The sequence below is a fragment of the Betta splendens genome, chromosome 19 (genome assembly GCF_900634795.4).
Source record: "Betta splendens chromosome 19, fBetSpl5.4, whole genome shotgun sequence".
NCBI classification, from domain to species: domain Eukaryota; kingdom Metazoa; phylum Chordata; class Actinopteri; order Anabantiformes; family Osphronemidae; genus Betta; species Betta splendens.
The window spans coordinates 1100685-1207351 of NC_040898.2; the positions used below are offsets into that span (position 1 = coordinate 1100685).

Genomic DNA, 106667 nt, shown 5'->3' on the forward strand with positions numbered 1-106667 from the left:
CTAACTGGCAACGTACAAATGAAATGTTTGGCTGATTTTAGGGTTAAAGCTGTTCTCGCACAGACATCATGATGGGAGTCCGTCAATTCATTAAAAACAAACGTCAGGAGAAGAACCAGGGGTTATTTAGTTCATTTCCTTTTCTGGTTTACGTATTTCTCCCAGCACACACCAGCTTATTAAAACTGATGTATCTGCTTTCTGAAGGCTATTATGAAATATGCTCTATAAATAACAAAGCAACAATCCATAGGCAGCTTTCACGCGGCCTCAGAGGCTCTGTACCATTCAAAGGAGTGACTGGTTGCTAGGAGCACAAAGCAACACAACCATTAGGGCAACGGTGGAGTTGTGCCTCCTGCCACCAGGACAAAACTCTAATTACACATTAATTGGGAACTGTGTTAAAGCCTGACTGTGTGTGTGTGTGTGTGTGTGTGTGTGTGTGTGTGTGTGTGTGTGTGTGTGTGTGTGTGTGTGTGTGTGTGTGTGTGTGTGTGTGTGTGTGTGTGCGTGCGTCGTGCGTGCGTGTGTGTGTGTGTGTGTGTGTGTGTGTGAATACAGCATACATACAGTATGTGGTGCTGCCTGCTGGTTGACTTTAATGATAATAAAGATCACTTTAAGCCAATAAAGGAAAGTGCTTCAGACTCTGTTCACTCTGACCATTCTGACTCTACTTTACTGGATTGTACTCTAAACTTGACTGTGCTGGACTCTACGTCACCAAACTAGACTCTACTTCGCGGTGCTGGACTCATGAGTCTTCACATGCAGAATATTAGGTAAAAAAAAAATCTGATTTTTCATTTTGTGGCTGTGTCAGAAAAATATGTCTTTGTTGGGAAAATGGCTTTATTTTTTGTCACTGCACCAATGGCATCTTGTTTCCCTTTGAAGGAAGAGCAGCTTCAGATGCAGGAAAATGGAAAAATTGCAATACTTTTCTGTCATTTTGTCTGGCTATTTTGAGTCAAATTAGATCAAGGGGTGTTGCATCTGCCTTGTGTAACACAATGGGAGCCATTGGTTTGTTGGGAATAGCAGAGGCACATCTGTAGAAGATCAAAAAGCCTTGCAATAAAGCGGCGTTCCTCCGTTTATCAGGACATATCAATATTTCTGATAAAATGATGCCCCTAAAACTGGAGTGACTGTAACATAGATGCTGTTTGTTTAGTTCAGCTGCTGGTTCGGTAGGATTGATGTTCACAGTGGAAACAACAACCCAAAATAAAAGCACATTTTTTTAAATCGTGAACTAAGATTAAAACTGGTTATTTCTTTTCTATTCTGAAGTTTAGCATCAAAAGGGACGCTTGATTCCAAATATCTGTGTTTAGACAGGATCCACTTCAGGCAGCAGGGTTTAACTCATGGCTCAAAACGTCACAATATAATACACTTATCATGTTTGAATGTATTGTTGTGTTTTCAAAGTTTTCTTTCATCACTCTTTACTCAGCACTTTGCACCTCGTGCCTATGACTGTACGACCTCCAGGCCAACATCTGGGGACAGCATCTGTACTGTGTCCTCAATCCCAGCCAGCATGCGGCTCATACAGACGAGCTGCCAGACTCATTAACAGATGATCAGAGCTTCCTTGTGAAGCAATGTTCTTCAGGGCAGAACAGCAGCTTCAGTCACCGCTACTGTATGAAGCATGGTTTACATCCAAAGTCAAACAAGGCTCTGAGTGAGTTTCCAATCCTATTGGACTGATGGCTCATGCAGATGCAGCCTGTGTGCCTTTGAGCCAGACGTTCTGTTCCACGGCTGCACTCAAGCAGTTCTGCGTGTTTTGCAGAGGGATCATGTTTACGTCCACTTGTCTCCGTGTTTTCACCAGCTCCTGACTCACACAGTGCTCCATCATGGGCACCAGCTAGTTGCTAACGTCACCACACAGCATCATTTTAGAGGCTAGTGCCAGTGTTCTACCCCACATACAGTACGACTATGTGCTTTACAACAATGTTCATCCAACAAATGTATAAATAACGACAAGGCTGCTCGTGTCAGATCGTCCCTGGTTTTTCAGTCAGCCCTTCAGAAAACGCCTCAGTTCCAATTTCCACTCGGGTGCAAACTGCTTTCGAAGGCGACAGAGAAACTGTGTAAGAGCAGAACAGCAGGTGAGAAGAGCAGCAGCAGCTCGGGGCACTTGACGTAAGACTGCCCTCTGCTGTAGCCTCGCCGGCCGAGGGACAGGGTCTCAGGAGGACGGACAGGCCTGATCAGCCTCATGTGGTCCAACGCAACGGAACAGATCTGCTTCTTAAAACCACATCTGTTCCATTTTTGCATTGTTTAATGTTACACTTCAATGTTGCCATGTTTTCCATTTCAAGCACCAGTTTTTGATCACAAATATATCATAATAACATTATTATGTGGCACCACACTGGAAGCTTGAGGACCAACAAGAGGATCCTGTTTTAAACTTAGATCAGTCATCAGTCATTGGAGCCTGTTACTCTTTGTTATCTTTGTAGTTTATGTGAAATTTACCTTTTATGCAAAGAATTTGATCCAGAAAGAAGAATGCTCTGATTTATTAAATCCATGACATTCATTATTCAAACTGTGGCAGAAACTAAAATATTGTAAATATTACAGAAAATACATATAAACTAAAGTACAAATCTATTGTAGTCAAATCTATTGGAGGATGAGACACATTCACTGTTGATACTCAGTCTCTGCTTTAGACTTCCTCCATTCATGCTGGTAAAGAATGACACAGACCTAGGACGATTTTTAAGGCCTAAACAAGGTCAAAGCGGTCGATAAAATTTGTAAAACACTCAAGTCTTTGTGTTTCTATTTTGAATTGTAATTCACAGACTTCTTCTGTAACACTCAGAAGTAACATTTGTGCACTGGTGCTGTGTGGGACCAGTATCACAGTTAAGTCTGGCCACCCCGCATCTCGTGCAGAGGCAACTACTCTATAAAAATGCAAATGCAGAATTAGTCAAAGGGCTGCGAACCTGACCAGGGAACTAATTGATATTCTGTCCCAAAGGAGCAAACAAAGCCCGTGAGGAGGCTGTGTCTGTGACAGGCTGGGTGAACAGCCTCGTGTCCAGGCACCCAGTTTGTCTTTTAATATATAAGAGTAGGATTTTCTACAAAGGGGATCCAAGAGAGCACCTGCGTTTGATTTCTGGCTTCGCAATTTTCCTCATTAGCTGTATATTCAATTAGGCTGCACGTCCCCCGTATTGTACAGCTGAGACGTGGGTCAAACACTCAGGTCACTTTGAAGAGCTTGAGTACTCGATGCCCAGCCTCATGTTTGATACTAGACAACTGGCTGAAGATTACCATCAAACACTTGTGACTGATCTTGAGCTAAATGAGCGACAATGACTTTCTGATTAAATGTTCCTCATCCTTCATTGAACTGACCTCAGCCACTCAGCCACATTATACAAGTCTGAGCAGCCCAGCGAAACGGCCGTCGTGTGTCTTCATCATTGTTGCTCTACATATTAGGAATGTGAGAGGGACATCAAACTGACGAGACTGGGACTTCAGATACCTTCATTACAATGGAAAGGCTCAAGAATCTTATCAGAATAAGCACAAAATCAAAAGACCCAGCAGCAAACCTTGATGAAAGCAGATGAGAAGATTACAGCGACATCAAAGAGACGACAGTGTCCTTATTTCTAATGCTCTCATGAAATGAAGATGGGGAATAGCCTTGAAGCACCTGTCATTCATTGAGGCCTATATCACATCTTGTTCTTCTCATGGCTGTTGCGTCTTGTAGGTGTTCGCAGCAGTAACATTAGCAAATGTATGTAAGAACTTCAAATCTATAAACACTGAGTGTAAGTGAACTGGCATCTTGCAACACAATAGCTGCATCTGCCTAAAGCAGTGATGCACGACTGTCATAAAAAGAAACACATATTGATTGACATTTTTGGATTTTCTTTTAATAATTGTGAAAACAAGGTCACACGATGACGTACAGTATCACTGAGCATGTTCATGTGGTTCATTTGATAGAACCATAATGTGCCACTCAACTGTGTGTGGTGAAGAATCATTTCATTTCAATCAGAGTGAGTGAGTGAGTGAGTGAGTGAGTGAGTGAGTGAGTGAGTGAGTGAGTGAGTGAGTGAGTGAGTGAGTGAGTGAGTGAGTGAGTGAGTGAGTGAGTGAGTGAGTGACATTCAAATCAATATCTACTGGATAATTTGAATATCTCAAAATGATTTTGGCTCCATGAAAAATAACCATGATATCGGCCATTATGACAAATGTGGTGGGAATTCCCCTTTAATGTCCGCGTGCATCTGAAGCCCTGCTTCTGCTCTGCTGGTGTCATCGCTCAGCTGCTCCTCTGCCCTGCACATGGTGTTCATCCCCACACACTGAAAGCTTCATTTCATTTCGATTCACCGAAACTCACAGCTTTTTGTTGTAACCTGTGATCTCTGGCCTCTGTTTATGTTGTTTAAGTGCAAATGCATGAGGATGTTAGCGATGATTCACCCATTAGCGGGTAAAGAGACGCAGGTCTCCCTGCTCCCGCTCTAGACGATGTGCTGTGTTCTGAGGCCAGATGAGGTCTCATGTTCTGGCTGAGTCGGGGTCTAACAGTACATAATAACACATAATAGGAATCTCCTGTATTCAGCTGCCTTAATGTCTCCATCCATCAACTCTTCCTTAGACTCTCCAAAAACAAGACCTAGACTTTGAAAAAGGGTTTTATACGAGGAATGGTTAAAATATTTGTTTTAGAGTTTGTTTTTTTCACTTTGATGGAAAACATCAGCGTTTGAAAAGTTTGGACCATTTGTGCTCTAGTATGTGAAATGGTTTAACACTGCCAGCAAATCAGTTTCACCGTGTGATTATTCTGACGGCAAAGCTGATCTTTAAGACCTGCATGTAACTAGAAAGGATGTGTCTCTCTGTAAATCATGTGCTCCAAGCTCCATGTGTTCACTTGAGAGAATAAAGCCATGCTCGCATGGAGACACTTATTTGCGACACTATATTGGTGAAATGAACCTTTATTAAATTGCAATATTCTCCATATACCACCTGCTAGTCTCATAATGAGGAAGGATTCAAATTAGGGAGAGGCGCTCCTTTCTTCAATAGCAGCCTGTTTCTATTCATCAGTGAGTGCTTTGATAGAATAAAATGATGGAGCTGAGAAAGAGTGAAGAAAAGAGAAAATAATGTGTGACACAAAGCTGCCATTATTTACAGTGTCAGCTCTTAACAAGGTGGAATTTTCTGAAGCAATAACCTTATTAAATACAAGAGTAAAAAGACAAATAGGGCCCACAGGTAGAGCAGAGGACGCATTCAGGCTCTGAAATGACTGCGTGGACCAGAGCACATTATCAAGCACAATGGCAGAGCAGAAAGTCTATTGTACAACTGCATCCGTGGGGCGCTTGTTTAAAACAGAAGGAACAGCTTGACGCGACGGAGGCTCCGTCTCAGCGCTGGGTCCGAGGAGGCGCAGGAGAAGGTTCTGCCAAGCAGACGCAGCAGCAGCGCCTCCATCCCCAGAACCTGCAGCTTCTTTATTCCTGCTTGTCCCACATACGTGTATGAGCACTGGAATCAAGGTGAAACACCGAGCGGTCGGTGCAGGATGCGTGAAAGGATCTGCATGAAAACAGAATCAGACGCATCAATGAGCACAGGGCGAATCCGGTTCAGAACAGTGTCTGTTCAGCTGCTGCTACTTCACAACAAATCAAATCAACACAAGGTTTGACTTGGTCCTTTTTCTTTTCCCAACCTTTTCCACGACACCGAGCCGCCTTCAGGCAGACGGACATCAGCTGCCACTCACAGCTGAGTGTTTCCTTTTTCTGCCTGTTATTGTTCCCGTCACATCTGCAGGCTCCATCCTCCCTCAGCTTCCACCGGCATCCCTCCACCGCTCTAATCCTTCCATTCCTGTCATGTCAGACCTTAGTGGTCGCCACGGGTCAGCTCCTCACTTTCTGAGGAGACTCCACCTTTCATGGAGGCAGGGAGAGTGGGGATTTACATCTCATGGCAGAGTTTTCCCCTCCATTTGTTATAATGTCAGGTCAGCGCACTGCTCGGCTGGCAGAGAGGAAAGATAATGGCTTCAGCTCACTCCCTCCCCGTGTATTACACACTCACTGGCTCTGACCTTGGGAGCCCGGGATGCATTCCGATTTTCTCAGCCTGCGCTACTTTAACTTGCCCGTTTACAGTAGCTGTGGTGGAAGCGCTGCTTGTGTCCAGATAAAAAAAGCAGGTGACGTTGTTCCCACTATAACAAAAACTAATAAGCTGGATGCATCTTTGAGTCTAATCCTCGATCAGAACGTCCTGGGCTCTGCCAGCCGCTCTCTCTCCTGCCTTCACTTCGAGGCCACGCCCCCTGTTCTGGGCCACGCCCATTTTCTCATTTTCTCCTCTGTTTCAAAGTCATCTGCAATCAAGTAAATTCCACTCCCCTGTTCCCGCCGCGCTGCCACTACTCAAATACTCACCTTCATCCACGCGGCCTTGTGGGTTTTCGTTCGAGACCTGGGGAGACAGTCTTGGGTCCGGGTCCGGGTCTGGGTTCGGTCCGGGTTCGGTCCGGGCTCGGCCCCAGGTCGAGTAGACAGTGTTTGCTTGCTTGTATCCTGCAGTTCCTCAGTGCAGCAGCCTGCGTTGGTGCTCAGGCCTCCATTCGTCACGCATTGTAACATGCTAGACGCGCGTAGCCCAGGTTTGTTAGTTGTGTTGAACGTGTTAGCCAGTGCACCTGCTGACCACTTCAGTCATGTCTGGACCTGCTACATGGAAGGTTTGAAGCAAGGCATGCTGCAGTTCTAGCTAACGTCAAGTCATGCCACATATTTGGTTGGAGCCAGGTCACAGGTAAAGCCTGAGTCTTGTTATGAATCGAGGAGCGTGTAAGGGTTTATCTCACCTAGCTCACCTGGTTTGATGTTGTCGTTCCCTTTGTAATAGTGTTTTTGCTTCCTTCCATTCTTCCTCGTGGCCGTTTTTTGAGTCAGTTTGTTGTTGTTAGCGCTGACTCGGCCCAAACAGCACCCAAGGACTCAAGCCACCATCTTGAATGGCAGAATGTGACAAAGTAATATTTTCATTATATTAATTATGTGATTATATTTAATTTAAAAACATTCCTTTATACTTTCACCGGCTGAAAAAGTGACTAAATGTATCATTGTGGCGTCAGTGTGTTTCCAGCTGTGTTTATTTTCAGGACAACTGCATGTGTCCTGATGGTGCCAGCTGGGTGTCAGGGAGGCTACTCCACTGTAACCATGGTTATGTCTATACGGCTGTAGCAGGTGGAGCAGCCTCACACTGCACAGACATTCTGCACGTTCCCACAGGTGCTCACTGTTATCACTCAGGTGTCTGAGCGTTAACATTACACCAGCCGCTGTACGACAGGTACTGTACGTTCTCACAACGTACAGTAACGGGGAGCAGGTGGGAGGTGGACCCACTGAGCCTTATGAATCTGGTAACAGAACCTCTGGATGGCCCGATAACATCTGAGCAGGAAGGGAAGCAACATGGCTGCATGGAGAACACCCCCTCAGACTCCTGACATATGAAGCCACGGTGTTGGGGTGATGTTATTAGAGATACGTCTGCTTTCTTTCTCTCACATGATTATGTGAGTGTGTGGAGGTAGACAGGCCTCCCCCTGAGAGGGTCTGTGTGAGTAATGACCTGGAAAAGCCTTATCTTCTCATCTGATTAAATAAAATAATAAAGTGACTCCACAGGGCTAAAATGACAGGGTGACTGCTTGAGGAGGTGTGTGTGTGTGTGTGTGTGTGTGTGTGTGTGTGTGTGTGTGTGTGTGTGTGTGTGTGTGTGTGTGTGTGTGTGTGTGTGTGTGTGTGTGTGTGTGCAAAAAATGCTGCACATTAGTGCAAAGTGTGTGGCTAACAGCCTGTACATGCGCGTTTAGTGGTGGAAGGTGTGTGTGGATGAATGCGCGTCTCTAAGTGCTCCAGGCGGCTGGAAAACCACCGTTTGTCACCATCCAGTGACGCCGCCTGCCACCAACACCACGCCGACGCTGATGCCACACGGCCAAACTTTTCTTTCAATTTCCTCAGAGTCTAATCGAGCACTGGAGCATTCTTGTGTGACATAATATCTTAAGATTGAGCGAGTGAATGCATGCGTGCACAAATAAGGACGCTCCAACATGTGTTCATTAGTGTCAGATGCTGCCATTGGACTGGACCACAGTTTTGTTCCGTGTGTAGGGCCTTTGTCCTGAGGCCTTTATAGGGTCGCAGGGCCTCTCTCCTACTGACTGTGGATCATCCTCTAACTCCAAGCTGTAATTAACCACTACATGGAGGATATTGGATACATGGAGGTATTAGCATTCAGCGTTTGAATGGACGGTACATATCTGGAGAAGAGGAGAAAAAGTGCAGTTAAAGTTGGTATAGAAAAAGCATGTGTAAGTAAATGTGTATAAAGCATCAAATTTATTTATCCTGGACACTTTAATACTTTATTTGTCATTTGAACACCTGTTACATGTAACATGTTTAATGTTCTTTATAATTCCAATTTCCCCGTTGTGGAATAAATGTTCATCTTAACACAAATATGTGATAAAACCTAAACTAAGACATTAATATTTTTATTTGTGGACAATGATGATTCTCAAAACTAGAATATTTGAGTCAGGGAAATTATGTTGTAAGACCTGGAACTAATGTGCAGTGAATACTGACAGTGTTAAATGTTTTGGTTAAAACCTGTGACATCTCGTATCCAAAGGGCCAAATATTACTATGGTGTTAAAGAATAAGTTATTGATGATGTGACAGGTAATAAACACATTAGTAGGAAGTCAGAAAAGTCCTGAGGCTCCTCGGTTGTTTACCACTAGACGCCACCGAGGCTGAGACACACAAGGCACTAATAACATGATAGAATATGAAAGTCTTAAACGTCTGTCAGAAAGCACGCGGCTGTTGTGCTTCTGCTGTGATCGTAGCTGTGGAATTGAATTTGAAAGCTGCAAATCACAGCTGCTAAGTTGTAGCAAATATTCTGCCTCCAGTTTCAGCGTATTGATCAGCTGCTGGGGTGGAAAACGGAGCAGAAGACAACTTTGTTCTGTGTAATTGTGGAGGAAGAGGATTCCACCTCTTCCACCGCAGGCACTGGTGGAAGAAGCGCCGCCTTCCTGGCAGCATCGATCAAACGCTGTGCATCACTGCACTTTGAAAAGAAGGTCTCTCTTCATCAACATCAAACCCATTTGAGCAGAAAAACTGCAGTGTCCAAATGATGTTTACTCTTCTGCTCTGATGTCCCTACTTAGTGATATAGCTGCTCTATCTGCCGTATTTCCCTGAGCCCGCCTGCACAGGAGAGATTAATGATCATGTGCTGCCAGAGCCCAATAACATTATGTGACATTTACAGAAGGCTAAAAAGCAAAGGCTTAAACACAGCAATTTTCAAAGGTCAGCCATTTGTGAGTTTAAACGGAACAAGCTCAGTGAGAGAAAGAAAAATCCTCCATTTCCAGAGTCTTAGCAGTGTGTTCATTTGTTTAGAAAGAAGCAGCCGGATCCTGTTGGCTCGCTGCTCTGCTCTTAAACCAATCAGCTTAGAATCATTACTTTTTGTAAAGACATGCGTATGCTAATAACAATGACAATGACTTGATCCAAGGCTCCACTAAAGTCATGTAAAGCATCCCCAAATAAGCCATAGGAGGGAATGTTCCTCTGTGAATCTGTGCTTGGCTGCAGTTCCCCCTCCGACCCGTTGGTGGCGCTGTGCCTTTATTCTGTGTTTCCTGTTCAGGTGAGTCTGGGTTCATTGATTTGTGCCTGTATTGATTCTCACCCTGTGTCCTCCTGTCTCACCTCTTTGCTTCATGCACTTCCTCTGGCTTCATTCATTGGTTTTGTTTTCCAGTATTTTCCACAATGTTAGTCTGTTCATTTTTTCAGTAGTTCAAACTTTCATAATTGTTAAATTGTTCCTTCCTGTTTGTTGTGTGTGTTGGGGGGGTTAAAGAGAGTATAACCAGTGCTTACAGCTAAAATTAGGAAGCCCGTTTACTGGTTCTGGTGTTGTGTGTCCCACTACAAGGTTAGTAAAGCTGTAACATAACATTATTCACCAAGAGGGTGAGACAGGTGTGGAAAACACAGTTGAGTGTTTCAGTTCCACTGGATGTTCACTCGGCTGCACTCGATCATGTTTACATGCGTACTAATAGTCTGACCTGTTTAATGAGGGCTTTATGGCCTGTTTGAAACATTTCTGCCAGGTTTGAGTAGGCAGAGGCAGAACTGCCACAGGGAAGTCCTTTACCTGGAGGTGCTGTGCAACCTGCAGCCTTAATGGCATCCTGACAAGCAGCTGCTCATCCGTCATCAAATATTTGCTCACTCTCCCCTCGTGTCACTGTATCATTACTCAAACATCTTATATAAACACCATAGCGTGACCCGCACGCTGCCCGGGCCGGTCCCAGGCGGAAGGCCAGGAGGTCGTAAAGCTCCGTGACCGTGGAGCCACAATGGGCCAGATCATTTAGACCCAGTGAGGCAGCAGAAGTGAAGACATGAAGATCTCTGAAGCCTGTTAGCTATGAAGCTAACAACACTTATTAACCATTATGCTCATATCGAAAGCTTTTTATAGTTTTATATTACTTTAATCATTTTTATTTTTTCTCTTCACATGTCCAACCTGAGGAAGGTTCACCAATTAAAAACAAACAAGAAATATTAATATAAGTAAACATCTCAAATTCCTGTATAAGTACAAAATTTGTCTCAGCTTACACACTAAAGTCTGAACTACAATTAATAGTTTGTCAGAATGTGTTTTTGTTGATGGCATTTAACCCATTTGCTTTCGAGCCCTATTTAAGTCATATTAATTATGTAGGAAGCGATTTGGCATACTCAAATTAAAATGGCTGTAGTTCCTAAATGGTACTGGCTACAATATTGAGCTTTGTGTCATGCCTTATAGATATAAGCAAATATGGTGAATGGTTGCAGGACAAAAAAACAAAAGTGATCTAAAAAGAATGAAGCCCTATGCATTTATATATGAAGAAATGAATCAAATAGTGTTAAAAAACAATATATGGGACTTTTTAAAATTAAATTTATGATAATTATTCTGCCCAAAGTCCGCCTGGGCCAGGTAAACCTAATAGTCACAACTCTGGCCTGGATCAACCTACAGACACTAGGGAGGGCTCAGAAGAAAGCTTACAGGCTGTAAAAATACCCTATAATGCTATAATAGCATTCACTGTCACCTAAAAGCTTATATGTAACAATCTGGGTCAATAATTCATAGGTAGAAAAGAGCAGGCTTTACTTTTTGGCCTGTCCTGGCTGCAGACGGCTGTCTGAGTGCCCCACCCCCACTCGTCGTATATATCCTCCTGAGAACCAAAAAAACAATTTTGAATTTTATAATATATTTATAATTATTTATATATTTTACAGCATGTCCATGTAATTTTACAATGATGCTTGAATGTCAAAATACAGTATCTTATGTATGTATCAATCTATTTTTATATTGATCTCTCATAAGAAGAGAGTTTTTCTGTTCATTCTTGTTTGTTTTCTCATCTGATAAGCCTTCTGCTTGATCCTCTGAGCTTTTTCTGTCTTCTCCAGCAGCAGTGTTACGCCCTCTTCTGTTTTGGTTTGTGGTTTTGGTTCCTTTAGCTGCCTGCAGACAGGAAGTGGTCATCAGAGCAGAGGGGTGGCACCTGGTTAGGTTGCTGAGGTGATAAATACCTCTGCCTCACTGATTGCAGTCTCTCCTGCACTTCCCAGTACCTGCGTGGTTTGGTTTGTCTATTTCTTTGATTGCATACAACATGCACACATCCCATTTTCAAGATATATTTGTTATGTTTGTTGGTTATATTTATTGCTTTACAATAAATTTGAGTTAATGAAAACCTGACTTGTGTCCCCTCTTTGTCACAAATGTGGAGCCAGTTTGTGACAAGTGGGGGCTCATCCGGGATCTAAGGTTTGCCCTGGATTAAGTTTGAGGTTGTTGTTGGAGGGGTACTGTCAGGTTTTTGGTTTGTTTAATCATGGTTGCTGAGTGGCTAGTTTTGTCTCTGTTCATTTGTTAGATTGGGTTTTTTTTTGTTGGGGCTAATTGGAATTGAGTTTGGACAGGAGTGCCTTTTCCTCTGTTAAGTTTGGCAGCAGGTTCCAATTGGGAATCTGTGGTGATTTCATGTAGGTGGCAGTGAACGTTTGTAGAGCTTTTGCTCAGGAGCACCTCCGTGATTGTGAGAGGGTCGCCATTTTTTGTGGTTGCCTTTGTCACATCATTGGTTTCGAGTGCATAAGAACCTCCCATATGTGACTGCACGAAGACTAGGATTGAGTTATTTAGTTAGTTTCTCCTCACTAGTCAGATTAGGGAAGGGGAGTGGTTCACGTGTTCAATCTAAAGTTTGGTTGAAGATCCGGATTCAAGGATGGTTTCTCTGGAGAGTTTTATCCAAAGCCCTTCCGAGTCTTTACTCGAGCAGTGTACCAAAGAGCAACTTCTTAAGATTGCGGAACATTATAAAGTTGATGTTCCAGATAAGAAGTTGAAGGAGACTGTTAAAACTGGCTTGAGGGAGAAGTTGTTGGAGAATGGCGTTCTTAGCAGGCAGCCAGTAGGTATTTTGGGGACAGGTTTGATACCTGCTGTGGGAACATTAACGTTTGAGCAGCAAAAAGAGCTGATGCAGTTACAGCTAAAACAACAGCTTGAACTGGAACGCCTGCGATATGAAAAAGAATTAGAAATCAAAACTATAAAACATAAAACTCAGCGTGCCACATTAAATGTGCAGCAGTATCACTTAGAGTTAATGAAAGAGGGTAAGTTACCCGGTGGTGCTGAGGGAATTGAAGGCCAGGTAGGTAAAGCAGCGAGGGATGTACATTCCGACCTCGTCAGTAATCTTCGCTTACTTCGCAAATTCAATGAATCAGACCCTGATACCTTCTTCACCTTATTTGAGCGTATCGCAGATGCTAGTGGGTGGCCGGATATTGACAGAACTGTCTTGCTTCAATGTGTTTTAACAGGTAAAGCACAGGAAGCCTATTCGTGTCTCAGCGTGGACAACTGTCAGATCTACGGAAAAGTTAAACTGGCTGTGCTGAAAGCCTATGAGTTGGTGCCTGAGGCATATCGGCAGCGTTTCCGTTCTAAGAGGAAACTGGAAAACCAGACTCACACGGATTTCGCCGGAGATTTGATAACACAGTTTAATCAATGGTGTACCGCTTCTAAGGTTAGTACCTATGAAGATCTCTGTAACCTTGTGGTTTTAGAACAGTTTAAAAATTCAGTACCCGATCATGTTGCAATGTTCATTAATGAACGTAAGGTTCAAACACCAAGCGAGGCAGCAGAGTTGGCAGATGAATTTGTGTAAAGATGTAAAGAACAAAGCTCGTCGTACATACGACTTTGGTCACAGAGCTTTTAGACAAAAAGCAGTGGCCGATCTGGTTTCTCTAAGAACCGGTGATGGTGGTCGAGGTGTTGGGGCCGGTTCAAATACATGCCGGTACTGTCGGATGAAGGGTCATTGGAAAAATGAATGTCCGGTACTTCAAGCGAAGAAGACTGGCTCAGCGAAGCCTGTTGTGATGGCTGCTTCAGCAGTGGCATTGCACAACCACGGGGGGCGAGCTTGGCAACCACCTGTTCCGGATTTTGTAGAACCTCTGCCCGACTTTTCCGCTTTTATTTCGGATGGGTTGGTGTCTTTGGAGGGTAGTAAGACTCAACGACCTATCAAAATCTTGAGACACTGGGGCTGTGGACTCATTTATTCTTGAGTCAGTGCTGCCATTTTCAACAAAAACCAGTACCGGTCAGTGCATCATTGTTTTAGGCATGGGACTGGTACCCTTATCCGTTCCAGTGCACAAAGTAAGTCTTACCTGTGGTCTGGTGCAGGGTAATGTGTTAGTGGGTGTCCGTCCACAGTTGCCAGTGGAAGGGGTACACTTGATTTTGGGGAATGACTTGGCTGGAAGAAAAGTGGGGTTCCTGCTGGAGAAGAACTGGACTTTTGCTGATGACATCACTGGAAGACCATCTGTACCTGATGGGGTTTTATTAGTGTGCAGTCACACGAGCTGCTAGTCATGCAGCGCAAGTCATAGATGAACAACCGTGTCTAGAGTTACCAAGCAATTTGTTGTTGAATCGGTTAACAGATTCTCCGGCTGATTTAGCTCAACAACAAAAAGCTGATCCTTCCTTGACGGAGTTGTTTGATAAAGTTTCACCATTAACAGACATGCGAAATTCTGCCCAGTGTTTCTTTCTGTTAGATGGGGTGCTGGTCAGGAAGTGGATACCGCATACTGAACAGTTGCTAGGAGAACCTGTCTTCCAGGTAGTCGTCCCAACTTCGCTCCGCAATAAAGTCCTTGCGACATCGCATGGTGAAATGGCAGATCATTTTGGGGTGAGGAAAACGTATGACCGGATATTGCAGCATTTCTTTTGGCCTAGGTTGAAGAAAGATGTTGCAAGTTTTATTAAAACATGTCATACTTGTCAGCTCACAGGAAAACCAAACCAAACCAAGGGGTAAATCCTGCACCCTTGAACCCAATTCCTGTGGTTGGACAGCCTTTTGAGTATCTGCTCATCGACTGTGTGGGACCTGTGCCCCGTTCTAAATCTGGGAACACTTATTTGTTGACTGTGATGTGTCAGACTATGAGGTATCCAGCCGCTTATCCGATTCGCACCATTACAGCCAAAGCTGTGGTCAGGGCTCTAACTCAGTTAATTTCCATATTCTGGATTCCTAAAGTGATCCAGTCCGATCAAGGATCTAACTTCACTTCCCGCCTCTTCTCTCAAGTGTTGAAACAACTGCAGGTCAGGCATAATCGTTCCACAGCTTTTCATCCGCAGAGCCAGGGTTGGCGGCTCAGGAAGTTGTTCAAGAAAGTACAGGGTTTAGCTCAAATGACCCACTCATAGAGTAAGAGGCCCACTGGCTGTTCTGAAGGATGATTGTTTAAAGGAGGAAGTCCCTTCAAATCTCCTTGACTATGTAAGGGGGTCCGGTTAAAACTGCATAGGGCCGGAGAGTTGGCAAAGCAAAGACTGGAAAGATCACAGAAGAAAATGAAGCGCTTGTATGATCGCAGAGTGGAAATCTTACAATTCGGTTCCGGTGATCGTGTCCTTGCTTCGCCATTTCAGGCAAAATTTAGTGGCCCTTACGCAGTGGTAAAACGGTTGTCAGAGTTAAATTATTTGGTGGAAACTCCTGAGCGCAGGAAGAAAGTCCAGCTTTGTCATGTTAACACTAGAACTACTAAGGGACGTACACCTTTACATATACCCCTAACTACGGCTGGGTGATCACTTGTCCGCCACGCTCCAGCTGGCACCCTGCCAAGAGCCGCTTTTGTTATGTAAAGAGGGCCATCACCGACGCACTCTGTGGGGTTGGACGCCTGGGCTCGCTGACCCTGCTGCTGCCTGCAAGGCAGAGCAGGGTTCCTACTCAGGTTCCTATGAGTCTATGAGTGACATCCACTGTTACAATGTTCAACCGCTATGTGCTTGGATTTACAACGTGAAAGGACGAGTGTCATTGTTGCGGTCTCACCGAAGGAAGCAATGAAAAACATCAACAATACAATAAGACAGTTTTGCTTCTTTGCTTATTTACAAAAAAACTAAATAAAGTTCACACATTATTTCACTGTAACGTTACTAAAAATTGCAGAAAAGACGACAGTACACCGCTCACCCATCTAGTTTTAACAAATGTGCAATTAAAAATATAATATAAACCAAAAAACGCTTGAAAGCGTTTCGGTTTTATATTCCATTTATTTCGTTATTTCCCCTTTCACCAGTACCACATAATAAGTCATTGCAGAGCTACAGCCATGTTTCACCAGCCGCTTTTGGCAGTGAGTCATAGACGGACGTTGTTCTGCCCGCTTTCATGTAGACACGGAACTCTTCACAGTTTTTTTAAACGTAGATTTTGTTAATTTCGTTATTCATTTACAACAACATGCAAATGCTAAAAATTACTGAAAGGATGACAGTACACCCATCTAGTTTGGGTGAACAGAAAACGCTTGAAAGCGTTTCCGTTTTATATTCCGTTTATTTGGTTATTACTCCTTTCACCTGTACCACATAAAGTCATTGCAGAGCTACAGCCATGTTCCTACAAAGTTAACCAGCTGTTTATTTCGTTATTTCCTCTTTCATGTCCGTCTGGTGAATGAAAGTGGGCGTGGCCATCCACGTCCCAGAGCGGTGACACTGGGGGATGGGGAACGCGCATCAACACGCAGGACAAAGATCTGCGTTTCTCTGCTGCTGCAGCCTCGGCTGCGTTGGGTTGTTAGTGTCCCTTTCACCTGTACCATATGAAATGTGTTCCTACGAAGTTGATCAGCTGCTTTCAGAATCGTTTTTATTCACCGGGTTTATTTTTATTTACAAAATATAAACAGAAAACGCTTGAAACGTTTCCGTTTTATATTCCGTTTATTTAATTATTTTTATTTACAAAAAAATCCCATACGCTTTGCACTGTAACGTCACTAAGAATTAGGAAAAAAGACAGTACACCCATCTAGTTTTAACAAATGTGCAATAAAAAATTTAAACAGAAAACGCTTGAAAGCGTTTCTGTTTTATATTTCCGTTTATTTCGTTATTTTCCCTTTCACCTGTACCACATAAAGTCATTGCAGAGCTACAGCCATGTTCCCAAGAGGTTCACCAGCCGCTTTCAGCGTGACACACGCATGGACGTTGTTCTGCCCGCTTTCATGTAGACACAAAACTCATCAAAGTAAAAGAGCTCAGAGCAGCATTTGCAATTACATGTATATTAATAACGAAATAAACGGAATGTAAAGTAAAATGCTTTATAGAGTTTGGTGTCTACATGAAAGCGGCTGGTCAACTTTGTCAACATGTGGCTCCAGTAAGTGGGGGAATAACGGCCCAAAGCAACAGGCTGAAAGAGGAGGCTGTGGCAGAGGAACACAGGTCTTTGTCCTGTATGTTGATGCGCCCAGCCCCCACAGTCAGCGCTTACCTTTGCTACGGGACTGATAGCCCCGCCCACTTTTATTTATCAGACAGATATGAAAGTGGGGATAACGAAATAAACGGGATGTAATGTAAAACGCTTTCAAGAATTTTGTCTACATCAAAGCGGGCAAATCACATGTGAACGTTTTAATTTTTTTGTAAATAAAAATAATGTTTGCCCTGTTCAAACCTGGCGAATAAAAACGATTCTGATAGCAGCTCAAGATCAACTTAGCAGGAACACATTTCATGTGGTAGAGGTGAAAGGGACACTAACAACCCAACGCAGCCGAGGCTGTAGCAGCAGAGAAACGCAGATCTTTGTCCTGCGTGTTGATGAGCGTTTCCCCTTCCCCCAGTGTCCCTGCTCTGTTACGTGGATGGCCACGCCCACTTTCATTCAACAGACGGACATGAAAGAGGGAATAACGAAATAAACATCTGGTTAACTTTGTAGGAACATGGTTGTAGCTCTACAATGACTTTATGTGTTACAGGTGAAAGCAGTAATAACGAAATAAACGGAATATAAAAAACGTTTTCAAGCGTTTTCTGTTTATATTTTTTATTCCACATTTGTTAAAACTTGATGAGTGTACTGTCATCTTTTCTGTAATTTTTGATGACGTTACAGTGCAAACAATATTTGAACTAGTTTTTTTTGTAAATAAACAAAGCTTCGCCACATTTGAGAAGGATCTAAAACTGTCTTATTGTATTATTGATGATGATATCTTATTGCTTCCTTCGGTGAGACCGTAACAATGACACTCGTCCTTTCACGTTGTAAATCCAAGCACATAGCGGTTGAACATTGTAACAGTGGATGTCACTCTTAGACTCATAGGAACTGTGCATCCTTGCAGACAGGAGCAGGGTCAGCAAGCCCACGCAACCCACCACCTAGAGTGCGTCAGTGATGGCCCTCTTTACCTAACAAAGGCAGCTGTTCACAGATGATTCAGGGTCTCAGCTAGCCGAGCAGATCATTTGACCATCTTCTAGTGGGAATGGGTATATTTAGAAAACCCAGTAGTTCTAGTGTTAACCTGTTGAAACCTTACTATCCTCGTGACTCAGACAGGGCAGAGCTGGAACGTCTGCCCTGTTAAATGGGCAGACCAGTATGGGTTTTACCCATACTGGTAGGGCCCGCTACCAGTATGGGTAAAACCCATACTGGTAGCGGGCCCTACCATCACTCATCCCAGTCTAGCTGACATGGATGGTGAGGAGGGGGAGTTAGTGGCTGAGGACTGCTGGTTACAAGGTCGGTTGAAAAATTCAGAAATGTTGAAAAAGCTTGATGCCTTTGTCAGCCATTTGGATGGTGCAAAGCGTGAAGAACTGGTTAAGTTAATAAAGTTATTCATCTCTCTTTTCAGACACTCCTACTCGAGCGCATTTAACAGAGCATGACATAGAAGTTGGTGATGCAGAGCCCATCCAGCAGCGTTTTTATCGGGTGTCTGCTGAGAAGAGGTCACAGCTGGAGAAAGAAGTTCAGTATATGAACCTTGACAATGGCATCGCAGAACCATGTTCATCGAACTGGGCTTCGCCATGCATTCTGGTTAAAAAAAAGCAGATTCCAGTTTGAGGCTGTGCACTGACTATCGTAAAGTGAATAATCTCACACGACCTGACTCGTATCCACTTCAGAGAATGGAAGATTGTATTGATCAGGTAGGGTCAGCTAAATTTGTGAGTAAGTTTGACCTCAAAGGGTATTGGCAGGTTCCGCTCTCCAAAAGAGCGAGGGAAATTTCAGCTTTTATTACTCCTTTTGGTTTGTTCTCCTACACGGTTATGCCATTCGGCTTACGTAATGCACCTGCAACTTTCCAGCAATCAATGAATCGTGTGGTGGCTGGCCTCAAGGGTTGCGCTGTGTACTCGGATGATGTGGTGATCTTCTCAAACACCTGGGAAGCACATGTCCAGGACATTCAAGCGCTGTTCGACCGGTTGGTGTGGGCACGACTGACCATCAATCTTGCTAAATGCGACTTTGCTAAAGCTACGGTGAGCTATCTGGGAAAGGTTGTAGGGCAGGGCAAAGTTTGTCCAGTGCAAGCTAAAGTCTGGTCCATACAGCAGTTCCCTCAACCCACGAATAAGAAAGAACTGATGCGGTTCCTGGGGATGGTGGGTTATTACTGCAGTTTTTGTAAGAACTTTTCATCTGTTGTGGCACCTTTTGACTGATATGCTTAAAAGTAAATCACCCTTCATTTGGTCCTCACAATGTTAGGAGGCATTTGAGGGGGTGAAGGCATTGTTGTGTTCTGAACCTGTGTTAACAGCCCCTCGTTTTGACCAACCTTTTAAGCTCCAGGTGGATGCCAGCCAGGTTGGTGCTGGAGCTGTGTTATTACAGGAGAACAACCGAGGAGTGGAATGTCCCGTAAGTTTTTTTTCGCGAAAATTTAATAGGCATCAACTGAATTACTCAGTAATTGAGAAGGAGGCCTTAGCACTGGTTTGGTCTCTACCCCAGCACTGACAGACATCGAAATGTTGCAAAGTTGACTGTTTATACGGATCATAACCCTTTGACTTTTCTGAAGTCTTAGCAGAATCCCAATCAAAGGCTGATGAGGTGGGCGTTGTTTTTACAACCCTATGACCTGGACATTCGTCATATTAAGGGCTCAGATAATGTCATTGCTGATGCATTATCTCGTGCCCCTGTAGGAAATTAAACCCATGTAACTGCATGTTAACTTCTCCGTTTTTTTCCTTGGCCAGCTTGTCTTTGCTTCCCTGGTATCGAGGTTGCTGATGGGATGACTAAATGGTGTTTTGGAAGTGTCATCTGCGAGAGAAGTATGTACATGGATTGGGGGATTACTTTTGTCCAGTAAGGGGGGTTGCTGAGTGTCCATGCTTGGGATGTAGGGCTATGTTATGGTTTGAGGTTCAGGGTAGAACCTCCCTTTTATGGGAGAGGGTGTTACGCCCTCTTCTGTTTTGGTTTGTGGTTTTGGTTCCTTTAGCTGCCTGCAGACAGGAAGTGGTCATCAGAGCAGAGGGGTGGCACCTGGTTAGGTTGCTGAGGTGATAAATACCTCTGCCTCACTGATTGCAGTCTCTCCTGCACTTCCCAGTACCTGCGTGGTTTGGTTTGTCTATTTCTTTGATTGCAAACAACATGCACACATCCCATTTTCCACTCATCCAAGCACATCATTCACTACTGATATTGAACCTACTGACAAGATATATTTGTTTGTTGGTTATATTTATTGCTTTACAATAAATTTGAGTTAATGAAAACCTGACTTGTGTCCCCTCTTTGTCACAAATGTGGAGCCAGTTTGTGACAGCAGAAACCTAAATTTCCTCATCTGACAATTTCAGATCTGAAACGTCCTCAACAATTTGGTACATAATTCTTTCTGCTTTTACATTGTAAAATTTAAGAGGTTTGTGGTTTTTATCCCACAATAAAATGTGTTTTTGACAAAAACTTAAATAAAAACATACCCAACAGCCCTAACAACCCATCTAAATTGTTCTCATGTCCATTTACGTTCATAAACTGGCTATTTTTCCTAGCAAAATGTTTAAGTGACCTTTGACTCCAGATTAAAATTCCTGACATGTTCATAATCAAGGAAATATATAATTATTCTAGTAAAATAACTACACAATATTTGACAAACCTTTCCCATCTGATGCATTTTGCTGCTCCTCCATTTTGTCTCCGCATAAAAACACGAGGTTAACTCTAGAGGCCTTGGAGCGGAGGGAGAGGAGGGGGAGGGTTGGAGACGGAGGGTTGGAGATCATTGGCTAGGGGTTGCCTCGGTTACCCCAAACAAGGGCATTTTCCGCCTGGTTGGGCAAGTAGCGGGAGGCTTGCTGCCTCCATCTTGAATCCTCCATATTAGTTTCTAATTTAAATTTAGCGAGTTATGGCTGACAGAAGTTGAAATAAAAAGTTTCGCTCAGGAGTTGGAGCAGAACACTTGCCGTTTTCGGATCATTGTGGATATACCGTGTGTTTTGGACCAAAACGCTTTATTTCATTACAATACAGAGGATCGTAAGGGACAAAATGAGACCACACACGGCGTGAATGTGCGACGTTTGGAGCTCAGAAGTCAAAAGTAAGTGATGGAAAATTTATGGATTTATGGTTTTTGTTTTTTGAGCGTTTGGTGACTGCGCTGGAAATGGTTTATATGGTCAGAAAGACAAGAATCTAAGCTTTCCAACGATGTGCAGCTTGTGTGGCTGAGGTTTACTTGACCATACACAGTCATAACTCACAGGGTGCACAGAGGCCTTGCGACTAATATGAATTTAAAGTTTTCATGGGTTTAGTTTAACTTGTAATTTTAAGTCAACTCAACTTAACAACTCTTTTTCACTTAAATCGTACAAGTTGTAAAAGTTGTTGAATTAAACTAATTTGACTCATTGCTGGTAACAAGGGACACTATGTGTTTACTCTTGTGATTCAAAAATATGAGTCTTAGACACACACTCAAACAATAATCATGTCTAAAACTTATAATTTTATATAATTCAATTACACATAAATTTTCCACGTCATTTTATCACATATATAAGAGTGACATAATGTAAGAGGTGACATTTAATGTAAAGCCTTTCAGTTAGGTTAGGGTTATGCTATTAATTTACATAGCATACCTGATAGAGGTATTGAGGAACTTTATATTAACTTTAACTGTTTTATCAGTTTATAGTTAAGGTTAAATATAAATATAAATTTTAAATGAATGTTTTAAAAATATTCACATTTAGTATCAGCAGTCTTCTGATGGCTCAGTGGGTGTAGCGTTAGTCTGGGAAATAGGAGTTTGGTGGTTTGAGCCCAGTTGACTCATGGGAATCAGTGTCTATAATCTTTTTTATGAAGATATTTCACATAACTATAAACTGATGAAACAGTTAACAAAAATATTAAATTGAAACAGGTATTTGAACAAACTTGAGGTTTATGTGTAAAATTATATTAACTTAATGTAATCCTGTATTCTTGAGTTATGTAATTTAACGGCATAACTCTACTGAACATCCTGATTTTTTTTACATATAGTAAAAATAGTATTAATAATTAATATAGTATTTAAAAAAACACAATCATTTGAAATCCTATTTTTCATGCATACAATATTTAGAAGTTTTAAATATGTTTTATTAGGGGCAAGAATAAATTTTTTGAGGTACCTTAGGGGCCAGAACAGTATCATTGGAGTTGTGTATATATTAGGAGGCAGCTGTTTATTTTCATATTAAGCCTTTATAGAGTGACTGATTCAGAAACCCTCACCAGTCTGAGATCAGCATCCACTGTCGTTTCATTCAGTTGTTTCTCTCCTAAACTCTAGCAAGATTCTGTCATTTCATCACATTTTAGTGGTTGTGTTACTGGACGTGGAGACAAGCTCAGGAAAAGCAACATGATATTTCAAACAATAAAATGAACACATTTCAAGCAATCTTCCCTGAACAAAGTAAACGTCAACCATTGATTTGATGTTTCACAGCCAGAAGAGGCTCGTTTGAAGCCTTACTTGACCCCGTGAGTGGGATGAAAGTGGAAAAGAGCACCGAAGGCAGTTTGGGAGGTGGGAGAAGGACTTATAGTGACCTTGCATTGTTGCATTGCATGATAATCCAAGAAGGACTCTGTTCCAGAGTCAGTCTGACATATTTCAGGATCTGCTTCAGTCAGTGTTCTGCTCTTCACCTGCATTTTTCCCTCTGCACCAAATGTGCAGAAGGAAAAGTTCACCTGATTAAAATCAGTTTAGCTTTAATCCTGTATCATTTACACTGCAAGCTCTGCATTTAGGAGAGCAGCCATCTGTTCCAGAGAAATCTGACCTGCAGGAGATGACCTCCTACCCCAGTCCCCTGAGGTCGCGGCTCAACGCTGCCCCCAAGTCCTGAAGCTAATTTCTAAAACCTATGACAACAACTGGTTCTTGGTTCTTGTTCACCATATTTGATGAACCTGACTCCTGATGAACCTGTGTGTTGTCCTGGCGATGGGGTGATGCTGCGGTAGAGACCCGTCCCGTCCAGTGAGTCGGGCCCCAGCTCCATCTTTCCACTGAGCCACAGTCAACCTTCAAACCTCCACTCTAACCTCCACATCTTCCATTTGTTTGCAACAGATGCTGCTCCACTGTCAAATGGCCTACAAAGCAAACTGCACTACTTTAATCCTATGTGTAGCCAGCATTAAAAATTGGATTGAGACGGATAAGATTAGATTATGCTGCTGGATTTAAAAAACCTAAAAGCGCCATTTAGGCTTTAACATAATCTCCTTTTCCTCCCAGTGAGCATCAAGCCTCCAGCAGATGCCAGATACACTTGTTGTCTTGTTTTATCTCTTTTCCTTTTCTGATTTGCTCTTTCTGTGATGGTTTTGTATTTTAATGGGGATTGTGTAGTCTGATATTGGCAAAAGCTTTAGGGTGAAAAACCTCTACAGGGCAACTTGATTTTCTGAAGCTGGCGGCTTTTACACTGATTTTTATTTCTTCACAGCTTGAAATCTGACTCTCATCCAGCTCGGCTGAACTGCCTGTAACCAAATAAAAGTGCTTTTAGGAAATTGCCTTCTTTTCCGTCAGAAAGCAGTTTGCACAGTTATACAGAGTCTGACTGCAGCATCATTTTCATTTCCATTCATTTCATTTCGTTGTCAACTGGTTTGTTCTGGTACAGATCAAAAACCTGACTTACATTGTCTCCTAATGTAAACAGAATAAAGTTGGGTTTCCACCGCTGCTTCTTCCTGACATGGTGACAGGACCTGATGAGCCGCCTCGTGGGAACCTCTTCCCAGCTCAGGACTTCAGTTAAAGCAACGTAGATTCATAGACCGTGATGTCATGACATCATGACATGAACAGAAGCTCTGGAGACCTGGACGTTATGCTGGGAAGGAACCACTGGACACCGACCCTTCAGCCAAGAAGTCAAATGTGGATTTGTCGGTTCAGTATCAGTTTCTGCTGGCATCACCCAGCTCCTTCAGCTGCTGTGATGGTAAGGTGATGGTTTGGTGATGGTGGGTGATGGTTTGGTATGGTGGGTGATGGTTTAGTGATGGTTTGGTTGGTGATGATTTGGTTGGTGATGGTTTGGTGATGGTTTGGTGATGTTGGGTGATGGTGGGTGATGTTTTGGTTGGTGATGGTTTGGTAATGTTGGGTGATGGTTTGATGGTTTGGTGATGGTGGGTGATGGTTTGGCATGGTGGGTGATGATTTATTGATGGTTTGGTGATGGTGGGTGATGGTTTGGTTGGTAATGGTTTGGTGATGGTGGGTGATGGTGGGTGATGGTTTGGTGATGGTTTGGTGATGGTTTGGTTGGTGATTTTGGGTGATGGTTTGGTTGGTGATGGATTGATAATGTTGGGTGATGGTTTGGTGATGGTGGGTGATGGTTTGGTTGGTGATGGTTTGGTGATGGTGGGTGATGGTTTAGTGATGGTGTGGTGATGTTGGGTGATGGTGGGTTATGTTTGGTGATGTTGGGTGATGGTGGGTGATGGTTTGGTGATGGTTTGGTGATAGTGGGTGATGGTTTGGTGATGTTGGTGATGGTTTGGTAACTGTTTGGTGACAGTGAGTGATGGTTTGATGATGGTTTGGTGATGGTTTGGTGATGTGGGTGATGGTTGGGTAATGGTTTGGTGATGGTTTGGTTGGTGATTTTGGGTGATGGTTTGGTTGGTGATGGATTGGTAATGTTGGGTGATGGTTTGGTGATGGTGGGTGATGGTTTGGTTGGTGATGGTTTGGTGATGGTGGGTGATGGTTTAGTGATGGTGTGGTGATGTTGGGTGATGGTGGGTTATGTTTGGTGATGTTGGGTGATGGTGGGTGATGGTTTGGTGATGGTTTGGTGATAGTGGGTGATGGTTTGGTGATGTTGGTGATGGTTTGGTGATGGTTTGGTAACTGTTTGGTGATGGTTTGGTAACTGTTTGGTGACAGTGAGTGATGGTTTGATGATGGTTTGGTGATGGTTTGGTGATGTGGGTGATGGTTGGGTAATGGTTTGGTGATGGTTTGGTAACTGTTTGGTGACAGTGGGTGATGGTTTGGTGATGTTGGGTGATGTTGGGTGATGGTGGGTGGTGGTTTGGTGATGGTGGGTGATGGTTTGGTGATGTGGGTGATGGTTTGGTAACTGTTTGGTGATGGTTTGGTAACTGTTTGTTGACAGTGGGTGATGGTTTGGTGATGGTGGGTGATGGTTTGGTGATGGTTTGGTGATGTGGGTGATGGTTTGGTAACTGTTTGGTGATGGTTTGGTAACTGTTTGTTGACAGTGGGTGATGGTTTGGTGATGGTTTGGTAACTGTTTGGTGACAGTGGGTGATGGTTTGGTGATGTGGGTGATGGTTTGGTAACTGTTTGGTGATGGTTTGGTAACTGTTTGGTGACAGTGGGTGATGGTTTGGTGATGGTTTGGTAACTGTTTGGTGACAGTGGGTGATGGTTTGGTGATGTGGGTGATGGTTTGGTTATGGATTGGTAACTGTTTGGTGATGGTTTGGTAACTGTTTGGTGACAGTGAGTGACGGTTTGATGATGGTTTGGTGATGGTTTGGTGATGTGGGTGATGGTTGGGTAATGGTTTGGTGATGGTTTGGTAACTGTTTGTTGACAGTGGGTGATGGTTTGGTGATGTTGGGTGATGTTCGGTGATGGTGGGTGATGGTTTGGTGATGTGGGTGATGGTTTGGTAGCTGTTTAGTGATGGTTTGGTAACTGTTTGGTGATGGTTTGCTAACTGTTTGGTGACAGTGAGTGACGGTTTGATGATGGTTTGGTGATGGTTTGGTGATGTGGGTGATGGTTGGGTAATGGTTTGGTGATGGTTTGGTAACTGTTTGTTGACAGTGGGTGATGGTTTGGTGATGTTGGGTGATGTTCGGTGATGGTGGGTGATGGTTTGGTGATGTGGGTGATGGTTTGGTAACTGTTTAGTGATGGTTTGGTAACTGTTTGGTGATGGTTTGGTAACTGTTTGGTGACAGTGAGTGACGGTTTGATGATGGTTTGGTGATGGTTTGGTGATGTGGGTGATGGTTGGGTAATGGTTTGGTGATGGTTTGGTAACTGTTTGTTGACAGTGGGTGATGGTTTGGTGATGTTGGGTGATGTTCGGTGATGGTGGGTGATGGTTTGGTGATGTGGGTGATGGTTTGGTAACTGTTTAGTGATGGTTTGGTAACTGTTTGGTGACAGTGAGTGAAGGTTTGATGATGGTTTGGTGATAGTGGGTGATGGTTTGGTGATGTGGGTGACGCCTTCGTGACTGAATGAAACCATGTTCCTGAGTGAAGTGCGTGTGTGAGCAGCACATTACAGAACTGATGCATTCCCATGGCAGGTCTTAAGCAGCTCTAAGAGCCCGTGCGCTGTGAGCAGGCCGTGTTAAAGTGGCCTGCTGGTAATGCAGACGTACAGTGGGACAAATCTCTCATCCCTTTACAAACACACCAGGCTCCATTTGTTGTTCAGGCTGTGCTGCTGCTCGTGGGTAACATCTTTATCCTTTCAGCTCAATCTGGCCTGCATCTGCCGGAGAGGAATTACACTGATCTACTGTCACACAGTCGGCTCTCTGCTGCACCCCTCCCCCCTCACCCTCACCCTCACCCAGCCATTAGAGGAGAAGAAATGCTGTTAGAACAGACACATGATGACTCTTAATACATGGACAACAAGCACGTATGAGACTAAAACAAAGACGCACACTAATACTGAGAGCAGGCCAAATAATGGACACAATTATTTGATGTAATAGTTTGTGTTGACAATAAACATTCTGCTGATTCATTTCTATAATTTACATGAAAGTGAGTTTGTGATGGTGGCAGAAGGTGTCACAGTGAACCTGCCCATCACTAAGTCATGTGAGCAGGATTCGGGTTAGTTCTGAGGAGCTTTCCTCACAGCTCATTACGAGCTGTGGATAAATACAGCCACACTTTCTCTCCTCGTCTCAAGCTGCTAATCCACCAGCGACTCAGCCATTTAGCAGCAGCACAGGACCTCTCGACCTGAAGTGCAACATGCTGCGAGGCAAATGTGGGGAGGGGAGGGGCCGGAGTCCAACAGCTGCTTTGGAACAAGACCCTCACACACGCACGTACACACAGACACACATGCACACACACACACACACACACACACACACACACACACACACACACACACACACACACACACACACACACACACACACACTGATACACAGACACACACACGCACTGATACACAGACACACACTGATACACAGACACACACACTGATACACATACACACACACACACACACTGATACACACACACACACACACACTGATACACATACACACAGACACACACTGATACACAGACACACACACACACTGATACACAGACACACACACTGATACACACACACACACACACTGATACACAGACACACACTGATACACAGACACACACACTGATACACACACACTGATACACAGACACACGCACACACACACACGCACTGATACACAGACACACACACTACCCCCATATGGAAGGGGGCCAAGTGACAAACCCTCAGCCAGGGTCACAGTGGGTAGTGCCTGATCAGCTTTTAGGGTTCCACTCATCAGAGGATTAAGTTCACACTGTTTATGTTTTTGCACGGCAGCTTTTGTCTGTTTGCCACAGGGTGGAACTTGAAAACAAAGAACACTTTAAGTCTCCTCAAAGGTCATGAAATATTTGGGATTTCCTGAATGAAAAGGCTAATAATAAATGCTTTGCTCACTGGGACCAAGTGATTTACACTGAGCAGCCTCTGTCTTTATGCCTGTGTAGCAGACAGTGTGTGTGGCTGGAGGCGTCATCAGACGGGAGACGGGACGTTTGCTGCGCTGGACGCCATGCGACGCCTCCCTGCAAACGCGTCCGTGGGACCTGCTGCTGCTCAGGACCCACTGGACCACAGCTAATGTTAGCTGTCTGCTCTTTAACCATCACGCGTGCAGTGTATTCTGCAGGTTAGTGTCATCATCATCATCCTTAATGCTCCCCATCACTTATCAGGCATCCACAAATACAGCCCAGCAGGTCCAGGGACATGAGCCGTCAGACTGGAGCGGGTGAGTCCAGTAAACACGTCGAACGCTGGCGGGACACAGCTCCACGTCCAAGCTCGATTCTGAGTCATAGCTTTAAAAAATAAATAACAATAAACGAAAAATTCAAACAATTTACACTTCTGATTATGATGTGTCCAGCAGGATTTCCTCTCTCCTCCTACTTCTTGTGTGCACATGCTCCAATAACAGAAGACTGCAGGGATCCACGGTGTGATCCCTGTTTTACCCCCGTAAGCCTTGGTGTCATCCATGGTCGTATCAAACAAGCTCCTCAGATTAATAACAACTGTCACTGGGACCAGATCTTGGGATTTATGGGACGGAGCTGGAGCAGAGATCTCGCCTGTGGGCAGCAGTGCACTGGGAGCGCTGCCATTACTTTGAAGTCGATCTTGCACATAGATTAGCCGTGGACAAAGAGCAGCGAGCGGCAGCAACACGTCCCACCGCTGCCTCAGTTGTGACAGGCAGATTTCTACTGTGATTAATCACTGCCTGTTAGCTGCCTGAGTGGCCTGACAGACAGGCTCCCTGTGCTGCTCTGGCTAGATTCTATCTGAGCCACGCGCTCCCTCAGAGACGCTGAGTCTCATGTTCCAGATTAAATATGTTTTAGAACGACGTCTAAGACACAAATAAAAATAACCCAAGTTGAAGAGCGAGACAGATGTTTAGTCACAGCAGCCTCTGCACAGGGATCCTCACGGTGGCCATGAACTGTTCCAGCTCCACTTCCATCCATTCAGAGCAAAACCCTGAAACATTTGGTGAAGTCGGGTTCCAGCTATGAGGGTTTAGCTTCCAGAGCCGCGTGTGTGAGCCAAGTCATGGCAGGAATCTGAAACGCCTCGTGTCGTCTGGCAGAGCAACGGCAACAAATGACAGAAATATACTGTGTCCCAGCTCTGACTGGATGCTCCCAGCACGTTTCACTCCAACGGGCAAATAAAAGTATTTTTGTGCAAATGTAATTTCAGGGGATTCTACGATCGCCATGAAACCTTCCAGTAAACTATAAACAGCAGATGGATGAAGGAAGATTTGACTTGCCAGCAAAGCTAAACCACTATGAGCATCGACGTCTTCGCTTTGAGAAGCTACTGCATCGAAGTCTTTTCAAAGAGTAAAATAGCAGATGTGTGATGATTGTCCTGCCATTAGTCGGGCAAAGCCACCGCTAAATTATTCCTTAGAAAATCAAGCTAAATTATTAAGTGCATACATAATATATTGGAAAACATCCAGTCTTCAGCAGTGAGTGTGGTCAGACAGGAGCATCCATCTCATCAGAATGAATAACCTGACTAAACAGCATGCAACATTTAACAAAAGCCCAGCTTCCATATCAGCGCAGCACGGAAGAGTGTCCGCTGCTCGGATCAATAATCACATCCACCCAAATGGAAAATTCACCCATGTCATATTCAGACAGGGCTTCAGACGGCCTCGAATAACTTGTCATTTCAATTTAATCTCATTCTGAAAATTCAAAGACAATTATTCTCATGGTGAACGGGGAGCATGCATTTTGCATAGCACACAGACATCAGATGTTCGAGTCAACCAAACGGCAAAGGAAGGAACACAACACAACTATGTCTATACACGTCTGTTGTGTGGGAGAAGGAAGCCTCTCGCTTCCACTAAAACAAGTCAAAAGGTGTATTTATAGTCAGGCCTCAATGAGTTTAGCGTCAATTTAAAACCAGTTTAAAAATCTAGAAATAGAAAGAAATCTGCTTTTAAAGCTGAGATACATGTTTTTTTATTTTGGCAAAAAAAAAGTTGCAACTTGACACTGTAGTGGGGAAAAAATTACTAGCAGTAATAGGAAAAACTGCACGGAACCTAAAAGCCAACCGGTCTTACAGCCTGAACAACGCTCAAGCATTAGCTCGCGAGCGCCCCTTCGCCAGCAGGTGGCCGGTGGTATTGCACCCGCTGCCACCAGCTGTCCTGGTTACATTGGTACTAAAATGACATAACACCTATTTAAGTATTTAAGCCCAAAAACAATTGGGCTGAGTTAATTTTACTTATATTTAGGTTTTCCTTCCCCTCTTCAAATGTTAATCCTAAAAGATCATCTGTACCGTATTGCTATGTTATCTGTAAATCTATGTTTAAAAACATTCATAATTGAAATACAGATACATATAAGAAGAACATAATTTAGATGTTAATGCATAGCTTTTTGTACTTGTGGTTCAGGAGGCAAATTTTTCAAGTTCATGCGTTTTCACAAAAACATGATTTTTTCATATCCAGAGTGCTGTAGGTTTAAACAGCACTGACACGATGCCATGTTGGAGATGCACAGTTTGAGGATAACTTTATTTCCAGCAGCTGTAGCAGATTTACTACAGACAAACTGTGTTTCACCACCTCTCCATCATCCTGCACGTTTCCTAGTTGTGTTTATGAGTAATGATAGTGGAAAGAACCTTGATGCATGCTGTCAAAGTGACACCCAGTAAATCATAGTTGACCTTTATGTTTACCTGTGTTTTAGCTGAAGCTTTTAGTGAAGTAATATAGCCCACGGAGTGGAGGCTTGATTGATGCCACTGAAACAGTCGGTACTGACACAAAAAGCTGCCGTGGAACACGACGCCGGAGGCTCCTGGAAGCTGTCCAAGCAACCGGCCCATTCATTTAAGGAAAAGAAAGAATTAATTGCTCTTCATCTTCCCTCAGCTTTGTTTGTTTTATGGCTTAATTCTTTACCTTTACGGCCTTGTGTGTTTTTCACACAGCCATTAGTAGTTTGCTTCGCTGCTACGGACGTGAAAGCGCACGTCTTCGTGTTCTTCTGAGAGACAGATGCATTTAAATGATTCTATCAGTAATACAAGCAGCCGTCCTGGTCAAGGTGATGGGTTTACTCAGCTGATCAATTAATAGTCCAACACTGACTTTATTTACCGTATTCACAGACCCGCGGAACAAACACATGTCCCCTGTACACGGATGTGTTTGTGTCCGTTCCCCTTCATTACCCCAAAAGCTGCTGCAGGGAGGAATCATTTCATGCGTCCCAACTCGGAGGAGGACATTCAAAGAAAGATGCCTCCAAGGGAAATGTTTGAAATCCACTAAAACACACTACGATACATTAGCCGATAGCCCTCAGCACACAGGCCGCTCCGTGCGGTGGGCTGCTACTGCCCCCTGTTGGTCCCAGCTGGGATCCACACTCTTCCTGCAAAGGTGAGCAATTTGATGAAGAGCAGCATGATCAAATTGCAGCTTCGCTAATACGTGTGACACTTGCTTTCTCTAATTATTCCTTTCTATTAATTTTCTTGCTTCAGCTCACACGAAAGCTTCATCAACAGCAGGACATCTGAAGAACGCTGCAGGCCGGCCACCGAACGCCAGCGCTATTAAGTGATTAACCAAGGGAGCGTCTCAGGTCAGTAATGAGGGCCACAGGTATGTGCACGGAGCCAGTGTGTGAATATTTAAATATCGTCCCTGTTGAGGAAAAGTTTAATCAAGGTGTGTTACAGATATTGAAACAATTTTAGAGTTGAGGCCCCAAAAGCACCAGAATGATACACTGGGGTTTAATGAAATACATAAACAGACAAAGAAGAACTCCTGCTTATGCCTGAGACAAACCAACAAACTAAAAGTCAAAGCCAACAAATAGTAAATAAAAAATCACTGTTTACACAGAAGCTAGCATCATGGAAACATGGAAGCTAGAACATAAATACCAAAGCAAACATCAGAGCTAGGGCAAGAAAAGGCCCGACAGCTCACCACGAACCAAAACAGGAATCCGACTAGTCGAAGGAAGGGAACAAACACACCAGCCAACGAGTGACTGACTCAGCAAAGCAGCCATAGGATGTCCTTTATTAAAATGTATGTGCAGCAAGTACAGGTCCATTAGGTTCATGTGCTGATTAACTGTGGAAGCTTCAGTGTTGTTGTTTTTTTTAATACTATTTTGTACCAAAATGAAAACAAAGCGGCTCCAGGCTTGTAACAGAACACGGTCAGATGCCAGTTGACAATAAGGTTTATTATAAAACACTGAAAAAGAGACGGTAAACCATGATATTCATGAGGTGTATATGAGGTTCACAGTGATGTAAAACAGTGCATGGGTGAGTGAAAGGAGAGAGAGTGAGGCCAGCTCACATCAACCTGCCCACGACGCTGTCTGAAGGCCTGAAAGCCACAGCACTCAATAAAGGCAGGCCCTTTTTTATCTACACACGCAAAGTGCAAACAAATATAAAGTTTTATTGACAAAAAAGTGTTTTAGTTCACTGAACAATCAAAAAATGCGTCAGCCTATGATGATGATGAAGATGATGAAGATGATGAGGATGATGTTAATGAGGATGATGATGATGATGATGATGATGATGATGATGATGATGATGATGATGATGATGATGATGATGATAATGAAACTACTATGGTGACTCTTTCTCCCTACTTTCAGAGGGGTTTCAGAGGGGTTGCCAGGTCCTGTCACACACTCACACCAGCGGCTCTGCGGGACTGTGTGTCATCACACGACTTGCTCTTTGAAGTCAGCCCTCTGTCGGTAACTGTTTGATTCACTGGGCCTTTCTCCAGCTCCTATTGATTCATTAATCATTTCACCAATGAACTAACAGATACTGACCTGCTCACAGTCCCTGAGCTGCTCCAGCCCTTCAACCCCCAAACCAGTTGAATTGATCATTTAATGGAACATCAAGGCCACACAGATTATATGTCAGCATTTTGTTCTGCATGCCGCCCATATGCACAAAGGTCAATATACTGACCTTCCCTGAGAAGTGTGTACACAACAACCAATGGGAATGAATGCCTCCGTCACCACGTTTAACACCTATTTAGACTGGATGCTGATGAGCGGCGCGCGGCTGCCAAGGCCCCTGCCCCTGCACTGAACTCTGTGCCTGGTTAATGAAACAAGTGTTATGCTTCAGTCTCGTGTGCACACACACACATCAATGATAAACACATGGGGCTTCAGAGGCGGAATTACACAAAAATCTAGAGGGAATTAAACAAATGAGACCGAAGAAATGGTTCAGTCTTTTTAAATGATGTGAGTCGAGTTAATTAGAGTCTGGTGTTGAAGTCAGTGGAACCTCAGACCTCCTATTTGAGAAGTGCATCATGGCCTCAAGGAGGACTGCTCAAAAAAACAAAAAGATGCAGTGGATCATAGCAATAAATGGATACGGACACCTGCACATTCTTCTCAGTGTCGTAATATATGTAATAAACGAGCAGCTACAAGATCAAAGGTGAACTGTATGTACAGACTGTGTAGGACTGGAAGGCTGTCAGGTGTCAGCTGGGATGGATTCCAGCAGGCTTGCAACCTTCACCAGCATACGAGGGGCGGTTCTATGTAAATATAGTATTTTACATGTGTCTAAAACAGCTGCATCACTATGATTAACATAAGCAGGAAGCATTAAAAGCACTGACTGGTTACAAAAGTATGTGGATTAAATGAGAAGCTGGATTCAAGAGAAATGATTTAGCTCACCTTCACTATCCTGCCAGGTTTGTGGCACTAAGTCATTTGCAGAGTGAGGATGTTTGTGACACTTGACGCCCTAACACAGATGGTGACGTGACAGATCTGTGGTCGTAGCGACTCTTTGCATCAGTGTTTTGGACTTTACTGCTAAACAAACTGCAACAAAACCACAATGCCCCAAACATGAGTGCACCAGCATATATCAGTATATACTGTATGGCTCATGCTGCGCTCTAAACGTGACACCAGCGTTCAAAGTAAATCCTTCAATTCCACAGTGTCCTAAAAAACCAAATGGAAACAGGCCAGCTGGAGCTTACTGTAGAGCACAATGGCTGCTGGGAGGCTTAGAGGTTGCAGCATTGTCCCCTGATTACTGCAGGCATGAACTCAACTGGATGCACAAGAAAAGAGAAGGGGGGCTTGGAAACAACACAACAATGCATCCCCACCCCGGCCGCGGCGCGCCGGCCAGCATCGCAGCGCGTTGCCTTTCTCAATGGATGTCAGTCACTGCGCCGCTAATGGCAGATGACATGGAACATAATGCACCAACTAGGTCCCGGGCCAGCACGAGTAATGGCTCATAAATTCAGCAGCCCTGGAGCAGGAACCTGTCAAAACTCAGCAGTGCATTGTGGGTTAATGTTCTTCATACACCTCCCCTCACCCGCAGTCACTGCAGTGGGCCAATCAGCGTGGGCGGCTGTGGCCCCTCCCCCCCCATCTCACTGCGTCGCCACTCTCCATGCAGCCAGCCATACTAAAAACCATTTTCTTTTTAATTAATCACGCCAATAGTTTGGAGCAGCTTTGGGCTCCTAGAGTTCATTCGTGATGCTTAAGCTCTAATCGATGCTGCTGGGTGAGAGCTCAGGGAATGTCAATATTTTCCAAAGTGCAAAAAAAAAAAAAAAGTCCGGGAGGCCCAGGTTGTCCCAAATAAAGTGTCCCGAGGATGCAGGCGGCCCAAAAAGCCCCCGACTCCAGCCGGTCTCTGTGGCCGGCACTCTTTTGTTCCTGCCAGCTGGGTTTGGACCAGGACGAGGTCCGTGACCTACAGAGCAGCGGTCCCAAAACACAAGGATCATGACACAATCACCACTTTTTAATCAATATTCAACTATGTATATAAGTATGAAAATAGTTTCATGCCACTATTATTTAATGGTATTACATGATTCCAGGCATCCAAAGATCCAAACCTTGACACGTTTCCACACCTAAATCCATCTTAACGTAGTGTTTGTGAAAGTAGGAATGTGTTTAGAAACTCATGTTGAGCACCAGCTGCTGATGTTGCGTTTGCAGCAGTTCAGGGTTGGTAAAACGTCGCATCCCAGATGTCTGCTAACGCTTCAGAGCCTAAGACGGCGTCCACGTGTAACAAGCTTCACCTTCCTGTGAGGCCGATGGGCCGATGTGACGCTACGGTGGCTGCGGTGGAGCCGTTAATGTTCCTGCACATCAGTGTGGCAGCAGAGCAGCCGCACATCGATTAAAGGAATCAAGTCACGGCTGCGATGACGGAGATTTGTCTTATTGACTTCACTATAGCAACAGCTGGGAAAACCCTCGCTGTATGAGGAGCTCAGTGGTGTTCGGATCTGACCAGTTCATTTTCATGTGCTTCTTCTACGAATGTTGAGTTTGATCAGGACTGAGCGCTCCTTGGGGAAATGTTTGTTTCACTTCTTGTTATATGCATGAAAATAAAATTGAATATTACTATTTTTATTTTAAATTTGTTATATTTGTTTATTATATATATATATTTAAAATTAATGTTTTAAAATGTTACTCAAGATTTTTCTGCTGCTGGTTTGACTCCTGAATAAATGCAGAGGAACTGTGCATCACAGGATTTTATGTCAGAGAAGATATGAACTATTAATAGGTGTGAATGGACATCCAGCAGAATACAAAATGAATGATTTTTATTTTGACGAAACTTCAGTGTGTTGTGATAAAGTTGTCTACACACAAAGAATCATTAGCAGCACATTCAAGCTTGCAAAACCTTTACTAAAACATGTACCTGACCTGTACCTACTGTACAGATCAGCAGCTTTTCCAGCTGCTGATCTGTACAGTAGGTGCAGGGAAAGATGGAAACCTGGACCAGTGGTTCTGGACCAGCCCCCCCGACGTAAAGCAGGAACACCTTCACCTCTCCAGGAGCCTGGCTCAGGGTTAGGGTTCTGCAGGCTCAGTGACAGTTAAAGATAAGAGAAGAACCTGTTCTGAGGAAATACAGTGAATGGTCTCTAATAATGCAGAAGTATGGCTTTTAAAAAACATTTGACAGCTTTTGAAATCCTGACTCATTTGTTCAGCATATTTGTACTTTAAAAGAATTGGATCAACACTGTAACAGCATTACTGTTGTAATAGACCATTATACCTACTCTGTGTCATATTAGGGTTGACACATCACTGATCATCAGAACAGATCCTCACATAGAACAGATGAGTAGAGACTCTGAACTGAACCATGAACTCTTCTGTAAACATTTAGGATCTTAAGTAGACGATGAAGCGCCACAGCACAGTGATAAAATATGAAGCATGACACGATGAAACTGTTTGGAAAATACAAAAATCATCTTTTTGTTTGGTTTGATCAGCTGAGTTGGGTGGAGGACACTAAACCTACAGGAGAAACACTGAAGCACTTTCAGCTTGTGAGCTCCTTTTCAAGAGTAGTTACTAGATTTAGATTTAGGTAATAATTCCATAAATCCTATAATCTGATGTTAATGTAATGTTAAAAAGACAGTTCAGACAAAGGAGAAACAAGAGTGAACCCCGAGTCCTTCAATGTCTAAAGTTGCACTTCCAAGAACCAAAGCGCCTGAGACAGAAACCAGCCAGGTGTTCTGGAGCAGGAGGGAACCGAGACCCAGCAGGGGGTCATCTGCTTCAGTGGACTAGTCTCTACAAATGAATCCACACAAAAGCCTGGTCTCACTAAGTTCACCACATGAAACAACAGTGTTCTGTGAGCTTCTCTAAGATGATCCTCACAAGTTTCTGGCAGGATTACACCACGTTTGACACATGACTTATCCGTCCCCGTCACAGGGTCAAATATCATCTGTCCTGGATGAAAGTGACTGGACATTTAACACCTCACACCAGACCCAGAATAAAGTAACTTTTCCCTATAGCAACCTGGGCACGAGCCCAGGATGACGGTACTGGACTCTCGTTCAGGTACCCACCTATTGACTTTAAATGTGAATTGTCATTGCCAGTGTGTCAATGTGTGGCTGTGTGTGAAGCTTTCTGCTGGACATCGCTGTACGAGCCTGTTGCTGGTTACACAGATGGTGTTGAAGCTTCAGCTGGAGTCTAACTGGCTGCTGCACCAGTTCCACTGACTCATACCCCTCTAATAAAACCCAAGGCGTTGACACCGTCCTCATCACCACTATACTGGTCCCATAAACACGCCGTCAGAGCAGTCTGTGAACTCAGCTTGAGATTCCTCTGGTCCTCAGAGGCAAACAGACCTGAAGTGCTGGAGTTCCAGGACCATGGAGCTGTGAACTGTAGAAATGACCTCACATTTGTACACACAAAGTTCAGATCACACTCTCATTCCGTGGAGCCGACAGCAAGAAGAAAAGCTGTCTTATGTGAAAGAAGCCTCATATAATCGAGCTGAAATGGAGAAACACAACACTCAAAGATGGAACATGGTCGTAGATGTTACTCTGAAAACCGGGTGCCACACCAGTAAAACAGGTCCTGTAACAGGACGGACACAATATCCACAGTTCAGCCCTGAAATGAAGGAGAACGGCCTTTCTGACTGCACCATTACCGGCTATGGGAACTTGTAGTGGATGAGGACTGGTTATCACATCTGGCCAGGTGAACATCACATACTACAGACCCTGGTGCAACACTGATGTCATATGCACCATCATACACACATACAGTAGGTATTAAGGACAATGCCTACAGCCACTTATGTCCCAAATGAAAATGAACAAGACAGAGCAGGGAGGTGTTTCTCTCCGACGGCATCTTCAGCCAACAAAGCCACAGACTGAACACATTTGTGAGTGTCTGGAGCTCTGTGTCGTATGGATACGCTGGGATCCCAGCCTCTAGATATGCATGGGCTGCTCCCTTATATATGCAGCCTCAACCATACTCCTTCCTGTTACAGTAGAGGAGTACAGTACAGGAGACATGCGTGGACAAACACTGCCCTCAGCTGGTCTGAACAGACATAGCAAGCAAAGACCTATGAGTGAGTCAGTGACATGATGATGATTTTATTTGTACTGAAGTCGTTTAAATATTTTCACCTGTTGTCATTTGAAAGCTTAAAATGCTGCCTTGATATTAGCACTTAACTTCAACAGACTAAAAAACTTGTTAAGTGTGTTATAAAAATGTAGCATTTTATTAGCAAATTTATTCATCATTTAAGATTGATGGTCTATGTCCAGAGAACATCCTACAACACCCAGAATGCATTACGCTTAGATGAACCTGATCCTGCGGGCGTCTTACTCAGGTTTACAGATAAACAGTGGGACATTGCCTTAGTTTTTAACAAAAGGTTAGATTTTATCAGTGCGTTTGAATAAAGACCTAGTTTTTAAAATCTTTTAGCAGCTTTTTATTATGAATCAAAGCAGACAGTTGTTAGAAAGCTACAGATTCCTCATTTAGCCAAAACCCTCTTCTTTTCTTCATCTGCGGTAGTTCCTTCAAAGAGTCTCTGTGACGATGTGCGACCGGCTGATATCACCTACAAAAGGATGAAATTATTTATAGAATTAGTATTAGAGTTGCTGCAGCCAAACTAATCTAGAAGCTAACGTTAGCAACCTAAGCTAAGGCTATCTATCATGGGGTGTCAGAAATTAGAGTATTAATAAACAGAAAACACGAACAAGACATCAAATCTCTAGCCCCGAAAATGAATGAAATAATTGTTTAATTGAAATCACTAAACCTGTGTTATTTCCGTAGTTTATGTGCACATAGAATGGGTTTCTTTTTAAATGCACTGTGATTTTTAAAGTTGTTTTTATTACATATATTTTTATTTTATTTCGTAATATGATAATTGTAAAGCGACAGTACCATATTTTTTTATTTCCCATCTGGCAACACTGGGGAGCGTGCACTGCCTCCTAAGGCGTTCAGATCGGTTTGTGTCTGTGTCAAATAGCCATCATTTGTAAGTATTATGTTTTACACGTTTTCCAGTGGACATAGTGATACCACGTCATTTAGATGTTCCGTAAACAACCGCAATAATCATCGTAATTCTCTTTACAGCAATTGTCGATCGTGAATGACTCTAGGACTCTTTTATTAGATCTACGACTCATTATTGCAGCAACATGTTTGTTCTTCAAACAAACAATCCAGACATAATACAAAACAAAAGGCAACACACTTTTGGACTTGGCATATCAAAGGCATAACACATCTGAAACGTGTTTTCACAAGAGACAAGTTCACCTCTTTTGAAATGTCCCACTATGAAATCACTAGTGCCAATTTCTTAGAATATCAAAAACTAAAGTTAAAAAACTAAAAAAAATAACTAAGAATACTCCCATCCACATGCAACCACCACCAGCAATAGAACGATTTATTGATATATCAGGGAAATATATCAGGGCTACTTGGGCTGTGGTCTTCATTGGGCCCTGGGAAGAGGGCCTCAACTACTTAATCACTTTTAGGCAAAACATAAAACCAGCATCTTGCTGGTTCTACTGGTCTTTTCAGGAAGACAGCCTCATACTGGCTCTACTGGTCTCAGACAGGTACAGACAGATCAAGTTAGTTAACTTAAATCTGTTAATATTAACAAGAAGAGGTCCATGGACTTAAAATGACACAGAAATAAGATTCTTATCAAAATATATTGGCATGAATCACTTTTTGGCAACGTGAAACTAGCATCATACTGGTTGTACTGGCCTCAGACAGGTACAGACAGTGGTCAAGAGAGCTGGATGCTCAATCTATTTCAAATGGGGCATAATTAAGCTTCTGAAACATGTAGGGGATCATATATAAGTTATGGCCGTTTAAGATCGAAATAGGCAGCTGTCGTCCTACACAAACCGGGTCAATGGGCAATTCTGCCTAGGCAAAATTGAATTACGGATAAAACAAAACTCGAATTGTGCCTAGTCAAAATGTAGTTGAGGATATCTCAAGTTATGGTTTTGACTAGGTAAAAATACATTCTGGAGATCTATCATTTGAATTCTGACTATCCAATAAATACTGATGGTGTCTTAGGGGACTTGTAGAAGAATAAATAATAATTTATCTGCATAGAAAATATGGAGGAATCAGAGTGTCCCTTCAATCTTATAATACTACCTATATACTACTTAGATACTACTTATCTCTGGTTGCAGGTTTGCTGGAGTGCGTCCCAGCTGTCAGAGGAGACGGGTTCCTCCTGAACAGCTCCCTAGTCCATCACAGCTTGGCTTCAAAATCATTGGGATTAAAAGTTAAAATGACTCCAATTGAAGTGAACACTTGGGTTTAGAATGTTTTTGCTGCTGCAAAGACATTTTGGAAATCCAAGTCATATAAAAGTACTGATAACAAGCTCAAATAAAAACATGCTTATCATTCCAGTAACTGTAAACCGTCGTGGCACATTGTCTGAATATATTCACATGTAGTTCAGATAGTTTATCCAAACACTTGACGTCCTTCAGATTATGTTGTATTTTATCAGTTAGGCTGTAAACATGTTATACTGCATGTAAACATGTTATGCTACATGTAAACATGTTATACTGCATGTAAACATGTTATACTACATGTGCTTCTATCAACAAGCAACACTACAATTCCTACACAATAAAGACAAGTACAGCAGGTAAAGTTGATTGTTGTTTCCATAGCAACCGACAGACGTCGCCACAGGCACGCGCCGAAGCTTGAAGACAAGTTAGTGAAAGTGAAACTGCACTGAAACCGAAGCGTCTTCGCCGTCTTCACAAACAACGAGGGGCAGAAGTCTGAGTATGGCGGTAAGTTGTGTGTTCACAGTTTTACAGGAGGACGGAACCCAAAGATGAGGCGGGTTTTATAGAGGGGGCAATAACGTTGTAGCTAAACAAGCGCTGACGCTCACTTGTGCTTGTTCTTCAAACAAGAACGCAGGAACGCGTCTGTCTCTCTCGCTACTTTGTCCTGAAAGAAAACCATGAGCCTAGAACATGTTTGATGGATCGCCCCTTTGGCGAGAAACAGACGAGTTCTTCAGAAAATGGTTAAATAACTGACTTCCGGTTTGTGATTGGAACGTGTTCAACCTTCAAAATAAAAGACGCCAGACGTTGACCACTGATGATTAATCAAATCATTCCACATCGAGCACCGCTCATTCTGAGGCAGCGAGCCTTCTTTGATCTTAATGTCTATCTTTGAACGAAAAAGCCAATTCTGTATTTGAGTCCCTATATTGTACCAGAATGCTTGCTGACAATAGATCCCAGTGTGTTCAGCATATGTTAGTGTTGTCAGCCAACCTTTTTTTAAACACCTTAAAATGTCAGTTCTTGTGGTTGTTTCTGGCACGTGACCGTGCTGGCCCATTGCATGCTGGGTGGCACTGACTGCCAAGTGCTGATGACTTTACTGATGTGTGCTGGTGCTGCCTGTAAAGGAGACTGCTCAACATGCAGTGTTGCTATTAACTAATTCCAACTGTTTTGCTTTTTGCAGTTCATCACAAACATCACGGCCATGATTCATGAAGCTCAGGTTCAGGATCAAAAACGTCTTCAACCTTGTAAGTCACGGAAAGAAGGTTCCTATTACATAGTGGAGGGATCTTATAAGGAACTGGAGGACATCTATTACAAACTGCAAGCTGTGGAGCCTGTGAACGTCTCTGTTACTGTCATGGCCTACATTGAGGAAAAATGTCAAAAAGAACTATCTGAAATTGAAGGAACCAGTTTCATCATTAAGCAACAGCTGGACCACACAGCATCTCGTAATAACCCCAGGAACACAGTCCAGGTGACTGTGAGACCATGTGACCCCTCAGTGAGCCCTGCTAGGGCAAAGCTGGTCAGACAGCGATTCATCACGTTCTACCAGAGAACTGCGTCCGACCTGCAGGTCGCATCCATCCCTGCGACTGCATGTCTGCACACGGACCTGGAGAAGAGATTCCCACACCTGCTCTTTAAATCCAAACACAACCACACATATGAAGTCACGGGTCCTTTTATGCATATGGCTGAACTGAATCACCTCATTTCAAACACTGCATCCACTTTAAACACGAGCAAAGCTTCAGCAGACAGTCCAGGCAAAGAACACAGCAAAGACTGTGAAGAAGAACTGTGTCCAATCTGCATGGATGCAATGATGCCCAGCAGGAAGAAGACCCTGCGCTGTAAACACTCCTTCTGCAGAGACTGTCTGGAAACAGCGTTCGCCTACAAGCCCGTGTGTCCGACATGTGGCCACTTATATGGACCTTTGACAGGGACACAACCTGATGGAGGCAGAATGAAGCACAGCACAGTCAGTTCATCGCTGCCTGGATTTGAGCGACATGGAACAATAACCATTGAATATCACATTCCAGCTGGTGTTCAAACGGTAAGACTGCAACAAAACACAGTAATAAACAAAACGGAAATCATTTTAACATACAGTAAAATAAGTACTTCTCGTGGTGCTGTATCTCAGCCTACCTTTTATACTTAGGTAAAGGTATACACTTTTCAAAATAAAATATCTATATCTATATCTATCTATATCTATCTATATATCTATATCTATCTATCTATATATATATATATATATATATATATATATATATATATAGATATATATATATATATATATATATATATATATATATATATATATATATATATATATATATATATATATATATATATATATATATATATATCATCATCCTTCTGCCAATATATTCACTATCCCTCCTTTGCACAAGTCCAAACCATCTCAGTCTGGCCTGTTGCTAACACAGGCAATGTGGGCCTTCCCTCTGATGAGCTTGATGCTGATCCTATCCAACCTCGTCACTATAAGGAGAACCTCAACATCTTCATCTCTGCTGCCTCCATCTCTTCCTCACTGCTACCGCCTTTAACCCATAGAGCAGAGCTGCTCTCACCACTGCCTTTACACCTTTCCTTTGAGTCTTACTAACACTCTTCTGTCACACAACACTCCTGGTTCTTTCCTCCACCCGCTCCAACCCGTCTGCACTCACCTCTTCACCTCTGTTCCAACCTCACCATCACACTGAACTGTTGATGCCAAGTACTTAAATAAACTGGTATTAGCTCTACTTTATGATGTTTTCGGCCTCCTCCTCTCACAGTTCTTAGTAAGACACGATAGCAAACATAAGCACTTTAAAGCAGATGTTGTGTGTGTGCAGCAGGAGCATCCTAACCCTGGAGAGCCATATGAAGGCGTGTCCCGTACGGCCTACCTTCCAGACTGCTCAGAGGGCAGGAGGGTCCTTCACCTGCTGGAGCGAGCCTTCCAACAGAAGCTTGTCTTCACTGTTGGCCGGTCCACCACCAGTGGAAGGAACAATGTTGTCACGTGGAATGACATTCACCACAAAACCTCAAAGCACGGAGGACCCACACAGTAAGAACTTTGTTCCACCGTCTCTGCTTGTACCGCTGGACATCCTGAGAATCCTTCTGCAGCCACAGAAATGTGAATAAAGAATAGGAGTCATTTCTGGGTCTGACCAATACAGGTTAACGTAGAATATTTGACTGATTCTGGGTTGGAAAGCTTGTTGTGAAGGTGATGCCAGGTGCCAGCCACAGGTCCAAACTAACACCTGAGAAAGTGGTGTAGCAACAGATGACACATCTCAAACAAATTTTATTCAAAAGGCAAAAGATCAGTAAGCTGACTGGGCATAAGAAGCCAAAGTCTGCTCAGGGGTTCAGATTAGACACGTATTGTAGTGAATACAGAATCAGATACACCCCGCTGACACCCAGACTAACTGAACCCATTGCTCTGCTCATTCAGAGAATAATAACAGAGAATGATAAACACGTACTAAACCTGTACTGTCTGGACTCGCTGGCATTTTAAATACAAAGTAGACAGATGATTGTAATGTGTCATATGTATGTAGCCTTTGTTGATTGTAGTCAAATAGAAAAAAGTGTTAGTATAAATGTTTTATCTTAACAATTTACACGTGCCCTAGTTCTTTAACTTGTTCTTTAACATTGTGACCAATAGTGCACCTGTCCTTGTGTCTTGTCTTTGCAGCTATGGGTACCCAGACCCTGATTATCTCCGTCGAGTTCGAGATGAACTGAAGGTCAAAGGAATTGAATGAGTCATTCTGAGGTTGGTCTTGGAGCGAAGCACATGTATTTAGTTAGTGAAGATTATTAAAAAGTGAAATCTGCAAATGAATGGAAAATGTACGTATTAAGTTTGTATTATTTATTCCTCCTCATTTCAAACTTACATTTTAAAATGACCTGTAAGTTCATGTTTGTATGTTTTGTAAATGTGGTGACACAATTCCTCTGCATATTGTTTGTTGGTTCTTTATTTAGGAGATTAATTAGGACTAAGCTTTACAGCTTTACATCATCATAATAATGTGCATAATTTGTAACATTTAAATTGAAATATTTAAAATGTAATATTTCATATTTTTGAGTATGAAGCTCATACAATATAGAAATATCTATCTGTAAAAAATCAGTTTCATTTATCAGCCAACACATCAGAGCTCCATGGATGCAGCATTGAAGATCAGGGACCATATTCAGCCTGAGAGGCTGTTATGAGCCACTCATGCATTTCTTACCACTTTGTCATCATTAGGTTGGTGGGTCAGCTGAAGCCTGCCCCACTAATACATACATACTGTATATACACACATACTGATTGGCTGCTTGAAATGGTGAGGACCAGTCTACCAGATACACTGCTCCGTCCTTTTTTTCAGTCCTGCATTAAAGGAACTATATGTTAAATTAACTAGACTGAGTAAATGGTTATTTAACTCATTTTGCCTGTTGTGCTACTCTCTCCTTAACTTGGCGTAACTGTAACACCTAGTAACCAGAATATCCCCATAACATATACATGTATGTATGTATTTGACCAACCAATCATAGCTTTTATTACAATGTGTTACCCCTCAGAGGGGTTCACCCCCGCTACTGTAATAAGTTTATGTTAAATCATTCTGGCAGGTCAGATCTTTTTTTAAAAGCAGTTTGTAGAACAGTGTTTGGCAGCTGTGTGCTGGTAGCTTAGCTGGAATAGAGAATCTGTGAGTTATGGTAAATAATGACGCAAATGGAGAGGCCCAGTTTCTTCTCTACAAGTCCTGCATTCAAGCATGAATGGTTTATAATCAATGAGGTTTTACTGTGGTTATGTCTGAACCAGTGTTTCACCTTCATGGATAGACTTTACCCGTGCGAAGCAAAGAGTAGCTTATGCAGAGTTTAAAGTGTTTTTTAAGTACGAGCTAAACCGTGCTTCTCACATGGGACAAGAATAGTGTGTCCAAGGTCCACAGCATCTAAACAAAACAACTGTATATGATTAGGCACTTCCAAAGCTCTAGGTTTATTTCCTAGGATGAAATCAAATACACAGATTAGAGGTCCCTTTATTTAGATAACATATAATCTCTCATTCAGTCTGCAATAGGTGATGTTCAGATGCATGAATCTCTTGCTCACCTCTTCTCCCCAGTCACTGACTAATCAGTCCCAGCCCACTGCTACATACAATATCTTAAAGAGGCTATGTAAATAAAGCAATGCTCGCCACAAAATCCATGAGGTTGAGTAGCAAAAGGTGTTAAAACAAAGAATACTTAAACAAATGTTGAGACAAGAAATCAAAGTTGAGGCAAGTATAGAATGTGTAGCATGATTGACAGTGAAAAGGCTTCATTGGATGTTTAGAGCACAACTTCCATCATGATCTTTTGGAATGTTGATGGTGCACCTGTGAGAAAACGTCCTGATACAAATACACACGTATATATACATATACTTTCAAAATGAGAGCCATGCTTTGATTCAACAAAATTCTTCAAAGTGATCAGTTTAACAGACCGTCTGCACATTAAAGCATGAGCTAATGTTTGGGAAATTCACCGTCACTGAGCCCACGCTGGCCGCAGATGACTGTGCAACTAATACAGTGAGGGGTGTGACTGGAAGCAGGTGGGACCTGCTAGCCTAGCTTACCCAGCTATTTAAATTTTATTTGGACACTTATTGATTGATTGATATTAGGATCTATTACAGAACACAAACGTCTAAAATGAAGACAGCTCCAATGTCTTGTCAAATGACTTTTGTGTTGAATTCAGACAATATATTAGATCACTATTTTTTTATAGATGTGCATTAACTGCAGCTGATTTTTAGTTATATATTTTAAAGTGTCAGGACTGACTTTACTGTATGAATGCCTCGAAGATTTCATGTCTTCTAAACCAAATCCAGGTCCTTGATGTTGCACTGGGCACAGATGGCTCCCATTAATCAGTTTGAATTCAGCTAAAAGAGGGAGAAGGCATGGCTCTGCTTTCCTGAGTCTGTTGCTGCCATGAAAGGTTCCTGTGTTTTAACACACTCAGCTGTATTATTCAAGGCAATGTTGTGTTTCATTATGAATAACAAATTATTGGCCAGGGAAAATTAGAGCTTCAGTCATTTTTAGTATATTCATATTTCATGTCTTCCTGCCAATTCATGTTTTTGAAATTTGTGCCAAAATAACAAATTCCTATTTTACATAGAAAATTAACAGACTGTCTAATGACTGTGTTTTGGCTTTTGATTTGTGGTTTCACGAACTACTGTTTGGCTGAGATCCAAATAACCAACATACAAACCCACACAGGTTAGTTCTTTAGCTTATAAGCTACAAGATGTGTTTGAGCTCATAACAAAAAAGGACGTTTCACACGTCTCTAGGCCAAAATGATGAAGGAAGAGAAATGTCAGGAGTGGGACACCATGGGACAGTATGGAATGAGAAAATTCCCCCAGTGTCCCTGCACAGCAGGAGCAAGTAATGGAAGAAAGGGATGGATGGGGAGGCAACTGAGTAAAAATGATGACAGTACTAGGTAGTATGCTCTGAGTTTTGAATGTTCTCACAGTACTTGATATATAATCAAAGATCCTGTGACACCAAATGCACCATATCCATACACTTTGATCCTATCTGGATCGAAGAGGACATCTAGTTATAGATTGGTCAGGATCATGAGCTAACCTTCCTATACAGCATGACTACCTCCATGCTTACACATACATCACATTGTGTAATGTATTGTTAAGGTGAGTCAGGATGGTACCTGCAGTAATGTGTGCCGTACCTCTAAAAAACTAAATTTAAAAAAGATGAATCAACACCTTTTAGGCCTCATTCATAAGGTCACGTTCATTTACGTGTTTTCTTGTCTGCTCTTTTTGTTTAAGCAAACATAGAAATATGATATACGGAAAAACAGGGCAATGAGAAATCAACAAGGATAGTAATCTGGAAGGAAAAAGAGCAGCCAATTCCAAAATTCCAGGCAGGGGGAAAATATAAGTCAGTCAAGTCAACACATCGGGGCCATGACGCAGAATCACACCCCAACGTACAATGCCACTGAAATGCCACAACAGCTTGCTGTAGCCTCATTTGGTGAAAGCAGCCACCACAGCCCATAACAGCTCGTTGGAGTTGGTCTTCATGCTTTCTCCCTCGGGCTCTAGTTCCAGCAGCTGCCGCACTCTTTTCATGGCCAGGTCATATTGGTCATCTAGCAGTGGAGCAAAGGCATTTTCCAGGACGTCCGATGAATGGGCTAAGTAGATGAGTGCGAGTAGCCGCTTGTCCATTCGATGCGGGTCATTGACCCACTTTTCCAGAACAGCCTCCTGAACCTTCTTGATGAGCCGCTGCTTGATGTTGTTGTTGGTCAGAGGATGTGTGGTCATGTCAAAGAGGAGGAAGTTCTGCTTCTCAGTAGTGAGGACGCCCTTTTCTACCAAGTTTTTTGCCAGCCGTTCACGCACATTTCTCAATTGATAATGAAGCTTCAGAGGATTCCATGTCTCTCCTGCAGATGAAACAAAAACAGTTAACCACAAAAAGATAAAATGTGCATTTGCATTCATAAACTGTTGGAACAGATAAAATCAATAGAATAAACAGTACCAGTATCTCAGACATTGCACACAACCAAAGCAAACTGTGAACAATATACTAGTAGTAGTTTGTGTTGTTTTTTGTTTTCCAGTTTAGCATGCAGCATGTACTGGGCTGAATGGACACATGCTAGAGCTGCAGAACTCACCACTGAGCAGTTCAATCCAGCTCTGCACAGTCTCCGGTGGCTGGGTGTCTTTGATGTGTTTTAAGGCTTCATCCAGGAGCACATCACCTGTTGGAGCATCTGATTTACAAATCACCTGCAGAGGTCATACAGAATTGAGACACAGTTAGAAGGAATAGTTAGAAGACATCCACTGACTCACACAGGGCGCTGCTGCTGATCACTTGATCTGAACTGTAGCTAAAATATAGTTGTACTGATGATTGATAGGAGCCAAAACCAAACATATCCCAGATATTACAAAGAATGGCAGAGTATTCTTACTTGATCACAATAAAACTAATGATTGCTTAATTTTATGTTAATGTGTGATCTAGGAAATTAACATAGTGTTGGCAAATAATACTGTAAATGTTCAGGTGAGCCCCTATTTATGTAGTAAATGTGGAAGCAGCAGCAGCAAATCCTACCTTCCTGGACAGCAGACTTTTCCTCCTCATGCCACAAGCCTCCAGTTGAAGACGTCCTCGTAGGGCCAGTTCAATCAACATGCACCCTCGTAAACCCGAAGAGATGCAGTCATTCCAGAACGAAGTGTAGCCCTGTATGAGGAGAACACATCCAATAAAATCAACTGCTGAGGTGAAACAAATCCTGTGAGCAGTAGAGCTCCCTTAGTCTCAGCTGGATCTAATGAGACATGGCCCCACACTAAAAGCTGCCTAAAGACAGAACAGCATCAGTAGGTTTGCCACATAAACTGATCCTTATTTGCAGCAGACAGACAAGCAACAGTATCAGTCATAAGAGAAATCAACATGACAGACTTCTGAAGGTTACTTCAACCACAATTGACAGGCTTAGATTTAAAAAGAAAACCATACTAGTGCCTCCATTTTCTGTGGAATTTTTACTGGTGCGGCTAAACAGAAAAGGTCAGGAATGCTGCATGGCATCACCCTCTACAGATGGTGATAAAGAAATTACCCACAAAACAGCCCAAGACTTCCTGAACATTAAAGGAAAATCACATATGTTGATCAAATAAACATAAATTAAGTTTTGTGCCCACTAAAAATCATTAATTAGCCAAAAATCTTCATCCCCAGTTTGAATTCATCAGAACATCTTTGAAGCAAGAGATTGTCTCCAGTTAAGAGCAGCAAAAACAATGGCCGTGCTAGTAAATGAGGGATGTCCTAAACTTCTGATTGGCCCACAACCAAAGGCAGGAACATGTCAAAATGGCATTCTGAATATAAAGGGATTCATTCATATCCCTTTTACACATATTTAAATAGGTCTTTGAATCTCCTACATGTGTTTTTGTTCCATAAGTGAGATCAGTGTTTTCAGCCTAACTGAAATGGCTCACTCAAAAAAGACATGTAACTTTATTTGGTTGGAATTTGAATTTGAAAAACAGCTTGAGGTATAGACCGTTTCTCAGATACAAGCATCATGCTTAAATGTAAGGTGTTGAACATGATGTCTGTAACACAGATCTTTGGGAAGACTTGTCACTACTTTCCTATTATAGAGAAAATGTATCTGCTGAAGCGGTGGTAGAAAAGAGTCTTGTCCATTCATTAGCTTGCTTTGCTGCCAGTTTGTTGGTACATTGTGAGGTGTGTGAGCACTCTGGTATTCACAAAGCTCAAAAGCGTAAAAACAAGAACTTAATGGATGTCTTTTCTTAGTTTGCGTCTACATGTACTGCATTGCACTGAAAAATAATAAAATATCCAAAAGACTCATTTTTCACTCAGACTTAATTCAATTAGTCAGACAATTATTCGCACTTTTAATAAGGTGCCATAAAGAGGTTTGAATGAGTAAACTGTGACGTTTAGTGCACCAGTCACCTGTTGAAACCTCCACACACACACACACACACACAGGTTTAACCTGTGTCTAATCACACTATGCGTAAAATGAGGCCACGCTGCAGAAACAGCCGAGGTTAAAGCAGCAGAGCAAGAAATGCGCCGCTCGGCAACAACACGTCCCGAACCACGGTCACGCGTAGTAACACGTAGCCTCAACATGTCACTATGCAAACAGTTACGTTACTCACTAGCTGGTACAGTTACACCGCGTAACGGCCACATAGGACGATATTCGGTTCACCCACTGCTCACGACACACGTTATTGACAATGACGATACGTTGGGCGACATTCGACTTTTGTAGCGACGCGGCCCGTTATTGTTGTTAGCAGCTAGCGTGTTAGCAAACAAAGATGCTAACGTTCCGTAGCTTCGGGTACGTCAAGCAGCAACAACAAGCCGCGTTAGCCGTTTGTCGTTACCTCCCGGTCCTTCAGCCCCAGCAACAGAACCTCTTCCATTAGGGTGAGCCGTGTTTCTTTGGAGTCTCCGCTGTCGTCGTCGTCCGGCTCGTCTCCCCGCCGCGGCTCGTCCTCCTCCTGGCCGGACAGGCGCTCTTTGTCAGCGGTGTTGCGCGAGGCTTCAGTCCGCCGCTGCACGAGGCCTGAACTGCGCTGAGTCAAGGAAGTCATCTCTGCCGGCAACTTAGCAAACAACGAGCGAAACAACACGCCTCGGACTCCGCTGTCCGAGATGCTCTGTTCACCTAGTTGTTGTCGACCATAAAGCGGCTGCGTACGTGTTTAGTGGCCTGACTACCGCTGTCTGGGCAGCTAATCATCTGGAGCACACTTCCTCCGCAGCAGTGTAATGTCCGTCTAATATGGCGCCGTGTTCTCCGTGTTGTACCGAACTTCTCCAGCAGGTAGAGGACGCGCTGATCTGATCTGAGACGTCCAGCAACAGCTGAGACAATTCCCAAATTATTTAAATGTGCTTTATGCGAACCACTGTTTGCCCTAAACACCGTCCCTTTCATTTTTAAAAGTTAAACAAATTAAAGCTCCAACTAATATTTGAGCAAACACTGAAAAATACCTCGTTTCTCTCAGCTTTTCCAGTCTGGTTCGTGTGTGTGTGTGTGTGTGTGTGTGTGTGTGTGTGTGTGTGTGTGTGTGTGTGTGTGTGTGTGTGTGTGTGTGTGTTAGTCTCTGCCTTGAGGCTGTTACTCCAGAGAAACTGTCACAAATTCATCCCAAAGTGTCTCTAGCACAAACGAGTGTCAAACTGCGTCCTCTACGTCCCTGCTGGTCTCCAACAGGTGTCAGCTGGCTCATCCAGCTGTTGATCAGCTGACTGAGTGCACCTGATCAGGGCAGTCAGTAGGAGCTGGAAAACCAGAAAGATAGTGGGCCGAGATCGACACCCTGCTTTAACAGGACATCTTACCGTTCGACCTGTGTCGTATGAAAGACAGCTCTGTTGGAGCGTATGGTGACAAATGCAAGAACCAAAGAGGTCTTTGTAAAGTATAGGACTGGAGTAAAAACTGTTCACAAACAATTTGTATCCAATTCTTCCACCAGATTCACAGCTTAATAAGAATAATAGTGACAGAAAACAGAGAGAAACAGTACAAACATACATCCATGAACAGATCTGACCCAGGACCAGTGTCTCCAGTGTCTTAGTCCCATACTCTGCTCCACCACTGTGTTTCCTTCATAGACAAAAAGTTCCAGGTGGAGTCAGCTAAAGTAATGTATAACCCACTTGGTTGGTTTATTCCTCTTGTACTGTTTCAATCTACACCTGTTCTTGTATTTTACCATACATTTGTCAACAGAAAATAATTAAAATGGGTGAGAATTGCTTTTACATGCCTGCACTAATTAGTCATAAAGAGGCAGAATCGTTACATCACATAATTTATTTCTGTTTAGACCATGAGTTTTTTCCTCAGAAATCTTGCCCGTTAAAAGTATAGGGTAAAAAAATAACATTAAAAAGCACAATAACTGATTATGAGATGGATCATGATATAACATGATACAACTAAAACTAAAACAAGAGTTTATGTGTGGATTTATGGCCAATACCCTAAAGGGTACAATTGTTTCTGCTATGCAGCATTTAACTGGTATGTTTGTGAGTCAATGTCAGAAATGCAGACAGCCGTAAATTTTACAATATAGATAAATGTCATATACTGATTACATGAAGAACATTTATGAATTCTACAAAAAAAGAAGCATAATTATGAATGCATCGCACAGAAGCTTTTTGCTGACAAAAGCAGAAGCAAAAGTGACAGAGAGATATTTTTCCAATTTACCTGGGGCAAAAATAAACCATTCATCAAATGCCAAAGACTGTGTGACTATTTATTCTCCACTGCAGTGGATAAAAAAACGTACAGTGATTTACTGAACTAAAATGATCATTACCACAATGGAAAAGTACCTGCAATCACATCTTCATTTAAAGGAAAAGGTGGAAAAGGTGAAGCTGTATTTAATCGCTGAATCTGACTGCTTCATTCATAGTAATCACCAATTCTTAAATACAAAAATATAATATATTTATAATAAATATAATGAGTATAGTATAAATTATTATGTATTTATAAAGACGAAGCAGAAGTGGTTAAAATCAGTTTCAACAAATTTGCTGAAGTGTTTGAAAATCACTCAACGTCATTTTACTTCAGTGCTGTTTCATTATATTCTTTGCGCTGGTAGAAGTTGTTAGAACCACGCATGTCCATGATACTCGTGGCATTTGAGGGGTCATGTTACTTGTGGAGCTGAGAGCATCCTCCCCCTCCTCACCCATCCTGTGGGAGGCAGATGTACACAGCAGGCGGCCAGGTACTTGAGTGCGTGTCGAGGGGAGGCGGCGAGGAGCGCTCCAACCACGCCCACACCGCCTGCGTCACCACGTAGGACCGCCCACCGGCGCGCCGTGTTCAAATGCAGGGAAAATATTAACATTTGTCAATATGTACTGTTTTGATGAAAATGTGTGTCTGTCACTGATGCCATCAGTTTTGGCAGTTTTTTGTTTTCATAAGACATTGCTTGTATATCTTCAGTCACAAACCAACAAGTGTCATTTTTATAGTGTTAAACCTTTTACACCTATATAAAATCAAAGAAAACAAGAAATAAGAAACATTTATTGTAATTGATTATTTTAATTTAGCTCATATTCAACTGTTTTGTGTATGAACAACACAGGCAGTGAAACAGGCCAGATAGTTGTATATTGGTTCATATCAGTCACTGCCCACAGTTGCGCACTTCTATGGGCACAGCGGTATTTCTGCGCGAGACGAACATCTTTATAAAGCAGACTTTGTGGGTGGGGTCGCGCCGCCCCACGCCGCCCCACGCCGCCTCCCCGCGCTCCGCAGCCATTACCCGCCTGTCTGGGCGGCGGAGTTAGGCCAAAACAGCCGTCTCAACAAAAAGTGACTCCGCCCGCAGCCCAGAATCAGGCGGCCGATCCGTGTGGAAGCTCATCTGGTCCCAAAGCATATGATCTGTCCCCGAGGACCAGACACAGCAGCGGCTCCCGATCTGCGCTGAATGAAGTTGTAGAAGCATTTCCAGCTGGCCGTGAATCCGCTCGGTGCGTGGATTTACCGCGGGGGAGCGTTTGGAAGTTTTGAACGCGCGGTGCCGCGAGGAATAGGAGCTCGTGTCTCGTCGGATCATCGTTGGATTCACAGGTTGCAGCTGGATCACGCAGTCTCAAGGTAAAGGGTCCTCTGGCTTCTGGTTCGACACTTTGGATGCACTTAAAAGAGCCGCGACCCTGAAGACGCTCGCGCTGCCTCTTTGGGAACCACTTATTTGAACTTTGCAGGCTTTTTGTGATGCAGGGATTTCTCGATGTGAGTAGTAATATTTTAACCACATGCACAATAACCCCATCAGCAGCAGACTAGATTATTCTATATTCTGCTGATCCTTCATGAATGATCCAGTGACCCTGCACATCAGCACATCTGGTCGTCCTCTCTGTCATGATGCAAATAAAGGACGCAGTAAAAGCGTGTGCTGGAAAACGTCCTCACTGTCACTCAGCTCGACGCTTCCCTTCAAGCCGTTAGCGGAGCCTTGAAATGACCTCACTGTGAAGTAATGTGATGGCTTTTACATGGACGGGTTGCCTTCCACGCTGCTGCGCTCGCTCGCGTCAGCCTTAGTGACCACATTCAGCCACATGTGTGTGATGAGTGTGTGGCACCATCTTGACTGAATCACGGGCTTCAGTCGGAAAGTAAAGAATGTTCAGGACGGTGCCTTCAAACGGCAGCTTGGATGGAAACTGCAGGCAGAGAGGCTCACACTCCAATAGTGTTGTGGAAAAGAGCAAAATATTTTTCACTGTCTTTATTCTAAAACAGTTTTTAAAGAAAAGCCCAAGTCTTTCCTTCACTGGAAGCTTTTGTGAAGCTTTTTAGGGCGACGGTTCATTCCAATATTGACTTCTGTTTTGTAGGGCGAACTACAGGCAAACGCAAGTCTCGTGAATTTAAGGACTTTGCTGGTGATAAGTCATATTTTTATAACCCACTCGTTTTAAGCATTTTCACCATTTGATCAATGATGTGTATCTGTCCATTACACTGGCACAGATTAGAATCAGCTTGTCTGGCATTGATCCAGTCGAACACGACGGCTGTAACATCAGCTTCTCTTCTCTCTGGACATTTGGTTCTGATATTTGTAGAATATTACATGGCATTTAAACAGGGAACACTTAGTTCTGCGTCAGCCCGATGCTACAGACCACTTCAGGTTATCACAGAACCATCCATCCATCCATCCATCCATCCATCCATCCATCCATCCATCCATCCATCCATCCATCCATCCAGGTTGAAATACACCTTCATACATTTGGCCTGGCAGCTCAGTTTGTAGAGCACAGTTTAGGAAGGAGAAGGTCCCCGCTTCTGGCACTAGTTGTGTCCTTGTGTAAGACACTGCACACTAGTTCCCCAGGCGCCCACTGGCAGCCCACTGCTCTTGCAGCCCACTGCTCCCCCAGGGGATGGATTTTGGATGGATTTTATTTTGAAGCTTCCGTACACTAGTTGTGCCTGGCTCATGGGCACATTGCAGGTTATTACAAGTACATAGCTGAAGAGCAGGAAGCACAGTCATGTCTGAACAAATGATCGGTTTCATACAAAGGGACGTGAGAACACGACCCCGCTTCTTTTGTGCTGGAAGAATTTTCCTAAATGGGCTGGTTTGGATCATTGTGGATCCTTTTAAGCTACTGATCCCTCTGTGGTTCCACCGTTTTACCATCACTGTTCTCCCTCCAGCCCACATGTACAGCTTCACCCCGAGGCAACAAAGACATGTGTACAACAGGGCTCAGGGTGAACTTGATCATTCTGAACTTGAGTCAGCTTGTTTCAAGCATTATTGTGATTTTACAGCTGCAGCAAGTCATAAAGTCAGGAGCAAATGAGATGCCCTGCAAGCAAGAAAGATGACAGGAAGTTCAGGTTAAACTTTAGCCAATACCTGGAATAAACTCCTTTATGGTTGATTTTCATCCAGGTTGACAGAGCAGTGATGTCTGCAGGGACCAGCAGCTGTAGTAGTAGCTCTCCTTCGTTACGTCATGGGTGTCTGCAGACAAGCACAAGGTAGAGGTACATTTATTCCTTTATTTATGTTTTAATTTCTAAAAGTCTAAAAGTAGGTGAAACTGAGCGACACCTTGTGATGACAGACTGGTGAGGTTCAACAAGTGTCAATCAAATCTACTGGACTGTCTCCTCCAGAGTCACTGAAGGATGCAAATCATCCAATTATTGAGTGAGGGTCATTCTCATCATTCTTTAAGGAGACTTTAAGGGGACTTAAAGAATGATGAGAATGACCCTCATTCAATGCTGGCTTGTCCTCACAGGCTGAAGCTAAAGCTTGGACCCAGTCGACGGCCCATGACATACATCACCATCTACAACCACTTTTGGCTGTCTGAGGGGCTCAAAGCCACTGTTTGCGTGTCCAGTGGCTCCTCTCCACGCATGAAGTCTGATTCTGGTTGATGCTCCTGCAGTGGTAGCGCCCATCCACTGGTCTGTTCTGTCAGTCCCAGCATGGTTGGGTTTCTGGCACCTATAGAAATGGAGGGAGGCTCTAGTTCATGTATGTCATGGATGCTTCTCATATGAGGCTGTGTGTCCTCTACAGACAAAACGAAGCGGTGAGACATAGGGTTGAATTACGATCTGACTGCTGGGTTTGGAAAATGAAAAGACACATTCAGAGACACTCAAGACCTGTTTGAATATGAGGAAAATAGTAACACAGTGGATTTTAATGCAGAGAAAGGTAGACTTTGCTCTAACACTTAGTTTAGCTGCAGGGCAGATTCTTTCCAAATCATAAGATCCAGTAAAAGCAGTGTTTGTTGTAGCCGTGATGTTAAGATAAGACCAAGAAGGAACCACGATGCACAGCAACCTCTGTGGAAAAGGTCACTGTGTCGAGTTGAGTGGAAACAAATGTCCCCAACGAATCTGTGTGAAATTATCCTGCTGCCATAAAAACTATTGCAACTTAATTATTTGTCTACACAAATGAATCATTAGCCTTAAATCAGCTGAGCTCCTCATTTATGGTGTTAATAATCACCCAACATTACACACGAGCCGTCTCTGCTGCTGGTTGTGCTTCCATAGGCTGTTTGTGACGAGTCCAATGAATGCGCTGAGGTGAAAATGCTCCATTCTGTTCGCTCTGTGTTCACATAAACTGCTGACAGCAGCTCAACACACCCTGAAACAATAAGCGCCTCTAATCCACGGCATGGTTCAGTGCTTCTGCACAGCTCGGATCACACCGGGTCCAGACCAGGTTCTGTCCAGACCAGGTCCGCTCTAAATATGAGAATGTCCTAAAAGGAAAATGTTCATTAATTATCATTACTGAAGCAGAGTTTTTCTCCTCACGTGGATGTGCTGCTTCTGTCTCGTGTCAGTTCTTCTCCCTGAGCTTCACGTCGGTACCGATCGTAGCGTTTTCTCTGGTTCGCTCCTCAGAGTTCACCGTCAGAACGAACTTCGAACGCATCATGTCTGCGTAAACTCACGGTGCAGTTTTTATCCAGTTGTCTCATCACATTAACAGGAGTTGGATCTGTTTAAGTACATTCACTCTGGAGTTTTAATGATTGCTGATGATTTGCTGATGAAGATGATTTGCTGATTATTACAGAATGCCCATTCACCATTTACTCAATAAACATAAATATCAAAATTAGTATAAATTAATATTGGTAAACACCATGTTGCATTGGAAAAAGATGCTGCTAATTCAGTCACTTTTTGCTGTTTGACACATGGATTATGACCAACAACCCATTCTTCTCATTAGTGATCTCCATCCACCACGTTAGACCTGACACATGGATTTAATGTTGGCTGATTGGTGTAAATGTACAAAATGCAAAGTCAGCACCAAACGGGTCCAATCCTCCTATAACAGACCAGTCATGCAGAACATCGACACTGTTGTTTCCTGCTTGATTCTGTAACAATGTGACATTTCAGATATACTGAAATGGGCCTTTTTCTAATCTTTGGCCATATGGTGCCTATGAGGATCACAGGATAAAGGGGGAGGGCTGGGATGAGACATGTAGGTCAGACTGAAACAGAGAACAAAGAGTAAAAAACTAATCCTAGCTGCCAAAACTGCAAGGTAGAAAACTCATCACTTGCTGTCTGTGTGCAAAGCTCAGAGATGGAGTTTCAGAGCAGAAGAAAGAAAACACATGGACTTTTATACCAGAATCTATGTTTCTATTATTAGTTCTCTGTCAGTTAACACGAGACTGACTGATGAGGAGTCAGGACACACACACACACATATATGTATATATATATATATATATATATATATATATATATATATATATATACATACATATACATGTGTGTGTGTGTGTGTGTCCTGTTGTGAATCTGAGTTAATCCTGTTACAGGTGTTGAAGCACAGATTATGTGACGAGGGGGGAAGGGCTCAATTTAGAGGATTTAGGTCGTTACTGGAAATGTCATGTTAATACTGTTGTTGTTTAACAAATGTGTGTCAGCAGTTGATGAACTGCTTTAGCTCCTGTGTGCACCTAAAGATTACAGTTGAAAGCCTTTGGCAAAGCTCCATTTACCACAGTAAAGGTCTGTAGTGGGACCAAGACATCGGGGTATGGTCATCATAACAATCATAACAATCATAACAACCATAACAATCATAACCATCATTACAATAAAAAAATCATAACAATCATGACAACCATAACAATCAAAAAAATCATTACAATCATAACAACCATAACAATCATAACAATCCACAAGTTCTCAGCTTCACGTATCTGAAAAATCTGTTTTTTGCAAAAATCAATACATGTAAAACCTCATAAGGTCAAAGCTTGTGGTTTCACATGCACTCACTGGCACATTTACAGCTTCTGGTCTACACTGTGTGTGTCGTAGTGATGTGAGGTCATGCAGACGTTGTCAAGGTGTCAGCCTGTTTGTGCAGCAGGAGGACGTGGTGATTCCCCACCTCGTAAGCCTGTCTTTTGACCACAGCATTCTTACTGAAGGAGGTTGTTCCTCGGGCTGGCAGTGCTCTGACACACAGCTGCTGAGGGTTCAGAGGTCATTTATCAGAATGAGACAAAGGGAGAACGTCATTAGCCTTCGTTGTAGTTTGACACCGACTGTGTCCAACCAGTTGTAGTCCTCTTCTCTGGAGTCACTTCTAAGAGCAGAGGGAGCAGCACCACCTGAAAGTAACATGTTCATTGTTCTCTTGTCTCTATTTGACTCCATATATATATATATATATATATATATATATATATATATATATATATATATATATATATATATATATATATATAGATAGATATATATATATATATATATATTCTTTTATATGTGTACACACACACACACACACACACACACTGGGACTATTAAAGGTTTTCTTATTGTTTCTTCCATACATAGAACTGACACCAGCGTGGTCCTGATATTCCGTCGTGTCCAGTACTTACTAGTAAACAGTCGCTTGGCTTCTCGCTCCAGCCCACGCTGAGCTGAGGCCACCACAGGCCCAGGCCCGGCCCGGCCCAGGGCCTTAACTTGGAGTGTACAGGAATAGTAGACACAGATGGTACCACAAAGCCCAACAGTTTATTTGAAGCCCGAGCTCTGCATAGTCATTACAGTGTGGTGTTTCTGCAGATGTGGATAAAATCAGATCTACATAAGGACCAACCCAGTTTTTCACTTCATGTCAGATGCCTTCATCCTGACTGAGGGATCGGATCAGAGGGACCGGTTTTTCATGTCTCATTCAGCCCACGTTTCAGACAAACAAGCATTCGTTGGGTCCGGCTGTGAGTGGCAGGAGTCTCAGCTCGTCATCCAGCGTCTCACACCTTCAAGCTGTGGGACGGCGTTGGTCACGTGGACGGCTGGTTTCAGCTCCGCTCCTTAAATGTTTGCTCAGATGCAAATGCGAACGTCACTGAGCGCTGGCAGCAGATCTGTGGCACTGTTGTGTCATTTTGCCTACATTTGGTGACTTCAGCTGAAGGATCGTATTGTTACTCAGGAGAACAGAACGTTTCAATGATTCTGAGACAATTAATAGGAAATCCTCAGAGCGGTTCTGAAACAAAGTACGGGCTTGAAGGCCCAGTCTCCACATTCTTCATGTTGGCTTATGTAAAAGCAAATACCAGAGTTCTTAGTTGAACATAACAGATACTGTTATAGTTCATTCTCCAGACAGTAGCTGTAAAACCTCCATCCAACATCCAAAAGCAGCTTTTCCATTTTACACATGGATTAAACATTGATGTGTCCACTCTGCTGCAGTGATGTGTTATTGTCTCTGTTCAGGTGACTAATGCTCAACCCCCCGCGACAGAGATCCTGCCAGTGCTCACATACTTTCCACCCCAGCTCATGTGGAAGCTGAGTTTGTCGTTGACCTGTAGAGGCAGAGATGCCTCCAGCGGTCCCCACGCCTGCTCTGGGTCCATGGAGCTCCGCGGGGGCTGGTGCTGAGGGACCCTGAACGCCCAGGATGTCAGGATGCCCATCACTCAGGACAACGCCCTCAGCATCCTTCCACTGCTGGAGGACTGGCACAGGGCTCAGACCACCAGACCGCAGCAGGAGCATGTGAAGCAGGACAGCTCTGTTTACAAGGTACAGTTTGGAAGAATGTGCTTCTGGTAACTCGCTTGTCTGTCTGTGCCGGGGAAACGACAGCAGAAAATATGACGGGAATAGTCCAGGTAAAACAGAGGCATCCTGACGGTACAGGTTATAGAGGGTAATGTATCCCTAACACTCTAATGAAGTTACATCACCCAATATTTAAAGTGCTTAAAACAGAATTTATGTAATGATGAATATCTGCTTTTACTCATTTTAACAGTAAATAGTTTTATCCCAAATCTAATATATATTACTGCTGCCAGTATGTGTAGAATAAAACCAGACAGAGGCTTTGTTCCTGAATCGGCCCATGGCCCAGATAACTCCCACCCGCCGCTGTGCACAGCATCCAGGGGTTGTAAACAGGAAGTCTCATTGTCCATGACATCAGTCCACGCACAGCAGACCTGGATGAATGCTGGTCGGACACACGCAGCTGTTTTAAAGAGGACAACAATAAATTAATGTCAAGACTGTTCACTGCTCAGTAGTTGTGTGAGCTGAATATTTCTGTCTCTATGTTTTATTTCCTCGACATAAAGCATCTATGGATAGACTCCAGACCAGCCCTCCATCAGGAGGAGCTGTGATGGAGAGACCCTGACTAGTTGTTACTCCATCTGCTCACTTTGTTGCTTTTAGATCACAGCTCCAGTACATCCGTTCATTAGTGAGGAGAGCCACTGATCCAGTAGAGTGAGTGTGTGTCGTCCTTAAGCTGCATCAAAGATGTGAGGGCTTCATACCACAGGGGGCAGAATAGGGCCATGGCTCAGTGTATTTTTAAACTGGGGTCACTGTTTTTCATCAGAGATCACTGGACTCACCTGCTAAAGATGATTCATTGTATTTATAATGAGGCTAAGAGTTCCTAATTCTCATTCAACCCATATTGTCAGTTTTCTCTTGATAAATAGAGCCAAACCTATAACCAGAAACACAGAATAAAGCCAGCAATTATGGGACATTTTCTATGTCAGCAGTTCTAGTTGGTTTCCTGCTTTCAGGTTCTGTAATAGCTTTGTGTTGTCAGTCCATCTGGACCACGACCAGCACTTTCACCACTTTGTGACCCTTGTGAACAGACTCGGTCTGGAGTTCTCATTTCAAATGCACATACCAGTAAAAGTGAGTCACAGAACCCCAGGTGCAGTTGAAGACTAGTCAGAACCTGGAGCTGTAAGGAAGCAGCGCTCAACTATACACAGATCAGAGCTAATGTATGTAACACAATGGGAGAGGTGGTTGAGGTTCATGCCTCAGGCTTTTGAGGCCTTTCATGAACAGTTGGCTCAGCTCCTCTTCTTCTTTCTCCAGGACGTGGACCAGGACTCCGTCCAGGATGGGGAGGGGGACAGCGTGTGCAGCCTCAGCAGTGTCAGTGTGGAGGACATGTCCCTGTGCCTTGCTGCCATTCAGAAGCTGGTGGAGTACATCAGGCTCAATTTCCTGGAGGGTGACACAGCGCTGGCTCGCAGCCCGAGCTCCTGCAGGGAGGGGTTGGACCTTGAGGTTCACGCGGTTTATCTCTGCAAGGATGATGGAGATACAGACGGATTCGGCCTCAGCTTTGGGAACATCCCGATTTTCGGGGACCCTGATGGAAGAAAGAAGGGAGGCCTGAGGAGGCGGCGGGACCAGGGTCCCATCATGGACGTGGGCTGCATCTGGGTGACGGAGGTGAAGAAGAGGAGCCCAGCAGCTTGTTGTGGGAGGATCAAACTGAGAGACGAGCTGCTGTCGATAAACGGGCAGCTGATGGTGGGAGTAGATGTCAGTGGAGCCAGGTAAGATTCAAGAAAGAGCGCGTTCCGAGATCAGTTGTAACAGCTCTGGTGGTGTGACGGAGACAGGAAGCAGAGGACTGATGGCGTCGCTTCTTTTCAGTTACCTGGCGGATCAGTGCTGGAGCGGAGGCTGCGTCTACCTGATCACGCTGCGCCGGGTCAAGAGGAAGGCCCCTCCCCCTCCCTGTGACCTCAGCGCCGACTGGGGAGCTGCCCCCGAAGCCTCGGACACGCCGGGAAACTGCACGCGCACACGCAAGTTTGGAGTGATATCCCGATCGGCCTCGACCCGAGACAACAGGGACAGCGGCGACTCGGAGCCGCAGAGCTGCTACGACGGGAGCAGCTCTGCGGCTCCGCTGCCCCGTGCGTCCGTGGGAGCAGGCGAGGACTCCTCACACACGCCCACAGAGGAGAGACCTCACGCCTGTCCCCGGCGCCTGCACAGAGGAGGCGCCGCCACGCTGCCGGGCAGGTGCTACAGCCAGCTGCTGGAAAGCAAGATGGAGTCCTTCAGCAGCGAGCCTTCAGGCCAGGTGAGACTCACACACGCACATCCCACTGGGACCACGCTCACCGCGCCTTTCTACTGACGAAACAGCGCTTTACTGTGAGTTCAGACTGATGGCAGCTGCTCAGCTCTAGGTTGGGACTGATGGGAGCGAGCGTTTGGGTCTGAACCGAGACTTGACTCGCTTTAGTTTTGCTTTAAGAAAAGGAAAGGATTTAACACACTCCAGAAATGAACATGGATCACGGCCTGTGGAGCTGTGCTGATCCTCCAACCAATGCTACATCACACAGGCCCAATGGTGATTCAACAGGTCGCTGACTGAAGCCTCTGCCCACGCTGTACAGACAGCACAGCCACTAGCTAGCTCCATCACGGTTACGATACACTATTCCACCAAACCCAGTACGTTGCCAGGTTGGCTGTTCTGCAGGTATTTATATATTTATCTACAGTACTGAGGCATGGTTATGGTTAATAATGCTGCAAAATTAAAAATATATACACAGCTGCGAGATTCAATACAGTTGATGGTGTAATAGACACTTTCCAATTTATCCTGTAGCCACCAGGAAATATTCTAATAAGAACTAAGATAATCTCTTGTTTTTTATTATTCAAGAAATCCAGCTTTGCCCTCAGAACATGTGAGCATCTTGTATCTGTCAACTTTTTACCTTAATAATGGTGACGTACTTTAAATAATTGTCCTCAGTCTCTGAACTGAAGAATTCAGTGCCTTGAATTCTGTTACTGGTTATAATTGTGTGAATCGTGAGACCTCATTTGAACAAGCAACCTATCAGCAAGTCCAAGCCTGATCAGCACACGTCACGATCCCGTTAGCGGGAAACCACAGCCAGCATAAAGGTTCAATTCAATTCAATTCAATTTTATTTATATAGCGCCAAATCACAACAAAGTTATTTCAAGGCACTTTACAAAGTTAGGTTTAAAACCTCACACAACTAAACCCAACAAATCCCACATACAGCAAGCATTTAATTTGACAGCAACAGTGGAGAGGAAAAACTCCCTCTCTAACCAGGAAGAAACCTCCAGCAGAACCAGACTGGATGTGGGCGGCCATCTGCCTCGACCGGTTGGGGTGAGAGGATAGAGAGATAGAAAAGCACAGCAACAACAACAAGCAACAACAAGCAACAACAGAGCACAGGCAGGATGGTTGGACCAGGGACTGGATGCAGGCAGGATCTGAGTTATAAATTGCTGCTACTCCTCCACCTCTACCTGTACTTCTTGGAACATGATAGTTGATGTGACTCATTGGAGTCGACTCATTTAAAGTAACATATTCATCCTGCTGCAGCCAGGTTTCAGTGAGACAGAACAGATCTATGTGATGGTCACTTATCAAGTCATTTACTAACAACGATTTAGATGAGAGAGATCTGATATTTAATAAACCACACTTTATTAGCTTACTGTTACTTTGTTCCGTAAGAGGAACTGTTTTGATGTTTATTAAATTCTGGTAAGTCACTCCTCTTTGATTTGTTTGTGACTTGTATAGTTTAGGTGGTCGAGAAGCAGACACAGTCTCTATGCGATAACTAAGACTAAGAGTGGGTCGCGGCTGTAGAGAACATGCAGAGAGGCGTGTAAGACTGCGACTCTGCGTCCTGGGCTCCACTCTGAGTTGTCAAGCAGTGGGGGGACTAAGCAACATGGCCATGTTACTAGAGACATAAAGGTGACACCTAAGCAGCAGCTTCAGCTTCAGCTTCAGCTTTAGCTTTAGCTTCAGCTTCAGCTTTAGCTTTAGCTTTAGCTTTAGCTTCAGCAGCAGCAGCAGCTTCAGCAGCAGATTTAACAGCAGCTTCAGCTTTAGCTTTAGCTTCAGCTTTAGCTTTAGCTTCAGCTTCAGCAGCAGCTTTAGCTTCAGCTTCAGCTTCAGTAGCTTCAGCTTTAGCTGCTGCTGCTGCTGCTGAAGCTGAAGCTGTTCACCCTGGCCGGGCCATGAGTCCATCACAGGCCACGTTCACTGACAGTAGCCTCTCACACACAATCTGCAGTGATCCTCACTGACGGTCTGTGTGGGAGGAAGCCGGAGTATAGACAGGCTGTGGGTTCTGGGACTCGAACCCTGGAGCAGGAGTGCTGTTCACTAAACCACCACCCGCCCACGCTAAGAGCATCGTGGCCTCGTGCCACTTATGATAATGAGGGCAGAATACGTAGATGTGTACAGCTACAGGTGAGATAACTGCTTGAGTGTGACTGGACGATCAACACGCATTACTAATAATTCAATAAGGAAAGTTGAGGTTAAGATGCTGCTGCCTGAGTAGCAACCTGCTGAATCAGCTCCTGTTTCTTTACTTTTCTATTGTATGTTGGGCTGTTTTATGCTCCTATGTTTCTCTTTGTTTCTATTCTTTGCTATCTTTGCTTCTTGTGGCCGTTCCAGCAAATGAATTTCCCCGCTGTGGGATAAATAAAGTTCATGTATCTATCTGTTAATCAGATATATGAATAATATTTGGTTTGTAGAGGAAGGAGTGTTGGCCCTAACACCAACCTTGACCTAAGGATCAAACCCCCGTGGGGCCTTGGATATTACTGATATCAGTATTTATATGATTATGAAAATTAATAGAAGACCTTGTCTTTCATTTGGATATTTTGTAACTGCCATTTTTTGTTTTGGGCCACTGCCCTTAAAAACACATTAGATTAGACCTTGAACACAATATGTTCAAGGTCTAATCAATCACTGACTGCATCAACTGGTCCAATCACATTAAGAAAAGAAGAACAGGGATCATGGTTACACAAACGCCCTCAATGGATGAATGAATTCCTCCATCTGCACCACACACGTTTGGACCAGGTGTTCGCTACACGGACCGTCAGCAGAGCTGTCATTCATTCATCTGCATCAGCTGTAGCTCAGTGTGATCTCTGTGGCTGCACTGTGGTTGTTCAGCAGGATGTTGTGAGTGAACGTGACATGGAGCGAATGCACAGATCAGGTCTGTGTGCAGACAAGCTGTCAGAGCAGGGAACAGATTCCTGCCCAGAAAATGGACGTGTCCGTACACGTTTAATCCATGTGCAGATGTTATTTACCAGTTATGCCCGGTTTACAACAGTCCTTTGTTTCAGTCCTGTTTTCATAGCACATGGTTGTTTTGCAGTTTGCAACAACATAATAAAATAATAATGGACACAAAGACTCAAGCTTGTCCAGAAACCTGTGTGGATCTGACATTGAACCGCAGGTTTTGCATTTGTGCATTCACTGACTTTGTCTGACCTGTGCTTTGGGTTCCTGTAGCTCAGAGAGGGCAGTCACATCTGGAAGATGCACATGATGAAGGGTCAGGAGGGCCTGGGCATCCAGATAACAGGGGGGCGTGGCTCCAGGCGCTCTCCTCATGGCATCATCATAACGCACATAGAGGAGGGCGGCGCCATCGACAAGTACGTCATTATTTATGTCCTGGCTTGAAATGCTGCGCTGCAGATTCTTGAGTCCTGCGCCGTATTCTTATTAACACGTGTTCATGTGCTTCAGGGACGGTCGTCTTCATCCGGGCGATGAGTTGCTGATGATCAACGGCCAGTCTCTGGTGGGACTCACTCATCAGGAGGCTGTTGCTGTGCTCCGCTCCACCTCCGGTCTGATCCAGCTGGTGGTGGCCAGCAGGGTGAGCTTCACACCCAGACTCCACCTGAACGAGGCGTCTGAGGCCCAGCCAGCGCCGAAACCCCCCCGGGCCCGGCTTCAAATCCAGTCTCAGTCGTGTTCCTGTGTCTTCAGGAGGAATCGGACGTGGGTTGTGAGCCTTTCCCATCCACCAGTCTGCCGGACCTGGTCAGCACCTGCAGTGCCTCCTCCCCCTTGTCCCACGCTGCTCCTCTCCACTCCCCCCAGGGCTCCATCAGCAGCACCAGTCTCCACAGCCGCTTCATGGTACAGATGCGTCATTGTGCTCCACTGGGCTTTGACATGAGGGAGTCCCAAGCTCTGCTTCCATTTAACAAGGACATTCACACAGAGGCTCCTTCCAGCACAGATACAGTATGTGAAGACGCAGCTGACACAGATCTTAGTCCAGAGCTCATGCACTAAGAGCAAAACAGTCCTCAGCTTTGCTAAAAGTTGATTGTGAGCTAGAGATGAGACATCTGCGTCACACACACGCGCACGCACACACACACACACACACACACACACACTGGAAGGAGCAGTATTCGCAGCTAAGAAGCATGTCATGCTTGTTCCAGATGGCGCCTGTGTTTCTGTCCTTGCAGTTGACTCACCTGGACAAACTAGAAGACCAGAGTAGAAGGGAGGCCTCCAAAGGCTTGAAACTCTGCAGGTCACAAGGTCCGTCCTTGGCTAAGACAGGATGAATGAGCAGCGTTCATACACGCGGTGTGTGTAATGTGTGTTACGTGCATGGGTTGTCCTGGTTCAGGGGGCAGCAGTCGCTTGGAGTCGGTGGGCGAGGACGATGAGCTGTTTGTGGAGAACGGTGTGAGCAGCTATGAAGTGGTGGAGAAGCCCCCACCTGGCAGACGCAAACACTCCTTACCCCATCAGCTGGACCCTGCTGGAGTCAGACCGGTCAGTGAAGGCATCACCCCCTCAGACTCACACAGGGCTTCTCACCCAGGTCCATACAGACATGTGCTTCATGTAGAGCGGGTGTGAAAACGTCCAACCCCAATAAGATCTTTGGCAAAATCATCGTATTGGTCATTTTAAAGCACAATAAATAAGCTGATCATATTTGAGCTTTATTTGAACACATTTCCAGTTGTTTGCACTTGTTTCTAGTTGCCAGGTTTCTAATGTTTTGTTCTACACTTGAAAAGAAACTTCACAGCTGATCTAGCGTTGCCATACAGTAACTGTGGCTCGCCGGTCCTCCCATCGCTGCTCATTTTGTGCTCCGTCTCATCTCCAAAAGCAGAAACACAACGTTGTTGTCTCACACTGGGCAGAAAGCATGATTAATAAAGCCATTACCCACAATGCATTGCAGTGCCAATGATGGTGACATTCCTTTTAAAAAGGCTAAAGCCAGATGTGATGTTATCAATATTAGTAGCAGCAGCAGCAGAGGTCCTGAGCATGAGTAACATCAGCTCTGATCAGAAGCCACACAATAAATGTATTCTAATGACTCTTCACCGTTACACACACAGATCAAAGCGCACTCTGCCGGAGCGTCATGGCGACGGTGATAAGGAGAGCGGCTCTAACAGCCCAGTTAATGAGGGGTTAATTGAGCATTAAAATAAAACTTAAAATCAAACGTGTGCTTGTACATGAAATCCTTAGCAGCAGCAACAAAAACTTCAATGTCAAACTTCCAAAGAGACTCATTCATTAAAGAATACACATATTTCAGTACAGTATATGATTCAATTCCCCTCTTTGTATTTGTGTCTCCCTCATACAGGATTATCAGGTAATTAAGAAATCAGCCCGTTCCCTGAGCACCGTTCAAGTAGAGTCTCCATGGCGACTGGCTCAGCCATCCATTATCTCCAGCATAGTGCTGATGAAAGGCCAGGGCAAGGTGAGTGCTGCCTTTGACATCAAGAGGACACACTGCACTCAGTGTGTGTACGCCACACAAACACACTGCCTCACTAATCAATGATTAAGTGGATGTGTGTATTTTTTTTGTCACGCACATTTTACTTTTCAGCTAAAAACTGTCGATGCACTTTGTTCTGTAGCATTTATTCATCAGAACATTGTGGACGACAAACAGTAGCATTACCTCTAAGACATCGGTCAGGATGAGTGAAGCATGCTGGGTAACCTCCTGATGCTAGACTCATCCTGTCCCTCAGATGTAACTCATATGTTAATGTGTACATTCACATGGATCGATTGAAGCATTACTGAGAAACAATGGACCAATTATTAACCTTTATTTAACCAGGAAAAAATCCCATTGAGATTAAAAACCTCAACCTATATACCCTAAACCTATATAACTAAAACTACAGATTCGTCATCACAGGTTTCAGCTCAGATATAATGTGGTTTTGTTCTGTTGGTACAAACTAACTGAACATCTTACTCTTCTACTGAGAGGCAGCGCAAAACATCAACACTGATTAAAGTCTGACTGAGCCATAGAACTAACATGATGCCGTCCTGAAAACTACAGAGCACTGAACTAAGCTGTGCTCAGAGTCATGGTCAGACACACTAACAAAGAGAGACCCACGAGACCAGACATGAGAGTAACACACAAGGTAACGGCATTTATAGCGTCAGTCAGTCAATAATTATGAAAAGGTCAAACACAAAATGATAGAGTACATATCCCGGCCCTCAGCCACACTCAGATTGTGGTTAAGTTCAGTTCATCGGGTCTGATCTCCTCATGGAACCTCTGCAGGGCCTTGGCTTCAGCATTGTTGGGGGGCAGGACTCAGCCAGAGGACAGATGGGGATTTTTGTCAAGACCATTTTCCCTCATGGAGCCGCTGCGGCTGACGGACGGCTGAAGGAAGGTACCTGTCCTTTCATTGAAACTGTAGCACCTGGAGAACCTGGTTCCCACCTTAAACCTGCTCCTTGTGCAGGAGATGAGCTGCTGGAAGTGAACGGAGAGTCTCTGCAAGGACTGACACACCAACAGGCCATCCAGACGTTCAAGGTCGGTGGGATTCTGGGCTCCAGATGACGCCTCCAGATGTTTGAAGCTGCACCTCCTGCTTCATTTGCTCTCTTTACAGCAACTAAGAAAAGGGGTAGTGACGCTCACCATCCGGACCCGCCTGCGCAGCCCGAGCCTGACGCCGTGTCCGACCCCCACCGCGCTCAGCCGCTCCAGCTCGCCCAACTCCACCGCCAGCGGGGCGGCGCCCGCGGCCGCGCCGGAGGAGGCCGACGGCCGCAGGGGCCCCGGGCCAAAGGACTGCGTCGTCATGGAGGTCACGCTGAATAAAGGTCACTGATGGCGAGGACGGAAGCGGGCCACGACTCTGGTCGTGTGTGAACAGCTGGTTCACGTTGGTCTCCGTCATGTGTTTAGAAGCTGGCGTTGGACTGGGAATTGGAGTTTGCTGTCTCACTCTGGAGAACTCTGCTCCGGGCATCTACATTCACAGCCTGGCGCTGGGATCTGTGGCGAAGATGGACGGGAGACTGAGGTAAACGCCCACATCGGTCTTGGTTCATATGTAGCTGAACATGAACACACAGCAGATGCCTGTTTTAGGAGCGTGGTTCATGGATCGGATCAATCAGTCCAGATTTAAATGCACCTTCTCCTCGACCACTTGGGAGCATGCTGCTTCCCCTTTATGTCCAACTATAGCATCAGACCACCCGTCCTCCACCATCAGAACCATTTGTTCTGGTAGGGACATGGTGGAAAGGTCGTCTGTCCGTCACAGACAGACAAACAGCCATTCACACGTTTGGAGTGTGGGAGGAAGCTGACGTAATCAGACAGAACCCACTCACAGAAAGGTTCCCCAACATCAACCACTTTTCACACCTCATTCGACCTGGTGTCCATTTCTTTGTTTTTCTTGTATCTGACCTGAACAGTAGGAAATATGTCTGCCACAGAGACATTTATTGTGAGGATCACACCAAATAATACTCAGTTTAAGGATTTTGAAGAAGAAGAACGTTCACCTTCTCTACCAGAATTTGATTGTGGGAGTGGGATCAGGTACGCGCCGGACCCTCTGGGCCTCATTCGGTCTCTGAGGGACGATGAGCAGGACGTCTTTCACAGGCGGCGCTGTCGTCTTGTCCCTTGCAGTCGTGGAGACCAGATACTGGAGGTGGACTCGGTCAGCCTTCGACATGCTGCTCTCAGCGAGGCCTATGGGATTCTGAGCGAGTGCGGCCCAGGACTCGTCAGCCTCATCATAAGCCGACACCCTAACCCCAAGGTAAGACATGCTCCTTCCTAATTGATCTATTATTGTTCACTGTTCTAAATGAGCTTTATGTTCAAATCGGCCTAAAACAGCAACTTGTATATTTTGGTATTTTAATATGTTACAAATTAAGGATTATTATTAATATTATTATTTATTATTATTATTTATTTATTTATTAGCTAAATATTACCAATCAGTAATAATGGTCTATAAGTATCAGGGACAAATAACCAAATTCAAACCTGACTAATGACATCAATATTATGAAATATGAGTTAAAGGAATGAGTTTGGGACTAGAACTCAGAAGATGTTGCACTGTACATAAATGATTGCCTCCTAGAGAAGCATGACACCATCCCTGTTCACTGCGTGCACATCATTGAGCCCATTAGAATGCAATCTATCCTGGTCTAATCTTGATTTCTATGGTTTTAGTTTGAATTAAAGCTGCTGCTTCTGTCCACAGTGGGCTCCTGTGTGAGATCTAGTGCTTCAGCCTCATCTTCCACAGTTGTAATAGGAACAGACCCATTAAAGCTGAAAACCACATATCCATCCTCTTTATTAATAGTTATTGTAGCTTTATTTGCCACTAATCCATAAAATCTGCAGAGTTTACGTTATGTTTTAATAAAATAAAAGCCTTTATAACATGTTTTGTGTGTTCTCAGGTATCAGAACAGGAGATGGATCAGATCATAGCTCGAACCACACACAGGGACAAAATGAACAGGAACAAGGCCTCGTCTCTGTCCCCAGGTTTGAGCTCACTCACTCTCAGGCTGTCGTCAGCTGTGATGAGCCTCTCACTCACAGTGCTTTGATCTGCAGGTAGGACCTCTAACCCAGTGATGAGGGACGGTGCTGGAGACAGCTCCCCGGCGCTGAGCTGGACCATGAAGAGGTTCCTTGAGCCGGCCAGCAGAGTAAGGCTCCTTCAAGCTGCTCTATTTGACTAGTGGACATACGGCAGCGATGGACCCAGCGCTCAACAAGGAGCCATGCCTAAAACTGAGGCTTCATTAAATCACATAGCTTAAGAATAGAGGGTTGCAGAAGTTAATGCAATTTTACACATAAACCTTGGGTTTTTGTTCAGATACCTGATGTACAGGTTATGAGGAACTTCATATTAACTTTAACTTAAGTTCATGGTCATGTGAAATGTCTACACAAGATAATATATGATTATATATACAATCCATAAATACATATATATTATATTATCTGTTTGTGTGTGTGCGTGCGTGCATGTATGTGCGTGCATGTTTGTGTGTGTGTGTGTGTTTGTGTGTGTGTGCGTGCGTGCGTGTATGTGCATGCGTGTGTGTGCGTGCGTGTGTGTGTGTGCGGTGTGTATGTGCGTGCGTGTATATGCGTGCGCGTGTGTGCGTGCATGCGTGTGTGTGCGTGCGTGTGTTAGTAGTAGTAGAGATACAGACTGAACGATCTGTTTCTCCTGACGCAGGGCTCTCTGAGCTCAGAGTCAGAGTTATCTCAGTACTTCTCCCAGGAGGTTTCCAGCCCCACGTTCCTGCCTGAATCTGTGCTGATGGGCTCCCACAGCGATGAGGCGATGCACCAGCAGAGCTGCACTGCCTCCGTGGATGACGGCGCTTCACAGCCACACGGTAACACTGTTCATCACATGCACACGGACACACACACGAGCTTCTGCATTCATTCTGCTGAAATCAGATGGTACCGAACCATTATACGTATTATGGCTCTGATGATGAATGAGAACCTGGACATCTGCGGAAGTGTGAAGTGTGAACTCATACTCACTAATTATCACAGTGTTGTGTCATGATTGTGTTTGCACCTGAACTGGAGCATAAATGATACTGTTTCTGAGAACTGGAACATAAATCCCAGCCGTAGGTTCTTAGTGTTGGGCTGGTTTCTCCTGTCACACAGAAGTGGAGCGTGGCCCGAGGCCCGGCTCATCGCCGGACGCCAGCATCCAGGCAGCGGTGCAGCCCGCGGACGGGCTGGTGCGGAGCCCCCTGCTGCGCCAGCGCCGCCTCATGTGCTCTGAGGACGAGCTCAGTGCCAATGAGGACTCAGACAACGCTGGGACGACTGCGCTCACTGACACACACACTGAGAGCCTCAGCAATGGACACCCCCCGCACGTGTTCACAGCTGCTTCAGAGATCATCATTGCTACTTCGTCTTTGGATGTGGATGGAGACAGTGATGGTGGAGATCTGCAGAGGTTTGAAGACACCTGTTCGCCTAAGTCTCCACCACCTGCTTCTGAATCAGCCTTTCTGCCCATGCACTGCACTTCTGAGCACAAAGAGGCGGCAGCGAGCGGCACGGAGTCTGCTGTCGTGACCCGTCCAGATCGGCTGGATGGACGGGTGGACCCGAGGCGCTGCCCCGAGCTGGAGCGCGAAGCAATGAGCCTGAAAGGGTCTCTGAGCCCTGAAGCAGGCTGCCTGGCCCAGAGGCTCCGGGCCGGAGCCCAGGACCCGTGTGCTGGTCTGCAGCCTGCAGGTGGAGCAGCGGGACATGCAGATGCACGCCCGCTGCTGGAGGGCGGCACTGTCCACACAGTGACCCTGAGGAGGAACCAGGAGGAGTCCTTTGGGCTCAACCTGGAAATCATGTCGTTCCCTCTGAAAGTGGTGATCACGGGGTTGAAGCCTGGAGGCGCAGCACAAAGGGTACGTCAGCGCGCTCAGCCTTCACGCCACACAACCACACACCACTGACTGCTCCCGCCCTCTTGTGATGGTGTTTGCAGGCATCATCGGCCAAGCTGTGTCTGGGAGATGAGATAGTGAGGATTGGGGAGAAGCTGGTGAGCTCCTGCAGCTACCAGGAAGTCTGCCAGCTGATGCACAACCTTCCCAGGACTCTGTCCCTGGAGGTCAAGCGCCCGGTCTCAGGTAGCAGCTCCAGAACCTGCAAAGCCCAGAGCTGGTCTTTAGCTGCGGCTCATAAATGCAATGTAACGACCCACAAACTCTTCTCACGCCATGGCATCTTACCAAACGCCGTCTGATCCTTCTCCACGTGAAAGAACCACATGAAAACACAGACCCGTGTTCTCCAGTCCAGCGCAGTCGGAGCGCTGATGAAATCCCTGCATAGCAAACACAATAATACCGCTCTCATGTTAATGATGCTGCCGTGTTTCTTGTTTAGAGCAGTAATAAATGAAGGAGCTCACTCTTTGTAACAGAATGCCGACGCGCGCCCTGCAGGCGATGGGCTTCAGTCTGACTTGATGTTTGACGCTGTGTTTCTCAGGAGCCTGTGCTGAACTGGTGTAACACTGTAGTGTTAGTGACAGGATGCTGCTCAACTGCCTGTAAATAGAGCCAACGCTTTCCCTTTGTTCCAACCTAAGACATAGGCTCCGCCCTCCCCCAGTCGCGCACCCAGACCAGCCTGCAGGCGTCTGCCTGTCTCTCCATGGTGACTATTCTACACGTTCCCCTGTAGCTAGCGACCGTAGCGCCGCCCTCTAGTTTCTGTCCGTTAGTGATTAGATCAGCTAGTGTAACAGTAGTGGAGCGTGGGCATTGCTGTGGATTGCTTGGGATTTATTATTATTTATCATCTTAGACTTGAGTTCAATTCTAGCCCATCAGTTCATCTGCTGGAGATGGAGCCAGAGGTTCATGTGGTCACAGACACAGTTCCACAGACTGATCCCTGTTTTTCTTTTTCCATGTTTTTCCAGCATCCACCGTAATTTCTCCATCTCTGTCTACTAATGTAGAACCATGTATTAATAAACTGTGTTTTACATATCTGAGCTACACCCCACCTCATCATTTAGTCTTTACAGTTAATCAACAACAGAATTATCACGACCTCCTCTAGGTGTAGACATCTGGAGCATTTGGTTGAAAATGCTGGACACGATTCAGGATCAGCTTTGATGGAAGAGGTCTCGATACTAGTCAACTTCTGGTAAATATTTAGACAACTGCTCAGACCTGGTACAGTAAGGATGACAAAGTGGTACCAAGAAAAAGAGAAGGTCACTATACAGTAGGTCTCATCAGTCACCCCTGACCTCTGGTCACATGCTTCATGGGTAAAAAACCCCAAAGAATCAGTAAAAGGCCTCAGCACTGAGTGACGGCAGCAGGTTCCAGCGTTCAGGCCGTCGTTGGCTCTTAAACTCATTGTTTTAATGCAGGATTTTCAACCAAATCCTCAAACTCAAAAAGATGGCCGTACACACACACACACACACAAACACACACACACACACACTCGTGCCTCTTTATTTGACAGTTTACACTGTAGAGAAACGATGACATGGCACTTTCCTCTTCTCACTGTGTCTTTGTTGCTTCTCGTTTGTGGTCCCAGCTGTAGATCAAGTGTCAGGTTTGAGGGTTTCATCAGGAGTCGATGCTGCTGCCAACATGAAGCTGGCTGATGAGGCTCAAGTACTCAGTCCTAAGCACCCAACCCAAACGGAGCATCGCATGCCCATCACCAACATCGACGACGTATTATCGGAGTGCAGTGATGTGAATACACACCATACATCCCCATCACCCTGTAACGAGGCTTCCAGGAAGGCGCCGCCTCAGCCTCCGGCACAGCCCAGACCCCTGCACGCGGACGGAGACGCTGCTGCCGTCTCTGTGGAGGCACCTCATATGAAACAGCTGAAGCAAAACCACATGTACCCTGAGAGTGATGACAGCGACTCCAGCGACAGCAGCGTCAACAAGGTGACGGACGGGGGACGCGTCGACCCCTCTTCAGACGACGAACAGGTGGAAATGTGCTCAGCTGATGCCCAGCGGGGGCAACAGGCTCCCCCCTGCTCCAGGCAGCCTCCCACAGAGTCTTTACCTGTTCAGGAAGCCAGGGGTTCAGCCCAGGGGGCTGATGGGATGCAGCTCGCCTCCAGTTTGACACCAGCACAGGCCTCGCCGCCCGCTGAGGCTTCCTCTGTGGTGTCCTGTACAGAGGGCCACAGCAGTGCTGGTAACACCAGCTCCCACCCACCACACGCTCACGCTGCCACTCAGGAAACCGCGGACGCCGCTGTGACCTCAGAGCTGCTGGAGCCCACGCGCCGGCCGCCTTTGGGCCCTTCCAGCTTCAGTGGGTCTCAGACAGAAAGGCCAGAGCCAGTGAAAGGCAAAGACAATGTGCTGGAGCAGAGAGCCGTAAAGCTGCACGTTAGCTCATCGCCCCCTGACTGGTCGGACTGGACACTCAGCGGCGTCAAACTCAGGGTTGAGTCCAAAATCAGACCGAACTGCTCCACTAAACTGAAAGGCCTGAAGATTAGAGCTGAGAGCAGAGCAGCCAATGAGTCCCGTCAATGCACCAGTTCAAACGGCGACGCTGCCTTCAGCCCATCGCCCACCGGCGCCGAGTCCAACGTGAGCAGCTGGAACAGAGGACGCGACATAAGGCAGGTTCCAGCCGCGGGCAGGTGTTCAGTCGCCTCCGTGCAGACCATTCACCCAGACTGGACTCCTCCAGCCGAGTCCCAGGAGTCACAGCAGCCTCTCACTCAGAGAACCTTCATGGAGGTTCGACTGTCTCCCTCATCTGCCTCATCGTCACCAGCCATGACACCAAGTGGCAGCCACTGCAAACACACTCCAGGCGGCGCTGATAGGGTAGCGTCTGCTGCCAGGTCCACGCTGAGTAGAACCCCCCCCTCCTCCCCCTCCTCCTCCTCCTGCACCAGGCTGTACTCACAGGACAGGAGGAGCCTCTCCTCCGACGCCGGCTGCTCTGCACAGAACAACCCCTTCTCTGTGCGACACAAGATCAAGTCCTTTGAGAACCTGGCTACCGTTGAGCGGCCTGTGACGCGGAGCAGCGACAGCCAGTCGTTTGCCCTCGCGTTCAGAGCCTCGCTGCACCAGAGGATCGCTGGTTACATGGGCTCGCTCAGCTCCACGGACGCCCACACCCGGCACAGGAGCAGCTGCGCAGAGAGCGCTAAGGCTCCGACCAGCGCGGCGCTCCTGGGCTCCGGCTCTGCTCTGGCTGAGCGCCGGCCCGGGCCCGTTAGCAGAGCGCCCAGCGGGCCGGCGCCGCACACGCCTCCGGTGCTCCGCAGGAAGCACAGCAGGGCTCCATCCAGCAGGCTGCCGCAGCTCCGGGCCCTCAGCATGCCCGACCTGGAGAACCTGTGCGCCGAGGGCCTCCCAGCCGAGGACGCGGCCCGGCCCGGCCTCCACCCGCCACATCCCAAGGCAACGCGGGCCGAGAGCTGCCAGCCTGCAGCGGCGCCGGCCATCCGAGACCCAGAACCCACCGGGGCCCGCGGGGGGAACCCGGGCCCACGTGGACCACGGCCTGGATGGTCCATCAGGTGAGGCAGGGCCCTTCTGTTCAGGCCTGTAGGTGCAGGATGCTGCAGATGATGACTGCTGGGATTATTTCTCCACAGTTTACAGGAGCTGGCCTCATCTGCCTCCAGTCGCTGGGAGCTGCAGTCACAGCTGTGCTCCCTGACGTCCCAGTCGTACGTCTCATCCCTGCTTCAGCAGCCGGCGGGCCTCTGTGAGGTAGCTCCATGACCAGCCATACACTTCTCTGTATAGGTTTAATGTCCCAGATTCCTGTCTCACGTTGGACGTCTCTGCAGGTGAACACTCGGCTGGTGGTTCTTGATAAAGAAGAAGGCTCGGGTCTTGGCTTCAGCGTCGCTGGTGGAGTTGACCTGGAGCAGAAGGCAGTAACTGTAAGTGGTTGGAGAACGAGGAGTGTTTTATTTGAACGTCAGTTAAGGAGGAAGTGTTTGCTCTGTGGAGGGTTGAAACTGTCTGTTTGCTTAAATCTAAGAGCTGCAGATTCATATTAAGCGCTGCACCCTGTGCTCAGGTTCACCGGGTCTTCACCAGAGGTGCAGCTGGATCTGAAGGTACAATCCAGAAGGGCGACGTCATTTTATCTATAAACGGCATCAGTCTGGAAGGAAAGACCCACGGAGAGGCCGTGTCCTGCCTGCACCAAGCCAGACTGTGCAGCCAGGCCCTGGTGGTGGTGAGAGGCCCACCAGCCGGACCACCAGCCGGACCACCAGCCGGACCACCAGCCGGACCACCAGCCAGACCACAACCCGGATCACCAGGGGGCCTGAGCGCCGGCCCGAGGCTCCCACAGAGCACGGCCTCCGTGGAGGCTGCAACTGGTGAGTCCCACGTTCATCTGGTGATGCGTTGACCTGTACATTAAATGTGAAGTTTGCCTTACAGTGGTTGGAGCTCGAGCTGTGAGGTTTTATGGACAATGTAGAGTTTGCAGAGTATTGACCTAAATGTGTGGAGTCACACATCTTTAGTGAGTTGGGACTTGTTACTCCAGGTTGTGTTTAGAAGGCAGACTGTCAGGACTGAGGCTTTTACAGAACAGGAGTGTGTCCTCCTGGACCTGCAGTGAACCACGCTGATGGTGCGGAGCTCCTGCATCAGCTGGTTCCATGAACATGTGCCGTCAGAGAATGATGCAGGTTTCACAGCAGCAACGATTAGTGTGCATCCATAGTAGCGTGTCACACTCCTCCCCTGTTGCCTGTTTCCAGAGACGGACGGACGTCCAGACGGAGCTGTGTCAGTGGAGCTTCAGAGCGCTGCAGGTCTGGGCTTTGGCCTGGAGGGGGTCCTGGAGGGGGGCCGGGCGTCAGGCCCCGCAGACCGGCCTCTGGTGGTGAGACGCATCTTTAAAGGGGACCTCATCTAGACGTGGACGTGTGGAACCAGACCGACTCCTACAGGCAGTGACCGGTGCCACACTGTGTAGCGTAGGATTAAAGTGAAGCCTTCATCTGGGCCCAACGTAACACAAACGCCTCGACAACCAGCAGCAGAAAGCACGCAGGCCTCGTGAGGTCACCAGCTGCTAACTCAGTCGCCTCCAGTGGAGCCTGCAGGAACATGAGGTGTTATTAAATCAGTCTGACTCTCATTCACTGTCCTTCATTCTGTGCTTATGAGCATTGTTGATGTATTTCTGCACAACTTGACTGTTTTACTGACTATTACTGAAACCTTTTTGTTTTATCTTAACTACATTTCAGACAAAGATATTGAAATTTCACACCACTAGATTTATTTATTAACATTTTTTTCTTTAAGAACTTTTTTTCCTTTTAGATCAGATTTGTTGTCAATGTCAAAATCTAGAAGTCACTGTGTGATTTTTATTATGAATTTTAAAACCTGATGATCAAACTAAATATAGGAAACACAACATGTCAGCTCTGGTGACTGGTGCTAATATTCAGGTATTTTGCTGAACAGACCGTTGTTTGGGATCTTCCTATGGTAATATTTGAGTGTCTGACTCGTTGGGCCTTTCTATGGGACTTCCTCTGCTGCTGTGAGCAGTGTAACTGTGAGTGAGACCGAGCTGCTGCAGGAGGTGCTGCAGAGCTGTCTGGACCCATCGGCGTTGGCGATGAGGTCCTGTCTGTGTGTTAAAGGCCCTTCTCTATAGGGCCCCATGCACCACCATGCCTGGAGAGTCATCAGAGCCACTAACGAGGGGCCAAACCAGCTGCTGATCCGCAGTTCAGCGGCTTCCTGCAGGGGGCGCTGTGAAACTGGACCCTGACGCAGGAAACTGTGTGAAACAGTGTGATGTGTGGTTGAACCACTGGAGGATGTGGTGAAGATGCTTAGTGCAGCTGTTTACAATAGATTTATTTTGAACACAATAATAAAGTGTCGGTGGTTTCATTTTTGTAAATAAAGCCAACGTGTCAAAGAACATGTGCCTGCTGGTGTTTATATCATTAACAATAATTAATGTTTGAGTCAGTTGCATTAAATCACTCACTTCAGCCTCCTTTTTGGCTGTGGTGCAGTGGTTAGCGTGTTGCTCAGGTTATGGGTTCAATCCCCTCAGAGAGAGGTTGCATCAGGAAGGCCTCTGGCATAATAACTTTTTTTTTCTTCAAATTCGCTTTTTAGCAGGAACGTTTCTTAACCAGACCATCTTAACCTTAAGTGAACATGTGGTTGAAGCAGGTGAGTGCTTGGTTCCTTTGTCTGTGACCGAGCTGCTGCTTCCTGCTTCCTCTCCGGTCTGTGGGAGGACAAAGCCAGGTCTGAGTGACGCTTCCACAGATGAGTGGAGTTTGGGAATTCCAGCCTTAGAGCCTCGAGCCACATCTGTCCACACATCACGCTCTGTAGCAGCGAACGTGAGCAGCCTAAAAAGCAATAGTAAATGGAGGGAGAAAAAAAAGAAGAATTACAGATTCAAGAGATGCACTGGACTCATTATTATATTTATAGATAAGATCATGTGACCAACAGGGAGAACTTCCTGCTTTCTGATGGACAACTTTTTTAAGATTATTAATTGCATGCAACTTCCATAACCCTAACATCTGCAGCAGCATTTTAAATCCACATCATACGCGCTAGTTGTATTTGAGTTTTAATTTAACACATTAAATGTGCTATTTATACTATGACTTACTGTTTACATTAAGGAATGTATGAAACACACAACCTCTAAAATCTTTTGGCTGTAGTGAGATCACTGACAACATTCATTCACTACATTAACAGCAGTGTCAAACTCTGAGTGACCACTAGATGTCAGTAAATGCACACAAACCAAAGTGATAACGACTGAGCCCGGAGCTGGTGATGACAACAAATGATTATTTAGGCAAAGATTAGAGATCTGTGTTTTTGGTGGAGAGAAGGGGGCGAATGATGGCAAAGCTCTGCAGCTGGAACGCTTCCACATCTGGCCTGACATTAACAGCTGCCCATAAATAAAACTGCAATATTGTCCTGAAAATATCCTCCTGGGCAGTCACAAGAACAAAGTTCTGCCATGAACAAAGTTCTGCCATGAACAAAGTTCTGCCATGTGCAGAGGTTGTTATTATGGAGTACTTACATCCAGCTCAGCTGATTCATTGTAAAATGTACAGACAGCCCGTGTAGAACAAGCACGAGAGCACGGAGCAGCTCTGCCACATGCCTGGAGGTGTGGACGCATTCCACGGCTGCACACGTGACCGCAGCTCCGTGGGCTCCCGCCGAAGCGCCTGAACGAGGCTCAGTCAGAAGGTGAGCGCTGCAGCTGCCGCCGCTCATCCCCGCGGTGCCCGGCGGGTCCAGGTCGGGCTCGTCAAGCGCACGGCGCGACTCAGGAATCCACGGGCGCGTGCGTTTTACTGCAGGGAAGGAAGCGGAGAATAAACATTCATTGTCATATAAAGGCATTTTAACAGCCCACATTTATTGTGCAGCAGGATGTTGTGTCGTACTGGAAAAATCCCACAGATGAACAGCAGCCATTAAAAAGTGAAATGTCATTACATGACAAGGTGTTGAGTTTAGTGTAATGACCGTAATTACAGAAACGCTCCCCAGTGGCGCTAACTGGGGCAATTTAGAGGTTTCTGATAAAGATAGCACAGAAGTGCGCTTCACATTCAGCAAAATAATCTGACTTTTAATGATTTAATGATTTTAAGTATGATGAGAGCTGTGGAAAACGCTGGCGTCTGCGTCGGTAAATTCCACTCCACTGGCCAGTAAACACCACGCGTGTTCTGAGAGACCTGGTGGGTGAGTCACTGGTGACGCGTTAATGAGCCGAGCTTCGTGCTACGAGAGATGCACAACGTGGAGCCTGATTGGACGTTTGCTCCGTGGAGGACAACGTGCTCATGGGCCTGTTCTCAGTAAACGCTGCTCTGATGAGCTGGAGCTGCAGCTCAGCAGACCGTTTCACTGATTTAGCCCTTAGTGCCTGACCTTTAGGAGGGTTTGGGGTCTGACAGGGCAAGTGATGTAGAAAAGGCCTTCACGACTAGTGAGTGAGTGAGTGAGAGCGTGTGCATGCTGTCTTTTAACTGTGGGTGAGTGTTCCACTGCAGCAGCAGCCTATACACAGCACAGGAAGCTGGCGTCCCAGCACGTGGACCGCGTTCCACCTGGAGTGATGGACGTGGAGAACCCGGCAGCAGAACGTGGCCACCTCTCGACAGCGATGAGCAGAATCAATGTGATGCTGTACGCGTGGCCGCAGCACAGAGCAGCGGTGGAACGCATGTGTGAGCTGCGTGGGAGATGATCTATGAACCGACAAGCAGCGCACGTGGGTTTCTCTTTTATGTGGGTGCATCGCTTTTCAGATGCCATTTTCATCCTTAATGAACAAATAAACTTCCAATAAGGTCCTGAGGTCTAAACCTCACACTATTAATATATAAATAAAATGTCAAGTCCAACGTAGACTGAGCAACGTTTCTTTTTTCATCTGTGCCACGCGAGGACATGATTTCAGGATGCGTCTCGTGCCCAGAACGGGTCTGCTGTTGGTTCTCGCAGAACCGTAGGTCCCATTAAACGCGTTCGCTCACGCGGCGTGAAGCGACTCATTGTGAGCTCCGCGGCGGTGTCGCTTTAAGGAGGAGGTGCGCAGCGCTGCGATGACGCAGGAACGAGCCCGAAAAGATGCTTAAAAGTGCGGAGCGGAGCCGGAGCGCGTGCGGCGGGCTGACGATCTCCGAGGGGGAGACTCTGGAGCAGACTCCATCACACGCACGCTTCGGCACCGCTGCTTCCTCACGCGCGCTCGTTTGCGACCGAGCCACTTGCGTCTGCGCGCAGCTCTACGTGCGCGGCGGAGCCAACTTGCGGGAAAAGAAGAGAAGAGCGTCTGTGCAAATCCAGCTCGGCTGAAGCAACATGTCATGTCTCATCACACTGTGCGTGTACTTTCTGAGCGTCCTGAGTGCCGTCATGACAAAGCCCATAACCGAGGACATTGACGTCTTGGTACTTTTGCCACACAATAACACCTACCTGTTTTCATACGACAGAGTGTCGCCGGCGATCTTTTACGCGCAGCGCGCGCTGGAGGCGGACGGCGGACCGTACTCCGGCTTCCGCTTCAACATCCACTTTGAGAAGTCGGACTGTGTCAATGACGCTCTGTTCGCCTTAGTGGACGGGTCGTGTCGCCAGAAGCCGGACCTGATCCTGGGTCCGGTGTGCGAGTACGAGGCGGCGGCGCTCGTGCGGCTGGCGTCGCACTGGAACATCCCGGTGGTGTCGGCAGGTGCGCTGGCCGCCGGCTTCCGCAGCAAGAGCGGCGAGTACGCGCAGCTGACGCGCATCGCGCCGTCCTACCTGAAGATGGCAGAGACCTTCACCGCGATGTTCGAGCACCTCCACTGGAAGTCCGCGCTGCTGCTCTACGAGGACGACAAGCAGGAGCGCAACTGCTACTTCACGCTGGAAGGCGTCTATCACCAGATGAGCGACTACCACGTCAGGCTCTACACGTTCTTCCAGGAGGATCGACTGGACACCGACGACGTCCTCCAAAACATCCAGGACGCGGAAGGTAACGCGCGTCCACCCGCTGCGGCCTCCACGTGCTCTAAGTGCGTGCTTCTCATTCAGTCTATGAAACCAAATCTGCCTTTGTTGCTGGGAGATGGTTTATAATAATAATCCCCAGATGGAAGTGCAGGAATGTGCAAAACTACAAATTCTTCTGCTGAAGCCGATGTGAGGTCCCACATTGTGAAGTGTTGGTGATTAATTGAGGCTCAGAGGGTTCAGATCCGCCTCCGCTGTGATTCGCAGCGTTGCTGGAAACGTGGAGGTTTTGTTTGTGCATTCGTTTCCTTCAAACATGATGTTTGGGAACAAGTGGAGATCAACAAACTGAGCGCTCAGCTTATCTGGGATCTGTTTTTCCAAGAACTCGGGAGAATATTCGGTTCACTTGTAAAATAAAGCTTTGTGAATATGAGGGCGTAAGACACGCTCATATCAACATCAGGATTTCTAATACTAATAATCTTATATTTGTAATACTGATATAACAATGAATCCCAACTACGTTTGCTGAATTGTGATCTAAATAACAGTGTGCTGTGATGAAGGAAAGCCGCTGGGTCTGTTGTGCTCTGTTTGAATTCGCTGACTCCACAGACAAGCGTTGAACACACTTGCATAACGAGCCGCTGCCACGGCTTCATCGCATGAACGGTGGCAGTGGAGGATCCGGTGAGGACTTTGGACCTGGTTGAGGACAGCAAACTGAAATGGCCTCTTTAAGTCAGTGACTGATGAAGAGAGATGGTAGAAGTCAGGACGTGATGCTGAACCTCAGGTCCAGTTCAGGGGAGAGACCAGGTTGAGTCAGAACGAGGCTGCGTTCATGTGGACGTGCACGGACGAGCGTTAAAGCTCGGTGGCCGTTTCTCACCACACAAAGCGATGCAGCGTTTGTGGATGGAGGCTTTTGTGGCTGCGGTCGTGGTCGTAGCAGTTACTGGTTACATCACCTCATGTCACGGAGCGGATGCTGTAGAAATGAGCATAAGCGTCAGGCTACACTTAATACTGAGGCTGCAACCAGTGCTCCCAGCAGGTCAGACGCTGCTCTGAAGGGTTCCAGTTCAGCTCCTTCGTGATGTGACGCTTCATATCCGACTGACTGGACCTCACTGTGCTGCTGCCGCCTGCAGGAGCAGACCGGACCTCCTCGTGTCCGGGCCGTGGCTCTTTGGACCGTGTCCTTAGTGTCTGATGAGTGGCTGCTGTCTTGTCTTTGTGGCCGCTGCCGCCCCCGGGGGGCGACTGTTACCACTCCTGGGGCAGGAGGTGCCGGTCGTAACTAACAGGTGTCAGCTCTCTATAAACCCGATGCACACATGTTTCCAGGACGCGGTGGAGTTTAATGTCCCATCCTGCTCAAACTCATGTAGGTGTAAGGAACGGTTCAGCTGAATGATCCCAGACGTTAACGTGCATCCACTGCTGTGTTTAATAGATTATAAAGGAAAAGGTAGTAAGCAAACGTTGGAAGAATATGATATCGTCAGCTTTTGACAGGTCAAAGGTCAAAGTCACTGTGACGTCATGTACTTCATTCAGAATGTTACAACCAGCATTTGTTACAGTTGGTCTGACACTCACTGGCTTCCAGTGCTGCTGGGACAGTGCATCTGTTAATACTTCTCCACCTATGATCTTACAAACCTGGAGGATTTACATGAAACCTGTAAAATAATGGTGAAAGCACGCGCAGTACGTTGTAGCACGTGACGGGTGATGACGCCATCGCTGGTCCGCTGGATTAAAGCGGCCTAATTGGGTCTGATCGGATCTGCAGCCACTGGAGGCTGTGGTGCAGATTGGCTGATAGCTCTGCAGCCTCTGATTGGACCCGCGGTGGCCAGAGCATGGTGCCACTGCACATTACTGCCCAGTGTGTGGGTCCAAATGAGATTACACACATGTCTGTGCAGAGCGGTCCCCGCTCTGGAGTCTGGTGCCCCACAGCACGGGTCAGAACCCGCGTAGTTCTAAAGCAGCTGCGTCACCCAGACGCCGGCATCGTCACTGCAGCAGCTGATGATGGCGTCATGAGGCGCCGGCCGGGTCAGCTGTGTTCCATTCACTAATGCATGCAAACACACAGACGCAATCGCTGCTGTCTGGTGTTTTAAACGCATGTCAACCACAACACAATGAGGTGTTACCAAAGCTCTGTACATGTTTAATGGAGCAGGCCTTCACTGCGTCGGGCCACTGTAGAACCTTCCACAACGTTTTTGGGCTGTTATGGGACGGCCCAGTGATGGTGGCACTTCAGCCTCCACTACAGCAGCACGGTGCGTTACCTCCACGGTTCCATCCGAGCCGGCGCCGTGCCTCCGTGAGTCATGGTTGGGTGAGAGGCTGCATCCAGTGAGTGGGACTGGGGCCTCAGCCGCTGGCTGTTTGTCCTGTACAGGACTGTACCGAGCATTACGGCCGCCTTCTGTTGGAACCTTCACTGTTTGTCACAGGCAAAGGCTGGGGCGCTTTTACACAGAGCAGAGTTGAAATCCATTTAAAGCAGCGTCACCACGTGAGACATGGGTTCATTGCCATCAACACTAAAACCAAAGCTAATGAACTGTTGCCCACATACTGGTCATGGGAGTCAACTTTGACCTACACACCTTTGTACCTGCACAAATGTCCAGTTTTGGAGCTTAGATCACCCTGAGAAATAGTTTAAACCTCAAATGAAGAATGGAGCAAAACAAAGCAGCAAAATATGTTTAAATGTTATGGAATCTGTGTCTATCGTTGATCTTGTTTACTGCTTTTCTCCTGGAGCCAAAGGTTCCTGCAGGCAGCGCATTGAACTGGTCTGGGAGCAGCTGAGCCTCAGGCTGCTCATTTAGAAGCAAATCACACACATCACACACATCACACACGTGGATGTGATGTGACCAGAGGTAAAAGCGTCTGACGCACAGCTGAGCACAACAACACGTACCACATACATGCAGTCAGGCAGGCGCTGGTTCTGGAGACAGCCCAGCCGTGGAGCACTGGTTCTACAGCTCCAGAGGGAGGCAGCTGGTGTCTGGACACCAGCTCGTACGGTGGAACCTCCCTCTGATGCTCTGGAGTTTTACTGTAGGAGTCATTAGCTGCTTTTAACTGGGCAGTGTGTGTGTTGTATGGGATCACGTAGTGGCAGCGTGACATCATACAGCTCGCCTTGGCTCCAGCTCGGCTCCGGCTCGGCCTGACCCGGCCCGGCTCAGCTCCGACTCCGACCCGGCCCGGCTCGGTTCGACACCGTTCACGAGTCACAGCGTTTGCTCACGTTGTAGCTGGAATGTCTGTCTCAGAATCAAGCGCCCCATGTGGAAGTGAGCACCCTGGAATTCCAGAAATGGCATGTCTTACTAAAATAAGTTTGGGATTTCTGTCATTCCATCCTCATGAGGCAAACAAACTAAACATGCATCCATTTATTTTACCAGCAGCCAATGTTTTACATCTAAAACTCCCCTCATCAGTTTGCTCTGGACTCTGGTACCAGCGACCACACGACTCTTACGCGTAACAAGCACTTAGGAGGGAAGAGGAAGCAGCTCTCACGTGATTGGTCCGTTTCTGATGCGGGTCCTCCTGAGACATGCACTCCCATCCTGAGTCTGTATGAAGCCTTTGTGTTTGCAGAGAACTCCCCCTGAGCTCCTGCATAGTTGTAAAGCAGTGACTCACTTTTACTGTTTGACCACAAATGTCTGAAGGTTAAGCCTTGAGGGCGACGGCAGCAACACGGCGTGTTGCTGGGCACATCCTACGCTGGCGCGTCGCTGCCTGCCTCCGTCACCATCACACGTGTCTGTTCCTTCTGACAGACGGCTCCAACAACATATATCCTTGTTTTTGGAGTAGTCGCATTACAAATTCGCACAACAGCCCTCTATTTGCATACGCTCTAGTTTCTCAGCCAGCTTCAGCCGCTGACACACTGTGGGCACTCAGTGAGCGCGCCATGTGCTGCCCCATTCCTCACTTAATTTGTAACTTGCATCAATGCCCTCGCAAAAGGGAAAATCCTGAAGTTTTGAAATGCTGCTGGCTGCGAACGCTGCCCCGTGGAATGGCTAACAGAGCACACACAGGGCCACTAGTGTGTGTAGAGCCCAGTGTAATTAAAGGGTGCTATAGTGCTGGCAGGACTGAGGTGAAGTTTGTCCCACCGACTCCAGGGATATTTCAGGAGGTGTGTTTAAGTGACAGAGTTGTGAGGAATGTTCCAGCGAGACTCTGAATCTTCCTTATTACCGGCGACGCTGGGCTCACGCTCTTTTCAATCGCGACCCTTGTTTATGCAGCAACTTTTTTGTTGGTTTATTTATTTATTTATCACCAGGACACCAAAGGGAAAGTCTATCAAGCTAGCGAAAGAATTCCTGCATCTGCTCTTTCCCCAGAGCTGTGCTCACTGCTGCTCGCTAGGAGCACGTGGCCGCGTGAAGGGAGCGCCCCAGCGGCGAGGCGTGCTAGCGGCGAGGCGTGCTAGCCATGAGGCGTGCTAGCGCTCAGGTGTGCCACCGCTGAGGCTTGCCAGCGGCGATGCGTGCTAACCATGAGGAGTGCTAGCGCTCAGGTGTGCTAGCGCTGAGGCGTGCTAGCGGCAAGGCGTGCTAGCACCGCAGTGTCACTGATGGCTGAGGCTGTCATGGGCTCCATCCACCGTCTGCACCAACCTTGTTTAAATTCTAGGCCAGGATGCAGAAAGCAGCCTGGATGTGCCAGCGTGACAGAACAAACACGTAGACCAATGTCTCAAGCATCTGCTACTCAGTGTCACAGAGCCCTCGAGCTGATTAGCGGCCGCTGCAGGCTGTAATGAGTGTGATGTGGCCCTCCATGCAGGTCCACAGTCAGCAGCAGGCACGTGGGTTCAGCTCAGATACGCTAGCGTCATGCATCAAACCTGGTTAATAGAAGGTAAACATGTCTCTCTTCTAATGAGTGCATCAGTCTCTTCTCCTTGTAGACACATTGTTAATGGAGCCTGAGGTGTGACATGTGAGCCACTGGTGTATCACACCAACCCGTCCACCTGTTACTGCTCCTAGCAGGCCAATGGAAATGCTAGTTTTGCTTGTGGCCAAATTTAAAACTGAATTTTAGTTAAATTTGACATTAACTGTTTTCAACCATTCTATCTGTGTCCAGTTACTGGTCCAAACGCACCGTCTGTGTCCAGTTACTGGTCTAATTATCTCATCTGTGTCAAATTACTGTTCCAAACACATCGTCTGTGTCCAGTCACTGGTCCAAATGCACCGTCTGTGTCCAGTTACTGCTCCAAACACCTGTCTTTATCCAGTTACTGGTCCAAACACCCTGTCTTTATCCAGTTACTGGTCCAACCACACCGTCTGTATCCAGTTACTGGTCCAAACACCCTGTCTTTATCCAGTTACTAGTCCAACCATATCGTCTGTATCCACTTACTGGTCCAAACACCCTGTCCTTATCCAGTTACTGGTCCAAACACCCTGTCTTTATCCAGTTACTGGTCCAACCACACCGTCTGTATCCAGTTACTGGTCCAACCACACCGTCTATATACAGTTACTGGTTCAACTACACCGTCGGTGTCCAGTTACTGGTCCAACCATCCCGTCTGTGTCCAGTTACTGGTCCAAACACCCTGTCTTTATCCAGTTACTAGTCCAACCATATCGTCTGTATCCACTTACTGGTCCAAACACCCTGTCCTTATCCAGTTACTGGTCCAAACACCCTGTCTTTATCCAGTTACTGGTCCAACCACACCGTCTGTATCCAGTTACTGGTCCAACCACACCGTCTATATACAGTTACTGGTTCAACTACACCGTCGGTGTCCAGTTACTGGTCCAACCATCCCGTCTGTGTCCAGTTACTGGTCCAAACACCCTGTCTTTATCCAGTTACTAGTCCAACCGTATCGTCTGTATCCACTTACTGGTCCAAACACCCTGTCCTTATCCAGTTACTGGTCCAACCACACCGTCTATATACAGTTACTGGTCCAACCACACTGTCTGTGTCCAGTCACTGCTCCAAAAGCACCGTCTGTGTCCAGTCACTGGTCCAACCACACTGCCTTTATCCAGTTACTGGTCCAACCACACTGTCTGTATCCACTTACTGGTCCAAACACCCTGTCTTTATCCAGTTACTTGTCCAACCACACCGTCTGTATCCAGTTACTGGTCCAACCACACCGTCTATATCCAGTTACTGGTTCAACTACACCGTCGGTGTCCAGTTACTGGTCCAACCATCCCGTCTGTGTCCAGTTACTGGTCCAACCACACTGTATGTGTCCAGTTACTGGTCCAACCACACCGCCTGTGTCCAGTTACTGCTCCAAACACCTGTCTTTATCCAGTTACTGGTCCAAACACCCTGTCTTTATCCAGTTACTGGTCCAACCACACCGTCTGTATCCAGTTACTGGTCCAACCACACCGTCTATATACAGTTACTGGTTCAACTACACCGTCGGTGTCCAGTTACTGGTCCAACCATCCTGTCTGTGTCCAGTTACTGGTCCAAACACCCTGTCTTTATCCAGTTACTAGTCCAACCATATCGTCTGTATCCACTTACTGGTCCAAACACCCTGTCCTTATCCAGTTACTGGTCCAAACACCCTGTCTTTATCCAGTTACTGGTCCAACCACACCGTCTGTATCCAGTTACTGGTCCAACCACACCGTCTATATACAGTTACTGGTTCAACTACACTGTTGGTGTCCAGTTACTGGTCCAACCATCCCGTCTGTGTCCAGTTACTGGTCCAAACACCCTGTCTTTATCCAGTTACTAGTCCAACCATATCGTCTGTATCCACTTACTGGTCCAAACACCCTGTCCTTATCCAGTTACTGGTCCAACCACACCGTCTATATACAGTTACTGGTCCAACCACACTGTCTGTGTCCAGTCACTGCTCCAAAAGCACCGTCTGTGTCCAGTCACTGGTCCAACCACACTGTCTGTGTCCAGTTACTGGTCCAACCGTGTGTGTGGGTGCGCTTCTGTGTGTGTGTCTGTGTCTGTGCGCCTGTGCATGCTGTGTAGGACACATGTACCCTGTGATCACTGTCTGGTTCTCTGGTGGAACCTTTAGTATTTCCCAATCTGTGCAAGCATGAGGGCAACACTCATCACAGCTGTGTTTCCTCTGCTGATTGCTGACTCCTCCCACGGTTAAGGATCAGTGTTTGGGGACAGGCTCATATCATCTCTGATTAGGTGATTTATGGTGGATGATGTCCAGCAGGTCAACCCACGTTGTCCACACCCGTGTGTGTGTGTGTGTGTGTGTGTGTGTGTGTGTGTGTGTGTGTGTGTGTATATGTGTGTGTGTGTTTATATGTGTGTGTGTGTGTGTGTGTGTGTGTGTGTGTGTGTGTGTGTGTGTGTGTGTGTGTGTGTGTGTGTGTGTGTGTGTGTGTATCTCATACTGGAAATCCTGTCTGTGTCTGTCTGTGTTATTGGTCCAACCACACCGTCTGTGTCCAGTTACTGGTCCAACCACCTTGTCTGTTTCCAGTTACTGATCCAATCGTGTCTGTGTGTGCGCTTGTGTGTGTCTGTGCACGTGCTGTGTAGGACACATGTACCCTGTGATCACTGTCTGGTTCTCTGGTGGAACCTTTAACATTCTCCAATCTGTGCAAGCAGACGCGGCTTCATGAGGGCAGCACTCATCACAGCTGTGTTTCCTCTGCAGAGTGCTGACTCCTGTGTGTTGCAGTCTTAGGGAGGGTTCCAAGTTGAGTAAGAAATGCAAGTTGAGTAAGAAACCCAAAGTATTGACAGGTGTTGTGCTCATTTTCACGTCTGTGTGTTAAAGCCAGCAGCTCTCAGGTTGTGTTCGGTCCCTTCCTGCTTCCTGTGTGTGGCTGGGCTCAGGCTTCACGCGCCAGAAGACGCTGCAGATAATCGCGTCTCCGGATAATCTCTAAGAAAGTGCATTCATTCTCGCGCTGGGCCAGGAGGATGCACAGTTTCTGCATGGACTGGAGTCTGGGCAATTGAAAGCACATGGCTCCGACATTTGCAACTTTATTCCAAAAGGCACACTGGGAGGTGCGTTCCTCCACATTCTCTAACTAACGTACTGTACATGCAGAGGACAGAGGCCGAGGTTGAGTCAACTCCTTATTTACCCTCAGTAATGGAAGGTGTTAGTGAAAACCAGCCAAAGTGTTGATTGGGACTTTGATTAGTGTGAATGCAGACCACTGGTTAACGACCACGTGGTGACTGACTGAATGTTTGGCTTTGTTCTTAGTCATTGTTACTATTGCTAATGTGTTAGCATCAAGCTGAAACATATACACATGTTCTCTATTGAGTTGTGCTTGGATTATCATGTGTTGCCATGGGAACCAGTGTGATTTAGCACCTAGAGACTGGGCTCATCATTCTGTAAATAAGTGAATCTACTCTGGTACTGCTCCCCTTCCTGGTTCTGTGGGACTGTGGTTCTGTTCTCTCTGGTAGCACTAAAGCCCTGTCTCTCAGTGAATGAGTGTTTTCATGTTAGTACCTTCCTTACTCTCATCACAGCACCAGACCATTCTTCTGTTAACGTCACGACTCGTTGTCTCAGTCCGGTCTGTCAGCTTTGCTTTTCACCTCCAGAACTTCCATTATCCAGCCAAAAACATGAGGTCTGCTTCCTCACTCACAGCTTAGAGCCCACAAAACCCAGAAGGAAGGTTCCCTCAGACGTCCAAGCTGAGTCAAGGCAGTGGTTTGTTTCAGGACAGAGCCTACGTTTGAAGCATAAGCTTGCTGTTTGGTGAACTTGTTTTGATGAACTTGTGGAGAAGGTCAGCTGGTCAGAGCAGTGTACGGGTAGTGAACTCCTCCATCCTCCTGGATGTGATCCAGCTCACAGCCCCCCTCAATATAAGCACATGATACCAGGCCTCAGAATCAGAATTATCTGAACCAAACAGGGAGCACACATCAGAGGAGTTTAGGATTTACGTTCTGAAATTGGATTTCATGGCCTGAACTGATGTGAATTTAGAAGATTAAGTAGAAAGTGGACTATGTATGAATTTTATAGCATTTTGGGACATAAAGTGAGCGTTTGAAATGAAAAAAGAGAGTTTTATTTATCTGTACCAGAATAACTATGCATTAAAAATCATTGTTGTTAATCTGTTAACAACACTGGCACTGAGAACATCAAAAATGTGAGGTTGTTTTTCTGCAAGACCCGTGTGTTAAAAAATGTTTTTTAAATTTTATATTTTATACTAACAACAAAAAAACTGAACCATCTCATACTGAAAATCCTGTCTGTGTCCAGTTACTGGTCCAAACGTCCTGGTTGTGTCTGTTGCTGCTTGTTATTCTTGTTCATTCCTGTCTTTTCTATCTTTCACCCCAACCCGTCGGGGCACATGTTTGTGTACATTCAGCCATGTTTGTTTGACCTAGTACTTACAGAACATTTTCTGTTTACACTTTGTGTGTTTAAAGAGTGAACTAACTGAAATAGGACATTGATATAATTCAGCATAATAACCATAAGTACTTTCACCTCTTTGTTCCAGCGGTGATCATGTGCATGGGAGCTGACAAAATAAGAGAGATCATGTTGGCTGCTCACAGACGAGGCCTCACCAGTGGAAACTGCCTCTTCTTTAACATCGAGCTCTTCAATGCTTCGTCTTATGGTAAGTTTAGCCTAATGTAATGAGCCAACTAGAAACCATCAACAGAATCATTTACACTGATTTGAGCTTTGATAATTTATCTGCAGCAGAGGCCAGGTATTCAGACACTGACTCATTGAATGGTAGTGAGTGAGGGGCTGCACTCCAACAAAACATGACACAGTATTTAGTAGATGAGTCAAGTTTTATCATACAATGCACCTGCAGAGAAACTACTACACAAACTGTGCTTTCTTAACATGTGTAGATGCTCTTGGTTTAGAGGGATCTGTGCTTAAACTCTATTTTGTCCAATAAAACAGACTGTGTTTTCCTGAATTCTAGGCAATGGCTCATGGAAGAGAGGGGACAAGTATGACAACGATGCACGGCAGGCGTACGCCTCTCTGAGCACGGTCACGCTTCTACGGACGGTCAAGCCAGAGTTTGAAAACTTCTCCAAGGAGATGAGGAGGTCCAGTGAAAAAGCTGGACTTCTTCACTGTGACGACTGTGGAAGTGTATGTGTCAAACTCTGTTACTGTGAATCAGTGTTGGTTAGCAAATAATGAAACACAAATATTAGATTCATGTGAAAATGGCTTTCTGCAAATTATATTAAGGCACATATGGGTTCAGGAAGGAAATATTCAGCTCCTTCCAAATCAGAGTAATAACGAAAAGTTGAGTCCCTCCGTCAGTAAACTGGGTCATTTGAGTCCAGTGCTACTGGTTACAATTTCACAGTGCAGTACAGGGGGATGTCTGGTCCGTCACCTGTCACAGCTTCATGGGAGAGTGGCGAAGAGAAAACCACTGTTAAATCACAACTGGATTTCACCAAACGGTGGAAGACGGTCTTTTGGAGCGATGAGGCAGAATGCTGCTTCCTGCACATCAGACACCGTCACATCAGCGTCATGCTGCAGGGAAGCTTCTACAAGTCATGCCTGGAGGTCGTGAATAGCAAATGTGATAAAACATAAGAGAATGAATATATACAAAATATTCTTGACCTTACTTACGTTTTATTTTACATTAATGCCGCTCCATCAGTCTGCTTGTTCCAGTGACAGGTGACACAATGTCTGTGCAGCTGTAAAGCAGTCATCTCAAGTCATCTCATTTAGCTCTAGTAGGGTTTAAGAATACAGGTGTATAGAAAAAAAGGAAAAACTGAGAAACCCAAACCAGAACCAGGTGCAGGTGGGAGGTTATGTCCAACCACCCTGTCTGTATCCAGTCACTGGTCCAACCACCCCGTCTGTGTCCAGTTACCGGTCCAACCATCTTGTCTGTGTCCAGTTACTGGTCCAACCACACCGTCTTTATTCAGTTACTGTTCCAAACACCCCGTCTGTATCCAGTTACTGGTCCAACCGAACCGCCTGTGTCCAGTCACTGGTCCAACATGTCTGTGTCCAGTTATTGGTACAAGCCATCTTGTCTGTGCCCAGTTACTGGTCCAAAAACCCTGTATGTGTTCAGTTACTGGTCTAACCACACTGTCCGTGCCCAGTTACTGGTCCAACCACACCATCTGTGTCCAGTTACTGGTCTAACCACACTGTCTCTGTTCAGTTATAGGTCCAACCACACTGTCTGTGTCCAGTTACTGGTCCAACCACACTGTCTGTGTCCAGTTACTGGTCCAACCCTCCTGTCCGTGCCCAGTTACTGGTCCAACCACACCATCTGTGTCCAGTTACTGGTCTAACCACACTGTCTCTGTTCAGTTACTGGTCCAACCACACTGTCTGTGTCCAGTTACTGGTCCAACCATCTTGTCTGTGTCCAGTTACTGGTCACACCATCTTGTCTGTGTCCAGTTACTGGTCCAAAAAACCCTGTATGTGTCCAGTTACTGGTCCAACCACACCATCTGTGTCCAGTTACTGGTCTAACCACACTGTCTGTGTCCAGTTACTGGTCCAACCATCCTGTCTGTGTCCAGTTACTGGTCCAACCCTCCTGTCCGTGCCCAGTTACTGGTCCAACCACACCATCTGTATCCAATTACTGGTCCAACCATCCTGTCTGTTTCCAGTTACTGGCAAACATCTTGTCTGTGTCCAGTTACTGGTCACACCATCTTGTCTGTGTCCAGTTACTGGTCCAAAAAACCCTGTATGTGTCCAGTTACTGGTCCAACCACACCATCTGTGTCCAGTTACTGGTCTAACCACACTGTCTGTGTCCAGTTACTGGTCCAACCATCCTGTCTGTGTCCAGTTACTGGTCCAAACCTCCTGTCCGTGCCCAGTTACTGGTCCAACCACACTGTCTGTATCCAATTACTGGTCCAACCATCCTGTCTGTTTTCCAGTTACTGGCAAACATCCTGTCTGTGTCCAGTTACTGGTTCAACTACATCGTCTGTATCCAGTTACTGGTCCAACCACCCTGTCTGTCTCCAGTTAATGGTTCAACCACACTGTCTGTATCCAATTACTGGTCCAACCATGTCTGTGTTCACTTACTGGTCCAACCATGTCTGTGTTCACTTACTGGTCCAACCATCTTGTCAGTGTCCAGTTACTGGTCCAACCATCTTGTCTGTGTCCAATTACTGGTCCAACCACCTCGTCTGAGTCCAGTAACTGGTCCAACCACACCATCTGTATCTGGTTACTGGTCCAACCATCCCATCTGTCTCCAGTTACTGGTCCAAACGTCCTCTGACCTGTTAGTGGTCCAACTGTCTCGTCTGTATCAAGTTACCGGTCCAACCGTCCTCCGACCAGGTACTGGTCCAACCATCCTGTCTGCGTCTGCTTCACCTCAATTAGATGGCAGATATTTGCTCACATGCATTTAAATCACAATTTATTGATTGGCTTTTCAATTAAACACATCCTTTATGACTATTTAAACTGGACTGATTGGAAATAACGTTGTCTTTATCCATTATTCCATCACAGGTCAACATGTTTGTTGAGGGGTTTCATGACGCCATGCTGCTGTATGCCATCGCTTTGCATGAAGCCATGAAAAATGGATATAATAAGAAGAACGGAACGGAGATCACGGCACACATGTGGAACAGAACCTTTGAAGGTAAAACTACATACTGCTCCTGCTGAATCTGTGTTTACTACAGTCACTCCTATTAGTGATGTATAAAGCACAACATTCAATCCAAGTTGAAGTGGTTAGCCAGTGATTGGTTATGTTTCTATGGTGATGAATAGGTGTGGCTGGCCAGGTATCCATGGACGTCAACGGTGATAGAAACGGAGACTTTTCTCTGATGGCCATGACCAATGTTGAGGCAGGAACCTATGAGGTAAGCAGAAGCAAGTGAGAGTTTCTCCCAGGTAGAAATAATGTTAAACGGAACCATAACTAACTTATAGGCGGTGGCCAACTACTTTGGTGCCAACGGAACCTTCCAACTGCTGCCTGCCTTCAACGCTGAGCGTTTCACTCTGACAGGACGACACAAAGAACCCGTGGACATCAACAAATCTTGTAATTATCTTTTACATTTTACTTGAATCTGACTTGAAATAAGCATATGTTTTAACTGGTGCCTGACTCCCAACAGGTGGTCTGGGAGTGTCAGCTCTGACTGGAGTCATAGTGGGAGCTGTTCTAGGAACTGCACTGCTCATAGCATTCTATTTCTTCAGGTAACAGCTGATACTAATCTTCTTTTTATGATGTAAAAGGGTTAGGGTTTTCATAAATGTCCATGTGAGACTTTGATGTCACTTTTATAGCCCTGAGATTCCTTAATCTCTTTGCATGATGACAATAAAGCTTCGTCCTGTCCTATGCTGACTAGGTTTTGGTTGGAATCGCTCTTATTAACCGATCGTAAATCTGAGAGTAGGTGTTGGAGCACTGTAAGTATGATGAAAGTAAAGGAGGGAGGTTTAGTGCTAAACAGCTGGTGGCACCAGTTGGTTGTGATTAAAGTGTGGCCAATGAGGGGTGTGTTCGTCACAGTACATGGACACCTTTCTCTTTGTTCAAGATTGAAGTTAAATTTAAACTTGTGTCTTTTGCTGTTTTGCAGAAAAAACTACCGAATCACCATTGAGCGACGCACACACAGTGAAGAAGTCAACACTAGGAAGCACCGTCAGCTGCGAGAGGACTCCATCAGATCCAACTTCTCAGCAGCATAAACGTCCCGACCAAGAATCACGCGTCTTAATGTGACCAAAGACTGAAACCTTTGTGTTTGTCTCCTTCAGTGTTTGACTTACTGTAACTCAGGACAACTGTACCAGTCACAGAGTACCACTTACCTGGATGTTCCTTCACACAGACACATGCTTGTACTGGTGTGAACACGCAGCCTTTCCAACCCCACGTTGGCGCACTAGTAGGATGGGTGAGATCCACTTTACTTTTCTGCTTTTTAAACAACGGAGGGAGCGACAGGAAGGGACATAAGCTAGATCTGCACATATAAGCCTAAGCAAGCACCTGCTAGTGTTAATACTGTGGGAAACAGGAATCGTCACCTCAGTATGACCACAACCCACGGGTCAGCATATTTCTACATGTGTAGACTTTAAGCTACTGATACAGTATGACGCTACTGACACTGTTAAACTTTAGTTCACCGTCATTTAATTGAAAACCATCCTCCATCCAAATCAAATCCCTGAAATGAGTGCAAGTCTCCAAAAAAGAGAAACACTACGTTGAAAGCACATTTTTTCTATTGGCTTTGTGAGTCTGTGTCTCTACTTTCTGGTGAGGCAAAAATCATTTAGCAATAATAAGAGGACATCTGGCTTAACTGTTAACTGTTAAACCTTTGCTGGTTTAGCTTTGGAGTTTCATACATTACTGCTTCATGAATAGATTATCTACTGACATGTCAAAGAACACAGTCGGTTCCAAATTACAAATCTTAAATCAGATCATGGAGCTGTAAGTAGTCCAAGAACAGACTGCATGCAAAGTGTCAGCGCGCTAAATCTAAAGCCTAAACCATTCTACAGGCAGGAAGATGGTGACAGACTGGTTCACTGGACTAACTGCTCGATGGTGTCGATTTTCAGAGATACGTTTATTATGAAGAACCAAATTCATCCTTCTATTTAAGCTCTGCCTAATATTACTAGAATTACTTTTAGTATCTGGTCCGGCACAGTGATTTAACAGTAAACCTTAAAGTATTTAAATTATTTTTTTTATTTAAAACATCAATATTTTTGAAATAATTCTGTCTATATTGAATGTGTAGTAAAATGATTAAACATCCTAATTGACTTCAACATATCCTTTTTCTCTATTGTTACTGTATGTTACACTATTCCACAGTATGTTTTTATATTATGTCAGTTATTATAGTAGTGTAGATGCTTTTAAATAACCAGTATCAAGTTGTTTCAGTGGCAAAAATGTAAACAAACCATTTTCCTCCTTGTTTTCTGAATAAATTAGTCATGAACTGTGATCAGTTTAACTTAAAAACCAGCTGGACTTAGTTTTCCACCACCCCTTTGTGATGTTGAATGGATGTGCTCAATAAAGTTAATGACTGTGTATGACTGTATCAAACCTTCTTCTGTGTTTACATTTATACTTTCATAACCAAAACAAAGCAATTACTTTGCATTCTTTTAGAAATATCAATATTAATATATATTGTGTATTTTGTTGTGGGCAAGCATAGTTCTTACAGGCAAAACATAGTATGTTCAACATCATTATTTTTATTTTTAAATAAAATTTAAGTGATGTAGTGGATTATTTTGCAGTAAATTCTAATAATGGTCTAAATAGGGATCAAAGTGAAATTTCAGGGGTAATTAAAGGAAAATCAAATGTACTTACAGGACGCAGACAGTAAACTGATTCATGACCCCACATATCAAACATGGATTCATTCCTGAATAACAAACACTTGTGAAACAATCGTGCACTTTTAGACGTCCTGTTTAAAAGCAGTAAAGTACAGGCAGCACAGTTGCCATTATGTAATTGTAGATTAACAGCGGTTTAATGTAGCTGAAATGTATAGTTCAGTAACGTTTTAGTAAATACAGCAAAAAGCTGTTATTTTGTACCATAACAGTAAAATACTGGCCAATATTTACCAATTAATTCATATTTACACATTTTCTAGAAGAAAAGACATGGCTGCATAGATTTTAATTTTTTCTAAGTATTATGAAATTATTAATCTTAAGTTCTAACTCTTACTCTCTCCTACATTACACACAGTAAAATTGTGACTTTGAAATTTGTATTTTGCAATAACTGAGCCTCAAAATGCTTTTCAAAATATGTTTTTATATGTTTTTACTTTTCCGCAAAGCTTTATACATAAAAAACCTCTGAACAAAGTTCTCAAAAAATCATAAATTTCAGCCATATAAATTAAACCAGTGATCTGTCTGTCTGGAGTGTAAAAACCTAAACAATATAACTGAAGTGGGTTGTCCAATCCTGCTCATCGAGGGCACTGTGCTGCTTGTTTTTCAATCATCCCGGAACTTATAGCTTTGACTGGCTGAACACAGCTAAAGCAGGAGATCAGAAGTGAGTAGAGAAGGAAGAGTTCAAAAGCAAGCAGGACAGTGACCTTTAAAGAGCAGGATTGGACACCACAGAAGTAGCAAAATAGCAATAAGCAATAAGCAAATAAGCTAAAGTCAAACATGTACAGTATGGGGTGCCAAATGTAAAAGGAGCACCTATAACTAGTTTTCTCACATTTAACTAAATGACACAACATGTTTTCTCACATTTAGTTAAATGTGCAAAAGTCTAAATGTAAATGTTAAATGTAAATGTTAAATGCTAAATGTTAATGTAAATGTTAAATGTTAAATGTTAAATGTTAAATGTTAAATGTTAAATGTTAAATGTTAAATGTAAATGTTAAATGTTAAATGTTAAATGTAAATGTTAAATGTTTGCCGAGTGTAAACTGAATATTCATGAATGGGCAAGTAGACTCCACCCCTACCCTCAAACAGCGCTGGTCTCAGATCAGAGACGCGAACTCAATCACCTCAAACAGTGCGCGCAAACCCCGCCCACATCTGATCTGGAAACTTTTGTTTTTAGCCTGGACGTAACTTCGGCTAGCTAGTATAGTTAGCCAACTAATTCTCCACCGGCGCCACAGAAATATTCTTTTTAAACCTACTTGACTCCTCATTAATGGTGTTTACGACAGAACGGCAGTTTGAAGCGGAGCCTTAGCCTGCACACCTGCCGTTACAGCCCGTTCAATCTCCCCCAACGGGAGGGAGTCGGAGCTGGCGGCCATGATGGCTTCGACTTCAGGCTTCTCTCTAGTATTTTCGTGCACCGATCCAGAGTCAGATGTGGGCGGAGCTATGCGTACTGTTTGACGTGTTTGAGTCCGCGTCACTGATCTAGGATCATAGGAGGTGGAGTCTACTTAAATATTCAGTTTTACACTCGTTTTACATTTACATTTAAAATTTACATTTAACATTTAACATTTAGATTTAACATTTAAATTTAGACCTTTGCACATTTAACTAAATGTGAAAACTAGTTATAGGTGCTCCTTTTACATTCGGCACACCATACATAGCAAAGGTTACAGACAATGTAAATTTAAACTTAGCATGAAATTTGCAGGGTGACAGTAAGAAGTCCGGTGCCAGTTTGCAATGTCACAAATTCCTCTAAAGAGAGAGAAAAGTTACTACCATTCCTCCCACAAGTGCTTTTATCTTTGAAATGCAGACATCCCTGCCTAAACCTTACATCACTTGTAAAGATCTACACTCATCATGCACAGCAGGACTTGTTTGAAAATGTGATGCACTTTACTAATTCCAACAAGCAAAAAAACTGCCAATTACCTATTAAACTGACAGATGAAGATGGGGGAAAATTCAAACTGGACCATTTTCTCTAGCATGTGGGCTCACTAGTTGGTTGTATTCCCATGATGCATTGCAAAAATACTGTAAAGTACTGTTTTCGCTCCTCAAAGTATTAATACTATAGAAAACTGGTAAAAGACATTTCAGGAAAATGATTTACAGCAATGCACTGCATTTTCAGAATTACAGAAACATACTGTTAATTACGTAAATTAACAGCAATGTCTAAGAGTGTGCAACATGAATCAACCAGGGACATGACATTTAATGCAAAGGAGTGTTTAGACTTAATGGAAATGATCATCACAGACCTTCACCTTCCATTAAACCCCTGTCACCAAAATAACTGAAGAGTTTGATTATTTGAGATGACTCAACATTAATAGTGTTTAAAACAAATCAATAAAAATCATTTGAAAATAGTCATTTTTCATGCTTCCATACAGGCCTGGCTCTTTACAGTAGACACATCATTCAGGAGATGACCCAGCCTTCAAGAGGAAAAGGCCTGAAGTCTGTATTTTCTACCAAACAAGATTGAAGAAGCTGCTCCAGAGCCGCTCCAGATGAGTCCTTAACTTAATGAATAAGTTATTGAATCTTTAATCTTTTTGAAACCAAGGAAACATTATCGCTCTGTCAGATTACTGTTGAGAGCGGCGCATTAAGTGATGACAGGGCTCCTTCATACGCCACTGGTCCAAACCTGAGGAGGCACTTCTTAGTTTTCTTTGACGTTTTTCCATTTTGATTCAATGGAAAGAGACAATAAAGAAAAAACATGAAAACAGAATTCTCACTAAAGAGGAGGTAGGTTCCGGCTGAGACGGCGGGGTCAGGTCCATTTCAAGAGTGGACGCGTTTCCTCTTTTGGACCATGTTAGCTTTGGCAGCAGATTGTGGATTCTGAGGTTGTCTTAGGTTTCAGTCTGCTTCCTGTTCCTGTGGAGGATTGGCCTTGTGATTTATTAGGAGGAAGAGGATATCATGTTCTGAGACGCTCTTTTTTCTTTTTAATGAAAGCTATGCACTGGGAGCATGAGCCAGATTAAGACCCAAAAGAATAATTATGCACCTGTCACACAATTCAAAACGTTTCTATGGGACTTTTTTCATTTTCCTTCCTGGAAATATTCTGCACAACTCTAACGTCCTCCATCCTCCTCTTCTTTTAGAAGAACAGAATTTAACCTTTAAGGCACCAGTTGTGGCAATATTTCATGGCTTAAAATAAGGTTTAAGGATGTGTGCTCAGCATCAGATAAGGATGCTGTCGAGTTCAACTGTTGGCTAATATGAATTATATCAATTAATATGAATAAAAAACAATGCACATGCATGACTAATGCCTGGGGCAGTTATTAAACATACGAAGATGATTACATGAAGCTGCATAGCAAGGAAAACAAGAACTTGTATGAACCTTTACAAAAGACTCAAATTCAGGAAACAAAGAGCATAAATGACCTATTTTATTGTTTAACTAGATGTATTTTAGTTTTGCCTGATTCCTCACAGATATCTTTGTATTTAAACTGAACAGTAACTCACATGTTCTGATGTGATGCTATGATTGTTGTCATGACAACAGGTCAGCCACATGTCTGCCTCATCATCTGCATCATACTGTATAAATAGTTCTCCTTTAGTGTGTGTATGAGCTGATGAAGTATAAAGTTTTGTACCTGAAATAGTCAAAATACATTTTATCCAGGCGGTGCGGTGGGAAGCACTGTCGCCTCACAGCAAGAAGGTTCTGGGTTCGATTCCCGGAGGCGGCCCTGGTGCCTTTCTGTGTGGAGAGAGTTTGAAACTCTTTCTGTTAATTCAAACTCCAGCTTGAAAGATCCAACAGCGTGACGGGACGGCAGAGGTGTTTGACTTCACTCAGTGAAGGAGGAAACAAAACTTAATATTAACAAAAGTTAAATGGTGTAATAATAAAGCTTAGAAAACCCAGAATGAACCACATTTTGTGTTTTCTAAAAGATTTCCCAAAGAAGCAATATTTAGCTTTGGCACGACACCTTATCATGAAACGCATGAAAAGATTCATATAAAGCTGAAAAGCTGAAAAGTGTTTGCATCAGAGTTTAAGAGTCAAGATTCAAAAAACTTTATTAATCCCAGAGGGAAATTATTTTTTTCATTTTTCATCAATCTGTTAAAGAAGGTATTAGTTCACTGGCCCTGTCCTTGGACCCCTCAGTCACTGGCTGCTGGACTTGTAGCCAGTGATGGTCCTCATGCTCCTCCACACTTCCCTGGTGTTGTTGTTCTGTGTCTGTGGTCCAGTTTCCTCCTTTTAACCACCTTGCTGAATGCTTTCTTCTGTTCATTCAGGGTGGCTTTGATGTCATGAGTGACCCATGGTTTGTTGTTAGGAAAGCAGTTTTATCAGGTACATAGGTGTCCACGCAGAAATTAATATCATTTACTGTAGCATAGTTTATTACTGGAAGTTAATTTGCTGAGGGTGGAACTGGAGCCCAGTCTCTAATCCACACATCACACTCTGACATCAGAGGAGAGGCCTTGAATGTGGAGGATGAGCCCTGCTGCCTTGGAAATGGATGAGGCCTTACCCTCAGATAACAACGGTCAGAGCTGTGTAAGTCCTCCAGATGCTTGTGATCAGGGAGTGACATGTTTAACCTTGGTGACCAGTAGTAATGTCCAGTTGTGTGATGGTTGTTTGTTTGAAGCAGAAGCTGGGACTGTTGTAACTGCTGTCAGTTCAGAGCAGGAAGGGCTGCAGGGAGCTGGCATTGTCTTCTCCTCCCCGGTTCCATTACAGCTCATTAAGTGTTCCCTTCCTGGGGCACCTGTGAAGTGGCCTTGATCGTTCTGATAAATGGACCACCTCTGTTGAGGGGGGTTATTCATTTGTACATGCAGAGCCTCTCCAACCACTGGTCTTCTCTGCTGGTCCTGGACTGAGGTGCTGCTCAGGCTCTTTGTCCTGTTTGTCTCCACTGACCTGTGGCCTCTCTTGTGCTTTGACCTTTGCTTTGGGGGTTCTGGGTGCTGTCTGCAGGCAGCTGTGTGGTGCAGGGATGTGACATGAGGAGCTGGAGCTGCTGATGGGAGTTTGACTGGGGCTCCATCAGCTGTTTCCACTGTAGCGCTAAGCTGGGTTGGACTTCACGCGAGGAAGCTGCAGCTGGAGGCGAAGGCTGGTGTTCAGCAGGAGAAGAAGCAAAGGTGCCATCCATTATCATAGAAAATGTTCACTCTGCCATGATGAGGAGCTGCTGAGCCCTTACTAACAGGGGCTAGAAGGTAAAACAGGGAAGGGTTCATCAGCACGGTTACCATACGACATCACATCTGCTCTGAGCTTATTGGGACCATCATTTTATTTTGGAAAGGAAACTGACCTGGCTGCTAAAGTCACAGTCTGAGTTGATCTGAGGAAAAACCCAGTGGCTGTGAATGTCAGACTGGCATCAAAGATGAAGCTGGGCACTCATCAAATACATTTTGGATATGTTTTTCTACACATGCTTTTATATTTGATGCTTTTAGACTTTAGTATTAATGTACAACATAAAAACCCTGAGGAGGCTTTCTGTACACAGGCTGCATGTTATTTCTCTGGCTTCTTCTCACAGTCAGGTTAACTGGAGACCGGCCCGTCGGTGCGATTCCCACAGTGAGTGTCTGTTTGTGTGTGTGGGCCTGTGATGACCTGCTGACCTGCCCACAATGGACCCTGCCTCCGGCCCAACAGCTGGATCAGCACCGTCACTAGGAGAAGAGCTGAAGCAGCAGCAGGAGTGAAGCACGTGCTCACATTATTCACTGATTGCTGACTTACCTGGATGACGTGCTGCTCCCTGCAGGTGGAGTGGGCCTTTCTCTCATTTAATGGACCCAAAGAAAAAAGACCATTATCTTTGCTCTAAGTGCTCCAGGCTTTTCCACATTCCTGCCTCTGCACAGCAGAATTCCTGCCAAGGCTCAATCATTGTCAACACCAGGTCAAAATGTCGTGAATGCATAATAATGCATAACAGTAATGAAATGAATAACTTCTATATCAAGCCATCTGTGTTTTGGACACGTTGTTCATTTGCTGGGAAAAACAAAGTGTTACACAACAGCTGGTGTGAGCTGACAGGAACAGGAGCTCAGCGTCCATCAGTATCTGTGCTGATGGACGCTTCCTGAGAGCATGAGTGTGTCCCACACTTGTTTATGGACACTCACCCCCAAGCAGTCCGCTGCCCGGCTTCATGTGAAGGGATTCTCAACCCTAAGAGTTAATGGGGAGATGAGCTGGATTGGATCCAGTTGTAGCAATCTCCTGAACATCTGCATCTGCTTCAGGCATTACCCCAGTATTATTTTTCTAACTAAACTCTCCACAGCAGCTGAAATGGCTTTTATCTTCTGCAGCCTGATATCATCTACAATAAACCAGGCCTGAGCTTGACCGAGCTCCAATGTGTCTCAACCTGCTGGCTGGTTTCATATGAGAGTTCCGTTGTGGATGGGTGGTGCCTCTGTGTGGACCACGGTCCTCCTGTCTCACCAGTTGTCTCCAGATGTTCCAGCTTCCTCCCACACGCATGCAGTCAGGTGAACTGAAGTGCAAAGTGATGCCCTGTGATGCACTGGCGAACGGCCAGGATGAACCTCGTATCTGTCCCATTACAGCAGACGCCAGCAAAGCTAAAAGCACGTTCACACTGGATAGTATTACAGAGGTTTTCTGTAAGATCTTAACCTTTACTTTGTAAAATGCATTTAAATGATTTGGAGCTATATTAATAAAACTGAAGTGAATTTATTATTTTACATTTATAGTCTTCAAAGATCATCCAGGTTTTGATTGTTAAACACAGTGCAAAGTTATTTCCCTTTGTCGCACACGTTGCATTTTCCTTTATGGCCTGTGAACAGTGTCAGCTCAGCTAGAGTTCTATCTGAACAACATGTAACATGTAACATGTACCATGCGCCATATACCATGTACCATGTAACATGTAAAAAGTACCATGTAACATGTACTGTGTAACATGTACCATGTAACATGTACTGTGTAGCATGTAACATGTACTGTGTAACATGTACTGTGTAACATGTACTGTGTAACATGTAGCATGTACTGTGTAACATGTACCATGTACCGTGTAACGTGTACTGTGTAACATGTAGCATGTACTGTGTAACATGTAGCATGTACTGTGTAACATATACCATGTAACATGTACTGTGTAATGTGTAACATGTAGCATGTACTGTGTAACATATACCATCTAACATGTACTGTGTAACATGTACTGTGTAACATGTAGCATGTACTGTGTAACATATATCATGTAACATGTAGCATGTACTGTGTAACATATACCATGTAACATGTACTGTGTAACGTGTAACATGTAGCATGTAGCATGTACTGTGTAACATGTACTGTGTAACATGTAGCATGTACCATGTACTGTGTAACATGTAGCATGTAACATGCCATCTTAAGGTCACTGACGCTTCCTTTAATGCCACTCTGAGCGCTGACCGTTCACTCGCTGAGTGCATTTGCTGTTTAGATTGTGCAGAGGAAGGTAAACCGGGCTGAGTCAGATCCAGACGAGGCGATTGAACTGATGCCTGACGTGATCACTATCGCTGTTGTACGAGCAGCCACTCAGCGATAGCCTCAACAAAGGACGCTTGCTCTGCTCGTTTCCCTATAACTCTATCAGAAAGTCAATTATGTTGATTTAGACATCAGGATCCGGTGACTTTAATGACGTCAAACACCTTTTATCAGACCAGAATTCTCACACTCCAAACTCCGAGTTCACAATTTGCAGAGGAATGCATCTGCTCTCAATGGCTTCCTTCCGTCTTCACGCTTCCTCTCTCATTAGTCCCTCACATGCCTTTTGGTCACTTTGTTTTTCTTCCACATGCTTTTTAACTTTTTATTGCTACGATACCAGATGAATCATATTCACTTACTATTGCTCTAACATCTGATACAATATATTGGCTTCACATATTTATGCAAAATTATTTGTCTTCAATTAATCATTAAAGACTGAGATATCACTGGATTGACAATGTTTCTATTACACGACGACATTTAAAAGTTCCTCACACATTTCTGTGTCGTAGATATTGATTCAGACGAGACAGATAATAATGCTGACGCCATAAGATCTGTCATCTAATCAGACGTGTAGATGTGTGGCTGCCTCGCTGATCTGTCTGTCAGAGGGCGGAAAAAGAAACAACTGAGCATGAAACACAGTGAGGTCTGAAAGTCACCAACTGGACCTTTTCACTACTATTACACTTTTTGTCTAATATATAATCCTTCTAATCAACGCTCGCGTTTGTTGAGCTG

General features: G+C 45.0%; 4 protein-coding genes and 3 long non-coding RNA genes across 13 annotated transcripts; 4 read left to right on the forward strand and 3 right to left on the reverse strand.

Annotated features, from left to right (window-relative positions):
- The first annotated feature begins 20983 nt into the window (after positions 1-20983).
- LOC121201871 (uncharacterized) lies at positions 20984-35984 on the forward strand. 2 transcript variants are annotated; one of them, XR_008693304.1, is made up of 5 exons: positions 20984-21260; positions 23899-24183; positions 28016-31509; positions 31614-31714; positions 32762-35984. It is a non-coding gene; the product is annotated as an uncharacterized LOC121201871 (long non-coding RNA). The 2 variants fall into 2 exon arrangements; XR_008693305.1 differs by lacking the exon at positions 23899-24183.
- A 4725-nt stretch (positions 35985-40709) lies between these two features.
- On the forward strand, positions 40710-48282 carry si:dkey-3h3.3 (uncharacterized protein LOC100144568 homolog). 3 transcript variants are annotated; one of them, XM_029134667.3, is made up of 5 exons: positions 40710-40863; positions 41561-42451; positions 43269-43486; positions 44135-44215; positions 48147-48282. In XM_029134667.3, the coding sequence occupies exons 1-4, from the start codon at positions 40858-40860 to the stop codon at positions 44202-44204; spliced, it is 1185 nt and encodes a 394-aa protein (XP_028990500.1). In that variant the 5' UTR covers positions 40710-40857; the 3' UTR covers positions 44205-44215; positions 48147-48282. The 3 variants fall into 3 exon arrangements, with proteins under 3 accessions (XP_028990500.1, XP_028990499.1, XP_028990502.1); XM_029134666.3 differs by lacking the exon at positions 48147-48282 and having other exon boundaries at positions 44135-44397; XM_029134669.3 differs by lacking the exon at positions 48147-48282 and having other exon boundaries at positions 43272-43486; positions 44135-44397.
- golph3a (golgi phosphoprotein 3a) lies at positions 45488-50938 on the reverse strand. The gene is made up of 4 exons (XM_029134670.3): positions 50494-50938; positions 48653-48784; positions 48204-48318; positions 45488-47966 (listed from the first exon to the last, which is right to left on the reverse strand). Exons 1-4 carry the CDS (start codon positions 50701-50703, stop codon positions 47542-47544), a joined length of 882 nt encoding a protein of 293 aa, XP_028990503.1. The 5' UTR covers positions 50704-50938; the 3' UTR covers positions 45488-47541.
- A 2344-nt stretch (positions 50939-53282) lies between these two features.
- Positions 53283-79210, forward strand: pdzd2 (PDZ domain containing 2). 2 transcript variants are annotated; one of them, XM_029133337.3, is made up of 25 exons: positions 53283-53771; positions 59967-60278; positions 61608-62077; positions 62178-62613; positions 65890-66035; positions 66130-66262; positions 66376-66528; positions 66870-66945; positions 67037-67185; positions 68027-68146; positions 68984-69098; positions 69171-69244; positions 69324-69537; positions 69623-69740; positions 70364-70496; positions 71161-71248; positions 71321-71415; positions 71958-72120; positions 72410-73164; positions 73245-73389; positions 74831-76811; positions 76890-77007; positions 77088-77183; positions 77324-77633; positions 78024-79210. In XM_029133337.3, exons 2-25 carry the CDS (start codon positions 60162-60164, stop codon positions 78179-78181), a joined length of 6363 nt encoding a protein of 2120 aa, XP_028989170.1. In that variant the 5' UTR covers positions 53283-53771; positions 59967-60161; the 3' UTR covers positions 78182-79210. The 2 variants fall into 2 exon arrangements, with proteins under 2 accessions (XP_028989170.1, XP_055360367.1); XM_055504392.1 differs by having other exon boundaries at positions 66379-66528.
- On the reverse strand, positions 71035-74834 carry LOC114845402 (uncharacterized). Of its 2 annotated transcripts, XR_008693195.1 has the most exons (4): positions 73674-74834; positions 73492-73586; positions 72783-73405; positions 71035-72722 (listed from the first exon to the last, which is right to left on the reverse strand). It is a non-coding gene; the product is annotated as an uncharacterized LOC114845402 (long non-coding RNA). The 2 variants fall into 2 exon arrangements; XR_005897014.2 differs by having other exon boundaries at positions 73492-74834.
- A 136-nt stretch (positions 79211-79346) lies between the features above and the next one.
- Positions 79347-82420, reverse strand: LOC129603391 (uncharacterized). The gene is made up of 3 exons (XR_008693196.1): positions 82279-82420; positions 80360-80639; positions 79347-79655 (listed from the first exon to the last, which is right to left on the reverse strand). It is a non-coding gene; the product is annotated as an uncharacterized LOC129603391 (long non-coding RNA).
- Positions 81948-97984, forward strand: npr3 (natriuretic peptide receptor 3). Of its 2 annotated transcripts, XM_029133345.2 has the most exons (9): positions 81948-82181; positions 82296-82822; positions 92373-92495; positions 92820-92995; positions 95396-95531; positions 95666-95760; positions 95831-95945; positions 96022-96106; positions 96496-97984. In XM_029133345.2, the coding sequence occupies exons 1-9, from the start codon at positions 82162-82164 to the stop codon at positions 96605-96607; spliced, it is 1389 nt and encodes a 462-aa protein (XP_028989178.1). In that variant the 5' UTR covers positions 81948-82161; the 3' UTR covers positions 96608-97984. The 2 variants fall into 2 exon arrangements, with proteins under 2 accessions (XP_028989178.1, XP_028989177.1); XM_029133344.2 differs by having other exon boundaries at positions 81948-82822.
- The last annotated feature ends 8683 nt before the right edge of the window (positions 97985-106667 follow it).

What these genes read in the sequence shown, in the direction of transcription:
- si:dkey-3h3.3 (XM_029134667.3), top strand. An exon ending in TTCCAGCTGGTGTTCAAACG is followed by an intron (nt 42,452 to 43,268) that starts GTAAGACTGCAA and finishes GTGTGTGTGCAG; the next exon opens with CAGGAGCATCCTAACCCTGG. An exon ending in AAGCACGGAGGACCCACACA is followed by an intron (nt 43,487 to 44,134) that starts GTAAGAACTTTG and finishes TTGTCTTTGCAG; the next exon opens with CTATGGGTACCCAGACCCTG.
- golph3a (XM_029134670.3), bottom strand. Translation starts at nt 50,703, where the DNA reads ATGACTTCCTTGACTCAGCGCAGTTCAGGCCTCGTGCAGCGGCGGACT. An exon ending in AAAGTCTGCTGTCCAGGAAG is followed by an intron (nt 48,319 to 48,652) that starts GTAGGATTTGCT and finishes TGACCTCTGCAG; the next exon opens with GTGATTTGTAAATCAGATGC. An exon ending in CTGGATTGAACTGCTCAGTG is followed by an intron (nt 47,967 to 48,203) that starts GTGAGTTCTGCA and finishes TTTCATCTGCAG; the next exon opens with GAGAGACATGGAATCCTCTG.
- pdzd2 (XM_029133337.3), top strand. Translation starts at nt 60,162, where the DNA reads ATGCCCATCACTCAGGACAACGCCCTCAGCATCCTTCCACTGCTGGAG. An exon ending in GAGGGCGGCGCCATCGACAA is followed by an intron (nt 66,036 to 66,129) that starts GTACGTCATTAT and finishes CATGTGCTTCAG; the next exon opens with GGACGGTCGTCTTCATCCGG. An exon ending in CGGCCTGGATGGTCCATCAG is followed by an intron (nt 76,812 to 76,889) that starts GTGAGGCAGGGC and finishes ATTTCTCCACAG; the next exon opens with TTTACAGGAGCTGGCCTCAT.
- npr3 (XM_029133344.2), top strand. Translation starts at nt 82,162, where the DNA reads ATGTCATGTCTCATCACACTGTGCGTGTACTTTCTGAGCGTCCTGAGT. An exon ending in GTGGAACAGAACCTTTGAAG is followed by an intron (nt 95,532 to 95,665) that starts GTAAAACTACAT and finishes GGTGATGAATAG; the next exon opens with GTGTGGCTGGCCAGGTATCC. An exon ending in ATAGCATTCTATTTCTTCAG is followed by an intron (nt 96,107 to 96,495) that starts GTAACAGCTGAT and finishes GCTGTTTTGCAG; the next exon opens with AAAAAACTACCGAATCACCA.